This window comes from Anabas testudineus, chromosome 24 (genome assembly GCF_900324465.2).
Source record: "Anabas testudineus chromosome 24, fAnaTes1.2, whole genome shotgun sequence".
In the NCBI taxonomy this organism is placed as follows: domain Eukaryota; kingdom Metazoa; phylum Chordata; class Actinopteri; order Anabantiformes; family Anabantidae; genus Anabas; species Anabas testudineus.
Genome location: NC_046632.1, coordinates 1,999,398 through 2,140,651, shown reverse-complemented (window position 1 = coordinate 2,140,651; position 141,254 = coordinate 1,999,398). Strand labels below are relative to the sequence as shown.

Below are 141,254 nucleotides of genomic sequence, written 5' to 3'. Positions count from 1 at the left end.
AGTCCCTGTGAATTGTACAGTATGTGAACCCTGTTTTCTGCAAATTGCCACTGTTTGCAGAGCAGACCGGTCTGTTCTGTATATGTATGTATAAACACTACAGGTTACTTCTTAGTTTCCGCTCTGGTGCTCTACACACACAGTACTTTGCTGCAATACCACAGTGTGGTGCAGCTAATTTCTACATAGTAAACATGGAGTTTTCTCTGGTCCTTGACGTTTGGGGCCCATCCTGGCTTTGAATAGTGGGTAATTCCAGTTAGTCTTTAGTTTATTTTGTGTTGATGTCTATTAACCCTAACTACCCACCATTCCTGCCATACTATGTTCATAGTGTATATACTGTATGTGTACAGTATATATATTGTCTTATCCTTCTTATTGTTCTATCTGCTTGTTTTATCTGTTTGTACAAAACCACTGAGTAAAGAAAAAAAGTGTTACACACAGAAAATTGCAATCTGACAAAGCCACAAATCTCCCTTCATATTCCTAATGTATTCATCTGGCCTTCAACTTGGTAGAGGGAACACAATTTAACAAACAAAGTACACACATTTATTTATTTGTTTGTGGCAAATGTATGTGAACTATGTTTGTCAATTGGAGGTCCCGCCTTATTTCAAGAAGAGAAGTCTGAGTCTTCTTCACTATCAAAATCTATGACAACACAACACGTTTGTATAAGTGTGTGATGGCTCGAGCAAAGGAGAGTTCAGAAGCCTTTAAAGAGTTGTTGATGGGAAGGGTTCACCAAAAGCATTTCTAGATTTTGGACTCACTGTGCAGATCATTAAACACATTAAATACCACTGTTACCCTCAACAGGACTGATTGACCAAGTGGAGTAATAGGGAGAGATCACAAGGAACCCCAGACTAATGTCCAAGAAAATGTTACTTTGACTAAAATCAGTGTTTATAAGTGTACCATCAGGAGAATACTTAATAACAGAGCTGCAAGGAACAAGAATATAAAAAATAATGTACACAGCCCATCTACAAGTTGCTGAAAGCCATGTGGACAAACTAGAAGGTTACTGAAAGGATGTTCTGTGGATAGATGAGACCAAATTAGAACTCTTAGAAATACTTTCCTGTTCTCATCTTCTCAGAACACAGTGGTGATGGATTTGGATTTACTTTGCCGTGATCATTTGTGGAGCTATGATTTCTCAGATGTAGAAAGTTTGCACGAAAACTGTATAAATACAGTTGAGAGACTTCTAAATAGTTCACCAGCTTTAATGCACTGTAACAGCTGTATGTATACAGTATATAAAATGCTGTGTGTGCTGCCAGTGATGACGTTTCAAGCCATAAGGTGCGCAGGATCTTGGATAAAAGCTGAATCATTTCTCGAAAAGATTTGGCCATCTTTCTGTCTACTACTTTACTAATTAATAAAGTAGGCCTGCTGGTATCTGGCATACAGGTAGATAAACCAGTTGTATCAGATTTGTTGTGCGCCAGATGGCAACACAGATGGCAAAATGTATTGATGTCATCTACCTTAACACTAAAACAGGCTGAGTTAAAAGCCATCTGGGTAAATCAAAGTAAACAAACATAAGGTCAAGATGACTGGTATCAGTAAATCCCCAGTCCTACTTGTTAGTAAATAAAGGTAGTATTTAATACAGATAGAGTAAGTTTACTTGGACCCACAGGTTTGTCATATTACTTACTTTTATTTTGTGGTAATAGGCTCACTCGCCTTGGCCTTAGTAGAAGCTGAACTGCCATCTTTGGAGAAGTCTGAATAAGAAGACAAACCAGGCCTCTGTTCTGACTGGGTGCGACGGGTAGTGTTGTCTGTTCCTCTTGTGGATAGCCTGCCACGGGAGACCTCTCCCCAAGGTCTGGGGAGCCCAGAACTTCCAGAAGAGATACAGGTCTGAGAGTTCTGCAGCTCATTTTGACAAAAGACTGAACGGGCATGGTGAAAGGACACCGATGGAATGATCTCTTCAGTGTTGTGGTCTGTAGCACGTATCACCGTTCTCGGAGAGTTAGGGCGAGATGAGGGCCTGGAGGCGGACTGAGGTCTGAGCACAGGGGGGCTTGGAAACATATGGCGCACAGTTGGACAAGATGGCGGCAGACGAACTCTTGAGACAGGTGGTGCTGTAACAGGCAAGCAAGAGGACATGTCACTCTCATGAAATTCATCATTTTCATATCTTTGGGTCACTCTGCCTTGAAGAGGTGAAGGTCCTCTTCCACCTACATCTGCAACATTTCTCTTGTCTGAAAATTCTGCTGCATTACGCAGGTGAATGATCTTGCGTGCCTGTTGGTAGAGACAGTCAACCTTCTCTATTTCTGGATCTAGATCCGCTTCTGGTTGCTGCTCTGCTTCCTGAGGACGGTTGGTGGAGATGCTGATCGATCTTGGCTTCATGCTGGCTCTGTTGGGCAGTACTTCTACATTCTGCATGGATTTTTTCAGACGGTGGGAAGCTCCAGTCTTTTGGTTTATTATCGGGAGACTCCGACTTGAATGTTCCTGTGACCCATCCTCATTTCCAGGCATTTTTTCATTCCTCTGGAAGGAATTGTCCATCAGAACCTCTGGTGGTGGAGGTGGGAGGTTCTCCACATCCAAGTCATCCCTACCATCCGGCCAGCTGTTGTTGTTATTGTTGCCATTAATGACTAAACCTCCCTCATTCCCATTTAATGTGTCAGATAACAGAAAGATTTCATTTTTCCTGGACCTCCGGATATGAGGTGGAAAATTAGCAAGGCTCTGCCCTGGCCTACCATCAACCCCTTGGCTAAAGGTATTTATAAGTCTTCTGACAGACTGATGCTTAGGTGGTTGAGGTGCTAACATAGGTAAGGAACAAGGTGACTGATTTGTTCTCAAAGGACCTTTTTGTACGCCTGCTGACCCACATAATGAATGGCGTCTTAGTCCAGCTCTGTACAGATTATAATGCGGCCCTGCTAACTCTTTGTTTTGAACAATCTTTTTCAGCCGCTGATCCAAGTCCTTCTGGCTCTTTTGCAGCTCCATCACTATATTGTCACATCTGGTGGATGAAAAGTTCTCAGGTTTTGATGTACTGATAGCAGTCACTGGTCGCTGCCGATCCTGGACGGAATTTAAATTCATGTAGAAAAGAGGTTGACTGGGATCTGGTGGGGAGGAGTTCGACCTCTTCCTTCCAGGCCTATCACCTTCATCGTCCTCATACTCTTCGTCATCTTCATTGTCATCTTCCTCGTCGTCCTCATCATCTTCATTATGGCCTTTCAGGTTGGGTATATTATTGGGGAGATTATCAAGCACACCGCGAACGTTGACTCCTGACCCACAACTTCCAGATCCGGTACTTCCACGATGATGCCTCTCAGACCCTGTGAGACTCTCATTCTCTCCCCCGATTCCGCTGTCCTCGCTGTGCAGTGCCAGATCTTCAGGGTTAAACTTCCTCACAGCAGCTCCCTCTACCCGTGCCAGAACTTGAGCCAACCTCCGCTCCGCTGCCTGCTTGGCTTGTAGCTTTTCAAACAGCAGTTTAGAGAGTGAAGAAAAATACTCCACTGCCTCCACAAGTGTTGTGTCACCCAGTGTCTGTGCCGAGCCCCCAACAAGCCTCATTTTCTCTGTAGATTGCTGGAGCAGTTGCTGTAAAAGATCTGGGGGCTGATCATTGGGGTTAGCTGTGTCATTGCTAGGTTTAGCTGCCGTAATAGTTGGACCTAACATCCCAGACGGCAAAGACATGTAGTCCCCATGCTCCTTCAACATCAGCTCCCCCTCCTCAGCTATCTCCTCAAGTGCCTGGTTGATCTCTTCAAAGCGTAACACCAAAGCAGACATCATGGGCTGGAGTGACAACTGTGTCTGGGCAGCCTGGTCCAGCAGGCCCATCAGGGTCTCATATTTGGAAATGTTTGGGTTCAGAAAGGCATAGGCTGCCTGGTGAGCCCTCACCATGTGTGGTGGAAAGTCCACCTTAGTCTGAATAATAGAGGATTTCCTCTGCTTTTCATTAGACTTCCTCTTGCCTCTGTTTTTCTTTCTCTTCTCAGTTTTTTTAATAGTATCTATTTGCACAACCTCACCGACTACTTGGTGAGTCTCATTCTCCCCTGACTCTTCAACCTCTTCTTCCTTTTGGGCAGCTGTTTCATAACACAACTGAGACAACGCTGTATCCTTTGTAGGATGTTTTTCTGTGGGCAGTGGAGGTCCGTTTTCTTGCGTCTCTTCAGTTTGGTTGGTCTCCAAACATTTGCTTACATCCTCTACAGGTCTAAAATCGACACTGTTCTGTGGTGACTCAGCCAGCAGAGCCTTTTGAGGTCCGGGACATTCTGGCTTTGAAAATAACTTTCCTTTGGATGGAGAGCAGCCCATTTTTGCAAATAATGATGATCCAAGAAAAACGTCAAGGTATTTCTTTGAAACAAGATTGAATCAGGAGAAAAAGTGAAACCCGAAATATAAAGCCATAAGGAAGGATCCCTACAGAAGGTCTTCTAGAATCTTCCACAAATGTCTTCCTGTTGGTGATCCAGCCTTTGCAGAAAGGTTGCCATATATTTCTTTGGTCATTTTATGCTTTCATCTCAGAATTTGTTGGTCATCGAGGCAGGAAAGACAACTGCAACCTATTGAGTGAACTGCCTACCAGGACCTACGATGGTAAGAAACTGAGAGGATAAGGCAGATTGAGGGGGGGGGGGGCTCTTTCCTTCAGCATGCCCAGATGGTCATTTTAAGTTCACTAAGACACACTCACAAGCTTGCACACTTGCTCACACATACACAGGCCTTGACATGTAAGACTTTAAGCTCATCAGGTTAATCAGAGCCTAGTTTGTCAGGTGGTGTTTTTAGCAGCATCCACTGTGCTGCTGCTTCAGTTTACATGCAACTGGGGGGAGGTTTTCAGTGAGGTAAACAAATCTGTTTTTTGAACTTATAAGATTTAACAAATATGATTGTTGGTGTTATGGCTATTTAAAAATCGTTCTTGCACCCACATCTGCCAGTGCAAGCATACTCACACACAAATAGAATAAAAAAGGGAATTAAGTCTTTCCTGTAAATCCTGGATAAAGTTGTCAGTTCTTACTGTTCAAACATAATAAGATAATCATCTCTTGTCTACGCCAGTTGTCAGCATAACTTCCTGTCATGCTAAATTAGGTTTGCTGGCATACTGTCATAGTTTCACTGTCTTGGGGAACTTTCTAGGGGAACAAGAACTTTCCTGGACCAAATATAATGATCCCCTTTGTCTTGGTTAAATGTGCCAATAAAAACAAGACTTCCTAACCTCAACTTCATCAACAGAAAACACTACCTGTTACCTGCCATTTTTCTGAAATGATTGGAACTGTCAAATGTTTTTTTGCAAATCAAGACAAGCGTAATAAAGATAACTAATATATGTTTATGTTTGATTCTCCTTATATCTAAACATAGTTGATATCTACATATTTCTACCACTGGTAGTTTTATTGGTTAATGCATTTTTACTAATACGTATATACTTATATATATATCTCTCACTTTTTAAGCAAGCTTTATCTAGTCATTGATAATTCAAGGGTGAAGGGATGAATGGTTTCGTAAGGAAAGTCTGCAGTTTTACAGTTATACAATTATACTCTGTAAGGTCTTTAACCTTACACTGTAAAGTGCCTTGAGATGACTTCTGTTGTGATTTGTTGCTATACAAATATGTATATGTACATGTATATGTGCATGGTGACATATTAGAGAGTGGTACAAAAAGTGTGTGTTAGGGTTCAGCACTTGGTTTTAACCCAAGTTCTCATTGTGCCACTTTAACATGTTCTATACAATAGACAATACAGCAAATGATATAGAACATTACACAGTGTGAAGTATCAGATAGTCTTAACATATAATAAATAACAGGTAATATACAGTAGATTCCATATTTCCCTTAAGCAAAGGACTTACACAACTGAAAATGTCAAAAGTTCAAAAAATTGAAAACCACACCTGGGCTTTTTTAACAGTTTCCATAGCACAGTTTTCTAAAGGTATGTCTCTGTGATGGATTTTATCAGAGGGGAAAGGAGGGGGAGGGGGTAATCTCAAAGCATCATTGTAATCTGCCACCTACGCCCAGGTGTATCACAGTAACAAGAACTAGCCAACAGAGCAGAAGGAGCTTAAGCCACTAGACGTCTTCTCAATATGTTGTTAGTTTGCCTTAGTAGATTTTACTAAGGTACTTTATTTACTATATTTAGTTTATTACTGTTACAATTCAGAGAGGAATTGTTTGTGTTGGCCAAATGATAGTAACATGTTTTAATTAGGTTACTGCTGCAGTCAATGTCATAATGACACAAGCAAAGTTCAACATTTGTCACACAGGTTGTCCACAAATCATGAGGAGGCAGGGATTAAACCACAGAGAAACTGTTTAGCTTATGCATTCTGGTTCTTTACCAGCCGTGTATGGTAAATGTGTTTGTATGTTGGCGAGACATGCGTTTTGAACACCTGTGAGGTGGATTAGCAATGGCTCTGTGTGTACAGTTACATGTTCCTATTGCTGTGGAATTCTCAGCTGTTTGCACATCAAGAGCTCTTTCGATTGATTGATTGTTCCTTACTATATCAAAAGGGGGTGAATTGTGCTTAATTTCCTTAGTTATTATAATACAAAATACAATTTATGGCAAGAGCTGATCTGGTCTTAAGCCTGAATGGGCTCATTTGAGCTCCTTCTTCTAATAGGACGCAGCTGCATGTCATCCATGAACAATTCAATTCAATTCAATTTTATTTGTAGAGCGCTTTTTACAATTGACATTGTCACAAAGCAGCTTTACACAACCAAAGAACAGTACATGAACAGTGTATGTGTATGAGTCATAATAATGTGATTGTCCCTGATGAGCAAGCCGAGGGCGACGGCGGCAAGGAAAAACTTCCTGAGAAGGCAACAGGAAGAAACCTTGAGAGGAACCAGACTCAACAGGGAACCCATCCTCATATGGGTGATTACATGCTGTGTAGGCAGCAGTCCAGTATAACAGTTAATGTCTGTAAGTTAATGTGGAGTCCAGTTAGTTATTGCAGGCAGACTTGTTCCATTCCTTGACTATTGAGCGTTGAGTCAAGACCTCTGAGATACAGCTGCCGACGTCTGCCGAGGCCAAGACCAACTTCATAGTAGTGTGTGACAAACTCCAGTCTCCAAACGCATCCCATAGGGCAAACGGTGGATCCGAGCGACGAGATCTCCAGCCAGAAGTTGGGCATCAGGACGAGTCAGACAGGTCCAGAGGGCAGAGGGTGGAATGACGTGTAGAGACAGGAAGAGGGAAATAGAGAGGTAGAGAAAGAGAGAGATGGCAGTTAGTTGTATTCATAGTCGGATAAAGTTTTAGGTGAATGTATATTTAGAATATACCTTGATGAGGGAAAATCTTCTTTGACACTAAACAAACAACAAATAAAACTTAGCTATAAGGTAACTGATATTGCATGATGGTCCCTTACAAAAACCCCCACTGTAAATATGGTGTTTTTTTATCTGTGAGTATAATTTAATTCTGATTTGAAATGTAAATTTAGATGTCATATGATTGTTTTTGATGGTTGACATTACTCCAACTATGAAATCTTTCCTTTTATACACACAAATATAGGCAAAAGATTTGACCCATAAGAGGATAATTGTCACACATTCACACTCCCTCCCACAGGTTCCTCTGTTATGACACTGTTAATGATTTCCTTTGCTTTGTCATTTTGAAGGAATTGCCTAAACAGCTTTTATTTTACTTTGCAATGCACGCTCAAATGACTGCATGATCCTTGACCTTTTCTTTTAGAACCAAGTTTGATCTGTTGACATTCCATGTGAATATAGCCAGTCAGGAAGTTGTTATGCCTCCACTCTGGCGACAGCTGTGGCTGGAGGCAATGTGATTTTGTGTTTTTCGCTCATCATCGGTCCATTTGTACGTCAGTCCTTTTCTTGTCAATGAATGTCTCAGAAATGCGTTGCGGACATTGCTTCATATTTGGCAAAAACATCTACTCAGAAAGGATGAACAGATTGTTCAGTCAAATTTCGAGGTTACGTTTACCTCATTGTCATCAACAATATATTTCAGGAACAATAAACTGCAATTCAACATATCTGTATTAAAAAATCGTTGTTTTCCAACGTCATCATCTTATTAGTTACACTTACTGTGTTGTTGTGGGGTCACACTGTAGCCACAGCTATGTGCATCGCTTATGACGTAGGATAGGATCTAACGCACTAAAATCACTACTCTGTATGAATGAATGAATGAATGAAGGAGCATTACACTGCTGTAATGACACAGCAAAATAACATTACTCAAAGTAAATAAAAAAAAATTAAACACTGTGGTGAAAAGTTCTATATGTTATCATTCAACTCTGTTATCTCTTAACTATTATGTAAAGTGCATTGGGATGATTTCTGTTGTGATTTGTTGCTAAACAGAATTGAACTGGACTAAAAGCATGATATGTGGCTTGTTTGAACATACTTTAGGCATTGTGGCATTAAAGGCAATGACCTGCTGGACTGCCTGTTGCTGGTCTGGATACCTGTTTTTTTACTGTGTAATGTTCACAAAGTGCAGATTATACATTCTGTGTAACTTTACATCACCTTGACACAAAGAACTTCAACGTAACAAGTTATCATCTTAAATTGTCTTAAGCTGCTGAATTTGTGTTGTAATGAATAAAAGCCGTTTGCACGTTCTCCCCGTGTCTGCATGGGTTCTCTCCTGGTACTTCGGCTTCCTCCCACCTCCATAGTCATGCATGTTAGGTTAATTGGTGACTCTAAATTGCCCATAGCTTGGAGTGTGAGTGTAAAAGGTGCTTGGTTGCCTTCATCTGGACACATGGCCAAGCGACTGGATGTTGGTGTATTGGTTGTGGATGTTGGTGTGTAGTTAGAAGTTGTAACTGATTCTCTACCTCCCTTTTCAAAACAATGTTTCTTTAAGAACAATCAGGTCATAAAACACCCTCAGAAATTGCATGTTAGTTGAATGAGTGGTCATAAAGTTTGCAGGTGTATGTACCTGCAGTCACTTGTAACTTACTAGAGGAACCATGTAAACATTTAGCAGTCTGGCCACAGTGATGGACTCCTCCGAGTGCAGTGCTCCTAAAATAATCCTGACTGTGGCCCTTCATATGTAGAGAACTGTTGAGGGTAAACATTTGCTCTACATTCAAGTGTCACACATCAAAATCCAAGACACACTCCTGGGAGGAAGCCAGCTGCATCTATCTCTTCAATTTTTATGGATTGTAGCTAAGGATCTTACAATGATGGAACATCAAAACTGAAAACAGGAACCATACACAGGAACTGGGACGCTGCTCAGCATTACCAGGGTCATGACGAGGCTGACAATATAAAACATCTGCCTGCTGAGTGCAGCGTGTGTTTCTGTAAGCGACGGCAGCACTTAATCTCTTACGTAGAATTTAGGAGTTGCTAGATACAAAGAAACCTGCCTATGTTTTTTTTTTGTGCATCATCAAATTAGGGATTTCCCAGTCTGACAGGGGCTAGCATAATGAAGTAAAATAACAAATTGTTTCTTTAATTGTCGCATAAAAATGACAAATACTGTTTCTGTGCTTCCTGAAGTTGGGTTCAGGGTACATGAGAGGCCTTGAGAGTGAATGTTATATTTGTTTTTCCTTCATGTTCATATAAACAGTAGAATGTACATTTGTTCATGTTTTATCCTCTAAATTCTCAAACTGCATTAATAACTGTGTTGTTGTTTGTATCCTCTGCTTCGTGGTGATCTAGTTTCCAATCCAATCCTCCAAAAATCAGGTGGAACAAGAAATCATGTAGATAGGCCAGGAATGAGAAGAGTGACAGAGAAGGTATGCAACATGCCACAAACAACTGAGGAGCTACAAACCACTTTAAACTAATGCATTCTTACTTTCCTCTCTATTTATATCCTTCAATTCAGTCACACACTGAAAGCAGACTGTGTTGAGACGTGCAGGTTCTTAAAGTTATTCTCAAACTTCCACCCATGCAATCTCTGCATCTGTTTATGGTCACGTGGGATGGAACAATTTAGAATAGAGTTGGGATTTTAGAAAGAATCATGCATGAGTGAACACCTTTACCTAGTTATCTCTTTATATTTTAATAGGTTGGTTTGATTTGCTTGATTTGATATTCTGTTGTTTACTGCTGTTGCACAGAAAGGCAGCTTTCTCCTAAAGGTGCTGTTCAGTGGAGTCGTTGAACACTGTGGTGGCTGCGTGTGGGTTACTGTTGCACATGCCTTTCGTGCTTATTGTCTGTAAACATGCTGCTGTGTTGGGAAAGTGACATTTCATTAATTGCTTTTTAGTGTATTTGCAGTATTTTAATCGGGTCAGTCAGTCATTTTCTAGGCTATTAATGGAAAACGTGTATTCATTTTGCTTTATTTCTGTGTTTGCCATGTTTTGCTGTTACTCTTCTTCTTCTGCTGTCTTGGTTGGTGTTTACTTCATGGTGCTTTACATGGTAGATAAAAAAACAAATACTTTGTTTGGAACAAATAGAATACAAAACAGCAAGCTCCCCTGTCACAGCCTGCCTAGACAGTCCAAGGTTTGTGGTTATAAATATTTAGCATATAATCGAAGTATGATTAAGTAGTATTAATCTGAATTTATATTCTTTATTATTTGTTTTTTATTCATTTGTAATTGTTGTCGTTGCACTAAATAAATACATTTTGACCTGGGCCTATATTCTATTTGTCTTTACTCATTTATTTGGTCACACACAGTAATTGCAACATTAAGATTAATAATGAAGAAAATTCTGTTTAATGATGGGTTTATGTTTTGTGTTTATTAGTGGCATTGAAGCTGGGGAACATTAACTTGTGTTGGACAATGCTCTCCTCTGCTGGTGACTCGGAACAAAGCACAGAACAAAGCAGACACTGCAGCAGCCTACAGTGTCACTTAGATGAGATAAAGTGCACAAGTACTTATTTAGTGCTCATGAAAATCAGACATTATTTTTGAGTTGTGGTTCAACAGACGTTTAAAACTAAATAAAACTGGTCTGGACAAAAATGATGGAATCCTTCATTCAATATTTTGTTGCAAAACACTTTGAAGCAATCACTGCATTCAAATGATTCCTGTACCTCTCAGTGAGACTTCTACACCTGTCGACAGGTATTTTGGTCCACTCCTCACAAGCAAACTAAACTGCTCTAGTTGTCTCAGGTTTGAAGGGTGCCTTCTCCACACTGCATATTTAAGCTGTTTCCACAGATGTTTAATATGATTTAGACCAGGACTCATAGAAGGCCACTTCTATGTTTTGTTCATGGCCATTCTTGGGTGTTTTTAGATGTGTGATTAGTATTGAATTTAGTATTCACAGTGCTCACAGTTCAACATATTTTCCACATTGTTATGTTACAGCCTTATTCGAAACTGAACTCTTTGTCGTACATTTTTTTGTCTCAAGGCTGCCCCATTTTGTTCTAGGTTTAGCAGTTATGAGCTGCTTGTAGGACTGCTTGAGTCTTCTAGAGGAACCAACCATATTTACAACTAATATGACCAACAAGATGACACCTTCTGAACTGCAAAAACACTTCCAGGTGATTTTATCTGGAGGAGACCAGGTAGAAGGACTTCAGGAAGAAGCGAAGAGCTATTTTAAAGTAGGGATGGAAGGTGGGGGTTTGATGACATTTATATGACATACATGTGCTCCTCTAATGAAAGAATGAAAATCAGCAAAGCTGTCCTTTAAGCCCGTACATGCACGTGTGGTGATCTGTGTCTTGTAATCTTTTCAGGTATTTGCTAAGTGCATCAAAACAAACTGGCTTCCACTTCCACTGGCTTTTTATTTGAAGTCGTAGCACACAGCACCATAATTAAGACATACAAGCTAATACAAAAGCAATACTAAGGCAACATAAATGTCAAATCAACATATATTTTATATCATTTATTTTTAAATACAGTTAAATTCAATTAATTTGATTTATATACCACCAAATTATAACAAATATGATCTCAAAGCTCTTTTACATAGTTAGGCTAGTTAAGAGCTTACGAAAGAGCCAAAAAGAGAAGAACCCAACAAATCCTCCATGAGCAAGCACCAAGCGACAGTAAGGAAAACCTCCAGCACCTCCAGCAGAACCAGTCTCATAGTGGGCGGCCATCTGCAGGTCCAGAGTCCTATTTGTGAAGGAAATTTACTCTCTGGTCTAAAGCAAGCCACAAATGCTCTGCCCACTGTTCTGGTGATGGTGGGAAAACTCAGTCAGCTGTCCTACTCAAGATTGGACACAGACACTGCTGTGTTTGCTCTTCTTTCTTAAAGTGTTCTGTTTAAACAGGTAAAAAGAAAATTACTAAATATTTTTTGGGACCAGTAACAATTCACCTCAGATTGTGCATCAGCACATTTAAGAAAAAAAATCCTAGTTTGTAATAAATCTACACTATATGTTTTATTGATCTGATGTGTTATGTACCTTGCAGCTCACTGTCGTTCTGATTGGCTGCTCTTATTCTTTCGATCAGATAGATGACTGTGCGAGCCCTGTTGGCTTTGATTGAAGTAGTTTTTGCAGCAAAATTGTTCACTTTCTTGAAGAAACTGCAGGTTGTACACAGTCTTCACGTGACACTGGAGTTTCATGCGTAATTCTCAGCTGTTTGGTCAGTGCTTTCATCATCTCCTCAAATTCAGATTTGCCTCAATTGTCCATTAATGGTATAACTTACGTGAAAGTGTTGTTCAAAATCATTGTTGTTGATTTCCAAAATTGTCTTTTGAAAACTGTTGTTCCACATTTGTATCAATGGTGTTATTCAGATATTCATAGGGCAAGCAATTCACCACACTAACACATTTCTCACAATTAAGACAAAATGACTCCCCGGATTCTGTATATTAGTCAAAATCTTCCCATCTTTCAGCCTTTTTCAAAAATTGGATTCTGAACAGTTATTGTATATTTGCATTTAGAAAAACCACAGGATTTCCAAAGCCCATTTTCAGAAACCTATATCTGAGGTTGGACTTGGTCCAGTGTTCAGGCAACATAACTGGCCGACGACTTCTAGAGCGTTGACCTATTGGAACACCACTGACACTCTGTGACCTCTGGCAGGCCTCTGGTGCTCCCCTGGGGATGAACGTTGAACTGTCAGGATTTTTAAATTTAAATTTGGTTTACCTGAGATCTCTATGTACACCTCTACCTGCTTCAGTCACTCTTTTTTTACAACTATGTTACTTATCTATGAGTTAGACATTACATCAGGTCTTATTTATCAAAATCTTGAAAACACACAAGAATCATTTCTTGAATATAAACATTGAATTGATCTTTAAGTTTGTCTCTCTATTCAAAAATCATACCACAGTGCATCTTGAAGATGCCTGGAGCAGCGATTTGGCTCTACATGTTAGATTGTTTGGACTGACCTCAGCTTGAGGTGAATACATGAATGCTCAATTGATCCAGTTTTAAACTGTCAGTTTAAAGTGCAGATTACATAACATATTTCAGTTTCAAACCATTGTGACAAATGCGAAGTTGCTGTAGGCTGCTCAGAATCTGCACTGCGTCTTCCCACAACCATGTACCAGTTTTTAATGCTGGCGCTTAAGGCCAACAGGTGACCAGGGGACTTATCTTAACAAAATGGAAATTTTGTCAGAAATAGACTGAGGTTCATAAGAACCAACTCCTTCAAAAGGTTCTCAAGAGCCTGGGGATCATTCCTTACTCATCTGGATAAACCCTAGGCTGGAACCAAGCATTTATACTTGCACACTGCACATTTCATAGGTCATATTATGTTGCACTTTGATCACACGCATTACACAATTAATGACATTATACAAAATGAGATTGTATATATTATAGATAGTTTTATTAATATAATATAATATAATATAATATAATATAATATAATATAATATAATATAATATAATATAATATAATATAATATAATATAATATAATATAATATAATATAATATAATATAATATAATATAATATAATATAATATAATATAATATAATATTACCATATGGTTATATGGTAATTAGATTTACACCCCTCAAACGGGCAAGGAAAAACTCCCAAGCTCCCCTTTTACGGGGCAAAATGGAAGAAACCTTGGGAAGGATCACATAAGAGGGGAGCCCCCTTCCAGGGCTGACAGGTGCCTATTTAGCTGGTGTGGGGCTCCTCGTCTCTGGTCAGCTCTGTCTCGCTTTCAGCCAGCTTGGGACTCCTCACTGTCCTGGTAGTGGTTCTTCCTCCAGCTGACCTGCAGATAGGGTTAACGAATAAGATTTGAACAATTCTGTGTGTTTCCAAATTTCCCATAAGCTCTCGGAAATTTTAAACGGCTTCTCGATCACTTAGCTCTTCACCTCCATGCGATCAGGAGTGGGTTGAAAGTTGCTTCACTGTCTCTCTGCGCCAAAGCAAGAGACGAAGGGTCTGCACACTGTATTCGTAATGGTGTGAAATCTCTTCCTTAAGGTGGAGCACTTCTTTCTGATAGAGACAGCTGTCCTGTGAATGAGTGGACACCGCTGTCGCTGTCTTTGTTCCTTCACAGGTTTCTCATTACCTAAGGCAGAAAATAAAATTAATATTTATCACTTGTTCAGGGCAATTCTGACTCCCCAGACTAACAAAAATGATGATTTGCAGGTTACCTTGTAGTTTGTTGTCTTCCTGGTCAATGGTCACAGAGATGACAGTGGTGGTCTTCCTTTCCTTGCAGCACCATTTTTTGACTTTCTTCAAGAGACAGCACATTCCCTTCTTTGTAGATCTTTCATGTAACATAGGAGTTTCTTCTGGAAATCTCAGAAGTTTGGTCAGTGCCCTTATCATAGCGTCCTCCAGGCTGGGATCCCCTGCTGTTACGGCCTCCTGCATCGCTTGAAGAGAGCCAAACTCCTGCAGGAGGTTGGTGAAGGTGGTCTGAAAAATGTCTTCATACCTTCGACCCATCAGGGCGGCATAGAAGTGGTGATACATAAAGTGGCCCAATCCTTCAAGGTGTTCCTTTATTCTTGGTACAAGGTCTAAAAGTAGGTCGGTGTCTCTAATGCCCATGATTATGAGCATCTCTCCAGCCAGCTGGGTCACCAGGGATCCTAGCAAGACACTTTCCAGCAACTGTGGCTGTGGTAGCTCTGCTGGCTCAGGGACATTAACATGAATAATATTGTCTGCTTCTATACGATCTCCTCCTGCATCTCTTGGTGCAAAAAAGTCAAGGTCACCAGATAAGTCCTCTAAACTGACAGAAAGAGACTCACGATTAGGCTCCTGCAAACTTAGTGCTAACCACAGGAGAACCTGGACAGCACAGCGTGTAACGACCTCCTCTGTCCTCATGTAAAGGTCGTTAGTGATGGTATCTAGGTTGTTGATGTTCTCCAGTCCTCTGTAGGTCACAGTGTCACACATGAGTGTTTCAGCTGGCACTAGTGGAATCTGGTAGTAGTCACGTCCACTCATTACTAGATCAAAGATTCTGCCTGTGAATTGTCTTATCTTCTGTTTTTCAGCTTCCTCCAGCTGCAGGTCAGTTATTTCACCACTGTCTGTCTCACCTGTCTGATGCAGATCCACAAAGGTTTGTACCAGTTCATCAGCTATGTTCGTGATAAGCTCCATCTCAGAAGTTGGACTTAATGATTGGTAATACTCTGCTGCTCTAATCACTGTCATTGACCTAAAGGGACTGTTCTCAAAGGTGGACGTGTCAATGTCAGGTACAGCTCCAGGTATACAACTCAAACCATTAACAGAATCCACAGTGGACTCCTGTCCCTGTGATTCACTCTCTTCCACAGTCAGAATTTTTGTGTCTGTGCCAACTCTAGCACAGACATCTCTCTGGTTGCTACAGCTAATTCTACATGGTGGACTTTGGCTTCTTTTCAGGACTTTGACCATGTGAATGATGTAAGTCTTCACCAACTTCTTTAAGTCACTTGTAGAAAATAAAAAGAACACGGGGGTATCTGTTTCCAAACTGGGGGTGGACATTGCAATCAGTCCAGTCACTCCTTGATTTTTCTGCAGCATGTCGAGGGCTGTCATTAATATGACAGCCAGCTGAAAAACCATGTCTTTAAGGTCCTTAATGGAAGTCAAACAGCCACTGACATAAACCACTGGGAGTCTGGAATTGAGACTCTGAGTAAACAAAGCCAGGACTGAATTGACCCTTTTGGAAATGTGCCTTACTAGTAACTTGGAGAACACCATTGTGGATGCAAAATCCTGTACGTTGACCTTTAGACACTTAGTCAGTGCCCGTTGAATAGATTCCCCTAGGTATTCCTGGACCTGGCCCTCGGTTACACAGAGGCTAGTTGGACAAAAAGTGCCATGGGTTCTCGTGTATGTGTAGACCCATGGCAAAACAGCATCCACAATGGTCTCTGAAACGGTCTGGATAATGTCCATGCAAGAGAAGGCCAGTGCAGTCATCATATTGCAGGACACAAGTCCATCTGCCAATGTCTTCCAGTCCCTGTAGACAAGCATAGTTGATTTTGTGAGATAAACACAACTTGTGTCAAGAACAGTAATGCAATTTTCCCTGCAAACAGTGAAGATTTGTCTGAAATGTCTCTAACCACAACAGGTTTGGAATAACATAAAAACACTTACTCAGCTGTCGCTTGTAACAAACATTTAATGAGGGTGAATAAGACATCTTCTGGCACAGCAGGTGGCGGGTTAATATGCACGGTATGAGGCGTCTGCACTGATGCAGAAGAACACGCTGTTTGGTCAGCTCTTGGTTGTTCTTCCATGGTGGCGTTCCTCAAATCTGAAAGATGCAAAAGAAACCAAACCATCTTCATCTTTGTAGATTTGTTATTTGTAACAGGAAGTTGTCGCTGCAGTTCACTGCTCAGCACAAATGTTCATAATGTTGTGTCCAGTAATTCAGTAAAGAAAGCAAAACGTGACTTAGACATAGGGTTTGAGTTAATGTGCTTAAACCTGCATTAGTTGAGTTGTTATACAATATGTACCTAACATGCAACCATAACCATTAAAGTATAATTAGGACCCATGCAGGGTGTAAGCATCGCTGTTTAACCATCAGTCAGTGAAACAGGCTGGCTCACCTTGTCCTTTGTAGACTTGTTGGTCTGATAACTTGGGGTTTGTAGGAATAATACTCTCAGAGTGAGGCTAATCTTCTCTGAAGTGTTTCTCTTGTGTAGTGTTTCTCTTCTGAACAACAGAGTGAAGAGATTAAAAAGTATTCTGTGGTTCTTTTCAGGCCTTTATGACCGAGCTCTGGAATTTTATCCAACGTTCTAGAGCACTGCTGTACGGTTACTTGGATCCTGTTGCCACTGCCTACATTACTGGTGAATAAATACTGAGCAACTTTTCTATTCCAATATCCCCATATGAAATACACACGCTCATATGCTTCTAGCCTCTGATCCTGCTGTTCACACAATGTCAGCTAGTTACACAAAAACCACTGATACTGACCCAGTCCCCTGGATCTTTCCATCCAGCAAAGCTGTTAGGTTGAGGCTTTGTAAGATTTGTAATGGGGAAGGAGGCAGAGCCTTTAGCTATCAAGCTCCTCTCCTGTGGAACCAGCTCCCAGTTTAGATAAAGTTTAGATATATGTTTATGTCATATGCGTTTCCTACTTAAAAAAAAACATTTTGCAACAATTTGTCATATCTGCACACTCTGAATCATTAGTTGAGCATGAATACAAAGCAAAACTTTGTATTCATGCTCTGAACCAGTTTGTAGAAGTTAGTACAGATGCTTTATTCTTGTACAAAAGGTGAGGTGGTAGCAACCTCTAGTGGTTGTTCAGTGGTGTTTATTAAAAACTAAAGAATTCTTTATTAATGTCCAATTTTTTCTTCCTCTGCTGTTTAATCTCAGTTTTATTTTCACCTTCACCAGACAACACTGTAAATGTCACTGCCAGCACAGAGCATTAGAGCAGAGCTGCTTACTGCTGTTCCAGCACGCTGTGTGAATGAACGCCATCCCGCACAGTCTGTACGGTCCAGCAGAGCCACCTAAGCACACAGACCATTTTTTCTTGCTGTCAGTGTATGACAGCGTTCATATAGGCATGTGTGGCCTTCATTGCCTGGAGAATCAAGAAATAGCATTTCCACTAGCTTGAAAATAACAAAACAAATATTAGTACATGTTTCATTTTAAGTATAAAAGAATACAAATCTAAAATATAGTAAAGAAAAAATAAATACAGAGACAAGAACAGCATTACTTCAACACTTCAATAAAAATAACTACAAAATGATGTCGTTTGTAGAGGTTTTTTGTGAAGGACCTGTATACAGTAGTGTAAGTGGGGGGCCTGTACCCATCAGTGCCCAGGAGCCTCTTTACTCATAATTTGCCCATGATTTCCATATTATGACAGCTCAATAAAAAAGTGAAGCATACTGATTTACTTGTGCTGATTAGTTAGTTTAGAGTTAAAGTCTTGCTTGTCCACCATGATGCTACTGTATCTCCACTGCCTAGTGACACTATCTGCTACCCACTGATGCTCCTCTTGTTCATTTTCAATAAGCTGCTCACAGAAGGCCAGAGGTTTCTTGCCAACAATGCAGATTTGTTACATCACAAGACGACCATGAGGCAACACAGCCAGCCTCTCTGACTCCCATCATTATCAAAGATCAAATCCATACCTTGCACTTTGAACCACACGTGTCTTCTTCTGTTGTCCTGTCTATCACGGTGCAAAGGTAAAGGCTCCAAAATCTCCACAGAAACTGTGGCTGATGCCATGGGGGATTAAATCCAAAGTGAATTATCATACAACACAAAGATGATAAGAATATGGAGCAGCTGTGCGATCACCACGTGATAACTATAATAGATGTCAACAGCCTGGATTGGCAAGATGATATATGTACAGTGAACTATTCATGTATTGACATGAAGCAGGCTCTCAGCCTTCAGTCATTTAGTCAGTGTTTGGAAAGTCAAAGTGCAGATTTACAACCAGACAAAGTTAAAAGCTGCCTCAGGGCATTTCAACAAACATATACACACTTTAAATGATCAGATGTTTTGAATGTTATTATTTCTTATGTATAATTCTAATTACATATAATTAGAATTACTTTACTTACTGCTGGGAGCTTGTACATTTCACTGATGATCATTAAAACCTGCTGATTAGATTTTGTATTAAAAGTTATCTAATAAAAGCAGTGAAGAAAAAATACGGAAATGTGAAGTTGGAGTATACATTTTTCAAGTAAAGTAGAAAAATGTAGTCCTGTACACAAGTAACTGCAATGCATAACTTTTCACCACTGAAGACACAATGAATGGAGCTTAACAAAGAACACTTGATGTCCTCAAAGCTCATTTTCTCCCCTGAATAAACAATGAAAAACAGATTTTAAATGCTGGTTTCTTAAGTTTTAATGGAGCCATTCTAGTATATTAGCTTTCAACCACTTCAGACAGACTTCTCCTGTAGGAAGAGCGCCTGCAGAAAAAAGGAGGTGGATGAGGAGGTTAGACTTCAACAAAGTCAAGAAACACAAAGTGGGATCATTATTTAGATTACCGTTTATTTAAAAATAATCCAAGTCACACACCTGTTGTCAAACGATCTATAAGATCACCCTACAGCAGTACTGATATACACAACCCAAATAAATTACAATTTGCCATCAGGGACTCCTCTGATGACGCAGTGGCATGAATAGCAGTAGTATTAGTAGGTAACACTTTACAATCAGGTTAGACAAATAAACTCATTTGTAATGCCTCAGTTAGTGTATAAAGTTCAAGATTATGGCTGTTTCTTCCTTGCACACTGCTTCTCCTGTCAATCAAAGTCAAATAATTACATCAGTGGGCCAACAGTGTGATTGCAGTCACATCAGTAGATAAGATTCTGACATGCTCCCTGACGGTTAGTGTTTATTTGTGCAGCCCTATAATGAAGTGTCACCACACACACACACACACACACACACACACACACACACACACACACACACACACACACACACACACACATAACACACACACACACACACACCGCACTGCTGAATTTGAACATGCATCTCGTCCCACTGCTGCTACACCATCCTCTGCTTGTCCCGCTGGGTCACAGGCAGCCCCGGCGGTTTGAGGGAGGAGGGGATGGGCAGCTCCAGCAGGCTGTCCGGGAAGGTTGCGGGGCTCAGCTGCTTCAGAACCGTCTGCATAGCGATGAGGAGCAGCGGCGCCGGGCTCCATCCTGCCAGGTACTTGAACGTCTCATCGCCCAGCACCTTGCTCCAGCGATCGGGCTCCCTGCCCAGGGCTCCCTTCAGCTTAAAGTGAACCTTTGGCATGAACATGAGCAGGTTGTCCAAGCACTGCCTCCTGTCCCCGCCGCTCACCTCCTTTGCGTCCCTGAGTTTCTCCAGAATCACGTCCAGAGGGGTCAGGCCGTTGTGGTCCTGGGCGTGCGGGGACGCTCCGTTCCCCAGCAACATGACGACCGCCTCGGGTCGCAGGAGCTCGCAGGCCAGATGCAAAGGGGTTTTGCCGTCGGTGTGAAAACACCCGGCTCGGTCTGAGTAGGAAGGCGTGCTGTCTATCCGGTGGGTTTCCTGTAAGAGAAGACCTAGAATGTAGCGCCTGTCGTAGCGGACGGCCATGACCAAATGCGGGGCGGAGGACTGACAGCAACAGAAGCGCTCCCCGGGCTTCGCTAGCGCTTCGGCGGTGAACCGGCTGAGCAGGTACTGGGCGTACGCCTGGTGGTCGTGGACTATAGCGTACAGCAAAGCTTCAGACGGGGTGTAAATCCTCTGGCTGGCGTCCTCCTCCTGGTAAAACGTCTCCATAGTCCGCATGTCTTCCAGCATCCAGACCGGCTTGAGGTCCCTCACAGCCCGGTAGAAGACCAGCGCGAAGGACCTCCGGTGCTTCTCGAAGCCCCGAGCCGCCGAGGAGACGGTTAAAGAGGCCATGGCGTTCCGAGTAACTTATGCCCTGACGTCCTCAACGGCGCCCTTCATCTCTGTGAAGCCATTACGTCCTGAGCTGTGCCGCTGTGTGGGCAGAATGTCGAAACATGACGTGAACTAACAAAGCCGAGACACGGGACGGGCGCTCCACGGACGAAGACACCGAGAAGACGGACTCACATTCCTGCACGACGCTGACGGCTGCCCAGCTCCTCTGCAGTGCGCAGCCGGCGCGCATGCGCGAGAATCCCGCCTGACGCGTTCGACATAGATAGACGTAGACAGCGCCTGACAGGCTGCGTCCGCTCAGCCGCCATGTTGGATCAGGGAGTCCTCGGCACTCAACGCTTGTCTGTGTGTATAGAAGCCGGGTTTTATCCGCTATTAAAATCCTCATAAGTCGCTGAGTGTACAGCCGATTATTAGGTGAGCTGGGTTTGTTAGAATGCCCATACATGTATTTATGATAGACGGTGGTTAAATTAAAAATGCAGATTCTGTAATCAAAACGCCAATATTTTGTATTCTTATTTGTAACCAAATGTAACGCTCTTACGTAAGAGCTAGCTTCACTTAGTACTGAGTGCCATTAGTCAAATATCAAATTCATTATGCTCATAGTGAATGTTATTCGTCATTCTTGCTTTTGTTAGGGCAGCCAACGCCAGCACAAACAGCTGTCAGGACAGGACAGTCCCGATCCAACATGGCGGCCCCACAGACGCATTTCACAAGCTCTCATTCAGCTTCTATGTGTACGTTTCTATGGTCCGAGGAGTCTTGGAAACTGACAACCAGTGTTTAAATGTTAGACAAACACAAAGTACACACAATGATCTGTGGTTATATCAAAGTAAGAAACACACAAAGATCTGTGGTTATATCAAAGTAAGAAACACACAATGATCTGTGGTTATATCAAAGTAAGAAACACACAATGATCTGTGGTTATATCAAAGTAAGAAACACACAATGATCTGTGGTTATATCAAAGTAAGAAACACACAATGATCTGTGGTTATATCAAAGTAAGAAACACACAATGATCTGTGGTTATATCAAAGTAAGAAACACACAATGATCTGTGGTTATATCAAAGAGTACCTTTTATTCTTCTTGGTTTCACTACACACACACTTCATTATCATGATTTGCATCGAGAGTCCCCCACTAGTTGCTTTAATTGTTCTTATTTCGATTTGTCAAGCTTTCCTCATGTATAATATCCTTTTATCTGTTGCAGTCCTCTCCCTGCTATCTCCTAATCACATCTGTCGTCGGGGCAGTCACTGGGTTTGTAAGTCATCCTGTGTTTTGAGACTTAAGATGCTAGCTTTACGTTTAGTATTAGTGTCACTAATTTTTTCAGAGCCTTCCTTAAGAGTTTTCCCTTGTTGAGGATTTTGTGCTAAAGTATTGAGACAGCTCAGATTTTACTTGCCCCCAGCTAAAATAGAAGAAATAAAGAATTAGTTTTTTCTGGATAGCTCCACCTAATTTCCTGTTTCTTCAGTTAATCAAATCCCTACATCTCACCAGAAAGGTGTGCCACAGCAAAACTAGGACTACAAGTCCCACAGTTTATAGGCAGAGTTGTGTAGTAATAACGTCTGGTCACACTAGGGCAGTAGTGATCTTCTAAATGCAGACTTATACTCTCTTGCAGATGTATGTGGTCAAGGCAGGAGGAAACAGTGAAAGACTCTGTGACACTAACTGTGACACACACCGCTCACAGATAAAAGTCTTTAGCTGGTGGTAAGACTCTTTGAAGGTTCAGGAACTATTAGGTGCTAAAAGATTCTCCAAAAACCATGTAGTGTTCAATACATATGAAGTAAATCAAAAAGTCATCAGAGAGAGAGAAAGAGAAAACCCCCACTAAACACTTAACACCTCACAGGCCTTCACATAGTATATGGAATCTGTCACATGATTCATTTGTTTGATCTTAAAGATTAGGTCATAATTTTCAAGTCTGTCTTTAAAGAACGGGTTAAATTCCAACTGTAGGTTTACACTAGGGTTCGTCTTTGTCTCTCAGAGGCTACTTACTTACCTTTTCGTTTTGCTCAGTTGAAGCCCTGCTGAGTCACACACATCTGAGCATGTCTGTGAATGCTTCATATTTCAGTGTGACTGATCAAATTGCCACGATTATTAAGATTCCTTTGATTGGAGCTTCAGCCTCTGATCACCTCTGGCTAAGCCTTTGATTGAATTTGGACTTGGTGGGTGGTCAGTTGCGCGTTTCAGCTGTGACCACGTTGCTTTTATCCTCAGTAATTACACTCTTCTATTCTGACCAATTGAATTAAATGTCAGAATGAGCTGGCTCAACAAGCACTTTGGCACGCTTTGAAATATAAAGCCAGCACTGCAGATTTGCATGGGCTCCCGATTTTTATGCAAAGCACCCGTTTAATCCTCCCACCAATTAATGCCATGTCTGGTGTCCCCAGCTTCTCCCAGATTGCAGCGGTCCTAACTGTGAGTGAAGATGCATGAACAAGAACCACGTGAGTCTATTCAGCAGCAGGACCTACCTGTAAATATGAGAGTGCAGCATTGGTCTTTCAAAGCAAACATTCACCACAAACTGAAGGAATATTGTATTTGGTCACAAAAAGAATAGGTATATTAAAATGGTTGCTTGTACTATTTACAGAAATATGTGTTCTTGTAGAGTGCAAACCAGTCAAAGGATTGATGTTTGTTCAAATGCCTGAACTGACATATGACATTACTGTCTGACTCCTGCTGGTTTCCTGTCTTCATTAAAGTCAGCTTTAGTTTCTTCTGGGGTTCCTTGTCACCTCCCTCACTGGTACGTTCCTTGCCCTAGTATGATCTTTCTCAACCTCTTCTTTTAAGGTCATCAGAAATCTTTCTTTCCTCTATCTAGTTTTACTGACTTGAAATGAAATTAATGCATGCATGGGAATCTGAAAAACATATAAAATGATAATTCAAACAATGTGTTGCACACAATCTATCGGTGCATGCAGGGATTATTAGGAGCATGTCAGGTACAATATAAAAAGTGTGTCGGCATTAACAAGTAGTGTACAACTTGTTTGTTGCATTCCGTGTCTCTAAGACACAATAAAACTGCACCTTTAAAACGTGTTCTGACTGAATGTGGAGCAGATTCTCACTGGACTGGTTCTGATGCCTGTGTTTATTTACCACGAACAGCCGAGTGTGAATAAAAAAACAACAACTGCAAAATAGACTGAGAAATACAAGTTATTTCACAGATAATTTAATTTAGCTTCAAAGGAGAACAGGAGGGGGGTGTCAGTCAGTCTTGTCTATGGATCTACCATAGTTCAGAGCTAGATGGCATGGTGCAGCATTTATCTCTGCTATGTGGTCAATTTCACCCTGTTTTCACTTGGTTTGCTAACACCTGTACACATACATGTGCCTCCGAGCTGTCCAACAGACCACTTTTGATTTTGTTACAGTTGCATCTCGTCCGCTAACAAATGATAAAGGGGTCCATTGGACTGGGGCTGAGGAGGAGGGGGCTTGGCGTGTGTTCACCAAACCGACCCCCCACATCCTTTACTGATGACGGTTTGTCATGTAATGTCAGGGAAAGTTATTTTCAAGATGTGCGGTCAGTCTGTTTTGGCGGTGGCTTACCTTTGTACTTGGTGCTGTTCACACTTTTTAACCAAGTGCAGGGTCTACTACTACTGTTTGGTGAATTATACTAACAGATTTCTATAACTGGACTTCTTCTTTATCTCCTAGATATACTGTGTATTTGGTCATCAAACAACCTAAAGTAAAGTAACCTGAAGTAACCTAAAGTATGATGCATTTTAGTCCTTCCATTGCTAAAATTGTCAGAGCAGCAAAATCACCACTGTGCTGTTTGTTCTACCCGACACTAGAATCTAGCTTGAAAGAAGCTCTAAGCTATAGGCCTATCTCCTTCTCAACACTTCTGGCACAGAGACACACACTGGATCTCTTACCTGCCACAGTGGGACTTGCTGGCTCAATGTCAACAAGCCAAGCAGGAATAAGATAAAGGAATCAGAAGTAGAGGTTACGCAAGAGGTTTGTTTTTGATCCATTAAAAGGAAGTGGTTTTGGCCTTCATGTGCAGCAGGATTTGTCATGTTGAAACCACCAAATCTGTTTTCTTGTTGATTTCCATTTAAGTAACTTCACCGTCAGTATCAATGTTAAAAGAAAAAACAAACTTTGACTTGATTTGACTTTGGCTTCTCCAATAGAATTTCATATCAGGTTAAACAATGTTTGACAGCATGAATTTGTACTGACTCTGGATGATGAGGTAGTATAGGAGCAGCCATGGTATCTGGGTAATATTAGCACAGTACAAAATGAATCACTATTGATCCATGGAAACTGTTGATTCATGGAAACCAAAAGCACAATATAATTTATATATATATATAAAGTCCCAGGCACACCATTTCTTGGATTAGGGCTGGGAGATGTTGTCAAAAACAAAACAACATATTTTTCATTTTGATCATTTTCAATACTTTTCTGCATTTAAGAGGCTGTGTTACTCACTAGAAATGCCCCAATTAGGTATTTTTTGACCATGTCTTCTACATCTATAAGTTCTTTAGATTAACGTATTATGAATCTGGTGATAACAAGTTTGATCTGATATTTATGTAACTTACATCCTACTATTCGACCCAAATGCAAGATCCTTGTTAAAAATAATAGATATCTATACAATAATTATATCCTACAAATAAATAATAACTGGGAAAATGCAACACTCTGTTGTCTGGAGCAGTAATAGAGTATTTATAGTAACTAAATCGGAGGGGGTTGTACATACCTGGATGAAACAAACATCACTGGTAGGGGGACGTTCCATAGACTTAGACACAGATTAGATTTCATGGAGACCTGCACACACACACACACAGGCACACACACGCGCACACACGTCGGGTATCTCAGCCTCAGGCCAGGAGGCAGCTCATCAAGATAAGTGACAGGTGCCAGAGCAAAAACTGGACCAGTGGAGTGGAGAGGAGGGTGAACAATACATTAGCTCCCTTAGGGCCAAAGCTGCAGCCTGAGTCTTTAACATAACTTTACAGTAGGAACACACACTTCTGACTAAAGTAAATGTGTCAGTAAATCAAGTGATTAGAAGATTTAAGCACAAAAAACAAAAACCTCTTCCTATTTAACACTCTCATTCAAGTACCATGCATCAGCAATCAGCAGGTACAACGTAGCTAAATGCAACATCAAATTGAAAACTGCATAATGTCCATGTAAAGTTAGAGGTTGACAGTGTCATCCATTCATTCATTCATTATTTTTCATTTTTCTAGAGTTGGGTCATGGTGGTCTTCTCCTCAGCTGTGCTTTTGGCCCGGAGGATCAGGAGACATTCTGAGTTCACATGAGATATACACTGTCTGCCCCAGCGTCTCCTACCAGTTGGACATGCTCAGAAAATCCACAGTGGAAGACACTTAGGTCTGAACCACCTCAGCTGGTTTCTTTCAACTCCAAACTGGATGTGGAGCCGTCTGGAAATCCCGCTTGTCCACTTGTTCATCCCAGCTGTCATCGGGCGAGATGCAGGTTACAGAGACCTAACATGCGTGTCATATGTGGGAGGAAGCCTCACACATGCAAAGCACACAGAAAGGCACCCTGCTGAGTGCTAATCACCACACTACCCTGCCACCCACTGATTCTCATTCATCCAAAAAACTGACCACCAGAGGTGTACACAAACTTCATATTTATGTAAAATTGCAAGCACTAGCTAAGAAAAATACTCCAGTACAAGTCGAACTACCCTTTAATTTTTCTTCTCAAGTAAGAGTACATGCTTTGAATGATACTTAAATTTCAAATATAAAAGTATTCTGCTTAGGAAATAGTTTATTTTAAACAATGTAGAATTTGACGGTGTTGATAATATAAATGTAGAAGTTTAGTTCAGATTAGTTTGGCAAATTCCCAAAGGAGAAGATTCTGATTAAAATGTGTTGTTACCTACAGACTATGGAATAAAAAAACAACAGCCAGTGAAGGTGGAGTTGATTTTAAACCACCTTATAGAATGAAATACCAGTATTTTATTAATATATAATGATTTTTATTAGAATCTAAAATGACTGTAGTGGAGTAAAAACATAAAACAAAACTAGTCCAGTTAAAGTACAAATACCTCAAAACTCTACTTAGTTACCTACCACCTCTGGTCGTCACAGTGTGAAGTGCAGTGAATAGATGAAAACGATGGGGTAAGGCTGTAATGAAAAAACAAATGTCTTACAGTTTTTGTACACTCACCTGAGCTCGGGTGTTGTCTGCCACAGGAAGCATATTCAATCCTTCACAATAATGACAGATGCAGTTTGTATGATTTCCAGTCTATACAAAAAGAACTACAATAAAGAAACCAGAGCTCTGGAGATTTTTCGTTTTTATCTTGGTAGCAAAAACAACAAAATTGACCACACAAAAATCTTTTACAAGTCCAGGTAGAAATTGTGCACAGTTGCACTGTAACAACAACTGCAACACATATTTAAACTGGATTATGGTACAAAAAATCAATATACAGAGACACTGTACACACGCAGGCATATCAGCAATACCACAAAAAGTCATTCAAACAACACATGAGTAATGACGGCATGAGTGTACACACTGGACTAAACTGTCTCATGGTTAGTTAGGCAGAAACATGCAAACCAATTAATGTTGTTTTATAGACGCTCTTGGGACAAAACATTGTCATTAAAGTGGTTCATTATTAGTTTTACTTATGAACCCATCATTTAACCCTATAAGTACTGGCCAGTGTATGAGGAGAACGTAGTTGAATTTCCAAAATGCGACCATTTGAAAAGACCAACACTGACACTACTGATATACTAAAAGACTCAAAGTACTATCTCCAGATAAACTGTGTGAATTTGTGAATGATGTACAATGCTGCCCAAACGTTTGGGGTGATTTAGAAATGTCCTTACTTTTGAAAAAATGTATAGTATCAAATTGATCAGGAATATGGTGCAGACATAGTTCATGTTAGCTAGTTTCTGTTTTATAAATGGACAATCTACATAAATGTACAGAGGCCCGTCATCAGCAAACATTATTACTGTGTTCAAATCCCACGCTGCTTGTTCAGTAATGTAAGGCTGAAAACGTATGTTTCCATGGAAAACAAGGACATTTCTAAGTGACCACAAATATTGATGTTTAGTTTAAGTAGCTTCTAACTCGTGGACAAAATGAGAGCCATATTTACCTGACCTGTATTTTTATTATAACATACTGAACAATAAACTTCATCAACTTCCCCACCAAAATGAATAGTTCTCGAAAGTGAAATTCTGGTTTAATATAACTTGGTTCTGAAAGAAACATAGTAAACAGAGCAAACCATAACATGTAGTGGTTGTTGATGCTATGGGTAAAGTTTTGGTTAAAATAATCTGGAGTGATTGTATCTATTGGCTGTAACACACCAAGATGACATCAAGACCTAGTGTTGACTTGGCAACGCTGTGGTGTTACTATTGTCTGGGTCCCAAAGTGATACAAGGGCACAATTCTTTTTATCAGTGGCAAAAAAGCCACCACCAATGGTTCAAGACAGATTGGCTCCTACTCATGTCTATTGTTCAGTTGGGCTATTTTCTAGTGATGTATAGTTGACGTACAGTGATGTTATAGAGATGTAAAAAATAGTCAAGTTGTAATAAACCAGAATTATCCTCTGAATTTCCACATGATTTTGTCATAGCATCCATCACTGCCCTGAACGTGTAGTTAACTGTGTTTGTGGCATTATTTGGGTGCTGTAACAAAACAGGGTGTTCATATAAAAACAAATAACTTTCAAATGAACAACAATAAAAACCCATGAAACATTTATTGTGCTACTCAACCAAACTGATCTACTGTACACAAACTAAACAGGCTTAATTTGTCTTCAAAGTCTTACCTATTGCACCGGTTTCCTCTTCAGTGATTTGGCATTTTTTGAAAAAAACAAAACAAAAAAAACTATTCTTCACATACAGTACAGCCATAGTTTAAGAGATGATGGGTTTTATAATCTATGTAGTCACATAAAAGTTCATATGATTAGTGTACAGAATTATTGAGTGACCCCTCAAATATATACTCTGTATAGAAAGTAAATATTTCCACATAGAACTTTGTGAATAAATCTTCTTAAATCTGGAATCAAAGCATCACATCTACATATATACTGTTTATATATACTGCACCATTCAGTCAGAGGTCAAACTGCATCAGTAGTTAAATGAAGTGAGGATGAATTTACAGTAAAAGACTTTATAGCGCAACCTCTGGTCACACCTTGCTCGTGTGTTAAGGCAGTGACCAGTAATGGATCATTTGTATGACCAGTAAAATAAAAAATATAAAACTTTAATTTCATTACATCCTTCTGTATCATGTATCATGTAACAGCAGTCATATTTCTGTAGCTGACAGTGTGATTCTGTCGCTTCCCTTCAGCTGTGACCAGCCATTTTACTTCATCTCTGTACAAAGTGTGAGGCAAAACAATCTGAAGGTCTTATTCCTAAAGTTAGTATTTGGCTATGACTCTGAAAACCCAGCTGTCTTGCACAAATCTGGCCGATGAAGAGGAAGGGATGGAGACGAATGTGTTTCATGCAGGATAAAAGGCTTTTAGACCAGCAGGTCTGTCTTGGCGTGGCCATCCGTTTGGGCAGTGGTTGACAGTGTTATTGTTCTCCAACTTTCCTAGACAGTACTCTCCATCACCCAGTCAGCGCTGTCTATGGTCCCCTTGCTCCCTCCCGTGTCACCTTCCTCTTCACACTGCAGCAGCATGCCGTTTACAGATAGGCTCCTCTTAGTCCAGATACTGCTGATTCTGCGCGGTTTGTTGCACAGCTGAGCGCCACCAGCACCTGTTACATCTCCCATGTCGAAGGACTGGCTCCTTCTTGGTTTGGAGTCCAGAGGTAGCATGAGGAGCCGGCTAAGGCTGGAGTCTAGTGTCCGGCCCAGCAGCGGCTCCTTGTCAGTGTGGGGCTTTGCTGCTGTTGTTGTGGTGCTGCTGGAGGGTCCTGGGTCACGGCCATGCGCTCCCCGCAGCTCAAGGGAGGTGAACGCCCCGAGGAGGTGGTCAAGGTTGGACCGGGGCTTGGACTGGGCTGACCTCCAAATGCTGGCAAGAGTGCTATTTGGGCTGTAAGTGCCCCCGCCCGAGCCTGAGGAAGAGGAAGAAGAGGTGAGGCTGCTCTGGAGGGAACCACACTTGAACTCCACCACTTCATCCTGCAGAGTCACTTTGGCCTTGACCTTGGGCTCAGACTGCAGCTGAGGTTGAGGCTGAGACTGGGGCATAAGAAGTCCATTTTGCCCCATTCGACCACCATTGGTTTGAGAGTGTGTGTCACTGACACTAGTCAGCTTACCCACAGGAGGTTCATTATCTGCAGCTTTGTATCGTACCATCAGGATGACGATGAACACAAGGAGGGTGGCCACGATGATGCCCCCGACCACCAGGATCATGGTGCCCCCAAGCAGCTGGCTGGGCAGTGACTGGCACTGAGGGTAGTCATCCTGGGTGAAGAAGTGTGTGCAGCCCACGACGTTGGTGGCCGTAAGCGTAGTAGCAGTGTCATCCCAGGCAGCTAGCACACACAGATCGTAGCGAGTCCCCGACACCAGATTGGTCACCAAGAAAGCTTTGCTGGAGGCCGGGATCATCCTTAACAAAGACAGGAGAAACAATTAAGACGCTTTTAAAAACTTAGATGTTTTTTCATGAAGAGTATTTGCATTCCCTGGAGTTTCTCTCTACAGCTAAATCTCTGTGGTGTTTGGAGTGGGTCCATTTGATATTGGAGCTCAGGAGCAGTGGTAAATAAATGAGTAGAACAGCCAGGAAAGGCAAGAAGGACTGAAAAGTGAAACGGGCCAATCCAGGATAGCGGCGGCCCAGTGGGAACTTTCAGGTGTTTTGTGGTAGGAACAACAACACAAGGGGAGTGTGTCAGGAGTGTTCAGCTCTGGAGAACTGTGGAGGCCTGTATGCACAGATATATGTGTGTGTGGCTGTGGGGAAAAAATGTTCTATACTGCTTCAGCAACTACCACGGAGATGTAAACTTCAGCAGCCTGCAGCAGAGGACTGGAGTGTGTATTTCTGCAGGTATGCTCACACCTGCTGTTTAAGTGATGTTACTTCTGGACCCACTGTCTCCCCTGCAGTCAAATTTGTTTTACAGACAATCTATCAAATCAATCTACCGCTTGATTATGAACTGTTCATTATAAAGTATAATGTCAGTTTTATATTTTAAACATACTATTTGAAACATATTTTATAGGGCTATTTATTTTCATTAGTTATTTTTTCACTGAGTGTGTTATTCTAACTCAGCTATATATAAATAAAGGAACCATTTCAAACTAAAACTTTCACCACATGAGACTATTCATCACAAATGTTTATGCATGACAGACCTAATTAGGAAAGGTGTTCAATACATTCTACCCTTGTGGGCATAGGAGAGGAAGTCATAATTAATGTGCAGCCATTTGGGCTTTGACTGTTAGGTGCAGAGGTCCTACACTCTGTACAGCCCCTGAGAGTTGGCTCAGGAGATTAGAAAAAGAAATACAACAGACAAATATAGACAAATAGACAAACATGTTAAAGGTAAAGGCTATAAGACCTTCTCTCAGCAGCTTGATGTTCCTGTGACTACAGTTACACATATTATTTAGAAATCTAAGGTATACAGAACTTCCCTAGATGTAGCCACAAGAGGAAAAATGAAAAAATGAAGCATACAAAGTACAGAACACTGTACCTACTGTTTTACATGAAGGAGACTTAGTTATGTTTTGAGGCACCCTTTAAACTTAAGACAGCTCGAGCAGCTTGCTCACCAGTTGACAGGTGCAGACTGGGAGTTACAGAAATGGCTTAGAAACAAAATAAGTTTAGGTTAAGGGTCCCAGCATTTTAACTCAGGTCAGTTTATTGTTAAAACAGACTCAGAAACTCAGAAGCAGGGTACCAACAATTTAGTCCACTTCTATAGTTTGTGACCTACTGTATATGTGCATAAACAAGCTGATGAGTATGTGACTGTGGTGTATTAGTAATGACTGACCAAATGCAGACAAAAGCCAGGGTGAGGTTGAATGGGTCAACAAAGCAGCAAGGTTAAAATAGGAGCGTATATTTTGCAAAGGAAAGCTCCCTAACATTCTTCAGATAGACATTTGTGTCATTGTTTTTGGGTGACATGACTTTCTGACTTTAGATGTTGCTGAAACTTTCCAAGTGTTTGATGTGTGATCTGCACTTTTTGGAAGCCTTATTTGTATGTTCGCCAATTTCTGTCACATTCTGCATGAAAAGGACATTTTACTGACACGCAACAAAGATCAGACATCACAATCTCTGTGTTTGCCTCATCCCAATTAGTCACCACAGCTCAAAAAAACAAAACAAAAAAAGAGCAGCTTCCAATAAAAAAAATTCCACTTTTCCAACAACTTGAGCTTCAGTTCATTACACTATTATAATTGGCTTCCTGGAATTGGGAGCAAAATTCTGTAGCCTAGTGATGCTTTGGCTGTGCACTGCTTGCTCCTGCGTCTGGGTCTAATTGATTTCAGGTTGCCTGCATGAACTGGCTAATTCATTTTAATTCACAGGAATAAAGTCCAGAGAAACCTATGCCCATGCTTATCAGTGGCAGATAAAAGTTTTTTTCTCCGGGCTGCAAAATGCAATTTGTCGAGTGGCCTGCTCAGTTCCCAACGATGGCGTGAGGCCATAGCATTAATCAGAGTGTAAGCCGGGGAGGGAGAAAAGGAGAATGGGAGAGGAGATGGAGGAGGAAATGGGCTCATGGCTAAGACTTGTTTAAATGTTGCTAGAGATTTGTCAGTTGTACTTTTAATATTCCACATATCTTTCTCAGTTGAAATAAATAGCTGACAAAATATATATATAAAAATATTCCCTCCAGGCTGCACCTTTGCCCACAACCATTACACTTGATGTTCCTCCTTCTTCTACAGGTCTTCTTTGCACCTGCAGAAACAATCTCTCGCCCCATTGATTCAGCCCAAACACTGGAAAAACTGATTATGCTTGTATAAGCAAAATCTCTAATGGCTTCTCTCAGGCTACTCCTCGCTCTGCTGTATGATTTAAAAAAAATCTGCTGGTTGCAATAAAGCATCCTCTCCATCTAACTGCAATGGGCGCGTTAAGAAGAGACAGTAGTGCTAAACACTGTTTCTCTTTAAGCCTGTAGTTGGTGTTACAAACTCTGCTTGATACAACAGATAGACACGGAGATGCTGGTGTAAAAGAGCAGGGAGCCTTGATGCATGGCAAGAACCTCATTAAAGAGAATCACGACACAACAGCTGACGTGGAGGGAAATGTTTATAGTTTTTATCATAACTCCAAAAAACCAACAAATGTTACACTTTAAATACTCATTCTTACTCTGAGAGTGGCACAAATAGCCAAAAAGCGGAAAGAGGATGGGTGGGCTTGGCTCTCTGTGGTCTGCCCATCATACTGTCTGACTGGTCCTAGTATAGCATCGATTGTTTTTGTATTTGTTTTCTTTAATATGTCCTGTTTTGTTCTTTACAAACCTTTAACTAAGGGCATGTCCTGGGCGACAGAACTGTTAGAAATGGGATTAATTACAGGTGAGATAAGGGCTGTAAAACCTAAACAATGAGCACAAAGAGGTTAAAAATGTTTGAAGACCTGAGGGAAACTGAGGAGTTGGAGTGTATTTTAAACTCATCTGTAACATTTTCTTCACTGAGAGTTGTAAATCCCCCGCTCTGCCCTCTAGGAGCTCTTTGCGAAAGCTATTTACATAGCATTAGCATTTTTCATGAATGGATGTGAAGAGGAAGATTCTGCTGTTGCACCTTTGATACTTCATCTGGATGTTTTAGAACATTTGCACAGTGGTGGATTTATCCTCGTCTGAATATTCCAACATTTGACACGTCTGGCTGATTATTGTAGTTGATCACTGTCTCTGTGTCTCATATTGATGCAAAAGACACCAAAAGACTGGTGTTCTGGGAACGAAAATGGTCTGTAATGTATACAGAAGTTAAAGTATTTTACATTCTTTTCTTTTCTTAAGGTTGTGTTTGAGCATTTTGAGCCTTTATTTGACAGTTTGACAGTAGAAGTTAGACAGGAAAGAGAGAGAGGGGGAGAGGATGTGACATGCAACAAAGGTCCCCAGTGAGACGTAACCGGGGACGTTGCAGTCTGTGTACATAGCACCAGGCTGCCAGTACACTCCTCTTAAATTTGTTCTTAAGTAGATGTAGTTACTTCCCAACAGTGAAGTCTCAGATCTTCTTCATAAAGGCAAATGGACGTGTTTACTGCTCACACTCTCAGAAGCCAAAAAGACCAAAACGTCTCTTCAGTTTGTTCTTTTACTGCACTGGAAAAATCCTGTTGGAATTACGTCTAGAAATGTGCAGAATATTCTCAAATGGTCTACAAAGACAGTTTACATTGCTTGTCAAGGTCAACAATAAACATGTGTTCATTAAAAAACAACAATCATTAGTGCTTTTTATTTTGAATGGCCTGCTGCATGCAATATGTGCAATTTTTATTCTATGACTAAGAAAACTTGGAAAACTTTTTGAAAACCTGTAAACTTCTAGCCATCATATAAAGGGGTATTCACACATGATACTTTGCCTCATCACTTTGCTCCTGGAGATCTAAACATATCTACATAGACAGCTTGGCATTTACATTGTTGTGATGAATAAACAGCAGTTTGTTGTTTTTTGTGTACTAGAACTATACTATACTTTACTTTACTTGGCATTAAATCTACTACTACTGACTCTGGTACTAAGACGTGCACCACTATACAGGTAGCTACCACTGAGATGACCAAGGCATGAACCTTGGTTCCATCATCTGCAGAGACCTCTGTGGATAACAAGTGATGGGGCAGCTGTACAACAGGGATATGAAAGTAAACAAGTGATGGAGCTCCAGTACAGCTGCCATGCTCATATCTGCTGCAGAGTGACGTTACACAACAGCTGTTAACTAATGTTATTTTACAGTTTTACAGATCTTTCATATGTACTATGTTAAGATATCATTTAATTAGCAACTTTCATTCTGAGTTCACAGCCCCAGTTCAGTGTTTTATGTGATAACTATTTAGCCAAACTTTACATTTATCTATGTCTAGACTTCTCATCTGCCTCCAGTGTTTTGCTACTACTTTCAAAGAGCTAAACTTAATATTCAGTGTAAATATTTTCCCTTTGCGCTATCACTACAAGAGGCATCACCTCTGGTAAAACCAAAAAGAATCAGAGTTCACAGTGAACCTGAAAACCTTTTACTTAGTTAACTGAAGACTGCGGCACATACGATGGGAATCAGCGAACACTTGGGTTTCCATAGCAACAAGCATGACCGAGTCTAATAACTGAGCCTCCTGTGAATCCCATAGTTTCAAATAATATCTAAGGTGCCGTATTTCTCATTTGATCATCAGTTACTGCAGTGGTTTATAAGTTTAGTTTGAAGTTATTTATGTCATATTCAAAGTATTAAAAAAATTGCCATGCAGCAATGGCTCCAGGAGGGAGGAGGGGAGGGTTTTGTAGTCATGTGGCAATCAGACACACTAGCAGGATGGGAGACTTCGGGGAAGGGTAGAAAGCTAGAGAGTGTCAATATGAATGCCACCATGGACAGAAACAATGTAGTTGCTTTTAAAAGTTACTTTATGTCTTGATCCTGGTCCTGCTTCCTGTCGTCTGCTCTTATTTTGGTAACTCCTTCTGTTTCTCACCTGTCCCTCCTGCTTCCAGCTTCACCTCATCATCCTGATCAGTTCCTCCTGTGTTCCAGCCAAACTATTTCAGGGGCATCGTGTTGACTTCTCTCCTGCCAGACTGACAGACTTGTTTCTTCTCTCCAGCATTTCATCACCTTGTTTCATGCTGTGGTTTTGACTGCTTGTATCTGGACCTTGCCTCTGACTAACTCCTGTCTGATAGACTGTTGCTGTTTGCCTTCTTGTGTACAGACCCCTGCTCTCTCTCTTTAGACTTTGGATTTTGGATTCCCTTTGAAAACCAAGCTCAAACTGGCTCCTGACATTTGACCTCTTGCCCTGCTAGGTTTTTTCCTGCTGTCTCAGCAGTGAGTGTTTGTTTATTGCCAGTGATCACTGAGCTTTTTCACATCTCTCCTTCTGTTTCCTGTTTGTTTTGCTTTGAACGTCGTGGCTAATTATTGTGATGCATTCTGAGGCCACGAGAAAAACGCCAACCTGATCTCCGCCATTTTGCTTCAGGAGACTACATTACCCACAGTTCCTCACTCTTTCCTCCTGTCTCTTAAATCTACCTGCTCTGTCCCCATCATAATCCAAATCTGTGCCGTGGCATCCCTGGTTCGATTTACCTCCCTCATTTATGAGTCTCTGTTTGTAAAATAAACCTGTTCTTAACGTTACCATTGTAGAATAAAACCTATATATATATAAACATATATAAAGAATAAAAGAATAAAACACTATAAAACATAGTAGGTTTTTGTTCTTGGCAGCTCTGCCCATGAGGTCAGCTGATCTGAGGTTTATCTTGGTTTATTCAGATGCACTCAATTCAGGAGCATTGATGCACCTGTTCCCCATTGTCTTCTTGGACAGATGTGCACTTGGGTTTACCATTGTTTTCTGTCCTGAATGGATCCAGGTATGGCACGTCTTTAGTGGATGCTCATGTGGATACCCCGGGTGGGTTGATTTAACTTAAGCTGTTATTCTGATGACCTTTGTACCAAAGCTGGGAATGACCATGCATAGCTTCCTTTTTTTCCTGCAGCTATTTCAAAGTCACAAATTGAAGTGTTAGTCAGCGGCTGTTTCATGAGTTATTTTGTGCACCAGTTTGCAATTATTACACCTATCACCTCTGGTTGCAGCCTGTTAATGTTTTCAGCTCTAGTAGGAATTTCCATTCCACAAATGATTATTAATGAAGTATAACAAACCAAGGCAGCAGCTAAGCCCTAGAATAAGAAAAGTGATGTCCCTGCTGCTCTTTCAGCACCGCAGAACAGTGTACAGCTGAAGGTGGGCAGAGAGGGGAAGTGAGTAAGGGACTGTTTACGTTCACTAACCTAAGAACTTAACCACTGTTGTAACATCAACTCAGTCATGTGGAAGATCAAAGATCTTCACTGTTGAATCATGGCAAAAGCAGATCTTCCATTAACACAGGCTTTGAAGTATGAGACAGGTGTGATCAGATGAACCAGGTACTCATCTAGAGAGCTCGTTATCCAGAGAAAACAAAGCCCCGATAACGAGATAATCAACTTGTGATTTTAAGTTAACAGCACAGAAAAAGAACAACGTCTCTGACCGGTGCCAGCTTCCCTACCTTTGCCTTCCACTTCATTATCTGTCTATCAAATGCATTCCATTTTCTGACACCTCTCTCGTCTGTGATCACACCACAGTCCTAAACTTTGGAGCATCTCAGAATAGAACACTTTCTAAGAATAATAAAAAAAAAAGACAATTTTGAGGCACATTTTTAAAAGTCTGCTCTGGTTTTGAATAAGTTCTCGGAGCCCTCAGGCCTCCACATTCACCCACCCTACATAAAACCTTTGGTTTAAGTAACAATGTGTCAATCATTGGAAACTAGAGCAGTGATAACATTGTCTTGCTGCTCCAGTGTCTGAAGAGGAAACAGCTGACAACTTCTACCTCTTGTGCACAATGATTAAGTTGCGTGACTCCGAGCAGCTGCAGGCCTATCTCTCTCCAAACCTCCATTCTTTTCAGAATCTTTCACAGAGTTTTACATAATTTTCTCAACTTTTCTGAATTCCGAAGCTTTTATAAATCAATCTATGAAACGTTCCCGGCTCCTTTCACTACAGTGCACAGCATGGGGGCTGTCCTTATTAAGGTAGAGAATCGTATCCCTGTGGCGGCATGAGAGCTCTGTTTTAATCCCTCTAGATTAGGCGCAGCTTTTGCTGACATCTCCCTCGATTGTGCAAGTTCTCAGGGTTGGCATCAAGGATTGTTGGTTCAGCTCATGTCTGTCTTATATTCAAATTCAAGACATCTCCAGCTGATTGTCAGGCTCAGCAAGGTTCAGTTTGAGGTTTCTGCTTTTTTACTGTCACAGCTCCAACCCAGCCAAATCATCTGTGCAGACACTTCTTGATCGCGTCCAGCTACAGTTAAGCTTTGATCTTCAGAGTTGCTGCTTCCATAAATGTTTTCCCCATTCTGTATTGCCATTGCTAATTTTTCTGTGATATCAATGGTACGAATAATGCAAGATGCCAGAATTAATCAGGCTCAAATGAATGCAGCTGTGGGTGGGAGGAAATAAATGTAGTGACATTGCATAAGCTTATTGGAAGGATGCCACGGCTAATGCATATGCAACTTTTTTTTTGGCTCCTGCAAGACTGTTTCAGCTGAAACAAGGTTCTGGCAAAAAGAAAAGTGAATATTTATGGTTTACCCTGTCCTCCCACCGAGACACTATGTAGACACTATATAGGGCTACAAGAAGAACATGCTACTTCCACCAATGCCACTAATGTACGCTGCTCAAAAGAATTAAAGGAACACTTTTTAATCAGAATAAGGCGTCAAGTCAGTTAAACTTCTGGGATATTAATGAGGTCAGGTAAGTAGCAGAGGGGGTTGTTAAACAGTTTTAGCTGCTTTAGTGTTAATGAAATCAACAACAGGTGAACTAGAGGGGGAACAATGAGACAATCACCAAAGGAGAATGACTTTACAGGTGGAGGCCAATCCTCATCTTTTCTGACAGTTGTGCATTTGACTTGGGTCCGTGTCTCTACTGGTAGGATGAGGTGATACCTGGACCCTACAGAGGTTGAACAGACAGTCCAACTCCTCCAGGATGTCGCATCAATATGTGCCATTGTCAGGAGGTTTGATGTGTCTCTTAGCAAAGAGACGATTCCAGTAGACAGGCTTTGTGCGTCTCTGTCCACTGATTTTGATGTGAGTTCTCAGATTGTTATGAAAAAGTGTCCTAAGAATTAGGCTAATTAGGATTTTACTTCTGTGGCACCAATTCTTCCACAGTGACAGATATAGACCTACAGTATATACAAAGCTTTGGGAGCTACAAACGCGGACATTAAACATTTGCACATTTGTTTTGGTGTGGAAAATTGATGAAATTTGTTGAAAATTGCACTTTACCTGCTTATTTTTGGTCTCGTAACAAACAAACGAACAAACAAACAAATAGATCTGAGAAGAAAATGCTAACGTACGCATGCATGTGTTTATTTAGAAAGAGTTGAGGCATCAGTAATTGGAGAGACATTAGCCTCGGAGGGTTAATTAATGTTGAGAGGGACACCTTTGATTAATTTGGAGAACGTGCAGGGGCCTGAGCCCCCAGAGCCTACAGAGTCCAAAAACTATAAACTCCCCAGCCGGGTTAAAATAATGGGACACACTAGATGGAGTTAAGACTGTAGCCACATATACAGAGTGGAAAGAGTGGATGTTCCTCTGGGAGCTTATTATTACAAGTTGATGTGGCTTCACATGGAGCATAAAGAAGTGATGTTAGCGGAACGTTTTAATTTATTTCATGGCTTTGCCACCTGAGTCTCATTTACTCTACCGTACAGAATAGGAAGGCGCAGACGTCGTCAATTCAGCTTGATTTTAATACATTGCAAGTTTTATGCATAAAGTAGCACACTCTGCAAATCCTTATTTGCATGTACAGTATGGTGTGTTTATAAATGAGGCCCCAAGGACATGATTTTACAGCTGCTGTCATTTCTTTAAGAGCTTGCATAGCTTGGTACATATGTTGCTTGAATATTTACATAAAATTAGTCATTTCTGCATATTTAGAGTCAAAATGTTCATAAATTTCAAATGAAAATGTTTTATGCAAGTAAACAAAAAAATATTAATGCAGAGTAGAATTAATTGCACCAGTTGGTGTTAGAATTGTACTGTATAATTACATAGCGGAATGAAAAACACTCTTCCTACACTTCCTATCAGAGTGGAAAAAGAAAGAAAATCTGTTTTATAATGAAAGCAAATATTGCAAGAAAAGGGTGGTCCCAGCCATGGGGATACAGCTCTAAGTAGAGTAACTGGCATTAAGTAATTGGATTTTTCTTCCAGATGGTTTTGCATTTGTTTTTGGAAGCTGTGATGGTACAAAACAATGTAATACTGTTTCATCCACATCAAATGCTGCAGGACTGACAGGGACGCCTGTCAGCAGAGCTAAGAAATTACTCTGGTTCTGGACTGCTGAGCATGAACGAACCAAGCCCAGCACAACGCTGTGTTTATCGAGAGAGGCATCATCAGATGATGAAAAGGTGTCGAGGAAGGGAAAAGAGTTGTTTTCTCTGCTGTTAAACAGTTTGATGGACAGGACAGACATGTTGAGGATTGATGGATCTCTTAGGCGTGCCGAGTGTAAAATATAAAAACCCTGCCATACACCGAATCCATTAGGAAGTCTTGCTACATATTGTCATTCTGTAAACACAGCATTCTGTAAATAGGAATCATTCAGCGTTTAAACTAAATATATATTCGTATCTATATAGAGATGCTTCTCCATAACAACATTTGGCATATTTACTTTGTTGCCGAGCTTCTCATTCAGATGCATTCTGTTCCCTCTGCATGTTTCAGTAATGTGCATGTACTTAATGCTGCACGAGTATTGATGCCACACTTATGATAGTTCCAAAATGTACAGAGCTGCTGTACTTTGAAATGAAATGGACAGCTGTTTCAGACGGCTACGAGCCAACATTAAGTATTTTTACTTTAATACAGGACAAATACAACTACACCGCCTTAGATCATTAAAGCTGAGTAAAACGATTTTTCACTTTCTGGAAAACACTGAAAACACATAATAATTGTGAACTCAACTGCTCTTGCAGGGTGGGGTTGTAGACACTGGGCAGCTTTGTCATAATATGCTCCAGGCCTGCTGGTTCTAGGAGTCTTTATCAGTATCTGCTTGCATGCCTGTTGTATGTAACCATTCCTCCTGGCAAACCCTTTACATTTCATAATATAAGAAACACATGCGCATGCTTGATTTTAACTTCATTTCCTGCGCCCTGTTGAAAATGAAAATGAACTGTTGTGTTTTTGTGTTCCTGCCCCCTGTTTGCATGCTGTTTTTTGGCCCAAATTCTCCAAGCTGACCACTAAGCCATCCTTGATTCCAAACAAACAAGTTTGGCAACAGGTTAATCAGCCAACATGTAAACTGGCTCCTTTTGTTTTTACCTCCTGTGCCTCTGAATCCTACCTTTGAGTTTGCACAATAATTACCAACATTTGTCACAGTGGGTTTACCATAGTTTTTTCAAAATTAAAAACCCTAACCCAATTAAAAGAAGACATAAAACTGCAGAACAAATTTAAACTCAGTCATCAATCATCCAATTATCTACTGCGTTTTTTGCACATGAACATATTCCACATAATTTGGGGATTTTGTTTAGGATTCCTAATAAAATATGCAAGAGTTTACCTGTAGATTAGAACCTCGTCATTGGAGCAGTTGTACTGGAGCTGGTACATCTTCACCTTGGGAGCCGACTTGTTTACTGTCCACTTGACCAGCGCTGAAACAGCTGTTACCTCGGAGACAGACACAGCCCTCTCTGGTTGGCTCTTGGGAGCCCCCTTGCTTATCCTGGTGGTGCCTGTGATATCAGAGAGGCGCGACTTAGGCTGTGCTGGTTGCCCAGTGCCGTTGCTGATGTGGGGAAGTTGGACAATGGAAACCTCCACTGAAGCAGTGGACTCCCCAGCCACATTAGCAGCTATGCAGGTGAAGGTGCCATAGTCCTTGGACGTGGTGATGGTGATGCTCAGGGTTCCATTGCTGTACACTGAGGTTCGAGAGGAGTTGCCCAGCAGGCGATCATCTGGGGAGATCCAGTGAATAGTGGGAGGAGGGTCTCCAGTAGCTTCGCACCTTAGGCTGGCTGTCTGACCTTCCAAAACCAGCATCCTGTGGGTGTGCTGGGTAATGAGAGGTGGTTGGCACACAAACTCCTCCTCCTTTACATTCCAAAAGTAACGACCCTTCAGAGCAGGAGGTGAGGCACAGGTCTCCAGCTCATCGTCTCTCTCAAGCCTCCGCAGCCACAGCATCTCACAGTTGCAGTGCAAAGGGTTCCCGCCTAAGCTTAGGGACAGCTGTGGAGCATAGGGTGTAGTTGGAATGATCGAGTCTTGGGCACGGGCAAATATGGGGTCTGGCGGTAGCTTCTGCAAGCGGTTTGAGGTCAAATCCAGTCTTGCAAGCCTTTCCAGGTCAGTAAAGGTTCCCTCTGGAATGAAGTCTAATAGGTTGTGGTCCAGACTTAGCTGATGCAGGTTAATCATCTGGCGGACTGAGTCCCAGGGCAGAGACAACAGGTTGTTGTAGGAGAGATCCAGGTCCTCCAAGGCAGGAGCTAGGTCTTCAAAAGCCTTGTCGTGGATGCGTCCTAGTTGGTTGTTGTTAACAATGAGATGCTGCAGGTTGACCAAGCCTCGCAAGTCATCAGGGCCTAGCTCTGTTAAGCGGTTGTTGTCCAGATGAAGTGATCGCAGTGTTTCCAGATCACCAAAAGAAAAGGGCTGAATGTAGCTGATGGTGTTTCTCGACAGGGTCAGGTCCACCAGGTCAGACATATTGGCAAAGTCCTGTTGGGTGATTCGGAGGATGTAGTTGCCTCCCAACCGGAGCTCTACTGTGCTGCGGTCAATGTCGGGGGGCACAAATAGAAGGCCTTTGGAAGGACACAATGTCCCCAGGGACTCAGACAGATTCTGGCATACACAGTACTTGGGGCATGCATGGGTGATCATCACTGTGGCTCCGAGGACCAGCAGGCAGCAGATGATGTGGTCCATGATAGAGTTACACATAGGAACCTGTGTGGGAAACAAAAAAAGAAAAGATAATATTCGTAAGCCTTATCAGCAATCGAACAGGGCCCTTCTGACACACTCAGAGTGCAAAGGGGTTAAAGGATGTGATATGAAAAGATCAAAATCTTGATATAATTTACCAAAAAGGTGTTAATCGGATCACTTTAATACACTAATGTCTGTGTGCCTCATCTGATATCTTTTGCTATCTATTTGAAATGATTAAACTTTTATCTTATCTAACAAGCTCCTGAGGCAGCCTCCTGGGGTAATGCATCTTCTGAGCTTTCCTTAGTTTTTAAGCAATGTTTGTTGGATTTGGCCCAGAGGACTGAATCTTACTCTTATAGTTAGCGATTCCCCCAGGACCATATGCATTGTAAAGATCTGACGAGACGTTCGTCCACTTCATCTGCTGTCATCAGAGCTAAAGGCATTAGCACTAAGGTTTGATCCATGACCTTTTTACGCTTTTCTTATCGACATTAAAGAAGGGGCAGAGACAGCAAGGTAGAAATGAGAGAGGGAAATATGAATGTACAATAATCATCTGAAATATGAGCAGCCAAATGAACAGTTAAGTTTAACCTGATCACTTTATTTGATCTTTAACCTGAAACAAATGGCTCAATGATTCGATTTATCAAACCTGTGGTTGATCTATTAATTGTGCTCAGACAACCTCAGAGAGCTTTATACAGTACAGGCCTGGCTCAGTAAATGGGGAAAGAAGAATGTGGGTTGGGGTACGTAATTATAGCTAATCAGCACATGGAGTGTTCTTAATGGTGTGTGGCAGAGATAGAGCAGTAGAAAAAGCTGCGTTTCGACAGCCTATGCAGACAAACTGCAGGAGAACAGGTGAGTACTTGTTTCCAATGGACATTCAACTGCTTAATAGTTTGCAGATGTCTGCTGCGGTTGTTACTTTGGCTACAGTGGATGGAGACTGCATTGAAAGAGTAATGGAGCCTGGAGTCTCTGAATCTATTAGCTTCTTAGCAGCAGCAGCAGCTGTCGTAACTAAATTTGCTGATTTCATATTCTTATATAATAATAATAATAATTGTTATTTTATATTTACATTTTGTTTGTCTAATGACATGATGTGTTAATGTAGTTGAATAAGCTCTTGTTCCAATTATTAGATTTAGATTTAGTATTTTTATCCAAAGCAACTTGCCTAAGGACCCCTACTGCAGGTATGGATAATCATTAGTATTGTCAATATTGTAAAATACACTGTAGCAGCAAATGGTATTGGCATGTCGTGTCAGGACGTGTGTTACGTTACGCTGTATCATAGCTGCATTCTACACAGCTGGTCGAGCATTGGGGAAGCACAACTTGAAATCAAATCCAAGTTGCAGTTGTAATGTGCCTTTAAGAAGTCAGTACTAATGAGGAGATGAGATAAATAGGGCTACATGTTTATGAAATAAAATGCTTCTGGATATATTTTCATTCAAAACAATATGCATCATAGTGTCAGTGGCGTGCAGTTTGTTCCATAATCGAGCCTCTCATTTGTTAACCCTCAGGGGAAATTAGAAAGGGCTCTATCTGGATAGTCATGCGACCCAGGTCTATTTCTCTGGGTGGACCCAGCACTCAGATGCATACTGTATAATGCTGCAATCATTATGTAGTACTGTGATCAGGGAATAGAACGTTAGACAGCAGGCACTCAGAGACACAGTGTGAGTCGTAACAATGGGTCACCGGGGGACTGTGGTGATAAGTGGTATTTTTATGGAACAGCCATAAATTAACATATCTCAGTGGTCAAACTGAAGAAAGTAGGACATTGATTGTAACCACTCATTTGTTACCTCACTATTTCTACACCTATCTATGCACTTTTGCACAAGTGATAATCTCTCTTAGATCCCATGAATTCTGTACATCACTGTGCACAGCTGCACCTCCGTTCACGCACAGTGCCACTGTTTACAGTTCCAAACTCTCACAACTACGTCAGAAAATATTATCTGTGATGAACTACATGTTTGCATTGATTGAACTATAACTAGTTACGTCAAGTTGAAGAGAACTGTTTCATAAATGATCACTGGTTGACATGTTGAAGGTGCTTATTGTCATAATCACAGTGATGTGATAAAAACTTAATGGAAATTAATAATCCTTTCTAATCAACTTAACATGAATAAGTAAGTTTTTACAGGCTACATTTTCTATTTTTAGTTTTCACTGCCCTCAACCATGAATTGTTGTGACTTTAAGTATTTCCCCTGGAAATAATGAGTTGAATGAACAAGCTTCTCAGAGTTCAATCACGATACTAAATGAATATTTCAAAAACAAAACTAGCTGACTTCCTAGCATGCCTTGTTTGAGAGTAAAAACACTTCAGAGACTTTTCTTTTTAAGGGGCGGCACAGTGGTGTGTGGTGAATTCAGGACTGTCTCTTCACAGCAAGAAGGACTTGCCTTTCTGTGTCGTGTTTATATGTTCTCCCTGTGACTGTGTGGGTTTGGTTCAGGTACTCTAGCCACCGTAAAAAGACCTGCATGTCAGGTTAATTGGGGGCTAAATTGCCCCTAGGTGTGAGAGAGGGTGTCAGTGGTTGTTACTCTCTGTCAGCCCTGTAATAGACTGTTGACCTGTCCAGGGTGTACCCCACTTCTTGCCCAATTACAGCTGGGATAGGCTCCAGCATGTGACTCTCTTGAAAGGACAAACAATTAGGATAATGGATGTCATTTCTTTATTTTCAATAAAACCTTTCTGTATTTTCTTTACTTCTTTTTCTGAAATTGTTTCAAATGACCTGATGCTCTGACAAGCGTACTGATTGGCTGAGATACGGTGAATGCATTCGCTTGTTACCTGCATGTGTTTCAGTGTTATAGTTAACAAGCTGATGTATGAATTGGTCTCAGAGCGAGTGAGCAAAATGCAATAAGTGCAACATATTTACTGAGTAAAAAGAAGCAAAATGTGCTCATTTATTTCATGTGCAATGAGGTCATCTCTGGTCTTCTGTGCAACAAGAATATTTTTTCTAAAAAAGATCTACCTGCTAACAGAGAATGCAAATCTTCATTAAGCGCTGTTATCTTTTAATCAATATTAGATCAAGAGGGTGATAAAAAGAAGGAAAATGGCCCAGATTATAACCATACCCAAGGACCTGAGAGTGCCTCAGACTGTTATTAGTATACTTTCATGTGCTCTTGATTAGTTATTTTGCCTCAAACTCCAGTCTCAAATATAGAGTGCAGAGTTCTTTCGAATGTGCCCAGGGGAAGACAAAGTGTTGCATCTGTGAGAGCGGAGCTGTGAAGGAGGAGTGGTTACTAAATCATTTGGTCAACATCAAGGGCGTTTCTGTGGATGATGTGGAGGTCAGGGAGTTAGCAAAATGAGATCTCTTCTGACAAGTTAAGCGTGGCGGCCATGCAGGTGGCACTCTTATACGTTGAGCAGCTCCGGGACAGCAGTTATCCGCAGACGACCTTAATGTGAACACTCATCACAGATCTTGACAGACAGCACCACACCAACCCCAGGGCAGCCAGCTCCAGCCTTCACGCCCTGACTGGCGTGGAGGTGGACAGGGAGCAACCGCCTGCAGAATCAATTCACTGACAAGACTTATCTGAACACAGGCAGGCCCTTACTGTTCCTGCAGATACTTGCAAATGTGGGTCTCAGTGTGGACACGATACCCACTGTTTCATTACTACTTCTATACCCAAGTCAATATTGAATTTCCTCTACGTTCACAGCTTTCACTGACTGTGTATGTGGAAGCTGAATTTTCTTTTTCTTTTTTTTTCCACTTTCATTTCAGTGTGAGCTCCAGGGGGTGCAGAGTCTGCACAGACAGCACCTGAGTTTGACTAGTATGGAGAAGGAGGAAAAGTGGCAGCATTGAAATAACCAAAGCTGCAGTCTGTCTCCAATCAATCAAACCAAAATTCACCTGAAGTCCAATGGGTGCACAATAGGAGCAGTACCAGTGTTGTCCACCTAACTGGAAACCAGTACAGTACTCCACTGAGTGTGTCATGACACCTGGAGGTGGACTGTAGAGCCATGAGTAGGCAGGGGAGGGTGCCCACTGGGTGGGAGGATGTACTGAATGTATGTACCTTTGTAAGCCTGATGACTACAGGTACCAGCATTGATCACATACATTCATTTGAAAGTATGTGATCTAACAGAGTGTAAACATTCAGGCTTGTATTATAGTAAGGGATAGAGTGACGCGAGTCTATTCAAGAGCCTATAAAAAAGCTGCTGGGTATTTTCAAGGGCAATCTCTGTGTGCAATGGATGTTCACAACACAAACCTCCAAATCAAAGCCGCTTTTGAATTTTATTTTCTGTCCTAAAAGTAGTTAAGGAGACGTAATCAAACAAACCAAGACAAAAATGACAGTTTTTTTTATATAGTGAAAAATGGTAAATACTTAAGCAGATGACCCCCATGCCCTCAGAAACTGGTGTGACCCTCTTTTTAAGCTTACACTGATCTGCCCCAACATTAATGTTGTCATTTCATAGAGAAGAATCAAAGAAATTCAACACAGGATATTGTAAAAGGTTAAGCAATTAAACCAGTTACACCAGACCACACACAGCAGATTTTTAAGCTAGAAATGTTTTAAAATGGTAAATCACACCTTCTCATCAGCTCTTCTTTAATCCTTTTACATTTTTAATCCCAGCATCAGAACCATGAGTGTGCAAAGGCAACACTGAGTCAACATCCGTCGGATTAGCAGTTCTCAGTTTCTTAATTCTCTTACTAGTGATCAAATGTGTACCCTACAGAGGATAACATGACACTTACTTTGACACTCTGATACACATTTTCATATTTGAGCAAGAAAAAACTTCATGTGACATTCTGATATTCTATGCTAAAATATGCTTAAAATGTGTCTTTTATGATCCATTTACAACAATTTCACTGAACAAAACCAACAAAACACAATAAATAGATAATAAATGTGTAGGTGTTTGCAAACTTTATAAAATATCTGCTGTATGGACATAAATGTATGTATGAATGTGTGTATGGAATATGTCTGGTACCCCTCTGCCCTGATCCTGTGAACATAAGAGCCCTTTCAGAAAGAAACACCATTTCAGTCAGGGTTAACACAAGGGCTAGAATTAAAAAACATTATATAACGTTCCACAGTTCGAATCAATTCCCTCGAAAGCAGAGTGGAGATTTCTGGAACAAATTCACCTACTGTATGTATGATTGATGGAGGAGGAGAAAAGTGTGAAGAGCTGTCCGTGCAGCTGCACTGTGGGATTATTATTGTTCGTTTGTTTGAGCAGTGGATGACCCAGTGCTCACCCAATGGTGATGAAGGCCGCACATTGTGCCTAACAATAAATCACTGTTCCTAATAAACAGTTCTGAATTCAGGACATGTTGTGTTGCATTTCAAGGTATTTGCGCCTTGAACTTGCTCCTTCTGCACAGCAACAGCAGCTAAGTCTAAAAATAGATTTGACTGTATTTATAGTTGTGCGCCTCAGACGCTGATGAAAAAAAGCAAATACATAATCAGAATCTGACACACACACACACACACACGCGCGCGAACGCGCCCGGGTCTCACATGCAGGCGCACTCCCTGCGTCCCTCTCTGCTGCGGTGCCATTTCGAGTTCTCCCGCATGGCTGTGTATGTTTGCTATTTACGCGGATCTCATTTATCAAAAGTGACAGAGAGGGGTTTTGGTGAGAGCCACTCAGGGTGAGGATCAGCGTATTCAGCCAACTAACAGAAAGACACCCTGGCACTTATTCCACAGCCCTGTCGCTCTCTCGTTAATAACCTCTGCAGCCCGGTCAGTGGTGGCTCAGCGTCTGTTCCTCTCTCTGATTCTGTTGTCTGAACCCTGCTCCTGTGAGCCTCTGTTAAAAAGCTTAGTCATTTCAGCTGGAAGCACAAGTGACATCACGAAATTGCTTTTCCATTGTCTGGCTAATTACCTTCTTGCTTAGCGCTCTGTACGGACTGTTTAGGTTCATCTTTGGTGTGACAGCGAGACCATGAGGCCCCCCTCACTTCCTGTGAACTGAAGCGTTTCAACAAAGACAGTGCAGCAGTGCTGTGAGCTGCGCTTTTGGGTGGAGAATCTTCCTGTCCTTGCTACAGGCATTCTTCTGACAATCCAGAGAAACTTTAGCAAGTTTGCTCATAAAGACTTTACTGACAGCCACAATAGGGACAAGTGTTAATGGCCAATAATGTGTTAATATTAACTTAACACCAGCACCATGTAATGTTCAGTTGGTGAGGTATTAACAAATATGAAGTGATAAAGATCTGGTTGTTTTTTTAAGTTTCTCATTGTGTGATTTTGATAAAGATCAAATAATCTTTTACAGTCAATGGTGAAAAATCATCCATTTCACATATTTTCTCTTGCCACTGTAGTATTTCCTATGGCGAGATCATTTGCAACATTGTGAGTGCACTCTCACAGCTGCAGCTCACGAGAGGCTGTGGGATGCTGCAGGACGCTGACCCTAAACATCAAAGTGCGTCGACTACAGAGTGGTTTCAAAGACACAAAAGAGATGCTTGGGAATGACCTCGAGAGAGCAGTTCGCATCACACATCTTGAGAAAATGTCTGAGCTGAAGCAGTTCTGTAAAGAAGAATGGTTCTAAGTTCCTCCTGGATGTTGTGCAGCTCTAAACCACAGATACAGGAAGAGCTTGCTTTTTTGCCACCATATTTCTAAAAATACTGGATGGTGGCTCTGAATATGTACATTCTGAAGTACTTCCTGAAAAAATGCAATTTTTTACAGGTAATTTTCCCTGACATGATGATGAAGGTCTTTAGAAGGTCTCTACAGCGTAAAATGGGTTTCACGCTGTAGAACTCTGCAGGTCCAGAGCGTCATGTAACATAGATAAAAGTATCACATGTGCAAATGTGGTACCAAATACTGATAACAGAGGACAAAAGGTCAAAAAAACATTTTAGAGAGCAGCCTGGTGCACTCTGTTCATATCTGAAAAGATGAGAGAGCCTCTCTTGCTCCTGTAATGCAGCAGCAGTCTCAACCTGCCTCTCTACATTATAGATCATATTCCCACAGATCACTGCCCTTCGTGGTCTGGCCTCTCCAGGGACAATACCGAGAGAGATAACGGAATCTAGAGTGAGGAGTCTCCTCAAAATGCCGGGGCTGCTGAGTGGAGGGCGGAACGCAGTATGGATCGCTTATCGGCACGCCTGCTCTCGCTCTCTCTCTTTGCATGTGCCTTGCGTTCAGTGGACAGTCAGAGCTATTTAAAGAGGCAACAAGTGAGATTAAAAACTTGGAGAAACAAAGTAAAAGTAAAATATTACTGTCTAAAAAGTTTCTTTACCTGTAAATTCCCATTCCGGCAGTGGAAGAAATACAGCAGCAGAACAACAGAGATATGTTTTATTCACTAATCCATTATATTCTATTTTGTATTGTATTCTATTTCTCCACTAGGAAAGGAAGAAGCATCCTCTGTGGGTTGCTGAAAGGCTTTTAATGTGAAAGATTTGTGCAGACATTTACTTAATGGTATAAAAACAGCAAAGTAGAGTGCACAAATGAACGATGGAAGAAAAAAGGGTCCAACTTGTTCTTCTTCATTTCACACTTTTAATACCATTATCAAATCTCTGAGACTGGTATTATCACTGCGGTGATACATCATCGCTTAACAAGCAGATGAACCATGCAACGTCTTCCTCAGTGGTCTGCCTAAAAACACTGGGGGGGCGAGTTACAGTGCGAAAAAGCACATTTTCCTCCTGGTTAAAAACTAAAGAAGCTATGTTTGATCCCAGAGCCAACAAAAACACCTTGTGGCTCTGTGAAAGTTGTCCTTGGGCAACACAACTGACTCCTAATCTATTGATTATTCATCGCAAGTAACGCGGGATAAAAGCATCAGTGAAATGTCAAAACTGTAAAATGTAAATTACACCTTCAATAAGGTTGCCTGACATTCAAGGACGCAACTGGCTTTGTCTCCACAACATGGCCTGAATACCTATCACTGTACACACTGAACATGACGTCTGCGCCTCGTTGAAGCCACAAACACATTCACACACACACACGCCAGCGTACTTTGGTTCTACACTGCACACCGCCTTTGATATTCTTTCCTCTCACCTCCCTCCACATTGTTTATGATGAGCCCTGCGTTCCTCTTCTCCTGTCAAGAAGGGACTCGCTTGTACTTTAAGCTATAAGTGAATCATAACTCACATGCATTATGCATGCAGCTCAGCTCATTCATCTCAACTCCTGGACTCTGAGGCCAATCACATGGGAAGCAGGAGAGTACGGAGAGAGCTGTGTTTGTGGAAATATCTTCCAAAGATAAAGCAGTGAGAGACTGTACAGTGAACCCACTTGCCTGCCAGCTGTCCCATTCTGAACCCAATCACACAATAAAGGCTTGTGTTTCCACCAAATTACTCTTTTTATGTAACAACATACCATAATATACACAATACAAGTAGTTGAACTATTTGAAATAACCCATATTCCTAAACTGCATCTGATTCTATGGTAAAAACTACTGTAATGCTCCATCGGCAGCCTCTTCTTTTCTGAGGGTACTAGCATCAGCTCATAACAGGAGTTTTTAGCACCAACACTTTATTTTGGCAAATCAGCTCTTAACATTCGCACAACAATGGCTGGAAATGAACAGGAAGTAGCATGTTTATGCCAGTATGATCTGGATATTGCTTGAAATCTGCACCACATTTGGATGCAAATATGAGTAATGTGAAACATCGCACTAAACTGCAAAACAAGCGTGTACTCTCTGAAACTGTAATGAATGTGTATGTAAAATCGTATTTGTAATACATTTTAAAGGGCCACATAGATGGAAATCTAGGTCAGATTTACCAAAATCGTTCACTGTAGGCTGCTGTGAGAGCTCTCAAGAGGAGCTGCAAATCTCCATTTCACTTCAAACCACTACTACACTTCTATCCCTTCCACTCCACCCTGTCTGAATATAGAAACACTGAGTACAACATGTCACGCTTTGGTCATCCCACACGTTGTATTGACGGTGTTGTAGGTCAGCCCATTGTTCCCCAAGCTGCCGCCGCCTTCTGCACTTTCACAGGCCACAGAGCGCTTAAGATAACTGCTCTCTCTCACTCTCTACAGCATCTCAGGCAATGTTCCTGTATGGCCAACTGTTCTCTTATCTGTGTGTGTCAGACACGTCCCGTGTACTCCCACACAAAAGCCTGGCAGGCCTGCACGCATTCACAATATTCCCACATACACTTGTGCTTGATTTGCTTCAAATGATGCATCCTGTGTCATACATATTCACCTGCTGACATTCACGCCAAACAGCAGATTTGGAGTGCTCACATTAGCTCAGTCGGCAAACTAATTACTGTGAGGCCCATATGGAAGTCACTGCTGGCAGGGGTGCAAACTTAGCTGCAAGCCTTCGATGCAGACCCAAGCGAGTGCAGATGTTTGATTAGCTGTGTCTATGCTGAGCTGTATATGATCTGATGTTGGGGACAGGGTCTACTCTTTTAAAGTGATGCCACTATTGCAGCTGATGGTCTTGATCACATCACATCACTGTTAACAGTACAGGGAGTGTGCTCTGGTTCTCCACTAGACCTAGCTGGTGCGAACAGGTGTGGCCTGCGAGTGGGTCAACAGGTCCGTGAGTTTCACCACTCCACTCCGCTCACGTCTTCTGTTGAAAACACAGGTGATTAGAGCACGGTGGGTATTAATAGGTATGGCTCTTGTAGTGGGAAAGATGATGATTATGATTGCAGTCTTACAAATCCATTCATCCTACGCTTCTCTCACCAACTGTTGTGTTATTTTAGAGCCCAGTGTGAATAAGAAATACAATCTCAGCACGGGAAACACGAGGGGATAGAGCCGGCAGTGTTGAACGACGTGTTGATGTGTGGCTTTGAGACGACTCTTGGTAGGATTTTGTTGTTATCACTTTTACTGGCAAATAATTCAGTAATTAGTCCACAGATGACAAAATTCAGCATTTAAGCACGTAAACGGAATCTGGTCTTTGATTGATTGTGCAAGTTCCCCAAACAGATAAAACAATCATTTCTATGGTCGTGCTAATTTAACACATACACACTTATTCTATGCATCTTGCAGCCTGAGCAGAAGCCAAAGCATTCTCCACAATCTAACTAAATTGCGAAGAGACAGGACTGAAACTGGTTTTCTGCAGCTCTCTTGGTGCTGTGAGTGAATCAACAGGGACCTTTATCTGGGTGATTCTGAGATGAGTACAATCCTCTACAGGGATCCTGTCTTTTGTGGGCCATAAAGCCTGCAGAGCAGCTGACCCACTTTACGCTATTTGTTGAGTTTGCTTTTGTTCAGACACTTCATAGGACATTCAAGGGGAGTGTTCACTCGATGGCCTGTGGCTTCCTACAGCAGAAGAAAGGGATTAATTACTTTGTAAAAATGTATTGACAGAACATGGGGTAATCAGGAGGTAATTAGAGCAATTAAGGCACAATTAAATATTAATAAGTATGGATATTTCTTCTCTCTAGTTTGCCCAGTCAATACAAGTCCCATAATGTGCTCTTTTCCCTGAGGGGGAGCTGTGGCCTCTGAATGCAGTTTGCATTTGTGGCAAGCACAAGGCGAAAGTGAGAAATTCAAAGAGGCATAAATTCTCTCTAGCATCCACTTTTAATCCATAGACACTGTAGATTATTTACGTGCTGCTATCCACTGTCAAATGAGTCATTGGTTTAATGAAAGCTGCGTGAGTGACCAGGGGGTGCAGTTAGCCAGGGAAGTGTCAACTGCATGGGCATAAAATGCTGTTATGTTGTTCATTTCAAACCTCCACTCTGAGAGATAAAGACGCGTTCTGGGCCGGGCTCAACAGCACAAGACAGAGCCAGAAAGTGGAGAGTAGAAGACGCCCACTGGCAGTGTTTCCTGTTCTCCCTTACTCAGATTCCCATCTAAGGCCTTATTTTAATCAGCAGTGAAACCATTACTGTTGTTGGGCTTTGCAGAAAAAAAATAAGGGCTAAGTGCTAAAACGAAAGACAGACAGCGTCTTTATATATTGCCTTACATTGCCACTTTCTGCACCAGAAAGTGGCAATGTAAGGATTGTCTGATGAGAGATTATGTCTTCAATGAACATATGCAGCTAGTGATTTACTGTCAATGGCAAAATCTTCAAAAACCATCAAGCGAGAAGCATGTTCCTTTAATGCAAAACATTCCCTTGTTAGTTAACAGAACATAGCCATCAACAGCATGAGGCAGAATTTCCCCTGACATCTACTCCCTTTTCATCTAAACCCAATTCATCCTGTTACATGATGCAAGTCAGAGTATCTGCACTCTAAAACCAGGAAGAATTCCCAGCATGCAACTGACAATGACTAAAAAATCATATCTTACTCAATGCTGCCATCATGTGACTACAATGTGTAATGGCATGTAAACATCTTGCAGCACACTTCAAAACTTTGAACATAATATAAAAACACAACAAAGTAACATTCACTAATTAATTTTAAAGAACTTTGAGAGATATTTTGATATTTTAAGTTGCGATTGAAAAAAACAGGATCATTTTATAAATGAAGGAGTTACCTGTTAAAACACAAGCGCTGAGCTGCTGGTCTTTATCAGCTGTGTGTGCTGAATCCTTATCTGCTGGCACCCTTTGTGTCAGACAGTTGGAGATGAATTCTCTCAACAGCTGGACATTTTTCTGCAGTAACATGTTCAGTGAGTCTGCAGTTTCGGTTTGTAAAGTGTTTTAGATTTTTATAACATTTGGCTTTCAAATGCAATTTCAGCTTGGAGAACAAAAAATAAAAAGGAAGGAAATTAAATCTTTGTGAAATTCAGTAATGTTTTGCTGTATCATGAAAAGCACCCACTGGTAAGTGAACAGAATCAAATGGTTTGCCAATAATGCAGTGATGGGACTGCTGGAAGATGAGGTTATGGTCAGTGACAGTAAAGACCAAGCCTCTCTCTGAGCCTGGCTTTGTGACCCCTTGATTACTCATACACAATGAATGACACTTTAAATGAGAGGCTTTGTTGAGGCTTGATGCATTTCTGCAGTGCTGCTACTACTACTACTACTACTACTACTACTACTACTACTACCCCTACCATTAGTGTAATTGCTATTGGTGTATATGCAGACACCACTACCAGATAATAAAACTCTTAATTACAATAAAGCTAGTGGCATAGCAATCTAAAGCAGTAGAGCCATGGAATAGTTCCATTCCTTTTTCTCCTCCAATAAATGCATTAGAAACTTTTGACTCGGGAACATTATAGAGCATGCAATAGAATAGGTAAAAAGAAGTTAGGTTGGACGAATGAAATCGAAATATCGAACGACATACAGTACCTACAGGACCTTAGAGAGTAATTCTCAACACTTGGCAAACACAAACTTAGTAACAACAAAATGCTGATTGAAAATGCCAAAAACAATAAAAGATCGACCATGGGTGAAGCACAGACGGCGGTTAAATAAGTGCTCTCTGTTTCTCCTGATGCCTCCAGCCTTTACTGCATTTTGCCTGTGCAGATCCATCCATTAGCTCTGGAGGTGACAGATTTCTGTTGCCGTCAAGCTGTAGCAGCCCACACGCAAAGCCCCAAATCCCTGTTTGTTTTCTCCAGGTGTCTCAGTCATATCAACCCCTCCTCTCCTGGCACACGGTGACTCATGCTGCTATGCTGCAGGGCCAAATGCTAAAAAATAATGGCTCACTCTGCAATTATCAACAATTATCTTCAGCTTGTGTGCACACTGGTGGAGACAGCTGCCACTGGGATCAGTCAGGTCTCTGCTGCTCAGGCTGCAGTGCACAGATTGAGGATTGAAGATGGATGGGAAGTCAAAACCCAATAGGCTTTTATGCACTGAGTAGTGCAGGACAGCTCCACGAGGAGTGTGACCTGGTTAATTGGTGCTGACACAGTACAAGATAGTTACATGGTGTAGGGCTAAGACACTAGCTGCAGGACAAAATACAACAGGACCTCACACGTTTAATGAAGCACAGCAAATGTACCGTAGGACGGCAGAGTAAGCATAAAAAACACAAGTTCAGGCTGGCAGCTGAGGAACCACCTTTAAAAGATTATAATGGTTTAATACAACTGGGGTCTTATTTTATAGCATTGACCATTATTGGTTTGAGTACTCCTGCTTGTGGACTTTGAGATAAATGCTAACATAAGCATGCCAACGTGCTTACACTAACACAGTGAACATGCTGACATTAGCAATGTTCGCCACGGTTGAAGTTATGTACGTACAGTTTGTCCAACAAATTTAGACCCATGTTTTTTACAGTGATACTGTGTTGCTGGCACCACATGAAAAATATAAAAAGAAATGTGATAGAGCCTATCTAAATAAGCTCTTGTGTAAAAAATGAATCTGTATTTAATATGTACAGTACGAATGGAAGGGAACTATGGAAGGGAATATGTCTGCAGGAGATTATCTGCATAAACTCAGTTGTGCCCTATCATCGGTCCATTTTAAGAGTCTCAGAACGGACCTTAAGAGGAAGGTGGAAAGGGTTGTCCCATGTTTCAGTTTGTATTTGTACAATAGGGAAAAATGCAGTAATTACATTTATATCATGCTACTTCTATCTCCAGTTTCTTTCCTCCTACTTTCCCCCTGTTTTTCTTTCCTATACTCACACCCCATCCTCACACTCAAGAGGGCTTCATTTCAACAGGGCGCAGCTGTCCTGTGCCGCCGTGATTGCAGAACTTTCAGGCGAGATAATTTCCCGTTCGTTGGTTCTACTTTTAATTTCATTGCATGCTTTTCTTCTTCTAAAGACGGACGTCTTTAAAAGACGCTTAAATTTCTTAGTTCTCCAGCATTATCGCACGGGAGTAGTATGGGAGTGCGGTATCAGTAAAGCTAGGCTAAGTCCGGAATGATTTTGTGTGATAAAATGACAGGCGAGAGGAGAGGAAATGAAAAGGATTTGGATTATGATAAAAGTCTGCAGACAACATAGGACGGCTACTGGGTGGTTTCCCACATGTTTTCCTTTAGGGATGAATTGTATTAATGCTGGTGATTCCCAGAATTTCCACAGTCAAGATCCAAATTTGTTCAATCTTAATACTTGCAAATTTAACAATAACCCTTGATCTGAGTGATGCCTGCTGGTGCCTCCACGCTGTGCTATTGTTCAGTCTCGACAGAGAAACACAGAGCAGCAGCAATTTTACATCCCCTGACTAATTCTTTTTCTCCTCATACCTTTAGTCATTTTCTTCATTCCTGATTTGAATTCCCATATCACCAATGGGAATGTCCCTTTAACACTGTTAAACCTTCATTTTATTTCTAAGCCTGCATGGAGGCAGAGTTTGAGAGCAGTGTGTCTGCGGATGAGAGAGACAGAGGGAAAAGGCAATAGACAGCAATGGAGTGGGGAAGCTGGTGGGTCTGTCCTTTGTTCTGACTGAATGCCTCCTCCAGTGCAGAGAGCATTTATCCCGCTGCTCTCCCACTTGTCCTGTGTCATTGCTTGGACATGCTGCTTGCATTAAGATGGAGGGATTACATTTCTGACTCCCCGTACATGACCAAACTGAGCCCTGGATAAGAGTCAGACAGGCGTGAAAATCTTCCTTCTTCTCACTACAGTTCCGGCTCACCTGGGGAAATGACATGACTGACGTTAAATTGTCTGGAAACAAATGAGCCACTTTGAAGCTTTTCACCATCCTATCTTGAATTGGTCTTGTCTTTAGTGGAACATTAGTAACTCCAATGTTCAATCTACAAATACAGATCACAGAAAGATGCTTAGAGACCAAAGAGGACCTTTATAACACCAGATTTTGTCTCATAGTCATAATGTTAAGATGTTTTCACCAGTGTCATTGAATTGCAAGCAGGTAATCTGCACATATTGTATATAATGGCACTACTATAGGGTGTTGTTTCCCGTGCAAGGCCCCCTCCACATGTGGCCGGGAAGATGAGGGAGTCGAACCACTGACCCTGGGGTTTATGGACAACTGCTCTACCAACTGGCACAAAGTGAAGACAGGTCCCTCCCTTTGAGCAGACAGGATCAGGAGAACAGGGTTCCGCTGTTCAACTACTCTTGCATGAACAGCTGAGCTCCGAATCCTGCAGCCACGCATCGTTGCTGGCATCAAAAACTAATCCCATGTGTGGCAAGCAGCAACTCACAGAGGAAATGGGGAGTGTACAGCTGCTCGAAGAGACCTGACCACACAGATAGAGACCTAATGTCAAAGCTGTTTACCCAGGAGCACAAAGCACCTTTGTTGGTGACTGTAAACCTTTGTCTGCACAAGTGCTGCTCTTTCTTGGTTTAGTGTTATTGATCGGTACGATACAATTATGATGCAATATATAAATTTTTCTCTTTAATTTACATTTAATATCCTATGATGGCAAAATGAAAGTAGAATTTTAGAAATATTTGCAAATGTAGCATAAGGGCATAAGTAATCAGACCCTTTGCAACAACTTTAGCTCAGATGCCTCCCATGTCTCTTGATTGTTGTTGAGTGCATGTGTGGTAAATGACATTGACTGGACATGATGCATAGTCTCTCAGAAACCAAAAACCATAAGGGCAAAGATGCTGCGTGCAGAGCGGGCAATAAGTGAAGGGGGTCGGAATATTTTCTGAATGCACTGTACATCAGCCCCTCGCGATTCTGCTTAGAAACAAAATGCACACAAAGACGTAGTTTCTCCACCGTAGTTAATTAAATGTTACTGCAGAACAAAAACTCTGAGCTGTGCCTTGAATGCAAAATTCAAACCCCGGCCAAGTAAACAAACATTTTAAACTGTTTCGTCCAGCCCCAGAGACCGTGAGCGGGGAGGCTGCGGTTTGTTAATCCTGATAACACCCTGCGCTGCTGCGCTTTGGGTTTAGGGGGAAAGATGAGAATATCCCAAGGATACCTGCTATAATGATGTATCTGTTTTGGACAGTAATGATAATGCTGATTAAAGGAACTCTGTCTATCGCTCCCATCGGAAGAAGAGAGGAAAATGTGCTATGGGAGCATCGCCCAGGGGTGAAAACAACTGCAGCCACGATGTTCACTGATTCACTTGGATGATTAGAGGAGAAAGGGAGGACAATGTGTGTATGTGCAATCTCTAAAACCCTTTTTGAAACCAAGCAGACAAATCCAACAATGTACAAAGCTGCGATTAATAGTTCCCAAAAGATAGGAATGTTTTCATCTGACGAGACATAATTCTGGTTCCTTAATAATAAGGACATCTGCTACCACAGTGCTCTCAAGAAGAAGGCTGACGTCCAACTGAAATGTAATTAAAAGTTATTTCTCTGCTACTTCAAACACGTCTGAGAATAAAATATTCACCAGGGTCCAAGAGTCCACAAACAAACAGAAATAATCTTAAAATTTGAGAATTTAAAAACACACACAACACAAGAAATGATGGCAGGAATAGTGAAGAGGAAATATTTAGGATTCAGCTGTAATCCTATGGCAGCAGTCTGTCTCTAAAGCCTTTTTTTAGAAGAGCAAACAAGGCCAAATGCTTAGGATGGGGTTTTAGAGGCTGCTACTCATCATCCGAAAGCATTCACCAATGAAAACTCAAGATTTAACCTTTTAACAAAAGTATTCTAAAGGTAAGGGCCCTATTTCTGCTTAGACTTGACTAACAGTTTAGCTGTTTGACCGGCAAGTTAGTGGTCAGGTATTATTAGGTATTAATGTTGGATGTCAACAGTGCTCAGTTTAAATCAGGTGTGGCTGATCCTGGTTCTTGAGGGCCACTGTCCTGACACTTACAGTTTGGGATTTACCTGCCCTACCTATCGCTGGTCCAGATAATCAGCAGTGGGTAAGGCAGGCAGAGCTAGAAAAAGAGGCCAGAGGCCCCTCGAGGACCAGGATTGGCCACCGTGGGTTTAGATAATAAATGTGATGATTGTAACTGGTTCTCTTAGTTTTTTTTTGTGCTGACCACATGAATACAACCACAAGACACTGTAGCTTTCTAGCAGATGTCTTCTTCTAGTCTTCAAGCGTGGACACCAATCGTTTGTTGCACTAGCTCGCTGGATAGCCAAACAAACATCCAGCAGCTCTTTTGACAGCTACTTTGTTAATTAGCTCCTCAGACGTCGCTCAGTAGCAGTTTAGCAACTTTAAAATGTCAGCATCAGTCAGCTACTGTGGTCCTTATTCTCCTGCACCACGGTCTGTCCTTTCTCTGCCTGCTTATAAACTGTAGTTAGTTACTCAGCTGTCAATCAGACCTAAAGGAGCATTTCTGATGTATCTACGGGTCCTTTTTTCATTCATTTAATAAAAGTATATATACATATGACTAGAATTAATTAAACATCTCACCATAAGTCAGTCTACTGACTATCATCTTTGATAGTCAGTAGACTGTAAAATGATACACACATATCCCAGGCAAACATTGGTCAGTGTATTGGCCCCTCAGTATCTGAATAATTCACCAATTAAATCCAATCACTTAATGCATATTTTCAAGTCAATGTCAGAATTTCCTGCATGTTTCACATTACAAGCCAACCATGGTCGGGGTGGATCATCATCCTTGATCTAGTGGGAGGTTTCCCGTGTCAGCGTGTGTAAATGAATATCTGACATCTGGTGAAGGTGTGTTTAGGCAAAATGCAAAGAAAACTGTAGAGCTGGTGTGATTGCATAAAGCAATAAAGCGGTTGTACATTCATCACCTGTTAGTAGAATGAATTCTGCATTTGATCAAATACAAAAAAATACAAAAAAAGAGCAGGCTGACAAACGATGTTCTCTTTCTGGTGAAGAGAACATTTGAGGTAATGACGAACACCCCTTCTCTTTCCCTGATAATCCAAGTGTTTGCTGTGGATGACAGGTGAGAAGAGAAGTGGGCTGTTTGTGTTTCTAGCCTCAGAAGTGCTGCCAATTAACCTTGACAGAGCACCTGAATCTGATGATAACCTTTATATTAACATCCTCTCTTCTCCCTCTCCTCACACGGCAATAACTGACTGCTTTGTTGTCTCACTGAGGAATAGACCGAAGGATCTTGAGCAGATGTTTGCCGTTAGCCCCCAGTTTTTTTGGTTGTGATTATGCTTTTCCACCTTAGCGTTGTAAGAAATAATGTTTGCAACAAGCCCTAGTTATTCTAAGCACCGATATGTGTTAGTACTGTAAGAGAGAAGACAAATCTACAAATGGATCAGCAAGACTGAAAGCAAAGAAGGCAGTCAGTATGCAATCCAAGAATAGATGCAACAACGCTGCAACATGGTCCTAGAAAAGACATGTGATGGAAATACTCAGAAACAAGGTTTAAAAAAAACACTGCTAAGGAAGGAGGTGGAGGGTCGTTTTACTGATGAGAGCAAATTAGAGTGAGCGGAGGAGGAGGATTTGGGAGAGCACAGGATGATTCAGTGGGGAGAGCAGGAGCCGAGGCTATTAGACATGGTTCAGTCTTATCGTGGGATGTTGAGCTGATATTTTTGGAGTGGAGGTGAAGAAGCCTTCTATCAGCCCATTAGAGAGACATTAAGTTCTTTTAATTAATTCATACGGTGCTATTTAACCAATTTATTGGGTTTAATTTGAGTTTTAACTCTCAATATCTGCTGAAGATCTGAAGTGCACATCTGAGAATATTCAGTATGCAGGGGCCAAATAAATTACCAGGGACATCTGACAGCAGAATGGAGCAGAAGCTAAACTCAACATTGTGTCTTTGTCTGCAGTGAGGTCTTCAATCTAATTACTTTTTAAAAGAGTTTCCTTTCTGGCAACAGTGGAAGTTTTCTCTATCTGGACATCCTGAAGATTATGAGGGCCAACTCCCTAACCTCTGACCCCTGCACTCTGCCTTTTGGAACCTAAGTGAGGTTGGGGTGACTGTGATCCGTGAGAGCTGAGAGTGCCACGGCCCCACCGATTCAGAGAGACGATAGTGGAAGAATGAAGGCCGACAGCCGTAATCCAGCCTGACAAACTGAATCAGCTTATCGGTGAACCAAACACTGCATCAGACCACGCAGTGAGAGTCCATGTTGCTGAAATTTGCTTGTCACTCGTCTTGCTCTTGAACAGGTACGAAGGGTGACAAGCCAGCTTAATATAAAGCAGGTCATAGAAAGCACTGGTGTTCAGCACTGGGTTGGTTTTTGAAGACTGATAGCAAAGTCGATGTTATTCTATAGGAGCTGTCATGTATTTAGTATTACATCAATATTAGAAAAGCCTGTTTAAGAAAAAAAACTAAAAACTTTGACATATAAAAGAGCTGCAACCTTCCAATCCTCCAAGCAGACAAGGCTGCAGAGCTTTACTCAACTGAACAACAGTATTACAGCACAATGTGTGGTGGAACAAATGGAGTTGTGCATTTCACTGATAAAAACTGTTCCAATAAATCAGTAGCAGGAAGAAAACACTGATACACGTCAGACATTATCCCACAGTCAACATACGGCAGCAGCAACATTTAAAACTCAAGCTGACTGATCTGTAAATGTAAAGTGTCAAATCGAATTCCCCTTCTGTGTTATTAGAAAATGTCTCTTAGTAAAAACCTTAAATGATGCTTTGAAACCTTGTAATGTGAGTGTTAAAGACTGAGAAACTGAGTAGCACAGGCAGTGTTGACAGTTCGATCTCTTCGCTGTAACGTTTAGGGGCTGATTTAAAAAAAGCATTTGCAAGGACTAATTGAATGGAGTTTCTAACATCATGTTCCATGTGTCACCTTTCATGTTAACGGTTTGATCAGTGAAACATGTTAAAAAACGAGTGCGAGAAATAACGCCTAATTATCTTGCAAACTGCTGCTTACACATTTAAATTTAGTAAGTTTTAAAAATCACATTGCATTTTTCGATTAATCTTAACATGACAGGTTTAGTGGTTTTAAGGTAAAAAAATCGGGCTCTGTCTTCTTCCATCAAATGGTTTTTATTAGCTTAATTTAAAAAAATAGTTTAATTCATTAAATTAAATGGCATACAATTAAAGTTAGGTAGAATTAACTTAGCTCTTGTTCACATTATTTCATTTAACATAGTATGACCACTTTACAAGTTACCATTTGAGTAATTACCTGAATAAATGAACAGTTGTCAATATGACTAAAACTTCATATCTTGGGTTTACTGAGCTCTTTTTGTAAAGCCAATTTGACTGAGTTAGTTACATGTTATCAGTTGTGAAATTGTTAAACCGTTAAAACAAATTTTGCTAACTAATAAAAGCCGCAGTGCAACATGATTGCCCCATTTTTGGCCTGTAAACTGTCGTTGTTAAATTATTTTTAGAAGAGTAGAAACTTTTAATAACAGAGAGTAATATAAGGGGAAGGTAGACTCTAAACTGACTCTGAGTGCAGGAGAAAACTCCTTTTCCTTCATTGATTTCACCATGCAATTTGCATCAGTCCGGAGTGGGACATCAGATGAACCGAAAGGTGATTTGAAAAGACTTTTGGAGCCTTGAGTCAGTGGAGTTGTTCATAAGGGGATGCAACTCAATACCTGGAAGGTGTGCCAGAGCTCGTGTACACTCCGTGTGGTGCGGAAAATCCTCGCATTATCCGTGAAACATAATCAGAAGGATTTCAGCCTGAGAACGCTTTGAATTTCACGGACAATTCTCAAGATTGATCCACTCAGCTGCAATCGCCGCTCAGGCTCCTTAGGAATAAGAGGACCTGGCTGAAAGAATAGACGGGAAAAATACATGAAATCCTGTCTGTAGGAGATTTTATTGCCCTGAGAGAGAAAGTCCACAGTGCTGCTGCTCTGAAGCCTCCCCTGCGGCTTTTAAAGAAATCTGACACAGTGTTATAGGGCTGATCGACGAGTGTATCAAGACAAATGAGGTTTAGCCTATCTGATAGTGTTGAAGTGATACTGCTCTAGACGCAGTGTGAATTAGTTAGGTATTTTTCTTTTCATACTTTAACTCCAACAATTGCAGTACTTTTCCCTGGAAGAGTTCAGTACATCTACAGCTGTCACTCCATCTCTACCCTAGTCGCCGACATTCTTCTATTGGCTCCTTCTGACTGCACTGCTCCGTGGGACCTCTGCATCTCTTGTGTTGTTACAGATTGATTTGCTATTTGAGGAATTGAAGCTGATGCATGGCTGCTCTCCATGGGTGAAAGGGAGCTTCTGCTGTCAATGCCTTTAAAGTCAAGCATCCGTCATTCCTAAGGAGATCTCGAGATTGGCTTGAAGAAGAATGATGAACCCCACTGGACACTGGAGAGATTCCTCACACATGTATCAGCTGCTTTCCGGCACCCAGTCGGACTTTGCTGCTCAAATGCAAGAGCAGCAAAGGTGTGTTTCTTCCACCTTTAGTCACTTATATACAGCAGATATAAGTACATTCAACTCAACTCAAGAACAGAGACTGGCTGCATTAGAACCTCTTTGTGTTTGCCATTGTTTGAGGTCTGGAGGGTATTGTATTGTGATCAATATCAAGGTGGGTACAAAAATAAAAATAAAAGTAAAGCTGGACAGGTTGTTGCTTTTATTAAACAGAAAAATAAAATGAAATATAAGATTCCAGCCCATACTATCCACAAAGGATGTAAATCTTGTTTAAGAAGGCGACGATGCAGGTAAAAATTGACAGGATTTTCCACTCTGCAGCAAATATTGGTTTATATAAAGTACAAAAGCTTCAGCCTCAAGACAGTTTTAGTTACTATCTTCCCTTTTTCCTCACAGGCTTTTTTACTGCAGCTTTTTGATATATAAATCCACCAAAAAAGAGCTTTAGTTGGCCTCCGCAATCAGAAGTAACGTATGTCTATGATCCACCCTGTGGTCTGTTCTGCCAATCAGAGGGAGCTCAGCAGCCTTGATGCAAGATGGTGGAAAAATAAAAACATAATGGCTTACTGTTAGATTACTTTCTGATTCACAACCACTGGATAATTAAAACCACATAACATAAAACTCAAAGTTAGATAAAATACACTTTGGGGACATTAAGAGTCTCCTGCTGTTAGAATTCCTCCGACTGCTGTAGACCCCTTTTCTACCTTTTGAGTGAGCCAATATTGGCCAAAAATGGACCTAACACAGAACAAGTTTGCTACATTCAGATCACTGAGGCCTTTAAGGAACTTATCCATTTAGTTATTTGGCAGTGCCGGGCATTTGTTCTCCTCAGAGGATGATCCCTGATGTCTTAGATTTCTCCACCACAATCATTTTAAACATTAGATCATTTTCCAGCACTTAGATTGGGAGATACTCAGGCCCTAACCATTGTGTGTGTAAAAGAATAAAGAGTTGATATATCAAATCATCAATCAACCTCATACGGGCCAGTCTGTCCACAGAGGAGAGACTAAACTGATATCACCCCTCCAGAAAAAACAGCCAGATGAAAAGCTGCCTTCTGTTCCTGTGGACATGTTACCATTAACATTCAGCTAAAAGCACCACTATCCCTGAGTGCACCCTTCCAGCCGTTTGTAGACTGAACTGTCATCTATGACTCATCAGTGTAGTAATCTCTGTGGCCATCTACCACTCTTCCAGTGCTTGATTGCTTTTTGTAATGATTACGCAGGCAACAGAAGGCTACTTCCCCAGGCGCGTTCTTATACAGTTTGTTCTGTTTTGTTGGGGTTTCAGTTGGGCACAGGTTGTCTGTTTGTGTCTTGGTGTTTCTGGCAGTCCTTACCTGCACTGTGCTGTCTCTCTGCCATAGGTTCACTCACGGGCTCAGCCCGCTAATCACAGCCTCCGCGTTTCTCACTCCCACACCAAAAGAAACAGACGACCTGGGGAACACAGGAGGACAGCACACCTTCAGCTCAGACACGCTGCGTCACATAAAAACAGAAGTCACGCAGTCGGGCATGTGGGTTTAACAAGCACCCCGTAGAAACACATGCTTAAAGGTGAAGTGTGTGTGAGATTTAGAGAGATCTGTTATGTCGGCTTTACAGCGACATAAAGCCGCCTTGTTGTGCTGTATATATGCTTCACCCACCACCTGTATGAAAGAACTGAGGCAGAGTATAACATTTTGGTGAGGATTTATTGTGAGAGCAGATACTGTGGCTGTTTCACACATAAGGCTACACTGGAGAATTGGAGAGACTCTAAACACCTCTATGTTGCCCATAACCAAACCAGTCGTGCATGTGGTAGTGGTCCGAGTAGTGTTTCTATAATATATTATATAAATACTAAAGTAAGTATCAGTTTGGAAGGTATTTCATGGTATGAACAGAAAATAAATGAATGAATAATAATAATTTAAAAAGCTAGCAGGCTTTTTCTTCAGTACAACTGTGCTAATGCATATTTTTATATTAAGCTTCACTAATGGGGCATTCACACATACAGATTCAAAAGGCTGGACCCAATAAAAGCAGCTATTCATCGTCAACAAGCGCTGGCTTTGTAGCCATGTGCACAGAGTGACAAAAGGAGTCCAGCTACACTACAGTGAAATTTGAACAAAGACTCAACTTTGTGCAAAATCTCTTTGATGCAGTTCAGCTCCACCTGCGCAAGAGCCAATCAGACCAACGGCACCATAAAGTGAACCAAACAGTTTACTTCAAAATACAGCAAAAGCTGATTGGCACAATCTCTTCCAGCTTGAAAGAAAATAGTGCAGTAGGTATGTTTTGTTGTTTAAACTACAGCAATTTCATGCTATGACACAACTCCAGCAGTGAGTGACGCACGTGACACGAGCACCCGCGAATGTTCATGCACACGAACAAAGACAGCAGCGCGCATTTCAACGTTCACCATCGCCCCTGTATCGTCCGCACACTTGACTGTAAGTGCAGTTAGATGTTCAGCTCAAATAGCTTCCTGTTCAGCTACAGTATAAAAGAGTTACAGGCAGCTTCAGTGCAGGAAAAATCATGTTGAGAGCAGTCCCTGGAAGACAAGCGTCCCAGCGTAACTGCACAGAGGCCTGGCAGCAACAGAGCTGAATGACAATGACTTTTGGTTCATGCTGCACATGCTGACATTTATAGATCATTTCCACAGTTTACAATTTAGCTTTCTAGCACATATTCCTATTCAGGATGATTAACAATGCTAACGTTTTGCTTGACTTGTGTATTTTTTATGTCTTATGTTTTATGTTCTTTGACCAATGCATGCCTATGAAGGGGATTTGCTAATCGTTTGGCTCACCTCTGGCAGCACTCTGGCCTGAAAAGCGGAAAAAAAGTCCCATGTTTGGGGTGGAGCGTTGATGTCTTTGATGAGTTCACACAGTGAAGAACAGAACAGACAGACCTCATGTCAGTATCTGTAAATCCTGTCTGGGAGAATAAGCCGAAGAGATGCTTTGGCACAGCAGCCTCATCCCACGATCATTTGCAGAATATAAATAGGATAACAACCTATAGTCGATCTGTCAGAGACCAGCCCGGTGACACATGCATCTGCATATTCATTCGCCTGCACACCTCCTTCTTTGTAGTATTAGTCCCTGTCAGTTCCAGAATTGAACATTCAAAATGAGGTATTCTCAAGCCTTGTTTTAAATCTGAACCTTAAACCTGATCATGGTAAACATCTGCTAGGTGCAAAGAGGACAGGTTTATAATTTTTAGAATAGTGCTGTTGAGAAAAGAAAACAGAAAAGAAGAAAGAAAAGAACTCAAATAAATCTTTAACAGGAAAGCTAAAAAAAAAAAAAAACAAGGCTATGGAGGATATGACGGAAGACCAGTGTCGTCTACTGTACTGTAGACAACTACAGTACTTGTTCTGTAGTTGCTGCAGTTTTCAACTTGGTGGATGTTTGGAAAGCCACCATCAAGGAGGGTAAGTGCATTATAATCATGGAATGCAACAAAGTGACAACCACAAAAATATTAGCAGCCGAAATCATAACACTACCAGCAGAATCAGAATCAATTTGTTAAGCATCCATTATAGATTCAAAAGTCACATTTAAACCTTGTGTGCAAGAACACCACCAACCATGCAGCCAATATCATCGACCAGTCCTCTGCAGAGACAACCACCTAGATCAGCAGATTCCTGCATGGTCTGCGTTAGCATGAGCACTAACTGTTACACTGTGAACTGCTGGACTGTGAAGTGGCTGGTGTGGCGTCAGAGCAGGTGCTCTCAGTGAATGACAGATGAATCTCAACACAGATCCAAGATCTCAGTGTGCGTTGCACAAACTGTGTGAAAGCGTATAACAGTCACAATGTGTGTAAATCACATTCACATCCGAGGGTTTTTAAGCTTTCATCTGTGAGTCATCATCGTCAAACTGCAGGTGATGTGGATGCAAATCAGTCCGCTCAGCGATCAGTTGATGATATAACATCTGTTATAGAGCAAATACTGAGCAAGATGTGTATAGACAGGACAGCAGTCTACACAGGCGACGCTCAAACACACAGATCACTAAGAAATAAGTGAGGGAGTGTGAGTTAGGTGTCTGGTTATATACTCTGGAAACGTTATTGAAAAGGGGACTCAGGTGTGTGTGGCTGAGAGGGGAGTAGGGCAATACAAGCTGAGTGGGACCAGGTGTGTGTGAGTGTGCATGTGTGTGAGCCAGGTAGTTGAGAGTGTGAGAATGACTGGAGCTGAGGGCAAGACACCCCAAGGCAGGGAGGCAGACGGCAAAAAAGACGAAGACGAGAAAACAAACTGGACCAAGGACACAATTCTGCAGAAATGAGGGACACCTTCAAAAACCCCTGTCAGTGAACATGGTTTACCTGGATCCACAAATGCAAGTTAAACCTCTACCATGCAGATAAAAAAACACATATAATCAAGATCCAGTCACACTCTCACTCTTTCTGGGCATGAGCTCATTTAATCATGGACACCTTGTCCTCTAGACTCATGATGTGTTTCACTGAGAAACGAGACTAAGGGTCTGGACTAAACAAAGGTAGTAATGTGTTGATTGAACCTGTGAAGCCTAATTACTTCGGTATACTCGGTTTTCCACTTTTTGCCTTGTCATACCATACTGTTGTGTAGCTGCGAGTCGTGGTATTAAAAAGTGAGCAAGTCCGTCGGAGTATAAAAGATCCTTAATCCCCCTAAATCACCATGTGGAGTCAAAGTGCAGTGACAGGGGTTTATATTCTGCAGTAATGAAGTGGGCGACCACACACAGGAGTAGGCACTGATCTGTATGTGTGTGTGTGAGCTAGTGCACTCTGCAACTGTGGGAGGCCTTTGTGTAAAGGAGCTTCTCGTTGAAATGAAGCTAATCCATTCTGACAGAAAATCACTGCTGCACCAAAATATTTAATAACCTACTTTCCGTGATTACACCGCGGTACACCTGCAAAGCTCATTAGCTTCAGGTTATCAAGATGAAAGATTCAAAGGCTTTTTATCAGCCAGTTAGAGGAGATCAAACATAATGAGTTTGATAGAAGGCTTTAATAGGTTTTCACTTATATGTCTTGTTAAAAAAGGGGAATGCTATTTCATAGGACTCAGCTGCTAATAATGAGCAGAGATAGAGCTGCACTATTTTCTAGGAATTGTTTATTTTTTTTTGTATATGTATATTTTTATTTCATTTCAGAGAGAAATACTTTTTAGTCCTTGTTTCTTTGATTTGTAGGGCCGGGATGGTTTTAACTACTTTATCTGTCAAATTAGGTCAGGAAAATCCAAAAGGGATCTACCCTTATTATTCACTGATTCAGTCCTCCACTCTGTGTTGCTAAATCACCAAATCAAACTCAAGGTTACATGAACGATACTGAAGCAAAGTTTTGTCCTTTTCACTGGTTAATTCTACTGAGGCTGCACAAAGCTGATCGTGCATTTGTAATAGATAATTATTTGTATGCAGAGACTGTAAAGAGCCTGTCTGTAGAGAAGAGATTCATTTATCACGGTATTACACCTCCCACCTCGCCCTTATCAAAAGTTGTAACGCACTAATGTGGAAATTCACTACTATGTTATTCACTATGTTAACTGTGTTATATTTTACTATTTTTATATTATCCCTATATACTGTGAGTATACACCTTTTGTTTAAACCCACCAATTTTTCATGTGAGCAAAAGTCTTGGAACATATACAGGTTGTTACAGGTGGTACAGAAAAAACAACAGCAGTTGATGACAGAAACATTGTGAGACCCTAAAGCAACTGTTAGTGACATCAGCAACAACCTCCAGAGGGCAGGAGAGAAGGTATCACAAACCGACGATTGCAGAAAACTTCAGGAACAAAAATACAGATGATATCAGAAGATGCAGACCACTCATTAGCAAGAACAATAAGAAAGAAGTAAAGAAATGAGCCTCAAAAATTCTGGGACAAAGTTTTATAGACTGATGAGACAAAGATTAACCTTTACCACAGTGATGGCAGTTTGAAGAAAGAAAGTATTTGCTTATAATCCCAAACATACTAGCTCATCTGTGAAACACAGTGGAGGGAATGTCATGACTTGGGCTGCATGTCTCTTTTGGGACAGGCTCAAAAATCTTCAAAGATGATGTAACACATGATGGCAGCAGCAAAATTAACTCTAAGTTTATGGAAACATTTTGTCTGACAATTTAAAGAAAGATGCAAGAGGAGGAGACTGAAGGGAGTAATCGCCCAAAACAAACAACAATTGTAAAAGGCTGCAGTGAAAGACTGGAAAAGCATCACAAAGGAAAAATGCAAATGTTTTGTGATGTCAACAGGTCACAGTCTTGATGCAGTTATTGCACGCAAATGATTTGCAATCAAATATTAAGTTTTATTTACTTTAACCTATTTTCACTCACTGTTCCAATTTATTTGCTCACATGAAACATGGCTCAGTTCAAACAAAAGGTGATATCTTTAAAGTTGGGAATTGGTTTCAGATGTAAACACATGTATATAAAAGCTGAAATGTTGATCTTTTGTCTCATATTCATCTATTGATGTCAAACCCAAATGTTTTCAGTCTACAGCAAAGAGAAAGGAAGTGGCCTCGCTGTTCCAATACTTTTGGAGGGAAGTGTTTATGAATAAACATTGGTTGATAGCAATAAAATAAGATTTCAAGCGAAAGAAAGATGTTAAACTGTTCCTTTAAGGTTTGTTATGCCATGCTAATTTATTCATGCATATGATTTGGGGCTGCAGTTTAATGAAGTTCCTGTTGTAGTTCCTCTTTAATATTCAGAATGAATGTTCTGATATTCTTTGATTCATTTTTCAGCACCACAACATCGCTTACACTCTATCGTTTCACCTCACATCCATTCCACTCAGAGGAGGAAGATAAAGCATCTTCTTATCTGTCTTGGAAAAAAAAAACAAAACAAAAAAAAAAACACTTCCCCTGTGTCAGTCTCATTTCCTCTCCCCACATTTGGTCCTTGAATGCATCACATAACAATGAAAAATTTAGCAGTAGGTAAGAGGCTGTTGTTTTTCTCCCCACTTGAATTATTGCCTGTTCCAATACACATTCCACACTCACGCCTCGCATTTATATTGTGTCTGGAAATATACGCTCATTTCCTTTGCATAATATTTAAACTAATGGGAAACTAATGGAAACATTCTTCTTGGAGCCACTTCTTAAAGCAAGACATGCTTCCTAATAAATGGCCAGTGGCACAGTGGGTCTGCAGGGGCAGACATAAATAGAGCTAAGAAGTACAGGCTTAAACAGGAACTTTTGAGTTCATATTATTTAGTATGGTTTACAAACCACATATCCTCAAATAGTTGGAACCTTTTCAAAAATACAATTAAACTACAATCTATGATTTGTTAATTTGCCAAAACCTTCATTCACTATATGCTGAATTTGGTCATTCATTGATAACACAGAAAGCACAGAATCCTAATAGATGTTCATGTTGCATTTCTCTATGAGAAATGTAAGTGTGGCTATGTTCCTGGCATTCTTTGCTGTCTTGTGCTCTCCTGTGTTCTTCTCTATTATCGACGTTTATCCTATGAAGTTTTGCACTTCAGTGGTGATCCACGATCCGTTTTTGTTTTAAAGACTGGGCGTTTGATGGATGCTCCTTTTATATGATACACTGACTTGTTACCAATTAATCTGCTAATTGTGGAATCTTCAAACCAGTGTTACTTGGTCTTTTACTAACTGTTCAGTCTTATTTCACCTCTGTCGCAACTTTGTTTCAGAGTGCTGAAGGCATCAGACAGAAGGATGTACTGGGTTGGGTTGTTACATAAAGAGCTCTTCTGTTTTGCTGTCACTTGCTGTCAGAGGTCATGTTCTGTACTTGTGCGTGTAGACATGCCTTGTTATAGTATAAACAGAGGTGCATGCACGTCTGTCTGAGGGCAAGTGGAACAAAGAACTGACCTTAATGTGGTGATTTAGCCAAGAAGCATATTTATTTCACACATGTCCTCTGTTGGTCATGATTAATGAGATGTAAGTTTTGAAAATGTGAAGTGCAATTTTATGTTTTTGTACTTAATTTAAGCTCCCACAGCAGGGGTCACTTGGCTGGGAAAATGGTTACGTGCTTTAAGTAGTATTTTCAGGTTACAGTTATTAACAAGATCAAAGTTATTACAGATCCATGGTGGGATTTAAATTCTCATCTTGTGCACTTTCTGGCTAACCTGACATTAAAGTTAAGAATGTTGATGAACGGAGGTGCAGGGATATAAGGCTGTGACCTATTTTGTCACATGGGTGAGAGGACAACATGACAACAACCCAACATGACAAGATATTAAGAGAGGCCGGCTCAGCACCAGCACCAGTGTGCTGGAAATGTCAGAAACCTAAGCTGACAGTATCTTAAGAACAAGCTGTTTCGGGGTTCGTTACTGTCGCATGCTTGTCATCTAGGGACAGACGCGTTTTTAACTACACATGTCACACATTGTAATAAATAGATGAGTGCTACAGTACAGTTTCAAAGAGCACAATTCAGATAGCAGGCGTTTCTAACAATGCCTCGTAAGATGGTTTGTCTGTAGGGTGAGTGCTTTCATTGTATGGGGACATCCCTGTCTTGTGCTGCTTGTCCCCAACTTGTCAGCCCGAGGAGACAATTCGAGGAAGACATTTTGGGGTCAACTTTCCTGACAAAAGAGCCCCTGAAAAGTAGAATTTCAAGGAACACAGTGTGCTTGCCGTGGACGCGCACTTGTCTACTTCTAAAATATTCATCTTAAATAAAAGCCAGTCCCTCTTGATTTGCTCCCAAGCAGCCACCTAGCACACACTCATCCCCGGCAAGCCAGAGTAAATAGCAGAAAGCAGACTTATGATTAATGTTGACGTCCATGTCCTTGGTTGCTGTTGCTGTTTACCTTCCCCAAACTCATCAATATGTCATTACTCCCAGCTATTCTCAACCATTCGGCTTTAGCACAGCGTAGTTGGTTGACGAATCCTGTTTGTGTCTGAAGCAGATGTTCAAGTTTCTATTGTGGTTTGACTTTCCAGACCACCGGTCACTTGAAGTAGTTGAGGGATATTCTTCAAAAGAGTAATGTGAACCTGTGAGCTGATGATGACAATATAAGAAATCAGTCAAATCATTGAATTTCTAAATGAGTTTTAATAATACATTTGTTTAAAAAGTAAAATAATCAGTAGATTTGTCCATGACTGGTGGTATTGCTAGAAAGATGAACCTATTGGATGGATCATTTCTATCCTTAAGGTTGATTCTATAGTAAAATACTGTATTAAGGCTAATGCTGAGAGAGACAGTGAAACAGTGAAACTAAACAAAAATGGACTACATTTATCTGATCTGTGTTCTGTTGTGGTTATATCTTCAGTTCTTAGTAGATTGTTGGGGGCATACCAATTACTGTATATAATGAAAATGCAGCACAGACTGCCACAAAAACTGGTTATAGTAATATAAATATTCAACAAATAATATGGTGTTCTCTCTTAAAACACTAGTTTATGTTCCGTGGCCTGGTACCAGTGCAGTCCAGGGTTTGGCAAATCTGCAATAGAATATGTTCAAAATAAAACAGCCCTGTTTGCTAAAAATTATTATACATATGTATGTATTATATGTTGTGATGAAACATGTTCTTTTGAAAGAATGAAGCGAAACATTCATTTATGGAAAGGTTGGGGTGGATGGATGGGTGTGGAGAGTCCCATGCCTGAGCCTGGGTTTAAGAAAAGAAAAGTGTGACTGTTACATTTTTCTCTATTAAGCCACAATCTTTCCCCTGACCTTAACGCAGTACTGTGAGCGGCTGAATCCAACCATAAAAACCATTTGAGTCAGGAATCTGGATGTTGGAAAAGAAAAGGATGTTGTAGATATTAGCAGATAAAATATTTTACCTGTAGATTTAATTCATTTAATTATCAACTTACTTGTGACTTGTCATTTATGTTAATTGTGTACATATGGTAAATATATAATATAAATTGTTTTTTAACTGTGCTCCCCATAGAAACATATTTGGAATTTCAGTTTAGTTGTATATTTTCAGGATTCAGACTTAACCCAAGAAACAATTGAATTGCCTACAATTTACATTCAGCTCCAAACTCCAATGGCAGTGCAGGAAGCAGCGTGCCCTTTATGTAGCTTGGTGGAGTACGCGTATTGAGGTCAGGGTAGTGGACGATGCACAATGATTTGATCTAAATCAAAGTGCTGTTCCACATAGCTATCGTTCCCTAAACATTAACTGTACTGTTCATACCGTTATATATCATTTCCAACTTCCATCCGCACACAATGAAGTTTAAAGTTCACGACACTGTACATGCGTCTGGAGCCAAATCCCCTCTGCTGTGCTTTTAGCATTGACTATTCCATGCTGGAGGCTAGAGAAATGAAACTGAAAAACACATTTGTGTGGACTGCACTTGTTCATATCACTCTGAACTCATTTGCCTTGATCAGAGACTCCATAGAGCATAGACAGGGCAGGAAACGATTGAATAAAGATGTTAACTTAAAACTAAAAAAACACTATTAAGGTTTTTGAAGAATAGTCTAGTATGAGTCTGCGTGATGATTCAGCTGACCTCCCACACATTAATCCTTTCTATTATACGTCAGGAGCTGGATTCATGGACAGTTCTTAAAGATCCTTAAAATAAGAGTTTTCGATAACATGACCTTTTATTCCAAAAGCCCAATCCATTCAATAGCAGGCTGTTTTTAAAAAAATCCTAACTCCCTACCCTGACTTCATCTTCAGCTCTGACATTTTGTGAAATCCTTTATGACTTGCCGTCTCACAGATGTCTTTGTGGCGAGCGCATCAGCGGGATGGAGTACTCACAGTGAATAGGGTGAGGTTTATGAGGTGGAAGAACCACCTGAGGTCAGGGCTCCATCTTCACACCTCTGTGCTGCCTGAGGCTCAGAACCCATCCTCGCCATCACAACCTCCTGCGGGAAGATAGACAGACAGAGTAGACATAAGCAATCAATCACTGTCTATGAACTCGTTGAGTACACTCCAAACTTTATTGAAGCTGTAGTTACTTTTCCGGGTGTTCTAGCTTCTGTCTGCACAAAATGAGGTTAAAAGTTCATGACACTGCACATCGATCTGGGAGCAAATATTCTCTGATCTGCTTTTAGCATCGACTGTTCCATGCTGGAGGTTATGGAAATGACAAATAACATAAATGTGCAGCGTGTACTGATCTTTACACATCTGTCACTGCAACGGTATGGGAACAGCTAGTGAAGTTAGGTTCAGATTGCTGCAAAGGCCAGCTCTTAACTTCACTATGCAATGCGACACAATATAGATGGCTTCCAGTCCTCCACAGTCCTGCAATGGGACAATAACCCAAAGCACAGATCCAAACAATGCAAGACATCTTTAGGTGAGAAGCAGTCCAGCTGGATTTCTGTATATAATGGAGTGGCCAGCACGGCCACTGAATCTCCACCTTACTGAGCTGTTGTGGGAGCAGTTTGACTCTATGTTACAGACTTATTAAGACAGTCCATCTACCTGTGGATCATGTGATCTGTGCTGCAACACATCAGGATTGTGAGATAATCAGTTCTGTCTATTTCTGTTACCAATGTCAGCAAATGACTTGTACATAATGCCCCCATGTCAGATGAAGGCCCCACATCTAAACAGTGCTTTTCAACAAATGTCTGGTGTGTCCAAGTAGAACAGTTAGTATAACAGGTGACCAGCCGATCCTGTTCTGCCACGTTCTGCTCAAGTAACTGTGAAATGAAAAATGAGAGTTGAGCATGCTGCACCTGGAGCAGGTTCCAGCTCAGCACGGACTGAAGTGGGAGCGGGACGCTAGGATCCTGTGCATGAGGTGCTCATCCTGTGTTAACCTCACAGTGGCTCTCTTAATAGGCTGAAGCTCCACCGGCAGCACTGCTGTTTAAGACAGTTCCCCTACAGTAGAGATTCTGGCATTCCTCTTTCAAGCATCAGCAACCAGGAAGCCATCAGTCACAATGAAGCGTGCCCTGCTCATTAGGCGCTGCTAGCTATTTCGTTCCCACTAGTTTAAATACCCACTGCACCTGTGCTCAGTATGGATTATGATTTCTGATCACGTTATTTTCTGTGTTGCAGAGAGCAGTCAACTCTCTAATTACTCTTCTGAACACGGGGACGGTGTTCATTCTTACTGCATATTCAAAATGGCTCAATGCAATGAATTGGTCACCCAGACATTTAGTCAGCTTTCATTTCGAACCTACTTAATACTGACAATCAGAATTAAGTCTTTTGTGCAGGGCTCTTAAACTGACTACAGCAGCAGTCTTTGCCGGGGGACTGCGGGAACACTGATGTGTCTGCTCCAGTTTTCTGCCTCCACATACTTTTCTCTTTGTCTCTCTCACAGGTTCCTTCTTTCTCTCTCTGTTCATATTATATATTTCTGCTTCTTACTGTGGTTTGTTCTGTCTGCTGACTTTCTCTCTACAATATTTGTAAAGAGGTAACATGGCATGATTAAAATTAGGGGGTTCTAAAAAATGTTTCTAATATTGGTAGTTTTAATCAAGTAAAACCTCTGGTTCAAGCTTTTCGAGGGTTAGGTTCAGGGAGTAAAATAATGGACTCACTGCATGAACACCCACCACAACAACCTGCACATGCCACACCTTCCACCAACAAGTCCTCCAACCTATGGCAGCTGGCGTATTGGACATTTATTATCACCAAAACAATCATAACACTGATAATGTCATTATAAAACCATTAGGGGTATGCAGTAACAGTTCTGAAACTGAGACCAAAGCCATGACACAACATCCAGGTTAGCTTCAGAAGACGGAAACACAACACCTACCCTTCAACCACGTTTCAAAAATGTTTTCGAGTTCTGACCTGCACCATGGATTTGGAGAGTTGTTTATATTCTTGTCTTCTGTCCTGTGTTTATTACCCGTACATCAATAATGATGACTCTTTTCTTTTATATATGTGATTACATAGTATAAATAACCTGCTGACACTAATTACATATGGACACAGAAGTCTCCTCTCCCCCTTGCTTTTTAAAAACCAATTAGGTGTAAGTGGGGTTGATCAGAATTGTCCACTATGGACAATAATTCCTCCTTCTGATTTGCTGTATACGTTTTTCACAATATCTGTCAGTGAGCAACATGGCTATCCTGTGAGCCCCCTAGAAAAATTGTTTGGCAGCTGCTCTATCACATCTTCCAGTTAATTTATCTGTCCATCACAGCAGCAGTGCTCGGTGATCTACTGATGCCTTCTGTAATGAAGGTCATATGACGGATGAATGACAGCCAACGTCATCAGTGTATGAAGTTACATTAACATGTATTGTACATTATACAAAATTGTAAATTACATGTTTGAAAAGAGTAGAGATAATTAAAATAACCTTTCGTGCTGTGCCTCAGGTTTAAGTCTGGCTGGTAGGGCAGCCATCTCCCAGTGACAGGTCACTTTGTTACACTGTGGTGACCTAACATCAATTGACCTACAGGTGAACATGTAGGAAGTGTTGAGTTTGCATTAACAGCCAGAACTATTCCTCTCTACACTGTGGTCAAGCTGGTAAACATTTCTCAGCATTAACCCTTTTATGCATGCGTCGCATGTAAAAAGAGAATTCTTAGAGGTCGTAGCATCAGCACCAAATGAATATCTCTTTCATCACACTCTTCTCCTAAGCTCACTTGTATCTGCTTTTGCACAATCAACTTAAAAATGTAACAACAATATGACAGAGGTCCACCTGGAACATGATGCTGAAGCGACACAGTGGAATGTTATGTAATGAGCCTACGTTATAGGAGAAACTTGCTGGTACAGGCACTGCTGTATAAGCAGTACTGCACAGTGAAAAAATATACTGCTCAATGAATAACTGCACGCTTTGCTTTTTCACTTCTTTCTTTATTAAAACATGCCATTTCACCTCCAGCTTTTTTCTCCTCCATGACCCAGTTGAGCGGTGCAGTGATGGAGCCAGCCTCAGCTGGCTGCTTCCAGCTGACAGTGCACTCACACCCCAGCAGCAGCAGCAGCAGCAGCAGCATCGGTAACGGTTGCCACTTTAAAATAGCAAAGGCACCCAGCAGAGTGTTGTGATGTACTCTGTAATTACAGGCAAATGTTGGTTAACTGAGAAACGGACTGGTAAGACTGATGCTGCTAAAGTTTCAATTCAAATATCCATTACTGTGAGGTGCAGAGCGAGCAAAAACTAAAATCACCTTCCAAAAATAAAGTCTGTCGTGTTTTTGCATCTTTTGAGTACCTGATGTCCATTATGATAAGCTGCAGCATAGGCTCATCTGACCACACAACATGCTTTCACCGTCTTTCAGTATTCAGGGGCGTACTTGCACAGAATTATTGTTCTGTGTGAGTAATAGAGTTTTCTGTTCTGTACTCCCAAGCCTAAATACATCATGCTATGCAACGTCTCCGGGCTTGAAGGTCAAAAACTATCAACAGTGGTTTCTGTTATTGGCCTTCATGCACTGAGGCTTCCAGGGAGCCTTAGCAGAATCATTTTACAGTATTTTGTACTATAGATGATGAAAGGCCTGCACTCTTTGCATTGTATGTTAAGTTGCACATTGTAGCTTTCACCAATCTACTTTTATTGCCTAAACCTAACTGCACACTCACGCATATGGAGTCGAACTTGGGTTTCCAGTATGACAACTGTACATATTGCATACCAACAAATCCACCCTCTCTCCATAGGTGTGAAAGTGAGTATGAATCATTGTAAGTCTGCCCTGTGATGGACTGGTGACCTGTCGCCCAATGACAGGACAATGACAAGGACAGGCAGCTGAGATAATAGATGGATGGAGTGGTACTTTTTGCTTTGCTTCATACTGTCCTCCCTGCACTGGCACCAAATGGTGTCACTGGAACCTATCAAGTACAGACAAAATTATTAGGCTGTATATTATATATATTAGTCTGTTTTACGTCAAAAAGTCCATAAACACCATAACCAGAATAATCAGAGATTCATTAAGAATGAACTCCTACCTTACAGATGCCTGAATGAATGCAGCAGTAGCTCGTAACAGTGTATTCAAGTATAATTACACAAGGACAGGAGATGCTATCCACATGTAGCAGACAGACTGTGGACAGTAAGCTTCACACAGCACATTAATCTGTATAAAAATTCTGCAGGCAGTGTCGAGTGTTTCACAAAGAGCGGTGCCAAAGACAGATTAGGTACCCATTCAGTTCAGTGCAGACTGGCAGAACTTCACAGAGTCCACTTTGTCAACACAGTTCATTTAGAGCTCCCTCTATTAGCATTTGACCTTCTCTATGACAAGGTGCTTCATGAGCGGCGCAGCAGTGAAGTCAAATGAGCCGTATTCAAATTGAACTCACATAATGAAATAAACTGTTTCAATTGCAGCTACACAAAACACTATCTGGGATCCTGCCCTCCGGCGTTAAAAACTCCAGGCTGTTTTAACACTGCAAGAAAGAGATACAGAGCAGGTATTTTTGCACACATACAAAAACCGTGTCAGCTGACTTTAATTAGCCCACAACATCAACTCATTAATTAGTTTGAAGCATGTAACAACGCAGCAACTTTGATGTAATCCAAGGCCTCGGTGGGGAAAACGCACAAGTGAAAAAATGTTTTGATCGAATCACGGGGAAAAGAAGTATAACATGATAAGATGATGCAGATGATAATAAATATGTTAAGCAGGCTGTGTGGTATCAGAGAAACGACCCTGACATCCCACTGAACAAAACTCCCATGGGTGTCTCTGCCTAGTATTGATCTCCATCAGCCGCAGGGGCACAACATCCGCCAGGCAGTGTCAGCCACTCGGCTAATTGGGAGAAAAACACAGGGGCGAAGAAGCAAAGACCTCATTGTGTCTTTGATCCATAAAACATGATGAGTTCTATTCCCATCCCTCCTTTCATTAACTTAATCAACATGCCAGGAAATGAATAAAACATTCAGCGAGAAAATGCAAAGTGGAAACAACAACAGGAAATGACTTCCTGTAGTGCATGTGCATGTACTGTACATGCTGGTAGAGGGAGAAATCTCTTCGACATTAAAAGTGTTCTTTTTTTTATTTTAACTTCGCACCACACAGAAACCATTAGTGCACTTAACCTCCAGCTGCTCCAGGCTGGAGACTGTGTCAGGACCAGACAGATCTGTGTCACAGTGTGTGTCTGTACTGTACCGGTTAGAAGCGCTGCGCACCTGTAGAACAGCAGGTACGTGTGGTAAGTCATCAATACAGCACACACACAGTCAACTGTCAATAATGTTTGTAAAAATTAATTACCCACTAATCAATTATTCACCACCCCCTTGAATACACTGCCTGGTAGCTCTAACATTCGATTGTTAAGAGCAGTAATAGAAGTTGTTGTAGTAAAACTGTTCTACTGGGAGTGAAAGATAAACGGTAGTAGAGCGCACTCTTAATGATTGTAACATAAGTAGAAGTGTAAATAGGAGTTGTATTAAGTACTGAAATTTATAGAAGTAATGGAAGTGGTAGCAGTAGTTTTAAGGATTTCAATGACATTAGTACTGATTCTGGTAATGAATGTCGCAGTAGTTAAAGCAGCATAACATAACTGTGATTGGCCCCAGTAAAAATGGTAAAAACACTTGTAGTAGTAATAAAATTACACATTGTCAAATTGCAGCAGCTGACACTGTGTAACTTTTCTAATAAGGGTACAAATCATAAATGTTTATTAGTATGGTAGTAGTAACAAACAACACACAAGTTTGGATTTATAGTAGCAGTAACACTATATCAAAGTAGCAGTGCAGTTTAATATATGGTAAAGAAGCAATTGTACATGTGCAATGCTACAATCATGAGTAGTTCTTGTATTCCTAATATTAACAGCAGTACCACCTGCACAGGATTTACTGTGGTACTGGTGTAGATGTAGAGGAAGCACAACTACGGGAGAGAGAAAAAACAAAGTTAATGACATGCAATAGTAGCAATTCAATGGATAGATGAGAGGAGAGAGGAGAGAGGAGATGCTCAGTGTATCAGTAGAGGTCCCCCAGCAGACTGACCTATATCAGCATAACTAAGAGATGGTTCAGAGTCACCTGATCCATCTCTAACTATAAGCTTTATAAAAAAGGAAAGTTTTAAGTCTAGTCTTAAATGTAGAGACGGTGTCTGCCTCCAGAACCTGAACTGGGAGCTGGTTCCACAGGAGAGGGGCTTGGTAGCTAAAGGCTCTGCCTCCCATTCTACATTTGGAAACTCTAGGAACCACAAGTAAACCTGCAGTCTGAAAACGGAGAGTTCTGCTTGGAAGATATGGAACTATGAGTTCTTTAAGATAAGATGGAGCCTGATTATTAAGGGATTTATTAGTGAGGACAAGAATTTTAAATTCAGTTCTGGATTTTACAGGGAGCCAATGGAGAGAAGCTAAGGAGTTATTGGGACAAACTATTAATGATGAATTAAAATGTAAATATTTTAGTAGATATACTATAAATATTAGTAGTTGGTAGCATTAGTGCATTAACAAAGTATTTGAAATAGTAGTAGCAGTGCTATTATTAGTATCAGTACTACAGTGTTGCGGTAGTCGAATGAAAAATAAAAGCAGAGGTTTGCTGCCATGCGTTTTGTACAGTGTCATGATCTATGATTAACAATGTGCGTATGAATGCACATTATGTCCTGCAGGCTCTGAATCCAACACAAAGGCAGGTACACAAGCAGCGGCTCTTGGGATGTAATCCTAAACCAGTAGGGGGGAGTGTGGCTCCTGAGTCAGGGGGCTTAACTTTTATATAACCCCTCAGCAAACAAGGTAAGTCCTTAAACCCCCACTGCTGCACAATGTCAGCATGCAGACCGCTGGGGTTCACTTACTGAACATCCGATTTCTCTTGTCCTTCACTGGAATAAACTGTCTACTTCAACGTCACCAAGGTCAGTGTCAGCATACTCTCATGAGTGTAATTAAAGGTGTTTCTACTTCCTGCATTCCTGCACACTTTCCCTCTGATTTACACAGTATGTTTTTTGGATTTACTCCTATAGTAACAGAGCTGTAAACCACAAGACAGGGAGGATATTTTTAGAGAAGTCACCAAGCTCTGTTTCTATTCCAATTCACAGATGTAGAACAACAAATCTCATTTGCTGGAATGGAAAACAGAATATGTCCAGACTGTTCTAAATACCAATGAAGTGGAAGGACGCTCTAAACAAGTGAACCGAGCATGAGTGTGCATGTTCCATGAGATGAGCATCTGCAGTATAATAATATCTCTAACAAGATACCAGATCCCTAATACTGTTCGCTTTCTTCTCTCCCACTGAGGTCAAAGGTCAGGATCAGCAGAGTGGGAGATGGTAGGGATATCTTCAAAGCCTCAAGGTGCCGACAGGAGCTTGATCTCTAACATGACCAATTAAAACACTGTCACCCTAATTGCACAGCCTAAGCTGGCTTTCGGCAACAATAAGAGGCACCTTTTTACGTCTTTCTGCTGCACGAACACACCGCATGATGACAGGTTAAAAAGGTAGTAAACAAACAATTACAGCCTTGGCAGGAGAGGTGGGCACGCTCCAGTGCATGCAAAGCAGCTTATAGGATTTGAGGACAGAACTAGAATGTTTTCTAGATAAATGAACGAGAGCAGCACAATGAGGCCGTGCTCCAGTGAAAAAGAGACACTTTAATCCTCGCACAAATATGCGTACTCCACAAAGGGGGGTAAAGGAGAAGAGCTTGGAGACCATCAACATCAGCTGTGCCACTCTACAACTGTATAACTGGAATGTACCAGCAGACGGCCATCTGGAGACCTCCACCTCTGGCCTCTTTGATTCTCACGTACCTCGTACATCTGGAATCTACGGAGGACCATTCCTGCCAGAAAAATGAAAAATAAACATTTTCCAAGCCAACACTGGTAAGTCATCATGATTAAATGCTTACTGACAAACAAAATCCCCTTCTTTCTGTCTTAATAATAATAATAATAATAATAACTGATACTTATTTAATTCCCTTGGAGAAGTTATTGTAGACAAGCAGTCACATTTAAAATGCCAAGGTTCAGTGTGTTATCCAGGGACACTTAAACAACCACCAACCTTGGAATTGACAGACAACTGCCCTACCAGCCGACCCACAGTTACCCCAACTAATCAACAGCGAGTCTGCCGCTGGCATCCTGCTCTCTTCCCAGATGAGAGAGGGAAGGCGTATCCTTCCTTGCAGGGCCTTGCACAGGCCTATGTGTCATAGCCAGTGGCACCCTGCTGTGAGGAACCAGGATGAAGTCCTCAGAGTGATTGTCAGATGTGGTGCTGGTGCAGTGGGCCATGGGTTCCTCTTTGTGCAAGGCAATACTTGGCCAGAGCATGTGGGCAGTTCCTGGATGCAGACATTGATGGCACTCACGTGTTCCTCTGACCTATATCTATTTGAGCACCTGTGGGACAGCATTTGACGCCATTAAGTACCACCACAGACTGTCTGACTGATGCAGGTCTGGGACAAAATCGCCTACGACACCATGCTTTGTCAGGAGCATGCCCAGATGTTCTGTGGAGAGCATATAGACGTGTCTGTATGTGTGAACCAAACCCACTTCTGAGTATCATTATGAGTTTGTTTATGACTTTAGTGTGATTTTGTGCAGTACACAAAGATGTCATCAAATGAGTTTTTTGTTTTTCTTGGCATCATTGGACTTCTATACTATACACATATACATGTGCTGTATACTCCCATACTCTATAATCTATTTTATAAGCCCCTCCATTACAAAGCTGCACACAGCAACAAAGCATCACATTTGCCACTCCAGCTTGACACCTTGTTCCTGGCACGAGATGGAGGGAAAGCTTCTACTCCGCAAAGTGGGAATGAAGATAAAGCTGTAATTTATTCCAGAAATACTTTGACAGGAGCGGCGCAGAATAAAGGATGCGTCAAGTCAAATTTGTTTATGAGGCCGATTTCACAAAACAAATCCGTCATAAGGGGCTTTACGGAGTAATGAGCGACATAACGGGAGACAAAACAAACAAATCACAAGAAACAAAGCTTAAATCCATTCGCATCCCCTGCGCGCGTGAGAACGTGCGCTGCCATGTGTCCGAGACAACTTCCACTCCCCTCTCGAGGAGCAATTAAGACTTCTCCGTTGCAGGAAAGTGTCACAGAGCAGGTGGGACACCTCAGCACATCACTTAATGTGGTAATATTATGCACCAGCATGAAGAAAAAGTGTTTATTTATTCATGTTTATTCTTTGTGCGTAGGCGTTTCTCCCAACTATGAAAAGAGACTTTATTTATACAGCTACAGTGCAGCCTTTTCAAGTGAAAGCCCTAAAATAACTCTTCTCTCACTAGTCAGAAACTGCACAAGGATTTTGTTGGCACAAGTATGAGTAATAATTAGGTGTTTTGTCTTAACCATGAATAATGATGTGTAACTGATTAGGGAGCTCTCTGTAGCCAGTGGGCCCCTTTTATACCTCCCATTCAAGGCCAATCCACGGCCTCGCTATACTGTACAAAAAGGTACCAACGTGTGTGGGGGTCCGAGATGAAGCCACCTTAAGAAGTAGGGTGGTTTCACTTCTCTGTCTGTATAAACGTGGCATCACGGTGTTGTGTCGTGTGTTATTCAGCTTAGCCGGACCTCAGTCTTACTCCAGCTCAGAATTTATTGGGTAACTTCTTCCTACTCCAGAGCTTTGCATCATAGCTTTTTTAAATTCACTGTAAACTGAATTGAATGTCTTGGCGTGTGTCGTATAGATTTTTAATGAGATTTTGCAAAGTAAATTATTTTCAAATTAGACTTGTTGTCAATCATTAAAAGCCTAAGACGTCATCATTTATGTCTCCTTCCCTGCCATGTTTAAATGTTTTAACATTTGACATAACGTGTGCCAGCAAATACCGTTTATAAATGCTGTCTGGTGAAATGACCTAAATTAAACACAGAAGAAGAATCATGACCTCTCAAAATCAAGCCACTATGCTCCACGCAGCCCTCCCTCTTCTTGGTTTGCTACACTTCATCATGCTCTGCTCCGTCGTTTTTTTTATGAAACTGAAAAACAGTAAATTAAAAGCTCCAAAACTTACTCATCAAGCAGAAATTTAGGTATGTTTATGTTAAACAGAAATGCATCTCTACATCGCCACTCCCTATCTTGAATATTCCCATTGGATGTACAGTAAATTGTGAGGAATTGTCAAATAGGAATATAATTCCAAATGGTTCAGGACTGGATGTGTGGAAATCTCTTGTTTCTAAGTATGAAACTGGACAAAAACATTCTCCATCCATCACGCAGCCTGAAGTTTCTTCCTTCACGTCGCGCTGTAGCCCTGCAGAGACGGGCACAAGCTGCAGTCATTAAACACTGCTCCTGCAGGTGTTTCGCTGCTGATGCATGGGCCTCGGCGGCTACTGTAGGAAATTGAAACTGCACTGTTGCTCTTAATTTCAGGATAAATAAACTGAAGTATAAATACACTACGCTTGTCTCCATGGAGATTTTACACCACTAAATGTGCATTTTTCAAAATAAATGTGAATATCTTTTATTTTTTCCTTTTTCTGTATTTGCCATGGCTCAGTATCAAAGGATCATTGCTCTGCCCAGCTACAACGAGGACTTGTCAGATCAACATCAGCACTTTCTGACAGCATGTAGTAATAAGGGTGAAACTCTGACTCCATGTCTGAATCCTGAGCCTCGTGGGTTGCCGTCCAGGCTTTGGACTGGCTCCATATGCAGTGGCAGATGGTTGCAACCATTCAGCAGCAGACTGATATCCACACCTCACCACAGGTCCTGGACTGGCTAAGTGCTGCCATGCTGTCGGTGGGCGGGCTGGCGAGTAAATCAGCTCAGTCATCAGTGCATCGCGCCAACAACCGGAGAGTATGTACAGAGCTGTGATGCCTGTGTTCAGCTTGTTTAACATGGAGAATGTGAAGCTTTACAAATAAAAAAAAAAAACACACATACTCCACATCATGTTGGATTATTTAAGCAACAAAAATGGGGCTATTAAAGAGAACTGAGAGAATCCAGCACAGTATGTAATTAGTTTTCTAGCTTTGTGGACTGAGGGATTTCTGCATTGAGCTCCGGATTCTTGGCAATAAAGAGAGTAAAATACTATTATGTGAATCTGCTGTACAGTAGAAAATCCCTGCTGCATTAGCTGCTGAGTGACGGCTCGTCAGCCGAACAAATAAACGATCCAAAAGAGGGCAGTGGGTTTCGAAAAGCAGAAATTAAAACATGATAACCACACTACACTAAAATGAAATGAAATAAACATTGAGTATTGAAAGAGAATTAAACAAATCTCTTTCCTCGTGTTGGTCATCTGTGTTGTGAGGCGTTCACGGAAAGTACAGAGTGGAGGTCAGCCAATATGTACTGGGTGTAGGTAATCTGTGTTTTGAGTCCTAACCCCCCCAAACATAAAAAACTAAGCCTACAAACAAACACTGAGGTATTACTGAAAAAGCAAGAATCACTAATTCTTCATCTGTGCTTTATAGAATAGGACTTTTTTTTACACACAATGATCACTTGCTGCTGTATTTTAAATTCAATTATATTAATTATATGAGAGAAGACAAACCTGAAAACTGACTCTGTGTATGTCGTTTTTATAAATAGTCACAGAGTAACTGGTGGGCTGTAAATGAAAGTAGTGCTTCCATGTAGTTACAAGGAATGCAGGCTTACCATGCACTGTACAGGTAAAAAGCATTATTACAAACAAGTCCCCTGAATATTTAGTTTACTTACATGGTAAGTCGCAACCTATTATCTCGAATATTCATACCTTGGAGAGCATAAAGACAGCATTCACTCAAGCTCAGTTTGCTACAGTCTGATTTACTCTGATGCACATTGGTTCAAGTCAGATACCTGGCATCTCTTCTCAGATGTCTGGGGTTAGGCTCTGAGCTGAGGAGATCCTCAAGACTGAGTGAAGGTGTTCATCAGTGAGACGACTCCTGAGTTTTGTGCATCTTCAAAAACATAGATATTTGAGCAGCTTGGGCACGGAGTCGGGGCAGTGTGTCGGCGAGGAAACATGGAAACTGTGCAGCACCCACAGAGTCTTCTTTGACTTGAGCGTGTCACTACACTGGAGTTCAATCAGCTCCATTTGAAGGTTAGTTGGTGCGCTTTCCATGTCAACCACAAACGGATTACTGAGCAGTTCAAATCTGCATTTCTGGGCTTCAAAGTCGGCAAATCGCCGGGTAAACTTGGTACTGTGCACTTTTTCATTTGTCCATTTTTGGGGAGGGTGGATTAAGTTTGACCAAGGTGACTGATTGCATGGATGCTAATGATTGTCAGCAGAAAAGGAGGTGGCGGTTTCGACTGACGTGCCAATGCACTAACACAAAACTTTGGGATTTGTAGTATTATCCTGAGTTTGACACCTCTGAACTAGAGGATCGTGAGGATAATATATTTTATCACTGAATAAGAAATTGTAATAATTGAACATAATTATCGGCAAGTTTCAATTTAAACAATGATATAGAAACGCTAAATGTGAATGTTCATGAAATCGCTTCAGTTAATCATATACTGAATAACCATAAGGCAGATTAAACATTTCACACGATGGTCAGGCTCAGATGTTAGTTTCCTCAGTTTACTTTGAGTGAAACACACAAAGTCTGCTCTCACAAATAGAGCTACATGGAGGTAAATCACTGCTGCTGTTGTGCAGTACGCTGATGTGTTTTGCATTGCAGGCAGTAAGAAGAGCAACAACAGCAACAAGTGGCGAGGTAATGATTTATCGAGTGATAAAGCACTTTGATAAAGCACAGTCCAAACTATCAGCGGCCTTTAATTTCCCCAGCCACCTACTCTGTGCTTCCATTCCACTCACATCTGCAGTTTACCCCAGCGTGCTTCTGCCTTTTAATTTTCCAACTGAGAAGGACGAGAAGATGAAGGTGAGGTTAAAAGCAGACAAGGAGTCGAGGTGAAGCCACGGGCAGTAGATGACTGAGGCAGAGCCCCGGCGTAGAGGGTCGAGGGGTTTCCAGGGAGGGTTATCTTAGCTTTATAAACAGACCCACATCCCTCTCTGGAAGGCCGAGCACAGCCACGAGACAGCTGATGTTAGTACAGGAGCAAACACCCGTGAGTTCTGCCAGACAAACGCAGCACTAACTTGCACACGTGGGTGTCGCGGACCATCTGCAATCCACCGAATCAATGCAGATGGTAGAAGCAACACCTTAGCTGTGTTACTAAATAAATGTATATCTGCAGGGTCGAGCCGCGGGGACTCATCAGCCTTGGGAATTGGAAAAGAGTTTAAAACGGCAAAACGAGCTGGCCGCACCGAATCGGCATGTCAGACACGTCCACCTGGGTGAAAAGCAATCACAGGCTCCATCCAATCATTAAAACAAAGATGAGACTATGCCTTTGCCCGACCCCCTCCGTTCTACGCTCTTGCTAATGAGATTCTCTGAGTCTCACGACAGGTGTGGAGCTGTAATGAGTGACAGTGCTGCAGGGGAAATATTTGGCCGGCGCTGCTCGCCTTGATCCTCGCAGCGCTGATGAAGCTCCATACACCACCTGCCCTTATTCCACTTGATCTGGAGCAGTCGGGCTTCTCGGAGGGGTCGTCAAACGGGGTCGCATTGCAGACCAGTCAAACACGGAGCAGTGCCACAGATGTTAGCTCTGTACTAGCGCTTTAATCGTGATGGTTCAGAGTGGGAACAGCTATTGGCTGCCATCATATGTACTCAGCATCCTAGATATAATGAAGTCAGATCGTTTAAGAATTGAGCAGACAAGAAGGATAAATGATTAGAGTCCCAGAGCAAACAACGTTAGTGTAAGTTTCAACTACAGTAGGAAGATGTGAGCTGTAAGAGCATATTTGTTCCTGTGAGTTCCATGGATCAGAGTTGCATATTACTTAGTATAGGTATATGTTACTCAAGAGCAGTAACACTTAAACAGGTCTTTTCTATTCTAATGGCACATTTAATTGTAATTTGATAATACGTAGATCACGTGGGGACACTGCTTAGGTAATAAGGGAATGGGGGTTATTTATCTGTGATTTCTGAAACATCTGATTTTAGTAAAAAGCCTGTTTTTATCTGCTCCTGTTTTAATTTGTTGTTGATAATGTGTAATGGACATTTCCATAAAAACACAAACAATCAATGTGGAAAATTTTATATTATATATTATTATTATATATTATTATATTTTATTTAACTAATTATTTTCAGTTACACCCACTCTTACATTGTCTTCCAGTGATTCAAAAGCAAAGGTACCACTGACTGACCATTACAGTGTCTCTTTCCAGCCCCCTCAATGTTTTCACCCAACCTTCATACACAACTGTAACAAAAATAATGACCTGCTTTTATTTAACAATCTACAGCATGAACTCGTCATTGAGAAAGACAAACAGGACAAAGTAATTGCTGTATAAACACAACATTCACATAAAATATAACACTTCAGTATGTTGACTATATACTATATCTGGCTTTCTGTATTTAGACTGTTTTCCACCCTAGTCCAGAGGGGGGAAAAGGAGATTACTGGTCGACACCCACTACTGAGTCCAGTCTTACACAGCTGGACAACAGCTGGAAGCCAACATTCACATTCACTCTCATTATTACATAGACAGCATCAGCAAACATCAGTACTGGCTGTAACAAAATGTGATCTTCAGTAGTTTTCATCTTAAACAGCTGTTGTCACACTTATGCAAATCTGTTATTGTCCTCATATTACCTGACAATGAACCAACTAGAATGGAACTACAGAGAGGAAAAGCTGAAAAAGTTAAGATAAGCGACAGACAATGACACATACACATTCAAAGTTCCTTTTTAAATAAACGATTCCCACGTCACATGCTGAATATAGAAAATATTAGCTCAATGTGACAGCTCTGTGCAGCTCTGGGATGTCCCTGAGAATGAAGGACACCGCTGTAATGTCTTTGGCTGTTTCTCAAATCTACCATCCCAAGTGAAATGTCCTTTACTTAAGTAAAAGTACAGCAACAGCAAAAAACTCCATAATATAAAAATATCATTTTACTCAGCAAGGTAAGTAAAGTAAATATTACTCATAGTTAGTATTAAGATGTCATTAGATAAAAACTGTAAGAACTACAAAACGAGAACTAGAGCAATTTTGGTGCAGCCCTTCCATAAAATCCACCTACATTTCCCAAGATTCAATGGGGTAGCTTCTTTTGTAAGACTATCCTTACCATCCTGCTCTTTCAAACTTTAAGCCTGTGTTACACAGTATTGGTAAGAATTTGACCTAGTTGAAATAGGACTGATGACATCATGATTATTACGACATCATCTGCTTACCACGCTACGAATGAAAACATTGCAGTCTCAGGGACCGGAGAGTAAATGTTAATATTTCTTGTTGAAAGTCACTGTTAAAAGATGCAAAACTATCATAAAGAGATATAGAAATAATTAAATGAGAGGTGTTTATACCAGGTAAAATACTGTCACATGGTATAAAGAAGAATAAATGTGATAGTAAATGCTACTGAGCTACTGTTTAACCACAATCTCAATGTTTGATGAGGCCATACTGCCGTTTGTAGGTTAATCCAGACCAGGTCACCCAGTTAGTGAGATTAACGTTATCTACTGTAAACTGCTGCTTCCACCTTACGCACATGAGACCATGTGTGAGTGTCTCTATCCCACTGATCTGATGGGAAACATTGAAATTAGCTGGACCTTTTAAGTGGTACAATCATTAAAACTTTTTATCGTTTGACCTTTGCAACTAGGACTCTTTGTTATGTTTATATCTTTGTTTTCCACTGAATCCAGCCGTGCTTAAGTATCCTTAACACTCATGTAAATCTTAACACTGTAAGGTGCTTTGGTGAAATGGCTCCACCAAATTGAAAATATGAGGTCTACTGTGGGATGTGATAGTTATTACTTTGTCGTTTGCAGTCGTCATCATTCTCAACATAGCTGTAAAGTGTAGTGTGACACTTCTTCATAATGTGCGGTTTTAAATTTGATTTCTGGGTCCGTGCTGGCTCACAGCTGTGGACCTCAGGAAACGCTCTACAGTAATTGGCTTTAAAGTGTTAAAACACCATGTTGCCAAACACTTGAGAAGCAGAGTCACATAAATAAAATGTGTTGTGTCTAATATGAAAATGAAAGAAAAAGCTGAACATGAACATCAGTCCAGGCCGCTGGAATGCAGTGTGGGGATGTTTCGCGTTGTCTGTTCAAGTCAAATATATTTTTCTCACAGTACTGGTGTTCATCATCTGGTTACAGCATAATCTCAGGGGAGAGTTCAGGGAGTCTCTCAGTCGGAGCGTGAGTTGTGGCATTAAGGGGACAAAAACTATAGTGGGTCATGTGATTCATGTTGCTATACTTATATCCTGATTCCAACAGAATCCATTAGTACCATTAGGGTTCAGGTTGGGTTTGGGCAGAAATAAAGAAGTAATTTGTGGGAAGGGTTCAGTCAGTTAGGTCAAACTTAAGACTTAACTGCAATTCCAAATATGACTACACCAAAGAAGGCTGGTCTCCTGTGGGAAAGTCGTGCATGCTGATGACCCATCCTACCACCCCACCTCCCCCCTACACTGAGTTTCGGAAAGGCAAGCAAGACAAACAATTCAGCTACAGAAACCTCCTGCAGAACCAGGCTCATGGTGGGCGGCCATCTGCCTCGACCTAACCTCCTAACTCCAACAGGTCAGTATTCAAATGGTTCATACACTTTTTCCACTAGCACTATGAGGTTTTTATGTTTGTTCTTAATAAAGACATGAAAGATCAGAATTTTTTCTCTGCTATTACTTTAGGTACATTCTATTTGTTAATACTCTTGACCTAGATGAAGATCAGATCACATTTTATGACATATGAATGCAGAAAATAATGAAAATCCAAAGGTTCACATACATTTTCTTGGCACTGTATATATAATTGCGCACAAGCTGCAGTTGAGCTCTTATAAATGTGTTTTTGTGGTGCTTGGACATTTATCTTGTAAATGTCTAAAAATCTTAAAAGTGTAAAAAGTGTGTCCTGCAAATATTGGTTGGAGAAACCAAAAGAAAACATAATTTTTTAACTGTTATTGCTCCCTGTGGACTCCACAAGTATGGAAAGAACTGTTAAAATGTAATAATACTGTCAAGTTAACAAAAGAGAGTGTGATCGAATCACACGTGGCAGATGGGGCTGAAATATCGGAGGGTGATGATGTGGTAGTGGTGGTGGCCAGGACGGGGAATTGGTGTAGTGCAGAAAGGACACCATCACTTCACAAACAGCTCTCTGAGTGGTTTGCATCGTCACAGTACTTCTAGAACTTAAAGCCGTGTTAGTGGTCATTTACATGAAGTTTTAAGCAATGCCAATTTACTGTTCAGCAGCAGACTGTGAAATCAGCAGCCAAAATCATTATGAATCATTGTCTGGGATACTTTAAACACCCATGGTGGCAAAGAAGAAGAAGCACCCTTCTGCATTTATGTACAAATGTAACTTTACATTTATTTGTTTGAATCTTCATTGAAGTTACAGTAATAACAAATACACTATATATTTAAACTAATAACACATGAATCAGTGTATTGTCAATGCTCTTTTTATTATTTAAATTTGGTAAATAAAGTATGGACTAATGAAACCAGATTTGAGTTGTGTATTAGAGATATACTATTAGAAGACTTACAGATTCCATGCCTTGTCTCAGGGTGTCAGACAATGATGATTTGTCCTTTGGCGCCTCATGTCATGTTAAGTGTAATGGTTTAATATATTAAACCAAAAGTCTGTGTAGGAATGAGGATGGGGTAATTGTATGGGTCAGCAACATGCAAATGGAACTTTCCCATAGGAGACAGAAGTTTGAGTCTAGTGACTTTTCACTTAACATAACCACCTAATTGTGGTTCCTACACTCAACCATTTTACATTTAACCATTTGGCAGACACTTTTATCCTTTTATCCAATCCAAGCGACTTACATGTGAGGAACAAGGCAAAGTGTAAGTGTAAGTAGGTCTTGCCTAAGGCCCCCTCCTGGAGGGTGGCCACAAGTGAGATTCAAATCCCAGGCTACCACAGAGAGGGCAGCGGTCTTACCACTTCACTATCCAGCCGCTCCAGACTGTGATGTTTTCACAACTGTAACTGAGCAGCTTTAGAGTCACTGTGAGAAGCCAAAGACCTTACAAAGCCTCATTATTTGATTCTGTGGGATTAAAACATGTAGATTTATCAGATAATGTCAAGGTAGTTGTCCACCAGCTGTAGCTTAGTAGACGTTAGGTGGACAATGACCCTAAACCAGGGGTGGCCAACCCGGGTCCTCAAGAGCCTCAGCCCTGCTTGTTTTCCAACTATTTCTGCCCTACCCTCTGCTGATTACATGGATCAGGTGTGTTCAGCCAATCAGAAGCAGGAAATAGTTAGAGATAGTTGGAAAACAAGCAGGACTGAGGCTCTTGAGGACCAGGGTTGGTCACCCCTGCCCTAAACAACAAAGTAAATCCACTACAGAATGGTGTCAAAAAAAAGCTTTAGGAGTGGCCCAGTCAGAGCCCAGACATAAACCCAATTGTGAAATCAGGTCTGGTCTGTGAGAATAAATTGTCCAAAATCCTCCTTAATGTTGTGCAGGTCCATAAATCTATGAGAAGTACTTGCTTAAGGTTACTGCAGTGCGCTAGTCTAATCAGTCAGTTCAGAGATCTTACTTTTTTCACAGACACTTTGAATGTTTAATTGGTTTGCTCAGTAGAGACATTATGTATGCCTATACATGTCTATTTCTTAATATGCCACTGATGTCAACAGTTTAAAAAACACAGTTTTTCCCTCTGGAGAGAATTTGTACACAACTCAGAAGCATTTGCCTGTCGTGTCAGGCAAATGTGTTCATTTATGTACAGAAAGTGGTTCGACAGAACATGAAGAACACTGTAACTAGACACACTTATTAGAGTGAAACTACAGCAGAACTTACTTTGTTTGGAGAAAAAGACCTCCAGGTGAGATCTGCATTTCTTTGACACATGAACTATAGCTCCCCTGTTATCTTTTCCCATGCAGCTTGGCTAACTCTTTGGAACTTTGCTGTCTTTTACATAAGGGATTTATATTTTTAGGGCCATGCTGTTCCCTGCAGGGAAAACAAATAGATATATTAAACTCATGTGACACTGGCAAAACAGGTAAAGACATAATAAGGACAGTAGGAACTAGACTTGAGAAACTGTGTGCAGTCGTTTAATTGGTCTCCAATGAAGATCTTGAATTTAGCTATGCATCTGCCAATTAGCCCGTTCAAGTGCCTAAAGGAAACACAATATATATTCATTATGTGTGTGCACAGGAGGCAACGGACCCCACAGGGTTGTCTCCCTTGCAATTCATTACTGTTGATACGCAATCCTTCTCTTGGGGCAGAGCCAGCGCTATTACCCTGCACAACCCGTATCTGCTTCCCTCTGCTGATATCACAATCTGTGAAATTCAAGGAGAGCTAGCGGTCTTTGACACGAATCCTCTCCCCTCACTGATAAGCTCCCATTACACCAACATCATGCTTGCACTTCCTAACCAGACCTCCTCCAAGCTCATGTACATGGACTTCAAGCAAAAACTGAGGCTCAGCTCACACTAGCCAGTCATCATCAAATTCCTATTTTCATCCTACTGTACTCAGAAACTCTGTACTCACTCTATCCATCACATAACTTTATGGCCTGATTTGTGAGGCTGATGTTAAAATCACTACTTTAAACAGCAAATTGGCTATTTTTTATGTTAAAGTGAGACATTTTGCAGCAAAAATCAATCTGCCCTCTACACTGTGTAAAAATCTGTTCTCATAAAGGTTCAGTAAAACTGTTTAAATTAATGTTTAAGCTTAAGATTTGACTTTATCCAACTTAAACTTATCTATTACACTTATTTCACACCCATGTTAACTTATTTCACAATTTTTTTTGTAGCCCTATCTAACCACCCTATATACTACATAATTGCTCTAGATGTCAAAGATCAACACCTCTGGGTTCTGTCAGGGTATCTTTAGTGTTGTTAGACATTTGGCATTAACTAGAATAGCAGTGAGTGGTCAGGTAGCATGTTAAGAATAGTGTGGTGGGTGCACACATTGGACTTGTTTAACTTACAGACATTTCCTGATCTGTGTCCCCTGTTGTTCATGTGCCAATTACAGTATGTGTCTTAAACGTTTAAGTTGTGGAAATTATTATTATAGTCTCTTTTGTAACACTTCCTAGTCTGGCAAAAGGACCAGAGCATAGGGGTCAATATATAGACGTGGACAAAATTGTTGGTACCCTTCCATTATAGGAAGAAAAACCCACAATGGTAATAAACATGAAACTAAGCAATAATAAATAAACATTTACTAAATTATAGCTAAAATAAATATCATTGCTTTTGAGTTGTGATTCAACAGAAGCATTTTAAAAAAACACACGAATGATAGAAACTGGCCTGGACAAAAATGATGGTACCCTTAATTTAATATTTAGCTGTAAAAAAAAAAAAAAATCAATCAATTTTGGAATAACGCTGTAACATAACAAAATGTGGAAAAATATAAGCGCTGTAAATGTTTTTTAGATGCACTCTACTTTTCCCCCTAAATGTAAAAGTAATTGGTAAATGTGATGGTATAGTGCAGTTGACATACTAAGCCATCCATAGTACAGATTTTGTGGAACTAATTAAAATGTCAGTAATATATTGTCTCGTGTATGTATTTTAGTAATCAAGCTAATTAATGGGGATATGGATGTTGTAAAGTGTTATCTACTGTGTTACTGAACATTTCTAGAGCTGCTGCTGAGTTACCACGCACCACAGAAGATGAAGATATGCTGACTTACCCCATTAGCCACCCTGGGATATTCCACTCACCTACTGATAATGGAATTTAATATACACACTGTAACTGTTCTATCATGCTGTGTTAGACATAGCTTTTAGGGGAAAAAGAAAAGCATTGTCTTGAGACTAGAGAGTTATATAATTTATAGTGCCTTATCATTTGGCAGCCATCTTGCCTGTTCTTAGTGAACAGCTGGTTTGTGTTTGGAAATTTCTAACTTGGCATATAAGTAAATAATAAGAATTTACAGATACTATTGACTATTTCCCATTTTGCTATAGCAAAATCTCAAGGGCCTGCATGCTATTTAATTTAATTGTTACAGAGGGAACCGCATTGTGTATGTATAGTGTATGTAAGTATTCCTCCTCCATCCATCTAGTATTATCTATAATGTTTTTTCCTGTAAAGGGTCACAAGGGTCCAATATATCATTGGGTGAGAGGCACAGTACATCCTGGACAGTCTAAGGAAATCTATCCAGGCACAGGGACAAGAGAAAGCCACAAAATACTAAGAAAAATACATGAAACTCCAGGAAGTATTTGTTTTATTACAGTATTGCTGCAATCTTCTGTCATTTATCAATTTAATATCTGCAAATGAACTGTTACAACATGTGGAACAAATTAAAAAAAAGCCTGACTGTGCTAAGCCTCTAATAAAGATCTATTAATGGGGTGCTGATTGGCTGCAGTCAGTACAAGAAAATGAACAGCTACACAGGGAGATTTGATAGTTAAATCTGCAGCTGTAATAGGGAAGAAAAAGTCTGGCTTTGGCTTTCAGGGAATAACTTGGACATTGTTGTTTATTCAGTTAAATTTGCAGCAGCATATGCAGATTGGAGGCCATGGTGCACTGATGCTTATGAAGATGTATGGGTAAGTATCTCCTGGGATACACCTGCTCAGGCAGCACAATCTCTCCTAAGCAATGACTCTGCAGTGACTTTATTTTCCTATCTTCTGCTGAATCTTAATCACTGTCACTGGAATACAGGCCAGTTGCTAAAAGATTTCAATGGGCTTGCAAGAAAATCATGTGCACCACATACTGTACATTTTTTCATATTCGGGATATAAGAGTTTTTCAATAAGTTACTACTAATTTACTTTTAATGTCTTTTGAATAAGTTAACTGTGGTCAGCTGACACAGGAAAAATAATCATCCATATTATTCATTCATTCGTCTTATTCATTCTCATCACTGAACAACTATGCATCGCTGCAGGTTACATTAAAAGCAATGCTCGAATGTTCATGGTTAAATGGTTACACTTAAGCTCAATATAATTAGGTTTATCTACTCTTTGGGAAATTGTGGTTGGACAGCTGCCAGGTAGTACATATTCACAATGCTACAGGGTTTCAGTGTCTTGTCCAAGGACACCGCAACAAGTAGGTAGGAGGAACCGGGAATCAAACCACTAACCCTGGGGTTTGTAGATGACTGCTCCATTACCTGAGCTACCGCCCCCATATAACTTAAAATTCAGAAAATCCTTCAACCAGGTTGAGATATTCCCAGTAAATTGGCAAATTGTTCATAAGCTCAAGAAATATAAGACATTAAGGACTTAAGACAGACCTATAGACAGAAACAGCTTGATCGTGGCAGCACTGGAGCCAATACTTGCAGGTGAAATCTGAAGCTATGTTCTACATGTACTGTACATACAATAGGTAACAACAGAACAAGATATATACATTTTGAGATGCTTGTGCATCAAATTATTTTACTGATGTAGATCATTATAAGAACATGGTCAGAAAGTTGCTGAGATAAATTAGCTGCTCGCAAAACTTTTAATGATCCTGTTTCTTGCATTATTAAGAACTCAGCTACAGTTCCTAAAAGTTTGTAATGCATTTTTTTAAAATTATCTAGGTTTAGAAAGTGGTATAGTACTACTTCTGCTGCAGATAGGTAGTAAATGGTAATGCAGCTCAGAACAGAGCTGTATTTAATGATTTGTCTAAAGACTGATACTGTGGATTATGCTGTGGTAAAGCACATTGTCTAAACAAGAATTAGGCTGGTTTACTAATTATCTACCAGGCAGGTCTCAGTTTAAGAATGGCTTACTGATGGTAATGGAGTTCCCTCACACTTTTGTGCCAGTCACTTTATATAAATAGTTTCGATTTTTCCATAGACTGTTACGTTAGACTTGTCATGCTGATGATACCTTTGTTTATAGCTCTGGACCATCACTCACAGAAGCACTTTATTTTAAGCTTGTTAAATTCAAACTGGTATTGAATTCACACAAACCTAAGTTAATGGAAATCCTAAAAATGTTTTATATAGCTAAACTGCAATTGCAATTACATTTAGCAGGAAATTTAGCCATGTATAGGAGTCAGTCAATGCAGATATAGTCACCACACAAACCTCTGTGGAGTTGAGTTAGTTAAGGTTAGGTAAAGACTGATGTTTTGTTGAAAGCTAAATAAACATGCTGAGTGGCCTGGGCCTGGCCTCCACCACTCAAAGATGCATGTTTCGAAACACACACAGCGACACGTTGTACAGTAGGACATTAAAAACAGTTCATCTTTATACAAATTACCTCTGAAGTATGGAGAAACAACCTCGACAACTAGATGCCCTGTCTTTAATTTCTTTTCTTCTGCTCAAATGTATTATTGCAATCAATGACTTTCAAATTTGTCATGTTGCAGTATAGAAGCAATGGGAAAAAACAACTGTCCTAATATGAGACATTAGAGAGGCTGCCAGAACAGAATCTCTGTTGCTTAATCATCAACCAGACTTTCTGCATCTCGGTGCTTACAATATGTATCCACAAAGCCAAGCTTCATATGGAGCTTTTCTCCACACCTATACATGCTAAGAGGCCAAGGGGTTAGAGGCGGTTACTTGTTTATTGTAGTGTTCAAACCAGCCCATGGAGGAAGAGAAAATGCTTAGTTTCAACAGCCACTTAGGCACCAAAAGGGCACAGCAGATGCAACAAAGGCACAGGATGAGTCCTTCTAATAATGAGTGCATGCAAATAACCTGTGAATTATTAATAAGCTCTTGTGTGCTAAAGAGTGCCTTCGTAATCAGAAACGTCTGTGGACATCAGGGAACAGGAGCCGGGGAGTCCACAGTGGTGCCTTTGATCACGGACTGAACAGAAAGGTGCTGACCTATACACAGTTTATATTTTCCACATCCTCTTTTATATGAGGGCTGCGTCTCGAGGTGCCCAGCAGTTCCAGTGTGCAGCACAGGAAAACTGGTTACGCATCAGCACACAGCTGCAGTCTGAGGGGCAGACACCCACAGAAGCAGAGAGAGCCTTCATATCTCTCTGTAGTATCATCAGACTGGATGTTATTTGCAGCCACAGCCCATAACAAGACTCTATGTTCCCTGTTGTGTTCTTATGCTAAACACATTACTTGCCCTCTAAGGAATATGTACTGCAAACACATGCATTAGCTGCCCTCGACGAATTCTCCCCCTGTTCAAGGTCTGTGAACACTGTACTGTAGTACTGCCAGTCCTAATCAGTGCTGGAGAGCAAGAATGGAAGTACAATATCTGTGCATGGACAGAAACTGAGATTTTCACCAAGCCTGCTTTCAGACTCCTGGGTTCGTACATAGACCTCATAATTCAAGTCATTCTGATGTTTTGCTTATTCACAGCTCTGTTCTCAACACTGCTAAACAGTAAAGTATAAACAAAAGAGTAATGATGCTTTTTCTGTACCACAGGTAAAGCATACAGTGGGTGATGTGTACTGTAGATTCTGTTTAATTCAGGTTTACCTCTAATTGCCACTTGGTGAAAACCATTACATGACAACAAATTATTAGCAACAGGGTTGGAAACCCACCATTACTTGCAGGCACATCTAAAGAAAATTCAGCCTCCACAAAATATGTTGACAAACCTAATTATAAAGGAGCTATACACTCTCTGCTGAACCACTTCAAATAAGTGACACAACAAAAAGTAGCTGATTTAGGGTAACGGTATGTTGCGCCTCTGGTCTGATTTCATGCATTAATCCCCTCAAGTTAGAATAGTACGTGGCTGTTCTGTTCAAATACTGTGTGATTGCAGCAAACACATTGGCACCCACGATGAATAACTTTGATTCCAGGAGGCCCTGTGGTGCAGTGGTCAGCACTGCCACTTGACAGCAAGAAGGCTCGGGGTTTGAACATGTGGGCTGATGATGAGGCCCTTCTGGAATCAGTCGTAAACAAAAGGACTACATGGTTTGACTTGATTGAATTTGTGAAAAGGTCAAATTATTAAGTAAAATGCACAGATTTATCTTTTTCTGCATCTCTCAACTCAAACGTACCAACAAATTTGCATAAAACATACAGTAATCTATCCTAATTTGTACTATTATGTTTGCTGTCTTTACATCAACAAGCCCCTAAATTAAGTATTAACTATCTTTATCAGAGGCAAACTGTACACAAACAAAAGAGGTTGGCACATATACACACATCTATTCTTTTGAAATCACAGTCTTTTGTGGTTCTGTATCCGTGCAGGCTGACTGCCATTAGCTTCGTCGTGCAACATCAAAGTTTGCATGTTGTCCTCATGCCTGTGTGGGTTTTCGTTCTATGGGTTTCTTAAAATTTCCTAGATTTCCTAATGCTCCTAATGCTTCCTAGATTTTGATTTCTTCAATCTAAAAACATGCAAGTTAGATGATGATTGTATTTTATTTAATTACATTTTAAAACAGTTATATTCCCCTAGCTTTTTGTGGAAAAATGTGTTCAACGTGCATTTTGATAGTTTGATAGAGCTCTCCCATTAGGCAGAAAATCTCTGCAAACCTAGATGCTTGTGCAATGTGAAAACATCTTAACATCTTCTTCTTCCCTCTGTTTAGTTGGCAAACAACAAAACTGGGAAAAGTGAGATGGGCAGTCCCCAAGTAGCCTGCACACACAAGAGTGACAGTTCATTATGGCCCATTACATTCAGTCTCCTAATAGTCTCTGTGATTACCACAAAATACTGCATTTGAAAGCAGTCAAATTCACTATATATTGTCAGTAATCTGAAACAACACACATGAAATGGTGACCTAACGGTGGCCCATACTGTATTCAGCTGTACTGGCACTTAAAATTAATGATCACAGTTCAAGTTGACAGCTTTAGCTCCTACACATCCTCCCCAACCCTCACAGCTCCGGTCATCATTTCTCTAAAGCACTTCATTAACTTCGCTACTGTTCTGTTTCGCTGCATTTTAGCAGGTGCCAGGTAAACATTTCTGTGGTTTTATTACGAAGGATTTAAACACACAAGAACTCAGTCATTCAGCCATTCAGCTTGTCACTACAGTGCCTGTTGTTGCTTTAAGACAAGAAACCGTGAAACCAACACTAAATCTGTAACCCACTTTATATTGTCAGTGCAGCATCAATATTATTTTTCAGCCTTTACCATCTCGTGGCACAGATCCCACCAACTCACCTCTTCTTGTTTGTCTTACTTGTTTTAATTGGCTTACTAGCTGAATTAGAAAACTCTGGACGCCAAAAAACCTACAACTTGCTGAACTAATTGAATCATTAGCACTGATCAATAATAGTACTACTACCCCTCTCCTCCCCCTTCACATATTCTGCTCCTTTTGCAATCTATAGCAGCAAAAATAAACAGTAGGAGCGAGGTAGCATGGAGGTTTGGTGTGTTTGCCTCTATGCAGCACTCTGCACACAACTGGGAGCAAGGTTGTGGGTTGAATGCAACAGAAATCGATTCAGCTAAAAGACACAGGAACCAGGTATCTGTTCTCTCAGCATGTTGGGAACTGGTCTGCAGGGAACGGATTTTTTAATGAGGCCCTCTCTCAGAGTGACACTTCCACTACCCTGAGCTAAAGGGACTATTCCCGGTGTCACTGGTTTGCTCCAAGTCGAACTGACCTTTACCACAGCTACCAAAGAGCCAAAGAGGCCAGAAACAATTGAATGCCTCTAATTAAAGCATTTCATTGCATCTACTTAAAGACTCTTCACAGATTTTCTTATTTGTCTATGGTATTAAACTTTTTTCTGCATTCACTATAATACAATATTTGTCTGCTTCAAGCTGAATAAATCCTCCAGATGACATCATCTGAAATGCTGAAGGGTCAAACTCACTGATCTGTATGCCAGTGCTGCAGAGGGTGAAGGGGTTCTACGATCCAATAGGATTGTATCCCCTTGATTCTGCATGTCATGTCACTACACACATGAATACAATCAACACCCTGTAACACTTAACCAAGAAAACCTTTTCGATGTTTGCAGAGGGTATGAATAATGTATCGACGACTTGGGGTGTGTCACAGGACGGCTCTGCAGGCAGGCAGTAATCTCAGCGGATCCTCCTCCTCTTGTCTCGGAAAGCTGTCAGATGATCAGGGAGCCTGCACAGCAGCTCTTTGGCAGGGATAAACAGCAACACAAAGCAGCTCAATGAGTCCTGATGGGATTCTGGCTGTCAACCAAAAGAGCAAATTTAATATCACAGTCACAAATACAAATGTCCTGCTTCTCTGCTCTGCATCAGCTTCCTCTCAGATACAAACGATACCTACGATACAATCAGTTTTAGGTTTGAAGTTATGCAGAAACTTTCTTAAGATGGTTAAGAAGTGAAACGCTTACAAAATTACTGTCTCAGAACCAAGCATAAAATCCTGGCACAACTTCGCCCACTGCCAAGGTGCATGGCTGAGAGAACAAACTGAAACGCTCATATCTCCAGAAACGCTTGCAGATTGTAGAACAACTTTAATATAATAAAGTAGTTCTACTATGTGTATGCTGTAAAGCTGTAACTGTCAAGCGGGTATAAGAAGAGAGATTTTCTGCTTTTGTGCCCAAGCTTGACGTGAACCAAAAACCATCCAGTCACCAAAAGCCAGCAAAACCAGCCCAGCCCGAATGCAATGACTTTTGTTGGCTCTGGATGCGCTGACATGACCTCAATCTGCTGTCTTGCCGGCTGCCTACTTACACCACGGTTGTCTTGGCCAGTAAGAGCTACTCCTTCATCAGGTCCGGCTAAAGCCTCTCTCTCTCTCACACACACACAGACACACTGGTGTGGATTAAAGGGCTACCGCTAGCACATGTCTGAGGTTTCCTGCTCTCACTGAGTCATGACGAAGCTGCAGGAGCTCTTCCTACATCTGAAACATCAAATGGAAACGCTCAGAGTCAAGAGTTTTGGATCGGTCAAACATAAAACCCTCAAATCTTGTACTGTGTGGAGCATTATCGAGCTGAGACTGTAGTTTTTAAATCTAGGAAGTGTTAACAGAATTAAACCAAGATCTCAAGTTGACTTTGAAGTCCTGCATGCAACGTGCAACCCAAATCTCATCCAGGAAACTAATGACCTACTTAGAATGTTCAAACTCCTACTAAAGCTCTTGTGGTCCATGTTATCGTAGGGATAAGCAGCTTACTGCTGTGAGAAATCCATTTTTCAAAGCTAACAAATGGTAACCATCAGCTTTACTCACCTGTTAATAGCTGAGATGTGGATGCAGTGACAAAAGCTTTTCAGGCCATCCCTGTAAAAGAAAACACCGCACGTGAACATGTGTTTTCACCCACGCTTCATTGTCCTTAAGAGAAAAGTTGCAGTGAAACCATCCTGGGGGAGTCAAAATCCAATCAGAAATCAGAACTAAATATTTCTTAGACTTTAGTTTAAATTCCTTTTATACAATCTGTGATCATTTGTTGTAGTGCTATGTTGATAATATAGTTGCGTGATGCATGTTTCCATACATGCCATCACATGATGATGACAACACAAACGGTCACCAAGGGAATTAATCAAATGAAAAAAGGGATCCTAGTAACTTATTAATTACTTGGTTCAGTTGAGTTTTTGGTGATAGCCAGTCTTTTATGTTAGACAGCAATATACAGAATGATCATACCAGTCTGTATAGAGACTGTAATCAGTCAAAGCTCAGTGATGGACTCTACCCATTTCCACTCATCTCCAAATGAAATCCACTCCCGACTTGACTCTAAGCTAACTTGTAGCGTGCTCCAACTTTAGTTAAACACATACACCGATCAGTCATAACACGAACATCATCTGGTACTTTTAATAGAGTTGGACGGGGTCAGCGTGGACGGTCTGACTGATCTGCCGCTATGCAGCATCATAGGCGTTGACACACGTTGTACTCATTTACCAACACTCAAATTTGACTGAAACATGCACAGTTTGGTTTAGAGTTTAGTCATGCACATTTACTTGTCATATCCTAATTGTGTATATTCACTCACTTCTCCTTTCTCTTTGGCTTTGAGTCACCTGCCTGAGTTCACTGGCAGAACAGTGGCTGAGGGTGGAGCCTGGTGATATGCAGAGGCCCAAGCCAAGGGCGAGATGAAGAGCTCTGGCAGAGCAGAGGGGATTTCTGGGATTTCTCATTTTGAGATTTTGTGTATTTCTTTAGATTCGAATGATATCTGTGGATGTTTTGTTCTGAGCTAGATTAGGCTTGTGAAAACTCAGACGTAGGGCGAGGTGTAATTGCCAAAGTCCTTTCTGTGGCGACTCAGTAAATACTCTTTCTATTGAACTCTACTGTTTGAAATTTGAAGATGAAGTTTTAAAACTGTTTAATTTAGTCACAAATGAAATATGTATAAACATACAGCACAACAAAAAGCCAGCTTGTACTCTTCCAGAGAACAGATATTGAAAAATGAAAGAGCTACAAGCCAGCAGCTAATCCTGGGAATGCTTTCCTTCCACCTTAAAATGCCACTGTGCCTGTGCTGCAGCTTTCCCTGTCAGGGCCTATATATAGACCTTTTGCTAGGAAATGAATAAACATCAGAATGAGCCGCGCGGCTGCCTGCTGACAGGACTGTCCTCAGTCACTCAGGTGGGTTGACACTGCTGCCACGGCAACAACATCTCTATTCTGCTTGTCAAGCTCTGAAGCTCCTTCACAAGAGTCTGGCTCAGGCGTGTTTATGCGGGTAAATATATCAAGCAGAGAAAAAGTACAAATCCACAGTGAGGTTTGGACGGACAATTTTCTGTTCTATCAAATAACAGTCTGTTAATGAATAAACTGCCCATACTATGCCTCTTTGCGTCTAATGTGCCTGTACACTGTCATGCTGAAAAGCAGAATATAGGAAAAGATGATAATGTCAAATAAGAAAATATGCATCAACAGACAAACAGATTTTACAGATTTACCACTTACGGCTTAAACTTTTAATGAAGCCCAGGTTTGGGTCACATATAGTCTGCTTCAGTCCGTCTTTGAGCTTCAGTCCTGAAATTAATGCAGCATCCACAAACTGGTCTGAACTTTACATAGACGCACTGGTCCACTTTATCAAAAACTATTAAATCCACAGTTTGTTCCGATCCTGGAGGATGGATAGGAAGAGAGACTGCTGTGTTTGTCTGTATATCCAAATGGTGAGCGCTGTCTGTGCTTTGTGTCTGTCGCCACTGTTTTGCTATCAGGAAAATCAATGTCGGACTGTGAGTGTGCAGCTGAAGTTGTCGTGGGGGGGTGTTTGGACCGAGCCACCTACTCTACACTTCACATGCAGGGCAGTGGACAACCTTTGTACAAAATGTCAGTAATGACCTCACAGGTTGTAAGAACTGTACATTTGTGTCAAATGATAGTTTCTTCCATCTGCTGATAAATATATACATACATCTACATAAAGATGACTGTGTTAAACATCCTTAGAGGATCTGAACAACAAGCAGAAGATGCCATTAGCGCTGATGAAGTAAGACTTAACTTTCTGTGCAGCTGTGTCAAGAAGACAGATACCTGTGTACACACTTTGATGATTTTCGCTCTCAAAGCTACTGATACACTCGCCCATGATTAATGAATCCATTTGCAACTAATAATTCAACTGGAGGAAATTTGCATGCACGCAAGAGCGCGACTGGCAGAAGGAGCTGTGACTAAGAGCAATGGTTTGGTAACTGGTAGGAGTAGTTGATAGGTTGTTTGTGCTTGTGATGTATGACTGGCTCCAGGGCAAACAAGCATCTTTAGCTGACTTGGGGAAAGGCTCCTAGCTTTTTTTTTTTTCCCCCTCAGACTAGAGGGAGCAGATCCACTTAGCTTTCGACTGCTCTGCCTCCTATTGCTTCGGCCATTTGGTTGACGAGCAGCCAGCCAGCGAGAGCACATTAAGTTTTAAACCGAGCATGATGCATGCGGACCATTCCTGACGGGCCCAAGGCTGAACCTTTGTCACACGGCAGACGCAGAATGAAACACAGTAAAAACATGAGGGAGGAGCGCTGTGGTTCATATTCATTCTGTGCGCGCACAAGTCTTCCCTTCATTTCCATGCTCAGATTGGAGTATGTAGAAGGAGATAGGACTGTTGCTGTGCTGTTTCACCAGTGCTGACTCTAGCCAAGGTACTGCAGCGCCCCAGGCAAGTTCTGAAAATGCATTAGACAAAATCTGTTTATTACTCACCATACCAAATATGCTTTAAAGGCCAGATGATGCTGAATGCACATATGAGCACTATAGAGCTCCTGTTAGTGGCGTATAAGAGAATCATATATTAATATTTTACATCTAGAAGCATACATATATAACAGTTGATATGATGTTGAAAGATATTTGATGATTTAAAGAGCAATACTAATCTACTGACAGGCTAATCATGTCAGTTTTATACTTGCAGCTAGAAAAGATGGATAAACTCCAGACTAATTCACAGTATAAATGTGCAATCTGTCTGCGGCGGCTCAGCATTGTTAGGTTAGTTGATTGTTGGCTGTAGCTCGGGTAATGTTTGGAAGGTTGCTGTAGTCACTGAACCTGTTTTATTTGTGCCTTCACACAGGGTGTGCTCTGCCACAAGCACAAAAGAATTAGTTAAAGCCACAGTACTGTATGTAGCTTTGTCAAAGCCTCCTGTGACCTAGACTCACTAAACAGCAGCAGAAATATTCACTTCTAGTTTGTAGCGCGAGGCTTGCCCTTTTAACCAATCGGAGTACATCTTTCTGCTTCATTAGTTCTTTTGGAGCATCCTCATTTTCTATTTATTATTATGTGAAATAATAAGTTTACCACACAATTTTGTTGGCATATTCCCTAAAGCATACTCAGTATTTTTGACTGAGCAGTGTTCTGAAGTTGTGCATTATGATTTTATGATGAACTATGTTAAGATGTATAATTCTTGTTAAGTGTATAATAGGAGGTAGCTTTGATACAGTACACTATCGCTTAAATGTTCACTTGCAAATCTCTTTTTTTCCCATGAAAACACATTTTCATGGTTCATTCCAAACTATTTGATCCATTTCACAAACAATTAAAATTCATCAGATGATTTTTAAAGAATAATTTGTGCATACAGACCTGTTATTAGCAATTGTCAGTTCTCTGCTCTCATCAATCTCCTGGTCTGGCTGCTAATTCAAGTTAATCATTTTATAAAGCTAATTATGAGAAAACCCTTTTGCACTTGTGTTGCACAGAGACACAGTTGTACTAATGGAGCAAACTAGTGAGCATGGCAGTCTTTAGGTTAGTTTAGTATCTGAATATCAGCAGTTGTTGTTTAGCAGGTTCCAGTAGGTACCAATAGCCAGAAAGAAAGAACTTTCATTAGAGACTCATCAGTCTATTATTGTCCTTAGAAAGGAAGGCTTCCCAATTCTAAACTTAAAATTTCTTATCATGCTGTTAACTCTTCCCTTCAGAGAGCAGCACAAACTGTCTCTAACAGGGACAGAAAAAGGAGGGAGAGGCCCCGATGCACAACTGTGCAGGACAAATATCTGAGAGTGTGTAGTTTAAGACAAAGACGCCTCACAGGTCCTCAACTGGCAGCTGCACAGAACAGTACACGTCAAACACCAGTGTCAGCATCTACAGTGAAGAGGAGACTTCATGATCCTGGACTTGCCAAAGAATTGCCACAAAAAAGATGTATCTCAGACTTGTGAATTGTGTATTGTATCACTTAAAATATGAATGACCAAGTGTGGCTATGTGTTTACCCTTTGAACTATTTTTTTCTTGGTCCACTCAGACAGAGAACACAGACAAAAGAATACATACAAATATTTTAAGCAGGCTCTCAGTACTGTCAAATAAATCCTGGTCAGATTTAGAAATAAAGGAAAAGAAAACATACAACAATAAGAGAAGTTAAAATCATAAAACAGATATTGTTCAACAAGGCTTTAAATCTGCCCAGAGATACCAGTGACTGCTATTTTAGCCAATTTTGGAAAAGGATTGTATTTATGGAGATTCAAACTGTAGGTACAGTCAACAAAAAAGAAAAATTCAACAATTATTAAAGGCACTAATGCTAGAGAATCTGTATATTATTTGCAGTGCGAAGATGCAAACCCAATATGCCTGCTGCTTATGTGAGTTTACTTACTTTCCTTCAGATGCTACCGGAACATTTTGCCAAAAATCAGCCATCAATCTTACCAAGAAAACTCTATGCCACTTCTCGGCTCTGTGTTTGACTTAAAATACACACTATGAAGAAAATGGGGAGTGATTAACAACTTGTGCAAGTGTGCAGAAGCTGTCAACTTCTATTGGCAATGGTTTACTCTGATGGAGACCTAATGGCTATAATTACATTGGAGAGGAGGGAAAGGAACAGTGCTATCAGGCACACAAACAAAATCTAATGATCTCCCTACATAAAAGCACATTAAATGCCATTAAATTCTTCAGTGAATGGCTTTCTGGAATAGCACCGAGGACAATCAACCTGAAATTATGTATTAATATGGAATCACAATGCGCCGTCGAGCACTACATTTCTAATCTTAATGCACTGACAATGTAAAAAATGAAGTCATTTAGAAATGAAAACAGCACGGGGTTTGTCCTGTTTTAAAGCCAGCAAACTTTTATCTGCATGTTTTTTCAGCTTTCATCTCAAGTGCATGATAAAGCGAGATCAAAGTTTGATCACCCCCAAAGGGAAATCACCAGCTAAAGCTAAGAGAAATATATTGCAGAACTTAGCTAATAGGGACTGTATATGACAGCTTTACTAAAGCAAAGTAGGAATTTATGGAGATGAGAAGTGTTAATGCTGCTAACGAAACTTATTTACCATTATTAAGGTTATTAAAAAAGTCTATTCCCATCAGCTGTGACATGCCAACATTAGATTTGTGAATCGCTGCGGAACTTTAAGACTGGGACCTATTGCAACCTACAATAAGAATAGTTGTTGAAAGAAGGAACATTGCCAAACACTCGAATTTCGCTTCCTCCCTTTGGCCCAGCTTTCACCATTCCATCTTTTGACCCCAAACACACTACATCCATCTATCATTCTCTTTGGTAGCAGCGTGTAATGATCAACAGCCAAAGATGCACAGAGGTTTTAAGGTCTTGTGCAGTTTCATAGGGGAAAATTGCCCCTTGCAACTCTGTTTTGAGGAGTAATGATGGGGAACTCCAAAACGAAGGAGAGGTAGGGGTAAAAACTGAATATAACTTCTGTCGTAACATATTTTTAAGTCCTTTTGTCAGGGATATAAGAGAACACCAATTATACCATAGTGACAAATCATTATGGCTGTATCAGCTTGGGCTTGGAGACCTTACAAAACAGAAGCCTGTGTTTTAACCTATATGTGTGTTGGACTAACCAAAACTAACTGACAGTATATCCACATTAAGCCCGTTAGTTTTCAGGAAGCTATTCACTGTTGGAGACCAACAAAATGTCACACTCTGCTGTTATTATGGTCCATTTTTATTGTGATTGCAGCGTATTTGTGCTGCTGCATAGACTGTGTTATACAGATGGTATAATGCCAGCTTTTCATAGGTAAGCTTTTCGGAGGTCCCTTGAGGCTTGTGCAGTTAAATATTACTACATTATTACCTTGAGGGGGTATTGCAACCACACTGGGGTGGAAAGGCATGACAGAAGAAATCTGTTTTGCATTTTCAAACTCAACTCTGAATAGCAGCTAATATCTGGTAAGGAGAGGAACAGTCCAATTACTCTAAATGCTTTAAATCTCCATTCTGTCCTCATCTGCAACACCTGCACTGTTGTTATACAGTCAAACCTGCTATTTAGTCGCTCTCATTTGCATATTTCTTTGTCTTGTTGTCAGAAAGCGTTTAGTTTCCCTACATTGTAAAGTCACAAAAAAGCTCCCTACCTGCAAGTTCCCTGCATTGGGATTGGATCACATTCAGACAGATTTTGTCTGTTGAGATGAAAAAAGTTTTAATTTTGCAAATAGTAACACCACAGTCAACAGTAAGTGTGTGCCGCTGCTATGACTACACATATAGAACTGAGTTAAAAACAAGTCCTCTGCAATCTGATCTTAGCCAGGTGTAATTGGCATCTGGACTGTTTAGACACATTCCTACAGAAAACAATCCACCCGACAAGTGGAAAGGTCACCTAACTCCTTCCTACTTCTCAAGAAGTTGCAGACTAGCTTCGCCTCTGCAGTGGAAAAACAAGTAGAAGCATTACAGCAGCTCAGCAACCTCAGAAGACTCTCAAGAGACCGCTACATCCTGCAAGATGAGAGCGAGCTGGGCCTGGTGCTAGCAAGCTTTTCCATTTGCACAATGATCAGTTATGATATATTATGAGAACACCTATTAGTATAAAAGAAAACACCTCTGATCATGTTCATTATCCAGTTGAATTAGCACTGATACCCATATCTATATACAGATGGAGAAGGAGTCTAACACCCAAGTAGGGATAATTAGTCCTTCCACAAAACAACATATGACTGTAAACTATCACCGTGTTAATTTAATCTTCACCCCCTTGATATATCCTGTTGTGCTGGACTGTTTTTTTCTGTTCCTGACATGATTGGATAATAGAGTAATAATGCTTTACAGAGAAAAACAGACAAAATCCATTTTTCCATCCTTCTTCTCTACGTGCTGTCATAATTTCTGCCTCACAAAAACCTCTGGATGGGCATTTCAGAATCTAAAGTCGAGTTAGTTGAAGCTTTGCTTGCAGAATATGTGTGCTGCATGATAAATAATGGACCCATGGTGCAAAGCTGAGCAGCGTTGCATCACAAGAAATAATTCAGGTTAATATTTCTCTAGTAGAAGACAGGAAGTGGCAGTGTCGTGTTACTGTTGTTTGGAAAGTACAAAAAGCTTTATCAGTCATCATGCTAATAATGTCTGCAACAAACCATGAATGCAGAGGACCTCCACCTGCTAAGCTGTTGTCAGTTTAGCAGGCGTTTTCAAAAGGTGTGTGTGCAGGTTCCTCACTAAGCAGTGACCTCTTAGAATGAGAATGCTGCAATTAAGTAGGTTGAGCACACTAATGCCGGAGGCCTATTTGTCTTTTATGCCAAGTTGATCTGATTAACTGGGCTAAATCCCAGGAACTCCACACACACACACACACACACACACACACTCACGCAGTCACCCCCTAATGGCAAGACTTTGCTTAAATCTACACAGAGCCTTCACAAATACTATATAAAGTTGTGAATATCTATACATGTCTTGTCTCTATGTTGCACTGTAATTACACAGCCAAACGTCAAGTCGCTGGTGTGGTTTTTTAAGTTAAGTTAGGTACGTTTTTTAATGTTTATCTTTCTCAATTGGGAAGCGTGTATTAATGTGTCTTTTGTGGTGGAAAAAAGACACGTCAAGCATGAATTTGGCATGTTTTTATGTCAATACTATACAGGAATGTTTTTATTTATTGTACAACCCCCGTGTAAAATCTACAGAGAAACATTGCAATTATTTGCAAATTTCATCAACCCGTATTTTATTCACAACAGAACACAGAAAACATGAAATGTTTAAACTGAGAAAATCTACCATTTTAAGAAAAAAGGGTCATTTTGAAATGCAACATGTCTCAGAAAGTTGGGGCAGAGGAAGCTAAAGTCTGGAAATGTAAGCTGTACTAATAAGAAAGACCTGGAAGAACAATTAAAATCTAATTAGGTTAAAATAAAATTAGAATAAAAAGAGAATCTTAGAAGAAATGTTTTCTTTTTCTCAGAAGTAAAGATGGGCAGAGATTCAGCAATCTGAGAAAAGTTGTATCTACAAATTGTTACAGTTACACTTAACTACAGGTAGTTACAGTTATAATACAGTTAATACAGTTCATGGCCCTGACAGGATGTCCAGTGTTTGTGCTGCTTCTTGTTGTTCTTTTCTCTACTCTCTGTCCACTAACCCCAACCGCTCGAGGCAGATGGCCCCCCACCCTGAGCCTGGTTCACCTAAAATTTTTCCTCTTCACTGTTGCCTAGTGCTGCTCAAAGGGGATTGTTGTTTTTTCTATATAATTTGAATTAATAATGGGAATCACAATAGGAAATAACACTGCACTCTGCTATATATGAACACTAAGAAAGATGACATGTTTACTGGCTTAATAACGGTAAGTGTTCAACATGCATGATACAAAACAGATCTTCCATAATAGGATTGGCGCTGAACTTGCTAATACCTTCATTTTGTACAAATCTAATGTTAAATTATCTTAACTACTGACCATTACACAGGACATATCTGTTTTGAATCATGCCAACAGAACATTGTCAGGCAGGTAAACACGTCTTTTCCATAGTGTGCCAACAGTGTTTATGGGTCAGAACCACAGAAGACAAGACAGCTGCGGCGTCTGTCCAAAGACTCCATTGGACCACTGTTCAGACATAACCCCCCACAAAACCACAAGACAAGAGTCACAAGTAAGAAGGGAGAGCAGCTCTGTGGTCTGTGCGTCTGGGAGACTGTGTCTAACTTTGGTTGATGCTGGAGCTTTTCAAATAGCGCTGTTATCGACCACGATTTCATACTATCAGGGCCAGTCAACGCTTAAAAACCTGTAAAAGACGGTTTTCCAGACTTCAAAAACACAGAAAATGAAATAAATACTATCTGAAAACCACAGCGTAGTTTCGTGTGTGTCAGTGTGTGTTGTGCATTCTTATTGAGGTTTAGTTTTTTACCTTTCCACTGGATCAGTCTATGTAATGGAAAAATGGAGAAGCAAGCGCAAATGACACTGAAATGTCAGTGTGAGCAAGAGCTGGGTTATAAATCTGCAACTCCAACTTTTTTTTGTCTTTCTTTTCAGTTAATGCGTTTTAGTCCCCTGAGTCACAGAGCACCCAAGCTGTGTATTTATTTTTTAATCGTTCCTGCCAGCCATGAGAATGACTCATCACGCTCCTCTCTCCTGCTAAAATCTGGAATGGTAAGGAGTGAATTTTAACTATAGGAGGAATAAACATACACGCCGATGGTAGTGAGGTGAGATCTTGTTGCACCCACACACATACAAATATATCTGCACACACACACATATGCATACACACTCCCATCATGCACGCTTGCACACACCTAATTGGTGGTTGTACAGCAGCCTGCTGGTTGTGTCTCTGTGCACCTGTCCTCTCCTGTTACCCAAAAGAAGCACTCATCATCAGAGATGGCACGTCTGTGCTTTCACACCAAATTGGGTTGTATTCTCACCTGGTTCGTGTTGCCACCTGCCACTCCATGCATTCTCATTTCTCACGGCACAGGCCTGTGTGGTCCTATTAAGCTGAGCAGAACCCCAACATCATGTCCTACAGTAGGTTTTACACATCTGTCTGCAAAATTAAGAAAGTAACCTCTGGATTTTCATTTAATATTGTTAAACTTAAAGGCATATCCAATAATAAATGAATAAGTCAATAAGTGATAATCAAGTGTTTCTATAATCAAGATGTAAAACAGAATCAATGAGGACAGTATTTTTAGTGCTGGCAAGTAAAAGAAATGTGGGCAGTGATCAGATTGTCTGGATTCAGGCGAGGAAGCAGCATTACGATTTCAAAAAAGGTTTAGACAAAAACAGCTCCAGACACCAAAGACATCAAAGTTTTTTTGTTAAACCATTTGGAGTGAGGTTCAGCTAGCTACCTAATCACAGGTCCGTTACTTTTGCATGCCAATAACCCCCAATGCTTGCTAAAGGTATTGCTTTCTTCTGTCTGCAAGTTATGTACTAAGAAAGTAGCACTGTTTCTATTTAGGAGGTGTAGGTGAGATGGTCAGGTGGTCAGGGTCTAGGTCATGTGTGTTTCAAAAGCATCCACAGCTCAGTACTGTTACTGTTGAGTTAATAAAACCCAGCACCAAAATACAAAAAGAAGAAGAAGAAGAACCCTCTTAGCCAGCATAATGGATTCATTTTGAGTCAGTGAAATAATGCATATGGTATACAAAGTTGTGAATATCCTCTGGGATTTGTGAGAACCCATACTGAATGTGACAGCAGTCATGGCAGACATCTCTGCACCAGAGTGGACAAACCACGCCAAACCACGTTTTCTGCCTGGACTGTCAAAGCGATAGAATAACGAACAGAGATTACCATCAGTTTACAAGCAGAAACGATAAGCAACAAGCAGACACCGCCATGGGTAGATAAAAAAATATATATACCACAAAACCTCCACATTTGGAGGAAAAATTAACATCTTTAATTAAAATATGTCATATATGATAAGCCAATGGTAAGCCAGCATTGTCAATCTCACAAAAGAATGGATTTTGTGTAACTAAAACTATGCATGCAGCTTTTCAAATTGTGGCTAAAGATCTAAATGCAGCCTTAGCATCAGTATCAGCTCTCTGTCATAGAGACTATTAGTATTAGTGCAGAGACAAAATTATTGAAGCCGTCCATTCTGAGACAGCTGCACAGTTCACACATACTTCAGTGCACAGCAACAGTTATTTGCCTGGGAAATTTTGAATTAGATGAAACAGTATTTTCCTTTTAAGCCAAACCATGTTTTTTGGTTGGGAGGCAAATCCAGTGCTATGGTATATCTGATCCAGATAAAAATAATCCTTAATTTTTAACAATTCTTTTTTCCTTTTTTTCTCATTGGATATCATTTAACCATTAAACAACAACTATAGTGGCAAGAAAACCTTGAACCTGTTGGAATTTAATGGTTTTCTGCATTAATCTGTCGTAAAATGTTATCGTATCTTCATCTCAGTTACCCGCCAAAACATAACTTACACATTACGGCACACATTCACGGCATCACTTTGATAAGCTTCTGCAATGTCACAATATTTATTCCCGTAAAAGATTTGCACATTAATGACGGGAGAGTCGAAGCGCTGAGGAACGCCTTCTGCAGCACATCCCACAATTTGAAACAGAACAACTTTCTGAAACAGATTCACATCTTTTCAATGACCACAGGATGTGTCTTCCAACATGGTTGTTTAAGAAATAAGAAACTACTCAATGCATCAATTGTGTTAAATAACATGTTGCCAGCTGAAACATAATCATCTATGTAGTAATTATCCAATGGGAGACTCCGTTACCTTTTTGCTTAGTTAAATCCAGGTGGGGACTGTTTTTTTAGATGGGCAGTGTGTTTTTCAGTATATAAATCCTGTTGCTACTGCTGCTCTTCTTGTATAACAAGAGCAGATGAAGTTATCAGCTCCAGGTAAACAACCAAACACCCTTCAGCTATAGAACTGTAATAATTTGTAGGATGGCAAGCAATCCCAAATTCCAGAAAAGCGATCTGGTCAGTAACTGTGAAAGCAAAATAAATCAAATGCTGGAGAGAAACAAGAAGTAACTGTAACTGTTTTGTAGTGAGTTAGTGTGTGTCATTTGATACGGACAGTTGTCATACTGCTCTTTATACCTATACATTTCATAGAATTGTGAAATTTGCATTCTTTGCCTTTACACATAGCTTAAACTTCTTTGTAGGCTACTAATGACTGAAGTGCAGTCTATGGGTTTTATTTTGAAGGGAAACCTGGAGACCTGTTGTTTACCTACAACCAGCAGGCCTTGGCGCAAAAGAAATATATCACAGCATGGAGGCTGACGGCATGCGCCTTCAGTTACAATGGGCCAGGCCTACGCTGCTTAAATGTGGAGCTTTACCTCTGATGTCTCAGAGTCAGAGACCTGACCTCGCATCAGGACCTGGCCAGCTTGCAGTGATTGAGGGGAAGAAGAATTCTCAAGTGTATTAACCATTCTTTAGTTAAAGGTTAATATGGGTTATATGTAAGAATGTCAGCTGAAATTCTGCAGAAGTTGGGTGATGCTGCAGGACAATGACCCAAAAAAGCAGAACAACCAGTAATTCATTTCATGGGTTCACATACTTTTTCCAGTAGCACTTTGAGGTGTTTATGATTTGTTCTCTAGTTTTTCTTGCCACTGTATGTGAGGTAAGGAAATAATTCTGTAAATGTAAGAGACAGCAGCCTTTTCCTAACAGAGAAGCTATCTGCATATGTAGGTATAACTGGTGGTTATTAGTATTGATAAGCAGCTGTGCCAGCACCTCCTAAAGCTTTATTTCCTTTCTCTGGGCTATCAGGGCCAGTCTCCAACAGATGAGGGTCTCAACTTAAGGTTCTAATTTTAGATGGAAAAGGGGCTTAAAGGAGAGAGTTAAAGCTGTGATTAAATCAGTGCTGAGCACTCTGTCAGCAGGACACTTCATTTATACCACCTTTTATTAAGAGGAGTGCCTGCACTGTATCTTACCCTGAAAGGTATCTCAGCATGAGGATGTTGCACTCATGATTAGTATTTGAGGATCTGTAGAGTTAGGAAGTCATCAAAAGGAAGATACAGTATTAGCATGCTGCTTTTTCAAGTCAGGATTAGCCCTTAGTGAATACTTATACTTAGTAGACTATTAAGAAATACAGTTTCAAACTACCAAATCATTTCAAGTTATACTCTGTATACTGTGTCTATTCCAAATACACACATAATACCCCAACAACTAAAAGACAAAACAAAAATTGAGATCAAGTGTAGATTTAGAGAATCATTACACAAGCACTCAGTTGTCTTTAGTTAGAAATCAGATTTACTTGTTTAAATCACATAAACTGGTTTCCTTAAACAAACCAAGTAACTTAAGCACTTCAAACATTCATTAGTCATTAATAACTTTCAGTTTCATTCACATACCCTTCAGTCATGGTTTAGCAATTAAGCCCCCGAAATTCATCAACACACATTAACATTTCAACCAAATTAGTGACTGGGGAAAGAGCTGATCCAGCTCCATTATTACATAAGTGTCTGTAATTTGTTGAAAGAATAACACCCACCACCAACTCAGCTAACTTTCGTGGTCTCTCTAACAAAAGAAAGAGCACTCCTTGTGGTGATTAGTTGTAATTACCCAGAGTTAAGATCAGTCCCACCACAATGTAAAATGTCGCTTATAACAGAACAGAGGTTGCCGTATACAGTATATAAAGATACATGGTTTTCATGCAGAATCACACTTAAATGTATCTATGTATGTTTGTAATACTGCCTCTGTCCTTGATCAATACCAGCAGAGGGTGCTCCAAAGGCAGGTGGAGATTAAATGGTCAAGAGTCCAAATTGCACCAGGGAGCTCAGACACACTAGTATTTGTTTGCACTCAAACATGATGACAATGCTTTAAACCAATTAGATTATATAATATTATATCCATATTATATAATATGTATTATAACCATATGATATAATATGGATTGATCCACAATTAAAATGGCAAATATTGTTAATGTTGATAACATTCACCAGTATCTACATGTGCTAACTGTGAAATGGCTACCATGGATATTAAAGATGCAGGCATTGTGACATCCTTTGTATTCTGTCCCAGTGGGGCCTTAGTAGAAGGCTATTTATACACTAATTCAATTGAAATAGATCCTTGGTATTCACACACTCGCACACACAGCTAACTTAAAGCCCATATGTGTACAGAGGATATTATTAAATGGTATATATAGCATGACCTGCTTTCTGCAAGTACAAAATTCACGATACGGGCCACATAAGTCCACTGATCTGTTGAACCAATTTGTCTAAGAGAGTACAATGATAAGAAAATCCCATTCAAAAGCTAAATATACCCAGTAACTAGGTTGAGTTAACAGCACAAGGAGTGTGCTGTTGCTTCATCAGACAACTGTATTATGTAATTCAATGTACAAGCAATATTTATTAACAAAACTTTATTTACCATGAAATCTCTTGCATCTAGCCTGTGTCTAGAAGTGCACAACATAAAAGAACAGGAAATGATTAACTGTGCAAAACACATGCAGACGGCAAGAATTTCTGTTGTGTATATTTCTACTTTCCTTCACTGATATGATGAGATCAGCCTGTTTAGCATCCCAGCTAGTGTACCGTATGTTAACCATTTATTCTGAAGGAGTGCAACATAGGCAGGACAACACCAGCCTACAGTTTTCTCACTATGGTCCAGTGGGAATTTGCTTGAGACAGATGTCATCTAAAGTATAAGTGAAAGATTTATGCTTCAGGCAAACATCAACACGAACCTTTCCTACTTTCCTATTGGATGGGCAAATGCACCACTAACTGTGCTGCCACCGGTCTTCGCTTCACAACCGTACTGTTTCACATCCATCTCTACACATTTGAAGTGCAGAAACAGACCAGACAGTTACAGAATCCTGATCAGATGAAAAACTATTCCCTATGTTTAGGGGTTTAAGGGGGTGAGTCATGTCATCATCTAAAGACTCTCCTGGGAGTGTGGCTGAGCCTGCTTCCAGCTTCTGGGCTCAGGCAATCATTACTAGACTCTCACTGGGAAATCTGTTCTAGTATCAAAAACAGAGCTTGTGACATGTTCTCTGTGAGCCCATGTATCTCTTCACATTAAGTGCGGTGCCTATGCTCATATGAAGGCTTCTACAGGTGAACAGTATATGAAGACTTTCTGACACAAACCAGTGTGAATCTGAATTTAATGCAATACTGAACTGCAAGTCCTTATAGCTGCAGGACTGAGCCATACTGACGCCTTTAGTTCCAAGTTGAGCACCAAACACAGGATCCTACACTTCCCAAAATGCAAGAAAGTGATGTTAAACAAACATTTATTATAAAAGGAAACTGCAGGATGGCAAAAGACTAGTTTAGGTAAATAGAAAAATGAAGAGAGGCGTCCTTTAACACTCTCCTCAAAAAACTTAAACTACTGTTAATTGATTTGCTGTTTATTAGCCCATTTCCAACTTTTCATTTACATTAATAGTGAACATACCCTCATTCTGTTAAGGGAAACTGTAATCTGGTTGCAATTCCCCACAAAAGTAAGAAAGTCATTAGAACGCAGCTGGAGGTAAAAGTTATAAATATGTGTCTGTTTTTTTCCAAGTTACTTTTAATGTATTTTAGGCACCGAGTATATGACACAATGAGGTAGCAGGCAGATTAAATTGGTAATGAGGTTACACACACTTCTATAGTACATGCTGTTCCACACGAGAGACGAATCAGTGAAAGCCTGTAATCAAGCCGGAAGACTGCAGGAATTTATTATGTTCAAAGAAAATGGTTGTGTTGTGAAAAGTATTATGACTGCTGGCACTTCTGCTTCACCCAGAGCCTCGTAAGTGCTTATTAATGTTAATACGACAAAAATAGCAGCACGGCGAGCAAAACGATCCAATGGGATCGCTGGCAATTTTTCACTGAGAGGCAGGGAGGTCATTTGGATTCCCCCCCATCCCCCCGCTTTCCTCTCTCAGCCGCGGCATTTCTGTTCAAACTGGGTTCGATTCAAAGCTCCATTTCGTTTTTAAGTAAATAAAAATGATAAATATTGAAACGAAGAAGTTCAGAGATGAGAGTCCTTAGCTTCTTACTGGGACCATTGGTGCACATAAGAAATAGAAATATTTCATATGGAAAGTATATGAACGAAACTGAGGTGATTTGTTTTCCTGCTCGCCATCACTTCTCATGAGTTACAATCAATTGAAAGGCTGCTTAACTGGTCCTCACTGAGTCTGATAGTCATTAATAAAACTCTGCATGTCTTCAGGAGCAGTTAAGTAATTTGTAATCAACATAGCCACAGGATAGATGACACAATTATTCATTAAATTGTGTGTTTTTTTTCTCACTGAGTGTTAGGATGACTTCAATGCAGCCAGATTTAATCAGTGACGACTAATTTAATTGCAGTCAGTTGGAAAATACCACAGTCTGATATGTTAATCTGCTGCAAAAAGCAACGCTGGATATGTTTTTTCCCTCTTTTGTTCCACAAAGAGCAGCAGAAAAGACGACGGGATGTCAGACACACATAGGAGGAGACCAAATAAATGCAAGATCCTGCACTGGTAGTGCCTTAGATGAAGATCAGATCACATTGTATGATGATCACACTGCACCTTTATGTGCACAGTACCTGTACACCCACTCACCGTCACCAGCTGTACATGGGTGACACCAGACAGGAACCAGTGGAGAAGATGGACAGTACAGTTTGTGTGCCTCTAATGGAAGCCTACTGGGCCATATTTAATGCATTGAACTGCATTAGTACTCAGTGTCCCTCAGACATCAGTTTGCCTCCCTCACCACTCCTAAGAGAGGTTACGAGGCTCATTTTAACCGGGATAGGACTTACATTAAAAAAGAAACACTGAGGTTGAATCCATGTTTTTGTGCCAGCACCTAAAAACCGAGCTGATGGACCATTATGCTCTCAGTTCCGTATGCAGAGCAGCGAGAAAATGTTCTTCAGCGCTAAGCTTTTGTTTTCTGTGTTCGTGTCGTGCTACTTATTCTGCTTCCAGCAAGAACTTGTTATTATAGGTCAAGACATGTTGGGTTATAATGTATTTCCATTTTTATTTTTGTATTTTTTTAGCCAACAGTCCAGAGCTGTGGTTAATTATAAGAGATGTGTTTATTGGCAACATCTATCACATTTTCAAAGTAACTTCCTTCCTCAGCTTGCTTGCCCTCTTATAGTAACATCGCCGTGTTTTCAGAACGCTGAAATTAATTTGGATTATGGTGTTGTCATAATTAATAAACATGACGGTCCAAACAAAAATTAGAACCATATTATAATAAACCAACATGATCACTTAATGTCACGTCTTATTAGCTGTAAAACACTCTGAGCTGCGCGTCTGTCTGCAGGATGCCGCTAAGTGAATAAAGCAGACAAGCTGTCAACACTTCATGTCCCATTTTTGCCACCTGGATGGACGTGCAGACTGTATTCTGGCATTTCTCCTCCCACAGTTTGTGCGTTCCGTCCACACACGTGCGAAAGGATTAGAGTTAGTGTTAAGCAAAAGTTTGAAGTGTTCATTTGAAAAAGCACTTTTTACGACATTCTATTGTGGTGTTGAGTCACCTAACAGCTGTCGCGTATCCTACGTGAATCTGCAGGATTAAGATATATCAGATATCAACATGCACGCTGTAATTCTGCCCCTCTGATCCTTCATTTACAGTATTAAACACACTGTGCTGATCTGGGCCAATCCACGAGGCCGCCAGCCAACCGGGGAGCTGGATGGCAGGCCACTGCATGAGGGAGAAAGGGACTAATCCCTGGAAGCATCCTCAGTGATATGTCAGCAAAAATGACTGTGTCAGAAAAGCTGCCGGACAGCGTGCGTGGGCCAAAGGTACAACATCGGCCACGCCAGACGGATCCTGAAGGAAACACTGCGGTCTGCTCTAGAGTTTCAAGTAAACAAGAGTAACCTCAGAGTGACAGCAGTCCTGGATATATGCCTACCAAGTCACCACAACTCCATCCGGACTGGATGCATGCAAGCTCACTCACAGACAGTAGCTTAATAGCAAATCCAAAAACAGCAGGTAGACAAGTCTTTATATTATAAAGTCTCTGTGATGGATTACTTCAAAATAATGGCCTGATCTATCTGCTGAGTACAAGCTACTAATTACAGTTAACATATTAGGATCATTTAAGTGGAAACAGCACCATAAACCCCTCAGCACATGCTGTAAAAACATCCTTGACATAAATCAAATGTTGTATTTTAGATGTTAAATCCTACATAAGCAGATACAAAGTTCGTTCATCCTGCTCTGTTGCTTTAGTTTACATTGGCATCAGGTATGACTTACTAAAATAGATACAGCATGAACCAGCATCCATGCAAATCGGACGAGGCACCATTCTGAATTGCACTTGAAGGCGTGGAGAGACGCACCGAAAACTCGTGCCCAACTTTCACTCACGCTTCATTTGAACACAAAACAAATGCAGACTGCACAGCCGCCAAGCTATGGAGGAGATGTTTCGGCAGTTTGCAAGACAATAGAAGCTGAAGCACTGATAATAGCATAAATAAACTGGCAATAAGCTCATGAGAGGTTTTTCTATTTAAATAAGATATGTCTCATGCTTTACCACAGTCAGTTATTTCTGACATCAGCCTTTTGGTTCTGGTACAAAGGAGATGACTTATAATTAAAAGAATTTGATTGCATTAGTGGATTTGAAAACAGCGGGAAAACAGACAAATATACAATAAAAATATTGTAAAAGCTCATATTGAAAGCCGTTTTTTACATAATCACAGTGTCTGAAACAGCAGTCAGCGTGAACAAATGGAGGCCACAGAGGGAGCGGAACAACCTGTATAATAGCTCATGTGGTACAATCAACAGAATCCTCGCTTATAATGTTGCATGTTATGAGGTGGCGTTTGATTGCAGCAGGTTTCGTTAATGATCATGTTTTGTATGAAGGGTCAGTAAATATTTAAAGTTACAGGACCTTGGTCATCCTCCAGCCTCAGCCTGCTCTTCTCACACATTGTTCTCTTCACAGAAACTGCTCTACACACCCCGCAGGTGCTCCATTTTGAGAGAAATGCTGCCCCTTTTTTTGATCATCATTAAGCTGCTGTCGGTGAAACTCAACATTTCCTGTAAGATGTTTCACAGTAAAAGCTAGCGCTTAGGATTGTTGGGGAACTGAGAACGAAATGGCGACACGCAAGCGTTCACGGCCGCCCGTCATGGTTCCGTCTTCCGGAGAAGCCGCCCTCTCCCCACCCAAGCTGCTGCCACCTCCACAGTGTAGCATATACAGTAGTATTTAAGTATTTCTGATAGAGAAAGCAAAATGAAAAGACAGAGTGATGAGTAATTGCTGTGGAAATGTGTGAATTTACCATGGCAACAGATGGAGAGGAGGCTTTGACTTTGCATGAACCTACAGCAGGAACAGGGAAAAGAAGATATGTCTCATTATTAGCTGTAAATTAAATTAGCCCTCATTAAAAGTCTGCAGCGCCGAGGTAAATAAAAGCTCAGACTCCCATTTGAGAGTTTTTTGGCAGTATTTTGGCAGGAGCCTGCCTGTGACTGGGTCCAACATGCTTGAGTATTCATTATCCAGTCTGCTGCTGCTGCTGTTGGGTTGGGTTGGTGGTTTAACTCTTCTTCACATCTCTCGATCCAGTAACTAATAAATAAGCACGACTGAAACACCAGATGCAGAACGCGGGCCCACACACAGTAACATGCCACGAATAGCAGCCACACGTGCTGCACACGTGCTCCCTACATACTGTACAGTATGTGGGTTGATGTCTTCTCCCACCATTAGCTTCACTTAAAAGCCTGTTTTTTTTTTTTCTTCTTGTTGTTTTTTTTATTTTTTCTGTCCTGCTCCTGTCCCCTGGGCTCCTCCGTCCTCTTTTCAGGGTCTGTCTCACATCAGCAGCTACTGTATGCAGCAAGCAGATCAATTGCACAATGCATCTGTGTGTGCAAAATTACCATAAACAAGCTCTAACTCGGAGTTAGCACTCCCACATAACACTTGGTCATTAGGCTCACGTTATACCACAGGCTTTCAAACCAAAAACCATACGTTTAGTTTTGTTTTTTCAGCTACTGAAATATAATGCACCACTTAAGTGGACGTGGTCTGCAGATTTCTTTTTATATGTCACAAGCTTGTAAACTGAACTTGCACATCTCAGGGAAACGAGAAGAAGAAGAAGCAGGCCAACAACATCAAAGCATGTCAGTCTAATTAAAGGCTCACTGTGCGTTTGCTTCAATCTACCACTTAGTAAGAACTGACATGGAATGAAAACATGGCAAGCAAAGCTATTATTAAAGACAACCGTCAGAGCCATTCAGTCACAAAACAGAGAGAATTTGAACAGCAGGATAACAGCAAAAAACAGAGAAAGTCACCCACTAAAGACGGATCATTTTTAATCAAATGCTGCCACTAATAACCTTTGTCTTACTCATCACTGCTCTTTTACATAGATATCTTTGTTCAGTAATCATGATCTTGATCCTTTCACACTTTTAACTGCATTCATTTCTTGTTTTTCCTGATTGAACTTGCTGATCAGTGCATTTTATTTCTGTAGTTGTACTAAATTACGTTTAGTATAAAGGCATATTCTGTTGAGCTCTTATTTGTCACAGTCCCAGAGTGATTTAATTTGTCCATTCAGAGTCCCACTGGCTAATGAGCACAACATAAAACACTGAGAACTTTTGATGATGCCTTACAACAACGTCAGTATGAAAGACAACAACCAGCACATTAAGAATGTTTCTGTGAATTAGAAATGGAGGCACTACAATAAAACACCACACAAAGATGAATAAAGGACTGAAGCTTACTGAAAATAAAGGCCTCAGCCTGTAGTTGAGTAAAATGTTGAGTCAATTTAATATTTTTTAAATTACATCCCTTCCTGTTTGCTTTTCAGCCCTGATAAAGAGTGTAAACAGGAAGAATAAATAAGTAGTAACACTAGGACTGTTATCCATTCCCCTTGAGTGCCTGGTTGGGAGTTATGAATCTCTGGAGAGGGCAGCATTAATTATGTCTAACAACAAAGGAGGCTGGACACTCAAAGACTGTGACGATGAACGTTACTCACTGATAAAAAACGAAAAATAAAGCAATGCTGTTCAGTGTTTCAGAGACGTAACATTATTCTAGTCACCAACGCTGCTTTTCCAAAGGACAGTTTATAGAAACAGAGGCTAAAAATACCAAGAAACCCCACTGCCAGGTTTTATAAAACAAATCTCTGTGTGTGTGTGTGTGTGTGTGTGTGTGTGTGTGTGTGTGTGTGTGTGCGTGCGAGCAGGGAATCAGCTGGCTGATTGGGCAGTGGCGGGACAGAGCTCCATTCATTAGAGAGCAGGAACAACACAACAACAGAGACCCCCGAGAGGCACCGGCTCTGCCAAAGCAAATAGCATCAGCTTTACCTGTTTTCCATTATGTTAATTAAGGTGCGTGGAACTGGAGAGACAAACAAACAAAAGCAGAAGCCTCCTCCCTTTTTGGGCTCAGGCGCTCGGCAAGCGGGAGAGGCAAACGAGACGATGGCCTGGGCCGCGGCGGGAGGCTGTAATTGGCTCAAGGGCCGCGGTGCGGAGAGTGGCAGCAGGTCAGCTGCAGCTCACCAGCACCGACACAGGAACTCTCTGATAGCCAAGCTACCGAAGGGGGGGGGGGGGGGGGGGGGGGGCTTAGAGTCTGTTTGTGCAGTGCCAAACAGGAAAAAAAAAAAACCTTCACTCTTTCATCTTCCTCCTCACTTCCTCCCTGCATGCATCAACCTCCCTCCACTTGTCTTTTTACCTCGTGCTGTTTTTATTCTGGCTGGATTCTGCTCAGACCCCACACTGAGCTGAGCGTCTTTGAGGAGCTGATTACCTGCTACAGATACACATTACACATCTCTACCAAGTACGGTCAGTTGTTTATCTTTCCAGCCAAGTTAGCCGAACTTGAGAAGACGAATTCAATATACATTTCCTTTCTTTTAATATTTCTGACTTCAAATTCAGTGCCTCATTTACACACACACACTCATTTTGTTACTTTGAAAACTGAATCCAGTGATTTAGTTTGATTGGCATCGTGTGTTTTTTAACTTCAAGACTTCTCTGTGTTCCCTCTCAGTTTGTTTTAACTGGAGCAGTCATAAGTCACACGGCTTAGAATGCAACATTTCATGGGCCACACCGTAAAGAGCTGACACAAGCCTTCTCTGACTCACACACTCACACACACACAGCTCAGTGTCTCTATTTTCATATCTCCTGACCCCTCCCGGCCATTCAGCGTCCCACAGAGACAAATGCTGCAGGTTATTGAGCAGATATTGGAAATTTAGGAAGAAAAAGCTGCTGCAGCCAGGGAATAAGCAGCTTAGGCTGAATGTTCACACAGCGAGCGGGCGCGGCCCTATGATCTATTTAGAGCCAGAGTGCAGCGGCATTTCCGATGAGAAAAGCATATTCTGATGAGAAGATGACATCTCGAAAGCTTTTCTCTTGGCCGATTTATCAGCTGCAGTTTGGTGACCTCATTTCAGGAAACAAAGAGGGGGGAGGTTCTTTGTCAGACTGGATAATCTGATGTGAGAGGATCCTTATGTTACAGATACCTTGTGGTGAGTGGAAACTAAAGTGGTGGAAACTGCAGAGAGGGCAGGAAGGCCGACAAACTTCCTACAGTCTAATGACTTGTGTCCACCAATTCGTTCCCATACATACAGTACTAGTATTATTATTATTTATTTTATTATTATTATTTGATTTTATTTTGGTGGCGCCAATTTCTCCTGAATTAAGTTTGTTTTTCAAACTGTTTGATAACAATAATTATCATAATTAAGAGATTGAATATGCCAATGCTGTGAAGATTAGTAAATTAACATGATTAATTTATTGCATGTGTCTTCTGCTTAACATATTTTGAATGGTTAAATATGCATTTAATTGTTAAAATATTTGATTTTATTTATTCTATATATATATATACTATATATATATATATATATATATATATATATATATATATATTTTTTTTTTTTTTTTTTTTTTTTTTTTTTTTTCATGGCACATTTGTTTCAAATCATCATTACTCATCTATTTAATATGCATTTTACTTAGATGCAGTTGAAAGTAGTAGAAATAAAGAGTACACAGGCCAGAACTCGAGATTCTCGTGCACATTATATAGAGGTTCCTTAGGATTCTGGCATTTTCCGCATTTTATAGATTGAACCATTCATCTATTACAGCTAAAATATGCAAGTTCAGCATGAGCATGAGACCCGAGAGCAAATCAGTAACCCCCTCTGATCCCTCCCTCTTCTTACTCTCCACCCAGCCCTTTACCCCCATCCTGGCCATGTTTGCTGCATCAGCTACAGCGATGCAAGGAATCAGGAGCTTGGTAGTCTGTGAGTCAGTGGCATGTGCCAGCAGCTAATACTAGCTTGAAGCCTCAGGATTGAGCGGTAGTAGTTATTGACATCTGTGATCTCCCACCTTACTCTGGCCTTGTCCCTCAAAACCTTTAGAAGGGAACATCTGTGAGCATGTGACCACAATGTACTCAAAGCAGAAAAGGTAAAACAAAGCTAATCATAATTCAGACTAGTTCCACTATGATTGTTATACTATTATGAATATATACAGTATACACAGTATACATATATATAGAATTATTATTCATGTGTAAGCAGGATTTCACTGCTGAAGTTGGCGAAGTTGTTGGGCAGTGTCATGTTTACCAAACAAGAATAGTAAGGAAATAATAATTATTATAACTTGAGCCCTTCTTAAAATGAATAGCATCATAAATAGTGAAGCACACGCGATGTGATCCGTCTAGTGGACTGGTGTTTGAGGACCAGACAGTTAATCCTTTCTGGATCTGTTAGCAGCATGGGCCCAGGGCCAAAGGAACTTCTTATTTATTCATGATTTCTGATCCCTTCTCATATGGCCAACCCAATCCCAGCTCTGCAGGTCAGCACTCTCACAGCCAGACGGTCCCTCAGGATTGAGCTCAACAACATGCCAGAGCCTCATTTCCTGCCCTCTGTCAGCCCGTCCCTCCTCTCTGGCCCCCAACTGAGCGGTTGCCTCAGACAGATATGTTTCACTGTGTTCAAAGAGGCTTTTACTCAGTCATTGTAGCTCGTGTTTGAGTTTTGTTGGCACCTCCTGTGCATTCAGTTATTTTCTGAGGCTACACAACTTGTTTTTCATCACTGTGAAACTCACTGTGATGTCTCTGTCTGCTCTACCAACTTCATTACTAGACTTCTGTAAGGCTTTGGACCATTGTCATATTCAGGCTCTGATTGTGGTTCAGATGAGTATGACTGAATTTGTATACATACACATATGTCAAATTAGCAATTAGTAGTTCCTTTTTGAAATGTATCCATGTACAGATATACAGGCAACTATCACTGTTAGTTACTGATACTGATTTATGGTTATTTATTCATGACAAAGACCCTAGAAATAAGTCAGAGAGAATCTAAATGATGTCTGCATGTTCAGATCTGACTGAGTTATGACTCGAAGAGGAGGCACATTTTTTTACTGAGATGTTTTTATGTGTAGTCACCTCTGTGATCTGTCTGTCAGTTACTGATGGGGCTGTAACTGCAGATTAAATTAGTCGGACAACCTATGCTTTCTGACAGTCTGTACTTCACTTTCATCATCACATCATAGACTTATTACAACTGGAGATCACCTACAGTACTAATCACTTGCTACTTGGATACAGCTAACGTGTTTTAAAAGAATTTGGCGCTATTGTACGAGCAGTAAACCACACACATGCACACCAGAGAATGCTATAGACAAGCGACAGATTATCACATTTAAGAACGTGGAAGCAGATAAATAAACTTGGTCGTGTTCCATTTGAAGGAACGCCGTGTAATCCTTTGTGCACACTGGAGCATGAAATTCTCATCTTACCCAGATGGTCATGTGTTAGTTCAGGCAGGTGGAGGGCATATGGACAACAGACCAGTGACTCAAATGCTACTTCCGCTACCTAGAAGAAGACTCAGAAAGCCTGGCAAGCAGCATTTTGCTTCCTATCTGCCTGCCAAAGACACATACACACACATGCACTGTCCAAGGCCGATCACTCAGGAGTATGAACACCACACTGTCATACATATCCACTTATACAGTACAGCTTTCCTTGGAGAAAATTGAGGCTAAGGAAGTGACAGGCGAGACTATATAATCCCAGCTTTAGGGATGTTCAGGCAGAGGTAGTATTAATGGCAAATGAGGGGACAGTGCAGCCGTCTATAGAGACAGATGAGAGTATGACATTAGGGCTTATCCAGAGAGGAGGAGGAGGGAGTGGACGAAGCAGAGCCCCTGCTGTGCATCGCCCTTTCTACCACCAGCCTTTTACACCTTCCGGTCTGGTGCCCAGCAGTTGTAACTGACTCAGCGGCTGCTCTTTTACTGACCGTCACAACAGTAGGTCAGGCTAACTGTGATGTTGAAGCAACACCATGCTGCAGGGCAGACTGACCACGCCATTCACACTACCAGAAAGGTGACGTGTGGTTGAAGCAAAGATGATTCATTATTTGTTAGTGATAGACAAATTGCTATGACAAACAGCTGCACTTGCCTGCCATCGAACCAGCCAACCTAATCTTGGACAAACAAAATATTTCCTGGTATTGTCCTTGTCATGCTGCCCACATGCGATCCAATCGCTCATGATGCATTTGAAAACCAAGTATAAACGGGGTCTAGTCTTCTTAAAGAACCATGAAATTACTAAGCTCCTTTCATATGACCTTTCACCTTTAAAAAATCTCTCGCCTAGCAAAAAATCTAAAGCCCTGGGACTACCTTGGGAGAACCTCACTATCCCTGCCCTATCCACTGTTGACTACCTGGTGTGTTTAGCCAATCAGAAGCAATTAGGGATGGTTAGAAAACAAGCAGGACCAGAGATGACCACTCATGCTTTCAAGTTGAGTGACCTGGACTAAGAGCTCCATCAGTGATTCGCACTTAACCAAACTAGATACTGTGTATTTGGCCTACTTCTGATTCCCTCATGACCAAATTTCCTCCAAATGTGTCCCCAACATTTTTTAACCTAAAAGCTAAAGTTTCGGTGCAGTACCACAGATCAGCTACAACTCTGATTACCTTCAAGCTTACTAATATTTAGTTAACCTACTTCATCTGTCCTGTCCCTCCATGTCATCCATTCACCTTCCTTTTACCCATCCATATTCACATCCATTCATCCTCTTTTCCCTCTGTCTCCCTTTTCTTATGGTTCTTAATCAGCTTAGGTATCCTTCTCCCCAACCCATCACAATCAAAATGTCCCAGACTGGCCTAAATGGACGATTTCCATGTTTCACATTATCTACACTTCCATTATGCATAATCAATACACATTACTTCTCCCTTTATTAAACCTTTAAACTCACATTGTTCTAGCTTTCTCCAAGGAAAAAAAATGTATCAGTGCTCATTGGCAATGTTTTTACTAGTCCACGAGGTTCTACAATCTTCTACCCCTCCACCTACGTAAAACAAACAAATAAATAAACAAAAAACAAGGTATTATTTGAATGTGGATTTGAACTGTGGATTTGGAATATTGTAATTATGCCAGGAAAACTGTAGGAAAGCCATTAAAATGCATTGTCAGTGAAGATTTACATTTATGTTTTCTGTATAGCGTAAGACAGTATCTCAATGTGGAAACAGATTGGAAATTAGGAGTGAGTAAGCCCCTTGTGAATAGAAACAGGCTGCTAATATATTCATGCTAGGGTTAGAACAATGGGTCAGCCATACAAACTGTGATTCATGTATGTACATGACTGCATTGTTCTGCTGTTTAAACCCCTGCTGCCGTTTCTATGAGCTGATGACTCAACGACTTGTCTCGAACTGTCCTTGCTCCTGTCTCCCACAGCTCACAGTGATTGGACTTCTCACAGAACATAAAACACCGTTCCACAAACAGGTTGTTCCTAACGCTGAGCGAGGGATGATGAGCAAAGATGAGAGAGGGATGATGAGCAGAGATGACGGAGAGATCGGGACAAAATGTCACCACGGTCTTGTTGACAGATGTCGATGGACTGTGAGGTGTGCTATAGTCTGTGTCCAGGCAGCTCTGTACCGGTGCCTATGGAGCTCAGGATGGGGCTTAGTGTACGTCAGCCAAGAGCATGGTGACATATGTGCCATTATTTATAGCCAGCAGATCCGCTGAGAGGCCCAGGGGCTGCTTAGAGAAGGTATTATTTGAGAGCCCAAAGACCAACCTGGCCACAGCCAAGCTCACAGGACATTTAGAAGCAACAAAGAAATCCACAAACACAATACTCAGGAGAGGCACTAATACTGTCATCAGAATGAAATTACAGCAGAGATAATCAAGCGTGCACTGAGTCCCAGTATTTACTAGTTCCCCAGTGATGAGATGGAACAATAGCATGTATATAAAATAGCAGCAAACCAATTTCTCATTGAGCTGTGACGATTTATGCAGCTCTGGAATGTGAAAAACGAAATAACTCAGTTCCCAAGTGACACTGGTGCGTCACAGTAGTGGGTTCCTGCTCATATCCCATTTAGTGCACCAGTGAAGTAAAGCAAGTCCAAACTATGATTACCAAAGGATGAGCAGTTTCACTTCACAGCCTGGGAACTCAGTGATGGACAACGAGGTGGATTAACACCCCCACCCCCTAAACAATCAGTGTAAGGTGATGCTCACTTGTGTAGCTCAGCCACCTCCAGCATGGTAACAAAACACTGTGTGTGTGTTGGAAGGGTTAATGGTAAGTCAATTAGAGTATGGCTATAATGCCTGTGCGGCAAAGGTCATCTCTTAGTAGACAGTGGGATTAGGGCCGGAGGTTCCCTCGCCTGGCATACTGCTTCACCTGAATCCACACCCAATCCTCTGTGAGACAGCTGCTGCCCATCAGCCCCCTTCCCCCCCCCCCCCCCCCCCCCTCCCCTTCCCATCTTTAGCTTCCTCTGCACTGAGATGGATGTACAGGACCATGCACTAGTCAGCTCCCATCTACACAGTTACATGATCAAGTAGCATGGGAAAAGTCAAGGTCGTGGACCGTGAAGTGTCTCCATAGAGACCATAAAGACACATTTGCAACTTTTAACCCCCCCGAGGCGAGAAAGAAGAAACACACTGGAAATGGGGACAATGTTCAATAATCAAGTCACAAATCTGATCAAGCAAGGAGACTGACCTCAGGCTGCTTCTGTCTTTGCTGATTTGATCACATCATGCGTTTATGCAGTGTACTGAACAAGTCCCCCCCCCCCCCCCCCCCCTTGCAACTGCACTGTACATGTGCATTCATCTGCCCACGAATATTGACACGTTATGTTATTGCAGTGATGGCAACAATAAGTTGAGCTGAACGGAGGCAGCTGGGAAGCTGCTGTGGAGCAGAGAGAGGCGCTGCCTGGCTTCACTTGGAGAACCTCTTATCCTACACTACATTAAAACATCAGCGTTGGGATTGAGAGATTGAGGGGAGGGTGAGGGTGAGGAGGATGGACAGATTGAAATCCTCTGCAATGATATATTCCACTCCGTTTGATGAGCACTGCGCGCATCCCCGAGTCAGTTGGAGCTAAATAGGGCGCTGTGAAAAAGGCGGAGCAGGCTCCGAGGACGGAGAAATAACAGTTTGTGCCAAGTAACACTTTGAGGAAACTAATGCACTGACTGCTGCAACATGTCTAGTGATGGTAACAGTGCGTTACTCCGCCGTTTGTCCCGTTGTTAAAATGTATGGTTAAGTTATCAGCACAGGTTAGAATAATCAGAGTCGCGTTGCCGCTTAGTGCGACTTCTTACCTCTTCTATCAGGGGATTTGCAGTTGGTTTCTCTGAGCAGACAACGCAGTCGACCATCAAGGCATTGCAGTTTTCAATTCAACACCATGTAATTCCAACACCGTTTGTAATTTCCATTCTCCGTCCCCCCCCCCCCCCAACTGGATTTCGCCTGATCACTCTTTTTTCCCCCTTTGCGCGTAAAGACAGCGGAGAGACGCGCAGCGCTCCGCGGCTCCCTGCTCGGCTCTGACCACACTGCCGGCGACAGATCCGCTCCACTCGCTCTTCGCATCGATCAGCTCCAAATGTAGACTTTTTTTTTTTTTTTTTTAAGTTTCAGAGGAGAGGAAGCAATCAATAAACTTTAACGCAGACAGGCATTAAATACACATCCAGTCACACTGCGCCAGTATGAAGACAGAAGAGCAAATCCTGCCACAGCGGAATAAAAGCGTTTCATCCCCTCTGTGCTGTTGTTGGCGTTTTGATCTGACTGCAAATACCTGCAGCCTGTAGTCCTCAGCATGCACTGACTGCGCCCTGTGCTGACGGCAGAGGGACTGGAAATGCATGGGCATGTGACACATTTCAAATGCAAACACTGCGCGTTTCACGTTCCAGTGTTTCACTGTAATGGATGATGACTGTGGTGATGAGAACATTCATGGACACTCACCACGGGCTTGTTGAGAAGCAGTCATTAAAAAGCTGCCGAGTCTTTACACTTTGGATGTTATTTTGCATTGTGTACAATTGCATCTATGCAATTTTTCCATTGTGGGACAAATGAAGGTTTTCTTATTTTATCTCATTTAAAATGAAATAAACCATCAGGTATATGTATAATAATCAATTCATCAATAAAGGATTTTACTGTAGTACAATGCATCAAGTCTGTCTTATCAAATAAGAGTTAATAAACTAAGAGGTTAAGAGGTCTGACTGTTTAGAAAGGTCAAGTGGTCACGGCTTATTGAAGTGGTCTCAGCTACAGAGACAGAGCACAGGGCCAGTTTCCCACCAGAGGTGGATGAACAAGAGGCTACAGGGATTACCTGGCAACCTGAAAGTTGGTTATTAGACTATTCATACTTTTGACAAACAGTTTGACAAAAAAGTATTATATACCAAGTTCTCCAACCCTAAAGAGTCGGGAGGCGGGTGTCTATTAAAAATGGCCCCTTTTATGGCCCTTGCATGGCGCAATTTAGCAGTTTGTACCCTTTTTATGGGATTTCTGTTGTTTTGGGTTTAATGTTTCTATTGCAAAAAGTCATGACAACATTAGGCATCACCCAGTGGAAGAGAATCCTACTGACTTCTACTTTCCCAGCTGTTAGTTAGGTGTATTAGGTACAGAGCATGGATGCAGAATTACAACATGGTGCCCAACCGGTGTAAGTTGCTCAGTGGTACATACTAAAATAAACATGCAATGCATTTGAGTCCCATTGAGTGAGAAATGGTAAATCCTGAGATCTGGCGAATATCAGCTGCTTCCAGCTGTTTGCCAGGTCTGGCTAACCTAACTTAGCATAAAAACTCTACAGCTTTGGTTCTTTCCAAAGTTCAAAAATATAACAAGATGATTACAGTGCCCATATGTTTCTTTGTGTGTGTGTGTGTGTGTGTGTGTGTGTTCGTGTGTGTCTGCATATATCTTGCTAGATCAGAACCTCAGCTTCCAGTTTCAAGTTGTTCTTTATACAAACTATTAAAACATTCGGCCCAGTTTGGCTCCATGGTGGTCTGACTTAGTACAGAACGCTCACCATCACTGTCTAACCCTATTGTGTCTTTCTCGCCTAAATTTAAGCACACATCAACTCTGGAGTCAAACTCAGTCCAGTGGCGTGACAGTTGTGTGTGCCCTGTCCTTGAGTTGGCTGAAAGCCCTTTGGACTGAGAGAAGGGAGACAGGCAGAGTAAGTGGTGAAGAGGAGATTGACCTTTGTTGTTTCCCAGCTCTGTTTTCTCTCAGTGTGTGATCTTAAGCATAAATTGTGCCTCACATCTGTGGTGGAGCCATTTGATGAACCGATTCAGACAAAATGGCAGGCAGCTGTTTTAGTTGTGTACATGCATTATGAATTGTGATGGGTGACATTTACAACATTTTCTGTTTTCAGAAAAGACGGATTATTTGAACTGCAAGCAAAAACGGGAGGTTTTGAATGGTACAAAGAGAAGAGCTTTGTCTTGTACTGTGAGAAAATGTATGGAGGTCCCAGCAGCACCGGCTGAATGTGAAAGCTAATCTCTAACGCGCTTTCATTTTACAATAAACTGCGTAGGAGGAGAGAACTCAGTGAATTCCCAGGCTCTCCTCTGTAATCTTTCAATGGAGTGCCACGAAAAAAAATGTGAACGCGACCGCTCGAAAGAAAATGGTCCAGTCAGAAATCCTGCAGAATTCTGCAGGGATTTGAACTCTCCACTTCCACACAAAATCCTCCTGTTTGAGTGCGACTCGTCTGGAGTGTAGCTGTCACAGTTTGTCACCATCAAACCTCATGCTGTACAATATTGTTGAGTGATTGGTCTATGCACATGCATGCAACAATTCTTTATAAAATATAAACTATACAGAAATATACTGCATCTCGGTGGTTCTCATTTTCTTTTTATTTGTGTTCCCATCATTATTTTATATTATAAAGTAGAAATAAACCATGTGATACAATCATAACAACACAAACAGCATCCAGCAGGGGTAGAACACAATATAAACAACACTGTTCAAAACTTGCCTATGACATCAGACCTTTCTGACTGTAACAGCGTTATTATTTTAGGCACGATTTGCATATTTCCGTTTAGTCATCTGACATTTTATTTTATTTGAAGCGATTTATAACTGAAGGACACATTCAGCACAGCCAGACACTGGCACTCGGTTCGTTAAATGGCTCAAGGACACGTCAACGTGTAGACTGCAGAAAACCTGCAGGAAAAACCTGCAATTAGTGAGCGATCTTCTCTCCCCCTGAGCTACAGCCACCCCCTAGACTTAATTACGCTCTCAGCCTCAGACTGAACACGTTTAATAGTCTTTACCCAGGAGGTTGCACATCCTCTTTACATCTAGCCCCTTGTATCAGCCAAAACATTAGAGATTCTGGTGTTATTCTGCATAAAGTTAGAAACGGTATGGTTGCATATTTGGTTTTTATACAGCTGCTCTAATGTTGGTGTGTGCTGTGCTGGTTAGTTTACAGCGTTGAACATGTTAAACATGTTTAAACTGAATAAAACATATTGTTCACAGTACTAGTTTAGTGGTGTGTGGTGGTTTTCGATGTTTTTTTTCTTTAATTAACTTGGTGTTACTGTTGTTTGAAGGGTTTAGTTTATTCTAATACTTATAAAATAAATATTTCAAACACGTGAAAGTGTCTTTTAGATGAGGTTTTACCTGCAACGCAGCACCAAAATCAAATGAACTGGGTTTGCTGCATGGATTGGTCTTGAAATGTGATCTGATCTTCACCGAGGTCACAAACATCAACAGACTTCTTATTTCTTCTGCTGATGAAACACAAACAGTCACGACCTTTCACGTGTTTACAGAAGAGGCATATTTTTTTAATTACCAGCACTTAAGCCACCTTTTGGCAGCAATAACCTCGAGCAACCACTTCCTGTAGCTGTGGATTAGACCTGAACAATGGATAAATCTTCCTCACAGAACTGCTTAAGTTCAGACATATTCTAACAAAGTTTGGTGTGAACAGATATTCACATATTCACTATTACTATTCACATTAAGCAGTACTAATGAATTGAGGTCTGGGTTCTGACTGGACTGAAAGTTGGATCTTAAAATCATCAAACATTCTTTCCAAGGAGAAAGAGGTTTAATGTGAATGTTTTCGTTACCAGCTGTAAACCTTTCTTCTGTGCGTGTTGGATGCAGCAGTGCGTGCTACTGTTGAACTCTTATTGCATTATGCTGACAGGTGTTTCTACATCAATAATATAAAGATTTCTGATGCTGGCGGTTGGAACCGCAGAAAAAGCAGTGGAGGTGAGCAGACCAGCACGGCATCGGTTGTAGAAATATTTATGGGCTATATCTTAGTACAACTCGAGTGTTTGACTTTTACTTCTTATAGAATACTCTTCTTGTAGAAACCACATGAGGTGGGAGGGTGAACATGATCCACATAGCTGTGGATTTTTCAGCACTACTAGACCTCTTACTTATTACGACACAAAGAAATAACGTTTCTTACTAAAACCAATTCTGAAGTCAGATTTGACACAAGACATTTTGTAGAATCACACCAGCTGAAGCTGGGGGCTTGATTAAGTTTAGTTTCACTTCATCTTGAAACATCAAGCTTATTATCAACATTTTGAGTTTACTCTCCACATGTCATTTAAACATTTCCTCGTTCTTCTTGTTCTTTATGACTCTGGTTGTAAGTTTGGGCTCGCTGTCATGCTGAAGTATGGATATTTGGGATTTGCACAGTACAGCGTGCACATCCACACATGAAGTGTTAGTCTAGCACTGGGGGTAGGCAACTCTTATCCTTAAAAGGCACTGCTCTGTTTTATTTAAACCATGTCTGCACCTACAGATCTGAAAGGCTGAACACACCTGATGTAGAAAATCAGCAGTGGGAAGGGCAGAGAAAGCTTAAAAACAAGGTCGTTGGTCTGGGACATCTCTGTCTGACACACAAGCCTTGTGTTACTGAAAAGTTCAACTTAGAAATGTCACAATTCCAGTTTTCACTTCCTGTTCCCTCCTTTTATTTTGTCACTTTCCTGTTTTCCACCTTGTTTCAAGGTCCCAGATTTACTTTCACCTATGTTCCCCTGCTTCTTTTAAAAGCCTTTCCCTCTTCATTGTTAATGTGCCTTGTCAAATTGTTAGACTCTGGACTGCTGCTCTTTAGATATTCCCGTCCAGCTCCGAGATCGCTCGGCCCTCGCCTCGGATTTTGAACCTTCGGCAATGTGGCCTAAGGTTCCAGATTTCCGCCATCTTGCCACCGGAAACCACATTCTGCAGAATCCCTTGCCCACTCTGCCACTTCCTCTTGGCCTCTTCTTCCTCGTGTGCTGACAAGGTTTGTTTTCCACATAAGTCAAGTTTATTTAGATTCAGTGTCCACTGGTAACTCTTCCTCAGATCCACGCTGCTGGTCTGCAGACCCCATGATCCCCTGTCTACGACTACTTCCACTATTCAACCCTTGTCAACTAAATAATCTTTTCATTCTTTACGTGTGTATCTTTTAATTGGGTTCCTCAAAACTTGTTACAACAAATAATAAAAAAAATAAAGGATGTTTGTCAATAATATAGAAAACCATTCTTAAAAAAACCTGTAGATCTAATGTGGTTATTTTCTGCAGCATTCTGCTCAGAGCCTCTGGAGTCTTAGACTGCAGTAGGTGCTGGGTGTGAATGCAATTCAACACTGATCGCATTGCACTTACATCTCATTTCTAGACATTAACAAGATGCTGGGTGCTGAATGCATTTTAATCCCTCCTGCCGATCCTCTGAACACTCTTACGAGGAGCCATATGCAAAACACAGAGGTGTCCGCAGATGGCTTTGGGACAGATGCCTTCTTGCTTTGCATAAGCAGTCAGGTAGCAGGCTGGCAGGAGGGCTCTCATTTCCTGCCAAGTACCATCAAAGTGAGCTTCACTTTTGGACCAGCGCTCCTGTGACACTAGGAAGGTTACGGGTGGAGGGTATGGGGAGGCTCTCTCTACCATGTTGGAAGGGAGAACTTAGAGGACTCTAGTGCAGAGATTCTCAGACCGTTCAGAGCTGAGGATTAATCTGCAGTCAAGTGAGAGCACAGGCTATGTTTTCATGCTCCTATTGTATAGATTACAAGTCCGGTCCAGACATCAGACGTCATTTGGCTGGTTTATGCATTATCCAATCTCTTTTCCCTGTGCACTAAAACATACAACATCTGGTTATCCTCAACAATACACCAATATACCATGTCTTAGTCAGAAAAATCCACCATCTGCTTACTTTAATACCACAGTACTGAGGACCAGATCAGCTCTCTGCTCCATTAGCATGAAGACAAACAAGGGTTAACAGATGGAATGTGATTACATACCATTCAGAAACTTTCAACACGATTTGAAAAACACTTTAACACACTATTCACTAATCATAAGACGCGTCTGCTCCTGTAAACTGTACCTTGCACAAATGGAGAAGGATCAAGAATTGCTGACTGCACGAAGCTGGAAAGGGTTGCAAAGTCATGATTTATGGAGAACAGTGATGGTTTGATTTGCTGCATCTTGGTCTGGACAGTTTTAACATTGAGAGGAAAATGACTTCCCAGGTTTATCAAAGTATTCTACAGGTTAATGAAGCTCAACAGAAGTCTGCTATAATATAAAAGACATATCATAAAATCCATCCTGTTTCAGCTGAAGCGGTTCTGTGAGAAAGGGTCAAAGTTCCGAATTTTAGTTGCTCAGATCCAAACAGCAGCTTGAAGAAAAACTTGTTTGAGGTTATTGCTCCCAAATGTGGTTCTGTTTGAGTGTGAATCCAAACAAACGAGCAAAGGTCTGACTGTGCTGAAAAACTAAAACCACATTCATTAAATTGTTTTTAAGCAATTTGAGAACACAAAAACAGGTATTAAATTGTATTTTTGAAATACAAAAACCACAGCTATTAACTTTTATTAAGCCATGGCCTAGTAAAGTCATTACATTTCAGGCTGGATATACGTCTTCTATTAAGCTGGCAGCCTTCAGGCACCCAACCTGAAGCTGTGAGGAGTGCGGTAGGCTGTTCTACAAAGCACAGCCTGCCTCTAGGTGAGAAGAGCTGAAACCACCCGTTAACTGAACTGATAGGAAAGCAGGTGTTCGCTAATATGTGACAGATCCTGCTGCAAGACGCGGGCTCCCCTCAGCCAGAACAGACAGTTGATGAGAACATCATTGATTTCATCAGGGAAACACATCTTTGCCGCCGCTGACTTATTACAACACAATTAAGAATTAAGAAATATGGAAGGTGACAAGAAGATGTCATTATTTTTCCATGTAGCTGTAAAAGTGTGTGTTCAGCTAAATCAGAGGAAACCATGAGTGAATAGATTACTTTCAGGTCATTCTAATCCCAAAAGTTCTAGCTATAGTAGAAATCCTACATTACAAGAACTGCAACATTTTTAGAGATGGCAATGTGGTCCATGTGGTTTTTCGCCTAAATGATTAAGATGTAAGATTTCACATGCATTCTCTTCTTCAGTTGTCAGTCTGCATGTGAGATGCACTAAATGTCTTTGCACACATAGAATGAAGATATTTGCACCTACAAGCAGGATGCAAAGTCTTAGTTGACATCTTTTCACCTGCAGCTACAGTGGCAAGAAAAGCACAGTAAGTGAACCCGATGAAAGTTCATGGTTTTCTGCATTCATTTGTCATGAAATGTGAACTTCGTCAGTCCACTAACATTTTGCTAATACAGCTGTGGAGTATCGATGTGCTCTTTAAGCAGCAGCTTCCTTCGTGGTGTCCTGTCATAGACACCCTGCTAGTTCAATGATTTACCTATTGTAGACTCATGAACACTGATTTTAGACAGTTCCAGCGATGCCTTCAAATCTTTGCAGGCATATGTTCATAAATCTAGATATTGCACAAAGAATATTGAAAGTGATGTTGAGAGCAGAAGAAAAACAGCAGGTGATCACGTGATTTCTAACAATTCACCCTGAAATGAAGGTCTGTACCAAATGTAATGAGTCCATTTCATTGTCATGCCATGCTTGTATGTGTGTTCATCCTGAAGAGGGATCACTCCCCTGTTGCTGTTGTTTTTTCCCCGGCCTTTAAAGATTTTTGGGGTTTTTTATTTTACTGATCTGAGGGTCTAAGGACACAACGCGTTGTGTGTTGTGAAGACTGTAAAGCCCCATGAGGCAAATGTGTGATACTGGGCTATGTAAATACAATTTGACTTGACG

The 141,254-nt window shown here is 41.0% G+C and overlaps 2 protein-coding genes across 2 annotated transcripts; both read right to left on the bottom strand.

The window, feature by feature from the left end:
• Nucleotides 1-19,656: 19,656 nt before the first annotated feature.
• zgc:112001 (uncharacterized protein LOC550384 homolog) lies at nucleotides 19,657-21,289 on the bottom strand. Its single transcript, XM_026340783.1, has one exon. The coding sequence runs from the start codon at nucleotides 21,072-21,074 to the stop codon at nucleotides 20,193-20,195; it is 882 nt and encodes a 293-aa protein (XP_026196568.1). The 5' UTR covers nucleotides 21,075-21,289; the 3' UTR covers nucleotides 19,657-20,192.
• Nucleotides 21,290-27,520: 6,231 nt separating this feature from the next.
• lrfn2b (leucine rich repeat and fibronectin type III domain containing 2b) lies at nucleotides 27,521-75,601 on the bottom strand. Its single transcript, XM_026340822.1, has 4 exons — nucleotides 75,490-75,601; nucleotides 65,933-66,032; nucleotides 41,733-43,129; nucleotides 27,521-30,834 (listed from the first exon to the last, which is right to left on the bottom strand). The coding sequence occupies exons 3-4, from the start codon at nucleotides 43,121-43,123 to the stop codon at nucleotides 29,856-29,858; spliced, it is 2,370 nt and encodes a 789-aa protein (XP_026196607.1). The 5' UTR covers nucleotides 43,124-43,129; nucleotides 65,933-66,032; nucleotides 75,490-75,601; the 3' UTR covers nucleotides 27,521-29,855.
• Nucleotides 75,602-141,254: the final 65,653 nt, after the last annotated feature.

Excerpts from the sequence above, each read along its gene's own strand:
- zgc:112001 (XM_026340783.1), bottom strand. The coding sequence starts at position 21,074 with ATGGCCTCTTTAACCGTCTCCTCGGCGGCTCGGGGCTTCGAGAAGCAC.
- lrfn2b (XM_026340822.1), bottom strand. The coding sequence starts at position 43,123 with ATGTGTAACTCTATCATGGACCACATCATCTGCTGCCTGCTGGTCCTC. Across the intron at positions 30,835-41,732 it reads GACGAGGTTCTAATCTACAG|GATGATCCCGGCCTCCAGCA; the intron begins GTAAACTCTTGC and ends GTCTTTGTTAAG.